The sequence below is a fragment of the Anomaloglossus baeobatrachus genome, chromosome 1 (genome assembly GCF_048569485.1).
Source record: "Anomaloglossus baeobatrachus isolate aAnoBae1 chromosome 1, aAnoBae1.hap1, whole genome shotgun sequence".
Taxonomy (NCBI): Eukaryota; Metazoa; Chordata; class Amphibia; order Anura; family Aromobatidae; genus Anomaloglossus; species Anomaloglossus baeobatrachus.
Window position 1 is genome coordinate 694,564,254 of NC_134353.1, and position 122,077 is coordinate 694,686,330.

The following is a 122,077-nucleotide window of genomic DNA, read 5'->3' on the forward strand; positions in this document are numbered from 1 at the left end:
TCAGCGGATTCGCCCGCCATTAGTCTAATGTGTATGAGTTTTCAGGATTCCTTTTACGCTGTCCCACTGGCAACACTAAGGGGCACTTTGCACACTGCGACATCGCAGGCCGATGCTGCGATGCCGAGTGCGATAGTGCCCGCCCCCGTCGCAGCAGCGATATGTGGTGATAGCTGGCGTAGCGAAAGTTATCGCTACGCCAGCTTCACACACACACTCACCTGCCGTGCGACGTCCCTGTGGCCGGCGACCCGCCTCCTTGTTAAGGGGGCGGGTCGTGCGGCATCACTGCGACGTCACACGGCAGGCGGCCAATCAGAGCGGAGGGGCGGAGATGAGCAGGATGTCAACATCCTGCCCACCTCCTTCCTTCCGCATATCCTACGGAAGCCGCAGTGAGGCCGGTAGGAGACGTTCCTCGCTCCTGCGACTTCACACACAGCGATGTGTGCAGCCGCAGGAGCGAGGAACAACATCGGACCGTCGCGTCAGCGTAATCATGGATTACGCCGACGCTGCACCGATGATACGATTACGACGCTTTTGCGCTCGTTAATCGTATCATCCAGCCTTTACACACTGCGATGTCGCATGCGATGCCGGAAGTGCGTCATTTTCAATTTGACCCCACCGACATCGCACCTGCGATGTCACAGTGTGCAAAGTTCCCCTAAGGGTCTGTCTGCAGGTTGCGGTTTTTTTTGCGTTTTGATTGCATTTTATACTGCACTGTGTCACTGACAAACTGCATGCTTTTGTTTCCCCAGCAAAGTCTATGAGAAATCACAATTTCCATCCGCACATTTTGTTTGACAAATATTTGTCAAAATATTTGACAAAAAAAAGCAGCATGTTCATTCTTTTTTTTCTAGATAATATTTCTTGTTGTCTTATATACCTATATAGGTATTGTTATATGTGAATTTCTATTAATAACACTGAGTGACTGAAACCTCCACGTTTCAAATGTGGACGCAGGGTCAGACCTGTGGCGGTCGAGTGGAACCTTGTCACGATCACTGTGGAGTTAGTAGAGTTCGCGCCGGTGGTGCTCTGAATACTTGATTTTAAGAACGTGAACGTCTCTGGATATAAAGAGGCGGTGTCGTTGGACTTTATCTCAGCACTTCAGGTCTAGGAGTGCAGGGAACTTTTATCTCATTTTGTCTTGTACATTCTCCTTGTCTGTTGTTGGAGACATTGTCTTAAGCTGGGGTCACACTAAGCGACAACGACGTCGCTGTTACGTCACCATTTTCTGTGACGTAGCAGCGACCTTGTAAGTCGCTGTTATGATCGCTGCTTAGCTGTCAAACAGCAGCCGAAGCAGCGATCATAACGACAGTGCTGCAACATGTGCAGAGAGCAGGGAGCCGCGCACACTGAGCGCTGGCTCCCTGTTCTCCTAGCTACAGTACACATCGGGTTAATTACACGATGTGTCCTGCAGCTACATGTGCAGAGAGCAGGGAGCCGCGCACACTGCTTAGCTCTGGCTCCCTACTCTCCTAGCTACAGTACATATCGGGTTAATTACACGATGTGTACTGCAGCTACATGTGCAGAGAGCAGGAGCCGGCACTGGCACCATGAGAGCGGCGGAGGCTGGTAACAAAGGTAAATATCGGGTAACCACCTTGGTTACCCGATGTTTACCTTGGTTACAGCTTACCGCAGCTGCCAGATTCCGGCTCCTGCTCCCTGCTCGCTTCATTTTGTCGCTCTCTCGCTGTCACACACAGCGATCTGTGCGTCACAGCGGGAGAGCGACGACCAAAAAATGAAGCTGGACATTCAGCAACGAGCGGCGACCTCACAGCAGGGGCCAGCTCGTTGCTGGATGTCACACACAGCGACAGCGACGGGACGTCGCTGCAACGTCACAGAAAATGGTGACGTAGCAGCGACGTCGTTGTCGTTGTCGCTGTGTGTGACACCACCTTTAAGTACTGAAGTAAATTACCCTTAAGTGCTATTATCAACAGATGTTATATCTTATACTAAATTGCAAGGTACCGGATTAAAATATTTCATAAGTTCTAATATTATATTGGCTAAGTGTCTGCTAGTCAATTATAATATATTGTGTTATGATTGGAGATGAGCGAACTCAAACTGTAAAGTTCAGGGATCCTACCAGACACTGGGTGTTCAGGGCTCGAACTCCAACACAGACTTTAAAAAAAAGCCTGTGTCTGAGTTTGAATGCTGTTCGTTTGCTAATAAAGTTTGTTGAAAGGCTGCACTGCAACCAATTAACCAACTTTATTGCATGGGGAAGATGCCTGTATGCTGCTGTGAACAAAATAAATATATTTTAAAAAAATGGAGAGGGCTCCCCCTATGTTTATAGCTAGCCAAGGCAAAGCAGACAGCGGGGGGTTGGTATTATCAGATTGGGAAGGCCCATGGCTATTTTGCCCTTCCCAGCCTAAAAATAGCAGCCCCCAGCCACTTCAGAAGTCGCACATGCATTAAATGCACCACATTAAATCACACATATGACGCGGGCGGTGGAGGGGACGCTGTGCTCACCCACTGCTCGGGTCCGGCTGCTGCTTCTGCTGCTCGGTGGTGGCTCGAGCGGTGGGCTGGATCCCGGGGACTCGAGCGGCGTTCCTCGCCCAAGAGTGAAAGGGGGTGGTTTGGGTTTAGAGATATTGTCCGTGATGCCACCCACAGTTGTGGTGAGATTGGTGACACCACCGCTGGTCTGGACGGGGATCCTGGGAGCGATGACAGGGAGCAGCTTGGATGTTGGTTCTCCCCTCCGTGGGTAGGGGGTTGGTTGTCCCGGGGCCCGGTGAGGGGTTGGGTAGGAATGGCAGGCGGGTTACGGGGCCTGGTGAGGTGCAGGGTTGCGGGGGCAGCGCTGTGCCGCACGGCATGGTGGTACTCACTCAGCCAATGATGAATGCAAAGTTTCCGGTAAAACAAACGGCTGGATGGACGGGTCCCGCAGACGGCTGCGGTGTTTCTCCTCCCGGCAGGTTGATGGTGACTGCCTTTCCCTGCACCTGGGGAAAAAAAGCTGTTGAAAAACAAGCGCATAGGGTATTACCCCAATATGTAAGGGGCAGGGAGGGGGGAGTCAAATTACTCACCGATTGTACTTGTGAGAGCCACAACTACTATAAACGCATGTATCATCGATCCAAGGCTGCAGCCACCAATACCGGTAGATAACAGAGAGCAAAGGAGAGAGGTGTTCAATTGCCGCGCCAATAGATCACTTCAGCAGATGTTCAGATCAATGTCACTTTATTGTTATTCAGGTCGACGCGTTTCTGGAGCAACTGCCCCCTTCATCAGGACCACCAGGAATAGAAATAACATCCAATCTGTCCAGGTCGGTGTTAAAAAAATATACTCTTAAATATATTTTTCTTCAAATACGTAAAAGCGCATGAAAGAAAGGACTTCAAAAATGTAAAAAATAAATGTATTTTATCTATTTAAAAATGGTTGCCAGGGTTCAGTTACAGAAAGGAAAAACAATATACTTTGTCTGCTTACTGAAAAAAAAAAAGAGTTCATTTAGTCCATACTGATCAATGGGAAATCTTTACCCATCTCTCTTTGGGTCCTGAATGGCAAAGCAGGGGGTGTCATCTCTTAGGCCGGACAGCGTATGTTCATCTTGCAGCACTGGAGTCTTCTGACAGCAGGCAATGTGGAGGAGCGAGCAGTGGCCCCCTCCATCGTGTATTATATACCAAATGCTCAGTCCATATAGGATGTTCTAGTTGAACATAGTTCATGTGACATAATCTTCTAGAAGCTTCGAGAAGATTTAAATATATCCTTCCATGTCAGTACTCAAGTATATTCAATATGGGCATTTTAATATTTATTCCTTATAAACTTTATTAATAACCTATGCCCTCCAACATAAACAGAACTATGAACTTATATGTCCTACTATAAAATATTTGATAACTAGATGTATTAATTTTAGTGCTTTTAACAATCCCCCCTTGAAGCGGGTGGAGTAACCCCGAAAATTAATTAATACATCATTAAAATAACAAATCTTCTTTCCTTATTTGGTGATAATGGATTAATATCAATAATAATGATGATGAATAATTAATTTGCATTATTCATGTTGTAAGTTCAATAATATAATAATGTGGATTCATGTTATGGTAGGCCGTGACTGATCAATCATATAAAAATATATAACTATACTTCGCTAGACCTAAAAAGAAATGCAAAAAAAACAAATCCGGTCTCCATATGAGGTCCTCTGAGTTGATGTCTTCTTATCTCCGATGTAATCCGGCATAAACACAGTCTCTTAGAAATAAATCCTTTGATAAAAATGAATGGTTACCAATTTAAACAGTCCCGTATTGCGTTTATCATCGTTAGATCAAGTCCATAAACTTTATTCTTTATTACAAAGTCCATAGCCAATGTTGATAAACCACAGTTCATGAGTGTAGAAGAATAGCAAGAGTCTTTGATGTCTGTTCAGTGTAATTTACATTAGTCACCTTTATCCTCCGCGCTGCCTGTTTGCAAATCCTGGAACAGATGTTAAGACGTTCTTGGTCAGCACGATAGGGGTTAACTTTAACACGTCATTGCTCTTCTTAGTATCTGTAGGGAGGTCTTAATGCACAGACCATGTGTCATTGTCCATCCTGGAACCATAAGACCATTGTGTTTCTGAGGTGCAAACACGGTAAGTGTATTTTGTATGTTTCACAGTCTTATTTGAGACGTTACCTTTTGGACCTTTTTGCAGAATCCCTTTTAACTTTAGGAAAATTATAAAGTCTTTTTATCTTCTGTAATCTTGATTGAAGACTTCATTCCCTAATCTAAATACCAAATATGGCAATAACTATCACTAATAAGTGTCACAGCGTATCATAACTCTAATACTATAATACCATGTCATTATTATTATCGTAGAATTATTAATATAATTGATACTTAGAATGATGTAATAATACTGCATAATGGTATAGACAATAGTATTCTCATGTAATGACCTTTTTTTTTGTCATTGGTGCATTACCCTTCCAAACCCATAGGTGGCAATGTGTTGAATGTAACCAAAATATAATATAAAATATGAAATAATATAATGTGTACCTATAACATGTATCATATTATAAATATGAAAGGCAACAATGTGGCTTTTTTAGTTAGATCATTTGTAAAATTATAAACCAAAGCAAATAACCTTTTAGAAAAGACTGGATGATTCCATCAAAACACAATAATACCCATTATAAATTATTGTTGATTAAAAATATAATATATATTATTTGTAAATTTAGAAAGGTAAACCTAAATGTACCTCGATCTTCCATCTTTATTACTCTAACTTAATTTATTTGATTTGTCTATTATTTATTAAATAATCTACTATAAGAAAATGTGTAACTATAAGTAATATTTCATCCTTATTGTGTTAACATACTAATATAAAAATAATGTATTACCAGAAAGTAAACAATTGTATATATTGATGAAGGAAGTATCTTTTCTTCCAAAAAAGTGGAACTTTTCCCTTTTAATATGATTCATATTTAATAAAGTAATATTCTTATATTCGATATTACTGAACTAAATATTGAAGTGTTTTCTCAATTGAGATATTTAAAATCTGAAGAAAATAAAAATTGTAGAATTAAGATTTTGATTAAAAATGTGAATATTAAATAATAATTAATATAAAAAATAGGAATAAAAGGAAAAATGAAAATCGGAATAAAAATAAAAATTGAAATAACACCTATATCTTTAATAATACATAACCTTAATGTTACCAGTATCTTATAGGATTACCATACCTATCATATCAGCAACCTTTAAAAATAATTAAGTCATGTAACCTTGCAAATAATACACTTCTCTTAGTATATAAATGCATTATGATATACTTCAAATATATTTTTTATTCCCAATTCTTCCTTTGTACTTGAAATATTAATTATTAAAGTATCCTGTAAACACATATTTATCAAATATAAATGTGCGATTGAGACCAAACCTCCCCCTTTCAATATCATGAAATATGATATTATAAAAATTAATATGTTTAGATTAAATTAAATTAAAATTTGTGTTGTATATCTTCAAGACCATATTATAAATATTACTTCCATATTTGAAAAGAAAAATTATTACCAATCTGTGTATCAGTAAAAGAAGTGACTAACACAAAAGATCCTAACATCTCTATATTAAAGAAATATGTCTAAGAATAATATATATATATATCCGGTATAAATTCCTTCATTTATACTTATGTACTATAACCTATTTATTCTAATAGTATAACACATATATTATAACCTTGAAGTTAAAACAAAAATTCCCTTTTTTTTTTTTTTCTGGATCCAAGTACTCAACATTGACATTAGCAGCTGCTCAAACAATCAATCATTCATAGACACATCTATGCACACAAGACTGTCATGGTTCTTTAACATATACTTCTACATAGAAACTGACAGACACATATCCCTTTTTTCCAATATTCTATGCGCATTTCAAAAATTATGTTACTAATTTGAAGTACTTCTCGAAAAAATACAAATTCCAATGTATTACATACTGTACATTTGACCATAGACCAAACATTTATTATTAGCTTTAGTACCAAGTCACATGCTCTGGTTACGTGCAAAGAACACCATTCCAAAACAGCAAGCAGTTTTACTACACTCCAAAGCTCAGATTACATTTCTAATAACTCTAAAGAAGATGTATGTATATTTATAAAAGAAACGTTAAAGTAATAGTTCTCTGGCAATTGGTACCTGAGAAAATAATAATTATTATTAATCGTGCTTTCGATTAACCTTACCCAATAAAATATATGTTACCTGATTGAGGACAAGAGCAAATGTATAAATAAAAAATTAATACTTCATCAATCTGCTTTACTGATAAATTCTGAGGGAAATAAAAGAATAAAATTATTATCATATTTATGATAAAAATGAAAACACTTAAAATCTGTTACTTTCTCTTATTATTTTATTTTATTATATTATTATTCATATACAGAGATCAAATTATTAATTTATACATTAAACTATTATTTTACTAAATGAAAATATGACCTTGATTTACTATCACTACCTTTAATATATATATATATATATATATATATATATATATATATATATATATATGCATAGATTCACTGTATATATGAATAAACATATTTATCAAACAATAAAATTAATTTACCCAGAAATCTACTTTATTTAGCTGAAGACCAAACCTAAATTTTTCTTCAAAGATTCGGTTTAGTTTGTCCCTCAAGTGAGAAAGAATTTCTCTCTCTGAAAGACCCCCCAGCTGTCGCTGACTATCAAATTCTAGCCCAGGGAGAGGATCTCCACAAGACACCTGTTTCTGTCTTTCAAAGCTCATCATTTGTCTGGAATCCTCAATCCCAGTGACCAATCCGTCCACTGGAGACAGGGGTTTTTCCTGTGGAAAAGGATTTTTAGATGATAAAAATTGGGGTGGATTATATGGTTTGTAACACGTATGCATCTTCCTCCGAATTTCATACACCCTGTCACAGAAATATCTGGATCTGGGAGACACTGTTGATTTTTTACAGAATCTCTTCCTTTTTCGTGTTGGTTTTTCAGAATTAATTAATTTCTGTTTTGATTGACTTTGGCGACTTCTAACAAAATCGATAAATGTCGTACATTCGAATAGGGACTTTTTATTTAATGCCACCGCACAGGCGGCATTGTCAAGGAAATGAAATTTCTTGATGAATAAACGCATCATTCCATCCAATCTGACATTTGGAATGACCGCCCTATACAAACGTTCAAAAACGGACATAAATGAGAACGTACTCTCATTCTGTTCAATTTGTAATTCCTTCAACATCTCATAATTTGGATCAGATTCATTCCTTGCACAGAAGAGGGGATTTTTCAGCCTTATGATATCGTTATCATTTGAACAATCAAATGTCTCATTGTCAGAAGACTTTTTTAATGCCAATTGTCTAAAGAAATGCTGAGGTATCCACATACGGAATAACTGATTCGTCTCACTATTGGTTAAAATTTAACTTCTCAATGGAACTTTCAAATATCTCTGAATTTCTGCAAACATGTATTTTAGGATTATATGCGGGAATTAATTTGCATATGTCCAATAGACTCTTTCTAAGTTTAATTCCTAAATTTGTCTGTTCTATTTTTAGAAACTGATCGTCGCCATTTTCTCTCTCCACGTGTCCTTTCTGCACGTCTCCCACTCTGGCTCCTCCCCCTTCTGGCTTCTCTACGTCATTTCCTGCTTCTTTCCCAGTATGCTGAAAATCACCTTGATTACGTAGCACATGTCTGCCGCCATTATCAAAATTCTGATTTGAATTACAGTCAAAATCTGATTTATCATTTCCAACATTACAGTCAGAATTCACAATATCACTGACTGACATTCCAGGTACTAAAATGTAGCTCCTCAAAAAGGAAAAAACAAGTGACAAAAAATATATATATATATATACACATCCCAATATTACCCGTGTAAAACATCAGTATATAAAACAATTGCTTTAGCATGCAAAATGTGAGCCAGTGAATCTCATCTTAATAACTTGTGCGTAACATATAAGTGATCTCCCAGGGTCAGAGAGGGGAGAAGAACCCTCAATCTTCTGGGTTTAATTGATATAGTATAGACTGGGAGCTGCCGCCACCAGAGCCTGTACGCCTTCCACCCGAAGTGTGAGGCACAAATGAAGTGAAAGAAAGGGGCAACATTACCAGAGCATAAAAAAACCTGGAGAACCGCTTCTGATCAATGAACTCAGACAGCAGTTCATCCAAGGACAAGACCGTGGGAAAAAAGCAGTACGCGCATGCATAAGAACCCAGTCAAAGTTCACTGGAGGGCACAGGCGTGGGAAAAAAAACCACTGCGCATGCCTAACAATCTGAGGCTAGAAAACCCAGTGTGACAAGTGTATACCCGTGCGATCCTAACCAGTAAAAGATACGTGATAGTGATATAGACCCGGCACCAGTCGGGGATACTAGCATGGTAATAAGAATCCATAAAATAAATAGTAACACATCGGAACGCACCCTATCTGACAAAACTATGTGATAATGATGCCGACCCAGCACCGGTAAAAGCTAACACCATGATCATGAATATATATTCACGGAATCTATGGCCAACCACCGGGATGAAACCCTACGTATATAAACGTGTGTAGTGAAGTGAACAGTGGAGGTGCACAGGGCTATGAAACACCCAGGAACAGGGAGAAGAGAGGAAAATAGGGGGCCACATGTGACACCACTAAAAATCACCCGTAAAAACAACCAACCATCCGGGGAACGGGAATATACAAAGGACAAACAATTATATATAAAACTATGACAGTCCCTATTAAACCAACAAAGGGAGCACACAAAAAAATATTTATATATTGGAAACGAGAGATGGTCCCACAAGGCACCAGAAATAATATAATCATAAATCAATAAATCCTGGGGCACACGCTCTGACGCAAGCATGTCAAACCCGACAAAAATATTCATGTTATAAAAAATATAATATAAATTCAATCACAGGGCTGTTAACAATATATATTAAATATAACTAATATACCGCATAAAAATACACAAAATACATATTAATATTAAATCAGGTATCTGTCGGTAAAATACATAAAAAACATAAAAATATATTTTAAAAACTAAAATCAATGGAACAAATCAGTAACCTCATTGAGGCCATGGGGTTTTAAAGTATTCAATTTATAGATCCAATACGTTTCTTTCCTATTTAAGGTATCAATCCTATTTGTGACAAATGAAGGTACATGTTCAATTGGAGTGACCTTCAAAGCGATTTTTTTATCATGACATATAGTACTGTGTCGGGACAGACCATGGAGCATGTACCCCACCTTAATATTGTGTCTATGGGAATTAATTCGATTGTGAAGGGCTTGAATGGTTCTCCCTATATAACGCTTGTTGCAGTCACATTCAATCAAATAAATAACATAATCCGCTTGACACGTAAGGTGCCCTCGTATTGTAAATTCCACGCTCCCAGGGCTACATCCAAAACCGACCCTCCCATGCTGGATGGATCTACAACAGAGGCAATTCTTGGTGAAACACCTGTAGGACCCCATAGGTTTGTTGGTTCTCACACTGCTAGAAGGCCCCCTTAACCTACTAGGGGCCAACTGATTTTTTAAGTTGGAGGCCCTGCGGAAGGTGACCCCCGGACGGGATGGTAGCACTTCCTTTAGATACGGGTCATTACATAGTATTGACCAATGCTTCCTTAGAATCCCCTTGATGGCTTCTCCATCACAACTGAAAGTAGTCAGGAAATTAGAGACAAAATTATTATTAGTGGGCCCCATTCTATCAACCCCATTGTTGTTTATAACAGAAATATCATTCTGCCCTTGATGTTTAACATCATGATAAGCTCTCTTAAAACCGTACGAGGATAATTTTTGTCCAAGAACCTTTCTTTCAGGATCTTAGCCTGGTCCTTAAAGTCCTTATCTAGCGTACAGTTCCTCCTCACCCTTTGGTATTGATTTTTAGGGACATTAAGCAGCCATTTATCATAATGGTTACTATTGAAGTTAATGTATCCATTGCTGTCTACTTTTTTAAAAAAGGTTTTCGTAAGGAGAGAGCCATCAGCATGCGAGATGGTAAGATCTAAGAAGTCAATGGAAGTCTGATCCACAGTAGGAGCAAATTTTAAGCCCCAACCATTATTTTCTATCCCCTCCAGGAACACTGAATAATTGTTTTCAGTATTGTCCCAGATGATAAATAAGTCATCTATATATCTTTTATAGACAACTACATGCTTAAACAATTCGGAGGAATAGATGTATTGCATCTCAAAAAGTCCCATCACTAGGTAGGCGAAGGTCGGTGCTGCCTTAGAGCCCATGGCAATGCCACAGCGTTGGTGATACATATTGTCCTGGAACATGAAGAAGTTATTTTTGGAAATAAACTCCATACTGTCCAGGACAAACCCTTTCTGTTCCATGGGCAACCGGTCATCAACCTCTAAATATTGTTTGACACATTCAAGCCCTAGGTCGTGTGAAATGTTGGTATACAGGGATGCAATATCTAGAGTCAGAAATAGAAACGACTCCTTCCAAATGACACCCTTTAGAATACTAATAAGGTGGGGCGAGTCTCTAAGGAAGCTCCTTAAATTCATGACATGTGTTCTCAGAATGGAGTCAACATAGGCCGCCAGATTTTCGGTGAGAGACCCAATTCCTGAGATGATGGGTCTCCCAGGGGGATTAATCAAGCATTTGTGAATCTTCGGCAAATGGTAATAAAATGCTGTCCTGGGATTTTTAATATCCAAGAATTTCAATTCATTCTGGTTAAGGATTCCCATATCCGATGCCTTCTTTATCAATGTACGGTATTCCCCAATGGACTTCTGATATGCAGACAGCTCCACTATTTCATAATGTGCATCATTGGACAGCATTCTCAATGCTTCCTGGACATAACTGTTCTTATCCTGCAGGACAATGCCACCCCCTTTATCCGCACAACGGATGACAAGGTTGTGATTACTTTTTAAAGAAGCAAGCGCTAAATTCTCTTCTTTAGACAGATTAGCCCTGGGGGGGTTTGTTCTAGTCTGGAGCCTCTTAAAATCCTCCAACACTAAATCATTAAACGTCTTGATATGATGACCTATACTATGTATGGGATAAAAATTCGATTTTACTTTAAAATCAGTGTGCAGAAAACCATCCAGATTCCCACCTATAGTCGCGGGCACTGATTTGTTAATCTGAAAGTGTCTGGTAAGTGTGAGTTTTCTAATGAACTTCTGAAAGTCCAAAAAGAGTTCAAAATCGTTGGAGGACTTGGCCGGGCAGAAAGAAAGGCCTTTTTTCAGAACCTTTATCTCACTTTTGGAAAGAATGTGACTGGAGAGATTAAAAATGCCAGAGGTATCATCTTTAATCAAGTGCTCTTTTTCTCTTTTTTGTTTGAGCCTATGCCCTGCTCTGGTCCCTCTAAAGTGTTTTTTCTTTTCCTTGTTCTGGGTGTCAAAAAATCCGTAATGGGGACCTGTGAGCTCCTGGCTGGCGGCAAAAAAGGCACACAAACACTGTCCCTATGGGTATTGTCAATTGTAACGATCCCATCATCAGAGATACCCGGCTCAGTTACCGAGGTCAAAGGGATGGAACTACAATCAAGGGTCCCAGAAGTTGTAGGAAGAGCTAAATAATCATCATGCACAGATAACTCTAATAGATCAATAAAATCTCCATCCGGGTGCTCGACCCCTACTGATGGAGTCTTAATAGTATCCAGACAGGACAGGGAGTCCCTTTTGTTGCTGATTCTCTCAATCTGTGATCTTAGGGACTCTAATTGTTTTCTAGTGTCCTCAAAATTAAAAAGTTCTCTGGACCGAGGTGGTTCAGAGGAGGCAGATACAATAGGACAAACCTCCACAGAGGAGACTTCTGCCACAGTTGCAGTCGCAGGAGCGGCTGCAAATACCTCGTCTGCATTTTCACCAGCAGAACATGTAGGGGGTCGGTGACCCACCCCTGTACGAGACAAAGGTGCCCTCCTAAAGGTCCCACTAGACCCAGTGTCATTACTAGCATCAGTGGTATTTCTCCTACCCCGACGGCCAGTACTATTATTATGGTGTCTACTATTGACAAAATTCCTGTGGTTACTATGTGATCTTGGTCTACGGACCAGAGGATCCCTAGTAGCCACTACCACCTCTCCCTCCTGCGTCTTTCTGGTGACCATATCAGCCCTGTCCCTTTGCAATTTTTTAGATTTACGGAAAATCATGTCTTGTTCCAATTGAATCAACTTAGTATTAATGTCAGAATTCAAAATCTTGTACTCTGGATGTAAATCATATTTACTAAGATCTTTATACAGTTCTGAAATATTGTTTGATGCCTCAGTGGCAATGGTATTCCGTTTTTTGTATAGACACTGAAGCATTCCTTGCATACAATTCTTAAGAATATTGTCCCATTCATTAGAAAAAATGGGATCAGTAGGAAAGGGCGAATCATGCTTGATTCTCAGGCCCCTAGGACAAAGTTTCTCCTCTAAATAAATGGTTAAAAAACGGGCATCAAGCCCGAAACGAAGCTCTTCTTTGAGCAAGTCCTCTAGACGTAGAAACAATTTCTTCATCACATCAGTGTCCTCCTCTGAATAGATATCAGGCAAATTAAGATCCCAGTCAATATTATGTAATTCTGGAGTACCCACAGTTTGAAGTATAAGCTTCTCCCTTGAGGAAAGGCGATTGTTAAAATAGTCCATTATTCCAAGCAAGCGACCCTCTGCTGCTCCGTCCACAAAGAAGAAGATCTGGTCCTGCCAGGTCCAATACAGCAACACAGAGAAAAAAAGCTGTGGAAAAACAAGCGCATAGGGTCTTACCCCTTTCATAAGTTCTAATATTATATTGGCTAAGTGTCTGCTAGTCAATTATAATATATTGTGTTATGATTGGAGATGAGCGAACCCAAACTGTAAAGTTCAGGGATCCTACCAGACACTGGGTGTTCAGGGCTCGAACTCCAACACAGACTTTAAAAAAAAGCCTGTGTCTGAGTTGGAATGCTGTTCGTTTGCTAATAAAGTTTGTTGAAAGGCTGCACTGCAACCAATTAACCAACTTTATTGCATGGGGAAGATGCCTGTATGCTGCTGTGAACAAAATAAATACATTTTAAAAAAAATGGAGAGGGCTCCCCCTAGCCAAGGCAAAGCAGACAGCGGGGGGTTGGTATTATCAGATTGGGAAGGCCCATGGCTATTTTGCCCTTCCCAGCCTAAAAATAGCAGCCCCCAGCCACTTCAGAAGTCGCACATGCATTAAATGCACCACATTAAATCACACATATGACGCGGGCGGAGGAGGGGACGCTGTGCTCACCCACTGCTCGGGTCCGGCTGCTGCTACTGCTGCTCGGTGGTGGCTCGAGCGGTGGGCTGGATCTCGGGGACTCGAGCGGCGTTCCTCGCCCAAGAGTGAAAGGGGGTGGTTTGGGTTTAGAGATATTGTCCGTGACGCCACCCACGGTTGTGGTGAGATTGGTGACACCACCGCTGGTCTGGACGGGGATCCCGGGAGCGATGACAGGGAGCAGCTTGGATGTTGGTTCTCCCCTCCGTGGGTAGGGGGTTGGTTGTCCCGGGGCCCGGTGAGGGGTTGGGTAGGAATGGCAGGCGGGTTACGGGGCCTGGTGAGGTGCAGGGTTGCGGGGGCAGCGCTGTGCCGCACGGCACGGTGGTACTCACTCAGCCAATGATGAATGCAAAGTCTCTGGTAAAACAAACGGCTGGATGGACGGGTCCCGCAGACGGCTGCGGTGTTTCTCCTCCCGGCAGGTTGATGGTGACTGCCTTTCCCTGCACCTGTGTAGTGTGTACGGTTCCAATGGGTTCCCACCAGTAACCCGCTCCCCAGCTTGGATGGGTGCGGAAGGAGCCCCTTTTGCCCGCAGGCTCTGGCCCTGGGAACTGTAGCCTTGGCGGTGACTGTGTTTCCCTTTACGGTTTGAGCTGTCTCCTTCAATCGGGTCTTGACTGCTGGGAAACCTCGGAGGTTCCCTTCGCTAACGAATTTGACAAATTCAACGGCGACTCCTAGCCTTGTCGGGGTCCGTAAGCCCTGCCGGGTGGTGCTGGCTTCTCTTTGCTCGCCGATCCGGTACCGCCGGGCCACCGCCCGTCCACGGTCCTTACGGTTTGCTCTAACAAGCCTCTCCTGCAGACGGTCACCACCGTCTGCCAACCTTGCTGTTCCGTCCGGGTCACACACCCAGACCACCTTCAGACTGCTCCTCTACCACTTTACTTCCTCACTCCTCAAACTTCAAAACTGATCTGCCTCCTTTTCCCGCCTCCAGGACTGTGAACTCCTCGGTGGGCGGGACCAACCGCCTGGCCCACCCCCTGGTGTGGACATCAGCCCCTGGAGGAAGGCAACAAGGATTTGTGTTTGACTTCGGTGTGCCTAACCGGGGTGTGGGGTGTGTTGGTGTAGTTCTGTGACGACTTGGCTTGTCCAGGGCGCCACACACACACACACATCGGATCGCATACACACTCACCTCATCCAGCGACACCGATCTCTTCTCGCTGGCAGAATGCTGAGAGGCAGTGCGGTGTAGCACAATGAACAATTAACCAACTTTATTGCATGGGGAAGATGCCTGTATGCTGCTGTGAACAAAATAAATAAATTTAAAAAAAAATGGAGAGGGCTCCCCCTATGTTTATAGCTAGCCAAGGCAAAGCAGACAGCGGGGGGTTGGTATTATCAGGCTGGGAAGGCCCATGGCTATTTTGCTCTTCCCAGCCTAAAAATAGGAGCCCCCAGCCACTTCAGAAGTCGCACATGCATTAAATGCACCACATTAAATCACACACACACATCGGATCGCATACACATTCGCCTCATCCAGCGACACCGATCTCGCCAGCAGAATGCTGAGAGGCAGTGCGGCGGAGCGCAATGAACAGGACCTGCAGTGGGACACGTGACTTGCTCTCATCATTCCCTGCGGCCGTAAGCACTGGATGTGATGTGATATGTGCGATCAGCTGTGTGTGTGCGATCGGCTGTGTGTGTCTGGGATCTGCTGTGTGTGTCTGGGATCTGCTGTGTGTGCCTGCGTTTGGCTGTATGTGCCTGCGATTTGCTGTGTGTGCCTGTGATCGGCTGTGTGTTAGTGATGGGCAGTCCGGCTCTTTTTGGTGATCCGGTTCCCATGGCTCCGCTCACCAAAAAGAGCCGGATCTTTCAGATCGTTCTCGGCTCCTTATTAAATATGTGTTCACCCCAGGTGAACACATATTTAAGATTATAATGACGCTGCTGAAACCCCGCCCACCCGTGGCAAAACCCTGCCCACTTACAAGTCACCAATTAGATTGTTGAGTAGGCAGAGTTTAGCCACGGGTGGGCGGGGTTTCAGCGGCGAAAAGAGCCATTTAGAGATTTTATTGGCTCACACTAGTGATCCGGCTCCTGTCAGTCACCGATCTTTGTGTCGGATCGTTCGTGACCGACACATCACTACTGTGTGTGCCTGCGATCTGCTGTGTGTGTGTGATCTGCTGTGTGTGCCTGCGATCGGCTGTGTGTATCTGCTATCTGCTGTGTGTGTCTGCGATCGGCTGTGTGTACCTGCTATCTGCTGTGTGTGTGATCTGCTTTGTGTGTCTGCGATCGGCTGTATGTATCTGTGATCGGCTGTGTGTGCCTGCGATCGGCTGTGTGTGCCTGCGATCGGCTGTGTGTGTGTGATATTCTTTGTGTGCCTGTGATCGGCTGTATATATCTGTGATTGGCTGTGTGTGCCTGCGATCGGCTGTGTATATGTGTCGGCTGTGTGTGCTGGCTTCACTTCGCTCCCCGGTCGGTACCGGCGGGCCAACGCCAGACCCCGGTCTTACGGTTCCGCGTTGATTCACCACTCCTGCAGATGGCCACCACCGTCTGCCAACCTTGTTGTCAGTGCCTGGGCCACAAACCCAGACACTCTCCACTTTACTCCTCTCACTTCAACCTCCTCAACTAAACTGTCTCTTTTTCCCGCCTCCAGGCCTGTGAACTCCTTGGTGGGTGGGGCCAACCGCTTGGCTCCGCCCCACCTGGTGTGGACATCAGACCCTGGAGGGAGGCAACAAGGATTTTGTGTTTGGCTAATGTTACTGTCTAATGGGGGTGGGGTTGTATGTATGTTACATGTGACGACCTGGTTAGTCCAGGGCTCCACAAGTGTCTGTTATCTGCTGTGTGTGTCTACAATCGGCTGTGTGTGTCTGCTATCTGCTGTGTGTGTGATCTGCTGTGTGTGTCTGTGATCAGCTGTGTGTGTCTGCGTTTGGCTGTGTTTTTCTGCGATCTGCTGTGTGTGTCTGCGATCAGCTGTGTGTGTGTCTGCGTTTGGCTGTGTTTTTCTGCGATCTGCTGTGTGTGTCTGCGATCAGCTGTGTGTGTGTCTGCGTTTGGCTGTGTTTTCCTGCGATCTGCTGTGTGTGTCTGCGATCTGCTGTGTGTGTCTGCGATCAGCTGTGTGTGTGTCTGCGTTTGGCTGTGTTTTTCTGCGATCTGCTGTGTGTGTCTGCGATCAGCTGTGTGTGTGTCTGCGTTTGGCTGTGTTTTTCTGCGATCTGCTGTGTGTGTCTGCGATCAGCTGTGTGTGTGTCTGCGTTTGGCTGTGTTTTTCTGTAATCTGCTGTGTGTGTCTGCGATCTGCTGTGTGTGTGATTTGCTGTGTGTGTCTGCGATCTACTGTGTGTGTCTGCGATCTGCTGTGTGTGTCAGTATGTCAGCTAGCAGCAGGGTAGGACAGCGTGCAGACGTCCGTCCCATCTATTCCAAACCTTCACAACCTCCTCATCCTCCTGATACCCCAATAGTGAGCCGCTGCTGCTGTATATGTCCTTATTACTGCACCAACTGTTTGGCACAAAAAAAGTGCTCCTCTTACTGCCCCACATACCGTGTTTCCCTGAAAATAAGACACTGTCTTATTTTTTTTTACCCCGAAAAAAGCACTATGTCTTATTTTCATACTATCATAGTGGAGGTATAGTTGCATCATACTGTGGATAGGGGAGGTGTACATGGGGAGACTTAGGAGACATTATTAAATGTTAAGAAGGCACTTAATAACCATTACTGTTATAGGGGCACTCTGGGTCTTGTAACCATCAATAGAGCACATGGGGCATTATTATCACTTTCCTAGGAGCAAAATGTGACACTTTTTTAGGGCACTTGCTCAGGGCATTAATATTTTCTACCATTAATATTTTTTACTATCTAGAGGGCACAAAGGAGGCTTTTTACCATGTAAGGGGAACAGTGGTGGTATTACCGTGTTTCCCTGAAAATAAGACCTCCCCCGAAATGAAGACCTAGCAGGAGTTTTCCGCAAGGCCTAAATATAAGACATCCCCTGAAAATAAGACCTAGTTGTGGTTCAATAGTGTCTGTGCAGCTAAAAAAGTTAAAGATACTGCAGGACACTTCATTAGGAAGCAGACACCCCCAAAAAAAGAAGACCCAGCGATCATACTCACCAGACACCGACCGGGAGCAGTGGAACGCATCTGGACCTGCGACGGAACACACACATCAGATCACACACACATCAGATCACACACTCACCACATCCAGCAATATTGATTGCTTCTGGGTGGCTTAAGGACCTGTGACGCTGTGCGATGTGCAGTGGAGCTTCTAGGACCTGCGGGTGGAACGCATCATGTGACCCTGTGCAGTAGATCTTCTAGGACCTGCTGGCCGGAAGCAAGTGGTATCACTGGATGTGGTGAGTGTGTGCTGGTGCGATTGTATGAGCAATATGTGGGGTGTGTGATCTGATTTACTCATAGAAAAATCCCCAATTGTGAAAATATTTAATTTTTATTCAAGTAGAAAAATAACACCAAAATGTGCACATAGATATACAATTCAATTGTCTTCTGCCAATTAAATGGCAACCCCTGATCTTGAATATCAAGACCAGGGTTTACAATAAACAAAAAAGACAAATTGATACAATTTAAAATACATAACCAAAATGCTGGTTCACAACAGGACAATAACTATGACCAAACTTAACTTGGTATCTCCTAATGAGACTATGCTGGCACAGCGTGCTTATCTGTAGTCCCAATCAAGGATAAACATCCAGGAGTATCCACATGACGTTTGGAAGATTAGTCCCTTTAGTCAGTATAGTGAACCGCCAACTATATCACAATCAAGACGTCTCCACCTCGACGCGTTTCCCCACGTTGGAACACGTGGTTCATCAGGAGGCTGGGAAAATAGGTATGATCTTATCAGCTTTATAACAAACATACATAGACCACCAAACATAGATTTAACAACACATGCACAAGGTAAAAAATGACAACAGCAATAGATAGATAACTCACTTGTCAGATAGTATATTTTAAGGTATGCAGGTCCATGGCGCCAGATAGCAGATCAGCAGCACTACAGTAAACACTGTCTTGATAGCATGCTCCCGTCCTCCAGGCGTCATGGAGCTGCATACATCACACCACCTTTAATAGCCCTACATTGATTAGACAGCTGTGGGGAATCCCTGACTTCCCCCACACAGCGTCACTACAGCAGTAGCTGCGCAGGTGCCAGCCCATATCACTAATGCGCATGCCTGAATAGCATGGCATAGAGGGAGGAAACCTCCTCATATCGTGCCGTGCAGGGCCCTCCTCCCCATGAACTCATGTGGTCACATGATCGGAGGTAGGCGTACACCCAGCAAGGAAGCCCTCATGCTGCTCGGTAACGCCCTCCTCGTGACTCACACAGTCACATGGTCGGAGGTAGGCGTACACCCAGCAAGGAAGCCCTCATGCTGCTAGGTAACGCCCTCCTTGTGACTCACATAGTCACATGATCGGGATACAGGACGTAACCGCAGTAAAATAATAAGGGGAATCATTTTATTATACCTTAAAATTAGTATAGATGCAATTATAGAACGGTCATAGTCGCCCCAGATTGGGTGCACCGCAGCCATGATACAATAGAGAAATACAGTGAAACCACAGCATCTATGATAACATAAGGGCCATAAAAAAGGCAGCATATACATATGGCAATTTAATCATATGGTAAGGATCATTACATAGTACATATATCGGACTCTTATATTGTATTATGCACATATAGTCAGTTAGTCCCCGGTCCATACTTGACCAGGTACATATCATAAACATGTAATTAATAGATCCAATACTGGCAAAAGACCAGATACCATAATAATTCATATATACCAAATCAATTCATTGACTCAGATTGTCAGAACCTACCCAACACTTGAGAAAAGATACTTCAAATAGCTCCATTAATATGGATAATCCCCAAAAGGGGATATAGGCTCCCAGAGACATGTCACCTATTATCTATGCTACAGGGACCTATCAAAATTTACACGTTATGTGGGGAGGAAGCAATTAAAAGAGAGCTGCTCATTGAGCCCCCCCGGAGTAAGTGATCCTAGTCTGAAAATCCAAGCCGATTCCCTTTGCAACAAGACTCTGTCAAAATCCCCACCTCTCAAACTGTGTTTGACAAGCTCCAACGCTGAAAAACAAACGAGTTTTGTGTCGCCTTGGTGTACATTATTCATGTGTCGAGCAATCGGGGTATCGCGTTTATTTCGTATATCCGACAAGTGCTCTCCCACGCGCCTCCGAAACTCACGCACGGTTTTCCCCACATAGTCAAGAGGACACGTGCAGGTAGCCCTGTACACAACACCCGATGTCTTGCAGTTAAAGAAATCCCGCAGATAAAAAACCTTTCCATTTGATGAACTTTTCACCATTTTACACCGCTCCATCGAATCGCAAAAACTACAATTACCGCACCGATACATACCTACCACTTGTCTATCTAACCAAGTGCCCTCTGGGCGTGGCCCCTGATACATACTGTGCACAAGTTTATCCCCTATCGACCGACCTCTCCTGTATGTAATGCACGGTGCCTTTGGGATAAACTTGGCCAGACCAGGGTCCGCCCTTAGCACATTCCAATGTTTTTTAACTACTCCAAAGACACGTTCGGCCTGAACATCATAAGTACCGATAATGCGTAAGGTGTTCTCATCCTCTTTTCTATTTCTTGGCCTCATCAAAGAATGTCTACTAGTATTCCTAGCAAAGGCATAGGATTGTTGCAGGACCTGTCTAGGGTATCCTCTATCCAGGAACCTCCCAAACATGTCCGACGCTTGCATCCTAAACTCTGATTCCCTAGAGCAGTTCCTGCGGATACGCAGAAACTGCCCTTTGGGAATACCTCTCCTAAGAGGAAGGGGATGATGACTCTCCCATTTTAACAAGGAATTGGTTGCCGTCGGTTTCCTATAGGTAGCAGTCTGTATCTTGCCATTCTCGTCCTTTGATATAGTCAAATCAAGGAAGGTAATACAGTTCTGATCACAGGTATAAGTAAACCTTAAACCCAGGGCATTGTTATTAAGAGACCCAACAAACCGCTCAAAATCATATACCGACCCCGTCCAGAGGATGAGGATGTCATCAATGTACCGGACCCAAAGTCCGATACATTGATGAAACTCCCCATCCTCCCCCCCAAAAACCACCGTTTCCTCCCACCAGCCCAGGAATAAATTTGCATAACTGGGGGCACAAGGGCTCCCCATTGCTGTACCCCTGAGCTGGTGGAAGTACTTGGTGTTGAACAAAAAATAATTATGGCGAAGAGTGAAGGACAACAGCTCTGTAATAAGAGCGTTATGCCTCGTACACTGTGTGATCTGATGTGTGAGTGTGATCTGATGTGTGAGTGTATGCAATCTGATGTGTGACTAGCCCACTCATCCTGGCATATAGCCTCCACCGCGTCGCACACAGTAAAAAAAAAACAAAAAAAAACCGATTGTACTATGTGTTCACTTTCATAATGAGGCATATGAAATTTTATATAGATAGATAAGATGGATGGATAGATAGATAGATATACAGACAGTCAGATAGGATGGACAAATGGACAAATAGGATAGGATGGACAAATAGGATAGACAGAGACAGGATGGATGTACAGACAGACAGGATGGACATACAGTATACACAGACAGTACACAGACAGATAGTATACACAGACAATATACACACAGACAGACAGGATACACAGACAGACAGGATACACAGACAGACAGGATACACAGACAGACAGGATACACAGACAGACAGGATACACAGACAGACAGGATACACAGACAGACAATACACACAGACAGACAGGACACACAGACAGACAGGACACACAGACAGACAGGACACACAGACAGACAGGATACACAGACAGACAATACACACAGACAGACAATACACACACACAGACAATACACACACACAGACAATACACACACACAGACAATACACACAGACAGACAATACACACAGACAGATAATACACACAGACAGATAATACACACAGGCAGACATACAGCTACATATTGCACACTATACAGGACACACATACCTTATACATAACACATACAGGCAGCACATAACACGATTCACATTATACTCACCTCCTTCTTGTCTTCCTGGAGTTCAGCGGATCTTTAAAAGCAGCTTCTCCGGCTGCAGCAGTGCAGGCGTCCCTCCCCCCTCTCTGTGTGGTGAAGACGGGAGAAGACGGGACACAGAGGAGGGAAAGGCGCCCTGTGCTGGAGCCTGTGCACCGCAGGAGCAGCAAGTGACAGAGATCTGCTGCTCCCTGTGGGACACCATCTGCTGTCTGCCAGAAGGGGCCCTGTGCGACTGGTGGCCATGATAATCACCTACCCTGCGCTCCCCCGGCGTCCTCCTGCGACGCTGGCATGCCGGCACTGACCAGCGTGTGACGCGCAGTCTCCGACACACATCTATCTGGATCAGAGGCTGGGGCCTGTGGGCAGCATTTTGTTGGCAGCATTTTGGGATACAGAACGTTTTGGACCAGTTCACATTTATCTTGTGCTCTTTACTGAGCTCTTAAATTGGGATTTCCAACTACATCTCCAAAATATGTGATTCAGAGGAAACCCCTGACAGATCCATTCAGTAATGAGGCAGCAGAGTTGCTCCGAACTCTGTTTGGCCTCTTTTCAGTGGTGTCTGTCTTTTCAAGAGTGCACAAAGCTGTGGTTGACAGCGCTTTTGTGCATACCTAAAATGATGAATCCTGCTGGATCACAGGCCAGACAATAATTCTAAGTGAATCCATCTGCCTCATTACAGTGAATTTTGTGTTGGGAATTTTGTCTGAATCACGTTTTTCAGAGATTTACACTTAGTCGCTAGTGTAAGCACTTAACGTAGAGCACACAATAAATGTGAAGTGAACTAGAAGAGAGGTTACGATCTGCCCAGCAACAGACTGCAGGAAACTAAACGTTAAGTTTTGGGACTAGCCTACCCTGGGAGGGGGCAGCTGACAGGGAAACGACGGCTCATTCTTGAAAGTTAGTGAAGGCCTAGTGAGCGATCGTGACAGACATATAGGCTATATTTGCTGCAGGACGGAAGCCTTACATGCAGGGCCCTTAGCCGTCAAGGTACTCGGTTAGCCTCAATTGGCGTGTGATGTTGTCAACCAGCCTGGTGGTGCTTCGCTAGACATCCAGGAGTGTAAAGCTTTACTCTGGTAATTATGGGACCCCTGAGGAGACCACACATGGAACTGCAGAAAGGAAAGATACACTGTCCTCCATATATTATAATGCACCCCCACTACATGCTGGACTAGGTTGCCCAGTGTCACACACAGACCTGAGGAAGGTCTGATGTGCAGGCGAGAAACACAGCAAAAGAGGTACACCAACAACATCTGGGGACACTTAAACAATGGTGGGCCCTGGTGCTAAGGAAGGGGATGATAGGACACCTCCTGCACTGACCTGCAGCTGCACCCTTGACTACAAGACAGTCCCTATACAGGTTCTTCACCTATCACCAAGCAAGATACCGGTGAGACCCTGAGAAACCCTGCAATAGCCCTGGCTAGTGAGCTGGCAGGTAATAATCACTAGTCCCACCGCTGCACTAATATGACAAGAAGGTACAACAGACGGGAAATAAGAAAGGATAAAACTCAGCTTCACGGCTGCAGTCAGACACCAGGACTGCAGCCTACACCGCTTCTTGACTACAAGGGCTCCAGCAGCTCCTTCCACCTCAAGGCCCAACTACAGAATGGATTCCGAATAACCGACTCCCTCTACTGTGAGATGTCACCATATGTAGGGGAAGGGAGTGGTCACCACCCGGAAACACCTGAGGCAAGGAATCAGAGTTGCTGGAAAGCAAAACTGACATTAACGCTTTCAGCACCAAAGGAAAAGGAATACAATTAATGTGAGGAGTCTCAGACCGCAAAGAGATACTCTGGCTCAGATCCTTTCACAAGTCTCTAGTAACAGAGAGACGGCCATGACATCCAGTTAGATCGGACGCGACCCAGTAGGAAGTTGAACTGTGTCTATTAATACAAAGTGCAAATGTAATGCTCTGGAAGATATATGCTCACTATCTGGAGTGTAAAGTTGTAAATGACAATGAACCATTCAGTAAAGAGTTGCGATGTAAAGTGATCAATTGGTCTCCTTGTGCATGTCATTTGTCGTCCTGCCCAACCAACCAACACCATCAGCAGGATGCGGCCTACATGGGTTCCCAGCCCACACGGCCGAAGGCCACACACCCAGCCAGGACCAGGTGTTTCAAGTAAATAAATGTGTTCATGCGTGCAGGGAATGTACTCGAGTGTGTGCCTTTATTGTTGTCATGCCTGTTAGCTAATTTCTTTATTAACAGCCCCAGACTCCATACACAAGAGCAGCTGCTTGCACACAGCAATAGAGCTTGTACCCTCGTTGTGAAAACCGCAGTGTTACAGTGCCAGCAAAGTGAATTGAGAATTTGATAACTGATCAGTTCTGGTACAGAAAGAAGCAGATTTGTCTGATTAGATATATTACAAAGTTACTTATGTTCATGTATTGAATTGATTTATAAAATAAAAATTAAAGCAATGGTTAAGATTTAAACCTTCAAATCCTTCTTTCAATTCTGCAGCATGTCAATACTCTCAGTATTTTTGCAGTGTTTTTCCCAAATCAATGGGAAAAAACATAAGTAAAAATTCATCAAAAATGTGCACATTTTCTGCAATGTTTTTCCTACAAACACTGGTTGTTGCAGCAGAAAAATCTTCAGTAAATTCTGATATTACACATTATTTGGCTTCTGATGCTGATTTTAGTGCCTTTCTTTTTCAGGGCTATTATATAACGCAGTGTAGATTGGCCCTGCAGACTTTTACCTGGGAGGAGCCGTTTACTCTGTATGTAAAAGTATAAAGGACACTTGTGAAGAGAAGCTGGCGGAACCGGTGGCCATTCACCTGACAGTCCTGACATGGCCGGGTTGAAGCTGCTGCTATGGTCTCTGATCGTAGGGCTCAGTGCCTATTACTTCTACAGCACGGACACTATAACCCCGGGTGAGCAGAGTCATATAGTGAGATTGTAATTTCATACATGTTGCTTGTAGTATTCTATGTATTGTGCTGTAGAGTTTGTGTATTCATATTGAAGCTTACTACATCAGTGTATGGGATTGTACCTCTCAACGTGCAGCGAAATGGGGACGTAAAGTAAATCTATCCTGTTCTGTTAAGTTTACAAAGCATTGGAATATTAACCCCTTCCCGTCTGGGCATTTTTTGTTTCCCACCCCTTCCCCGGGGTTTTTTATTCTTTCACTTTTTCATCCCCTTCTTCTAAATTCCATAACTTATTAATTTTTCCATGGATGAAGCCCTATGAGGTTTGGTTTTGTTGTACTTTTGAATGACACCATCCGTTTTATCGTGTACTAAAAAATGGGGAAAAACTTGAAGTGTGGCAAAAAAAAAGTCCACAATTGTTTTTGGTGTTTGTTTTTTTTATGACATTCATTATGTGATAAATAGAGCCTGGAAACAATTACAAAGATACCAAGCACAAATCTTTTTTTTTTTTCTTTCTTTAAAGGGAATCTGTCAGCAAGTTTTTGCTACCTCATCTGAGAGTAGCATGATGTAGGCAAAGAGACCCTGAATCCAACAATGTATCACTTTGATTGTGTCAGAACCGTTGCTCCCAGCAATCTGAGTTTTTAGATTTAGCAAAGCAGCTGAAAGAGCCTCTGCCAACACCAGGCTCTGTATACAAAGTTTATAGACTGTGAGCTGCTAATCACAGCAGGGGGCATGCCGGACAAATGCCCACAAGCCAGCGACTCACAGCAATGATAAGCTACTGATGTCAAAACAAATTTTACAGGTAAACAACATACATTGTGATTAGAGAGGCATCCCTAAATTCTCTATTAACCCTTACAGCATGCTGTCTTCATATTACATGACAAAAACCTGTCTACTGTCAGATTCTCTTTAAGATCATAAAATTCTGAAATTTGTAAATTAATATAAAATTAGTTTTTCACCATTTTCTGAAACCCATCTTTTTTTGGTCGTGAGCGCTGTGTGTGGCTTTGTTTTTCTGCAGGACAGGCTGGTGTTTTCATTTTGGGATAGATAAACCTTTTGCATCTTTTGCTGTCCTGTGGTCACCAAAATAACCCATCAATTCTGCCATTTTAAGTTTTCTTCTTTTTGTGGCATTTACCAATTGGGTTAATTGATCTTTTGTTTTGATAAATCCAACGTTTATGGTCATGGAACTATGACATATAGTAAATATTAAAAGTCTATATACCCCTTTTGAAATGCTAGATTTTTGTCATATTAAAAAATTCATTGAAAGAAGAATCATTTCAGAACTTTTTCCACCTTAGACTATGTTCTCATGATGACCTCTTAAAGGCAGCCTGTCACCAGGTTTTTCCCTTATATCCTGCGGCCACCACCAGTAAGCTCTTATATACAGTATTCCAGAATGCTGTATATAGCTGCCCAGTTCGCACTGTATAACGAAAAAACAACTTTAATACACTCACCAAGGCAGTGGTTGGGTCCAATGGGCTTCACTGCTTTTTCCCTCCTTCTTCCTCCTTCTCAGCTTCATGTGGATGACGCATCCTACGTCGCCCACACAGAGGCCTCGATTTTACTCCTGCGGAAGTGCACTTTGATCCGCCCGGCTGAAAGCAGATCAAACAAAAAAACAAACTCCTAATATGTATTTATTAATATTCATATTAAAAGGGAGAAATTCTGGAAAGACCAAACTTTAACAAAAACAATTGTAAGATACGCAAGGGGGCTGTCCCTAATATACCCTATTATTGCCCCTACCTTGCAGTGGAGGTCGGCACCCTAATGCCTGCGCTGATGGTGCCCCCGTTCACCGTCGACTCTCTCTGTGGGCCTTAACAAGCCCTACCAGATGGTCAGTGACCTAATCAAGGATACAGTAATCCACAAAAACTGGTACAGAATCTAGCATAGGTATTCAAATTGTATCCAACCAATATGATTAAAATGGAAGAATACCGAGGCAAAACACCCCAATTACCACTCCGTATTAGAATGGTCAAAAAAAGAAAGACCATCTGACGCGTTTCCCCTCGTTTGTCAGAGGTTCCTCAGGAGTGGAATAAAAATGCTAGTCCTGGTGAAAACTACTGTATGTCATAATTAATATCTTGCAATAAATCAGATGCTCAGTACCCTGCGCTGTGCTGGAATTCATAGATACTGGGGTTCCTTTATTCAGAATCAATACAACACTTTTACAATACATGGAACATGGAAACCATTTCCTCTTTTGATCAAATGAATAAATTAAAGGCCATATCACTGTCATAACTATGATTGGTTTAAGACAGACCCAGATATACAATCAATAGATGAATGCTTGTAATTAACATTAGTGAACAACTGTTCCAGAATGTAAAGAGTTGACCACTTATCTCATGCATGGCAGATTTCCCAGCAGAAGGCACTTGACAGGGGGGCTCCCTAGAAGATAGCCAAACCCACAAATTGCCAGATCAGCAACCGATTGATTTGGATCCGCGTCCACCGCACGGCCGCATCTGGGCTGGAGAACTTTTGTATGGGAAATCAATCGGTTGCTGATCTAATATAAACTCAACACTTTTGTTTTTGCTCCCATTTTTCATGAGCTGAACTCAAAGAACTCAACTGAAAGATGTAAGACTTTTTCTAAGTCCATAAAAGACCCTTTTCTCTCTAATATTGTTCACAAATTTGTCTAAGGCCCTGTGCGCACTAGAAAAAGGATTTCTCTCAAGAAATTTCTTGAGAGTCTGAAAGATTAGCGCACTTGCATTCAAAAAGCGCACCAATAACGCACCGAAAACCCATGCGTTTTTACCAGTATCTGGTGTTACCACCATTTGCCTCATGCACTGCAATACATCTCCTTCATATAGAGTTGATCAGGTTGTTGATTGTGGCGTGTGGAATGTCTTTAATGGCGGTGCAAAGTTCCGTATGGCAGGAACTTGAACATGCTGTTGTGCTCAATGGGTGACATGTTTGGTGAGTATGCTAGCTATGCAAGAACTGGGATGTTTTCAGCTTCCAGGAATTGTGTACAGATTCTTGCAGTATGGGTATGGTCCTGGATGAATGGTACAGCAATGGGCCTCAGGATTTCATCATGGTATCTCTGTACATTCAAAATGGCATTAATAAAATGCACCTATGGACTGCTCGATTTCAAATGTTGACATCAGCAATCCACTCGCCCACACGATGCCATACACACAGTCTGCCATCTGACCTGTACAGTGAAAATCAAGATTCATCCATGAAGAGAACATCTCTACGACATGTGAAATGCCATAGAATGTGAACATTTGACCATTCAAGTCATTTATGATGATGAACTGGAGACCTCAATGAGGATGCAGATGAGCTTCCCTGAGACTTTCTGATAGTTTGTGGAGAAATTCTTTGGTTATGCAAACCAATTATTGTAAAAGCTGACTGGGTGGTTGGTCTCAGACGATCTTGGAGGTGAAGATCCTAGAAGTTGAGGTGGTTACTCATGGTCTGAGGTTGTGAGCCCAGTTGAATGTACTGCAAAATTCTCTAAAACACCTTTGGAAGCTGCTTATGATAGCGAAATGAACATTAAATTCATGGGCAACAGCTTTGTTGGACATTCCTGCAGTCAGCATGCCAATTTCACACTCCCTAAAACTTGCAGCATTGTGTTGTGTGATAAAACAGCACGTTTAAAGCTGGGTTCACACATAGCGACAGCGACAACGACGTCGCTGTTACGTCACCATTTTCTGTGACGCAACAGCGACCTTGTATGTCGCTGTTATGATTGCTCCTTAGCTGTCAAACACAGCAACGCAGCAGCGATTATAACGTCGCTACATGTGCAGAGAGCAGGGAGCCGCGCCCTGCACTGGCTCCCTGCTCTCCTAGCTACAGTACACATCGGGTTAATTACCCGATGTGTACTGCAGCTACATGTGCAGAGAGCAGGAGCCGGCAGCACAGGCAGCGTGAGAGCGGCGGAGGCTGGTAACGAAGGTAAATATCGGGTAACCACCTTGGTTACCCAATATTTACCCTGGTTACAGCTTACCGCAGCTGCCAGATGCCGGCTCCTGCTCCCTGCTCGCTTAATTTCGTCGCTCTCTCGCTGTCACACACAGCGATCTGTGCGTCACAGCGGGAGAGCAACAATAAAAAAACGAACCAGGGCTGTGTCTAACGAGCAGCGATCTCACAGCAGGGGCCAGATCGCTGCTCAGTGTCACACACAGCGAGATCGCTAATGAGGTCACTGCTGCGTCACAAAAACCGTGATTCAGCAGCGATCTCGCTGTGTGTGAAGCACCCCTTAGAGTGGCCTTTTATTGTGGCAAGCCAAGGCACACCTGTGCAATAATCATGCTGCCTAATCAGCACCTTGATATGGCACACCTCTGAAGTGGATGGATTATCTCATAAAAAGAGAATAAGTGCTCACTAACATAGATCAGACAATATGTCAACAATATTGAAAGATAAAGGTATTTTGTGTGCATAGAAAAAGTCTTACTCCGCTCCTCTAAAATGGGAGCAAAATTAAGTGTTCCATTTATATTTTTGTTCAGTATATTTATTCAATCATGCCCACTCCACGACTGCTCTTTAGTCCAATGTAATTTTGTTCCTATTGATTAGATGCTTACTTAGGTTTTTGCTTGGATTTTTTATATGTATATCCAGTTTCTTTTTGCTGATTTCTTACAGATGAGTACTGTTTCGGCACTATAATTTTCATTACCTTTTTGTGCAATTTGTATTGTGAAGTCATATGGCTTCAAGATTACGGTACTTAGCGAATACTTTCATTTGCCCTTTGGTCTATCTCTACATTTTTCTTTCATAAGCCTCTTATTTTGTTTGTTATTTTATCATTTCATTTTCAGCATTCAGTGATTCTGTAGGTTTCTTTTTGTGTTTGATCTGGAAAAATGTATACCGTTAATTAAACCAATTTACTTTACTTTGTTACAGAAAGCAAAAATGTTCAGCTATTTCCAAACATTATCTTATGTCATGTATTTGTAACGCTAAGCTCACATGACTGTATAAAACAGAATTGTCCCATTTTCATCACTAAAAAATGGATGATTTTCCATCTGTATTGTAATCCACATGGCATCCGCTTATATACATCACCTGAATACAATTTACAACAGTTTCCTATGTTAAGAATTTGCATTGTACCCATAAAATCAGACCGTTGATATATATGGGATCCCAAATTTTTTGCACACCAATAGACTTGAGTAAGGGAGTCTCATCCGAAGTATGGAAGAGACAAGTACATGCTGTATTTTTTTCATGCGGACATTTGGTTTGTGTGAAAAAATGGACATTAGTGATGAGCGAGCACTACATGATTGGGTGCTTGGAACTCGTAACGAACAGTTAATGCTCAGATTTGAGCGACTCGAGTACCCGATATAATGGAAGTAAATTGAATTTTTCCAGGAACTCTTATAGGAAAATGTTAGAGTTTCCCATTGACTTCCATAATACATGGGTACTCCAGTCACTCCCCTCCGAGCATTGACTGTTCATTACAGAATCGAGCCCCTGAGCATGGTAGTGCACACTCATCCATAATGGTCATCTCAACAGCACTATTGAATAACATTAGTGAAAGTGATGTCCATGTGAGGTCAGAGTTTTCTACGGACACCATTCGGACTGAAAAATATGATCATGTGAATGTACCCTCCATAATTTTTGTCATGTGTTTCATTATGGACATTCCTGAACAAGGTGCCACCTGCGATTTGTATAACTTTCTTGGTTCTTCTAGAAATGGTAAAAGGGAAGAGAGTAATAGTGACTGGATCAAGTACAGGAATTGGAGAACAAATTGCATACAGATTTTCAGAAATGGGAGCTCATGTGATGCTGACTGCCAGAAGGGCTAAGCAGCTACAGGAGGTATGTTTATACAGCTTCAACCTTTCATGCAAAATTACGTCACACTACTGTCATGGGATACAGACAGTCATGTGGTTTCTGGCAATAGAAGGTCACAGCATTTGGCTGCACAAAATCATCCCTGAGTTTCTATTGTTCCTGCTGTTAGTATTCATTGTATTAGGTAGCTTTCCTGCTGGGTTTTCATCTCTGCCCCTTTAAGACCCAGCAGAGCTCTCCTTCCATCCAGCTGCTAATTATCAGTATTCCCCTTGTGCGTAAATAGTCCCATCTTCCCTGGACTTGTGCTGGTGATATTATTAAGTTCATTTAAGCTCTGGTTGCAAGCAGGTGGCTTGTACTCATCTGTGGTATCGTTGCTGTAACTTTGCTGAACTTCTGCCTGAGTCATCTGTGAATAAGTAGTTCATACTTTTCCCCTTGAGTCTTCTATAGTTGTTTAGTGGGGTTGACAGAGCTCATCCCATGTGTTCAGTTGTTAGGGGCTAACACTAGGGATACCTCCGGTCAGGTATCCGTTTTGGCACCTAGGTACAGAACCCACCTAGGGTGTTGAGGGACCCCAGGGACCAGCAGTAGGTTTGGTCAGGGGTCTACATCTCCCCCTTCCCTAGACAGGCTTTCTCTTCCCTTCCCTTTCGCTGTTTGCTTGGTACTTCCCTGTACCTAGCGTGACAACTACAGTACATGAGCTATCATATGAGTATCCTATGCACACCAGACCTAGCGACGGCATCAAAGTAGGAATCTGGGCCTCAAAAACCAACCTGAAGTTAAAGTGAGCAGTCACCTAACCTAATCTGCCCAAAAGAAAAAACTGATTATATAGTCCTGCATATGAGAACACTTTTTTCCTCTCTATACCGTTTGAGGCCTCCGACACACATCCGTGCCGCCGGTACGTGTTTGGTACATTTTTGCACGCACCGGCGGCATGGAGACACGTACACCAATGTTACCCTATATAGTAACAGGCACACACACGTAAAACCACACGGAACGTGTGTCTGTGTCGTTTGTATGTGTGTGCATTTTTCCACACGCTCAACATGTCCGTTTTTCTCCGGCATCACGCAGGCACGGACCCTCTAAAGTCAATGGGTCCGTGCCTGCACGTATGTGACACGGAGCATGTCCGTGTTCTGCCCGTACTGTCCGTGTGCATTTTGTTGGTGAATTTTGGATGCGATGTCGGTCAATCTCCCTCTGTCGGTCGGTCGGTATCTTTTGCTGTCAAATAGTCGCTCTCTCTGTCTGTCTCTCTCTCTGTCTGCCCTCTCTCTGTCCGTCGGTCGGTCTCTCCCCCTCTCGCATACTCACCGATCCCCGATCACTGGTGCGGCGCTGCACAGCTGTCAAAAAACCTCCGGCGGCTTTTATTTTTTTGTAAATGCCGGCCGCTCATTATTCAATCTCGTATTCACTTCTTCCTCCGCCCACCGGCGCCTATGATTGGTTGTAGTCAGACACGCCCCCACGCTGAGTGACAGCTGTCTCACTGCAACCAAACACAGCCGCCGGTGAGCGGGTCTATATCTGGCAGTAAAATAAATAAATAATAATAAAAAAAAAGCGTGCGGTCCCCCCCCAATTTTGATACCAGCCAAGATAAAAAACACAAAAACCTGAGCTGAAACAATGTTCAGTAAACATGCAACATTAAGCATGTGAATTGCAGCCTTAAGACTAGAAAAAACCAAGGAGAAAAATTGTATGAAAAATACCCTGAATATAAATAAATAAATTGCAAGTGCTTAATAACAGGGTACTTAGTGTATACATTTTTGCAAAAAGGTAAAAAGCTGTCTCACCTCGTCACGGTGTACCCATCTGAGACAGTCCCTAACCTACTGAAGTTAAAAACATTATCAATACCTGACTTGTGTCATGTCAGAACTCCAATATGGATGGTGGCAAGTGGTTAGCTGTGTCCCAGATAAAATACACAGCAAAGTGAGACGCAATCAGCTGTTCAGTCTCAGTACTAGGAGGGCTGCGCCCCCAACTTGCAACCAAGCAAGAAAACATACAAAAAACACAAAAACCTGAGCTGAAACAATGTTCAGTAAACATGCAACATTAAGCATGTGAATTGCAGCCTTAAGACTAGAAAAAACCAAGGAGAAAAATTGTATGAAAAATACCCTGAATATAAATAAATAAATTGCAATTTTTCTCCTTGGTTTTTTCTAGGTGAGACAGCTTTTTACCTTTTTGCAAAAATGTATACACTAAGTACCCTGTTATTAAGCACTTGCAATTTATTTATTTATATTCAGGGTATTTTTCATACAATTTTTCTCCTTGGTTTTTTCTAGTCTTAAGGCTGCAATTCACATGCTTAATGTTGCATGTTTACTGAACATTGTTTCAGCTCAGGTTTTTGTGTTTTTTGTATGTTTTCTTGCTTGGTTGCAAGTTGGGGGCGCAGCCCTCCTAGTACTGAGACTGAACAGCTGATTGCGTCTCACTTTGCTGTGTATTTTATCTGGGACACAGCTAACCACTTGCCACCATCCATATTGGAGTTCTGACATGACACAAGTCAGGTATTGATAATGTTTTTAACTTCAGTAGGTTAGGGACTGTCTCAGATGGGTACACCGTGACGAGGTGAGACAGCTTTTTACCTTTTTGCAAAAATGTATACACTAAGTACCCTGTTATTAAGCACTTGCAATTTATTTATTTATATTCAGGGTATTTTTCATACAATTTTTCTCCTTGGTTTTTTCTAGTCTTAAGGCTGCAATTCACATGCTTAATGTTGCATGTTTACTGAACATTGTTTCAGCTCAGGTTTTTGTGTTTTTTGTATGTTTTCTTGCTTGGTTGCAAGTTGGGGGCGCAGCCCTCCTAGTACTGAGACTGAACAGCTGATTGCGTCTCACTTTGCTGTGTATTTTATCTGGGACACAGCTAACCACTTGCCACCATCCATATTGGAGTTCTGACATGACACAAGTCAGGTATTGATAATGTTTTTAACTTCAGTAGGTTAGGGACTGTCTCAGATGGGTACACCGTGACGAGGTGAGACAGCTTTTTACCTTTTTGCAAAAATGTATACACTAAGTACCCTGTTATTAAGCACTTGCAATTTATTTATTTATATTCAGGGTATTTTTCATACAATTTTTCTCCTTGGTTTTTTACCAGCCAAGATAAAGCCACACGGCTGAAGGCTGGTATTCTCAGGATGGGAGGCTCCACGTTATGGGGAGCCACTCAGCCTAACAATATCAGCCAGCAGCCGCCCAGAATTGCTGCATCCATAAGATGCGACCGTTCCAGGTTCTACCCAGCTCATCCCGAATTGCCCTGGTGCGGTGGCAATCGAGGTAATAAGGGGTTAATCATGGCAGGCGTCTCCCCGAAATACCTTCCATGACTATCCTGTAAGTTAAAGAAAATAAACACTCACAACGAAAAATCCTTTATTTGGAATAATACACAAAAACAAACACCCTCTTTCACCACTTTATTAAGCCAAAAATACCCATCCAGTTCCGGCGTAATCCACGGAGGTCCCACGACGCTCTCAGCCCTGCTACATGAAGGTGACAGGAGCGGCCACATACCATGACCACTCTCTGTCAGCTCCACGCAGCAACTGAGGTGAGCCGCGCAATCAGCGATGACGTCACTCAGGTTACCCGCTGGATCCTCCAACTGTGACAGTGTACCGCCCCGCGCTCGGCTGCCTGCCCAGCCGCTCAGATCCGGGCTCATTTGGTGGGTGGCTCGAGCACCTTCGGACCCGGGGGTCACGTCGCTCTGAAAGGGGTTTGGCGCTACGTGTAGGGACTTCGGTGGGGAGGTTCACGGCCGGAGCCGTGGTGTTTTTAGGGATTAAAGTTTGTGACGCCACCCACGGGTTGTTGTGAATGTGGACACCACCGCTGCCGTTAACTAGGCTCCCGGGGACGATGTTATGCAGCTTGGTGTTGACCCCTCCGTGGGCGGGGGTGATGGTCCTGGGGCCCGGTGGTTGTGAAGTGTGGGCAAGATGGTGTGTTACGGTGCGCGGCCCGAGGGCACTGTTGTACTCACTATGACAGATACACTGGAGTCTCTGGTAAATCAAAAAGGATGGTGGTTGGTGCCCGCAGCCGGCTGCGCTGTGCCCCTTTCTCAGGTTGGTGGTTCCCGCCTTTCTCCTGCACCTCTTTAGTAGAATTTGACTGCCTATGCTTCAGCAACGGTAGTCCGCTCCCCGGCTTGATGTGTGTCGGGGAGCCCGTTTGCCTGCAGGCGCTGGCCCGTGGGATCTCTCTGCCTGGGTGGTGGCTTTCTATCCCCCTCGGTGGGCTGTTGCCATCTTTCGGGTTTTGGGATGGGAAAGAACCTAAGGTCCAGACCTCAATCAGTGAATTCGACGTGGTCCAGTGTCTTTTGGACCTCGTTCTGGGTCTAAGTACCCCTCCTGGTGCTCTGGTTTCCACTTGGCTCTCCGGTTCGGTTCCGGCGGGCCACTACCCTGTCCCGGTCCCTTACGGTTCCACCAGCCATCTTCCCGGCTCCTGCAGGCAGCAACCACCGCCTGCCTTCTTGCCAGAGGTGACTGCGCTCCAACCCAGACACCTGGTGTTAGATTGTGGCAGACCTGGACACAGGTCTGCACTTGAACTCCACTCCACTTCACTGTCAAAACTAGACTTAGGCTATGTTCGCACGTTGCGTTTTTTACCGCGTTTCTGCAGCGTTTTTGGCAGCAGCGTTTTTGCGCAAAAACGCATGCGTTTTTGATTTCCAGCAAAGTCTATGGGAAAAGCAGAAATCCTGTCTGCACTTTGCTTTTTGTTCAGCAGCGTTTAATTTGCATATTTGTGGTCAAAAACCATGCTGAAAAAGAAGCAGCATGTCAGTTGTTTTTGCCATTTCTGCAGCGTTTCCTTAACATTGGAGTCAATGAGAAATGGCAAAAAGCAACCAAAATCACAATTCCTGCGTTTTTCATGCTTTTTACCTGCTTTTCAACTGCGTTTTTGGCTCCAAAAACGCATGCTTTTCTGGCCAAAAATTAATGGGTTCTAATGTTCCTTTACACACACACAATAACCGAAAATTTAAATGTTAAAAAATAATAAACTTTAGCTATTTTTCTGTTAAAATGTGCATAACCACTATTATTACATTAAAATTGATAATTTCCCATATAATTTTATTAAAAGTTAATTTTATACTTTTTTTCTCTTTTTTCATTCTTTTTGACTAATTCAACTTTATTTCTCAGTGTCTTGATCTCAAAAACGCATCTGCAGAAACGCAGGTGAAAATGCAGGTAAAAAGCGCTAAAAACGCACTAAAAACGCATGCGTTTTTAGCGCTAAAAAATTGTCAAAAGCCATTTGGTCAAAAACCAAGGGAAGGAAAACGTGCAGAATAAACTGCAGGTACACCGACGCAACGTGCGCACATAGCCTTAGGGTATGTGCGCACGTTGCTTTTTACCTGCTTTTTACCTGCTTTTTTGCTGCTTTTTCTTCTGCGCTGTTTAATGCCAAAATGGATGTGTTCTTCTATTCAAGCAAAGTCTATGGGAATTTGGGTTTCTTGTTCACACTATGTTGTTCAAAATGCTGCCTTTTTGTGGCAGAACTTTGGTCAAAAACTCAGCTTTGCAGTGCAAAACCCAAATGGCAAAAACAATTGACATGTTGCTTCTTTGAAAAGCTGAGTTTTTGACCAAAGTTCTGCCTCAAAAAGGCAGCATTTTGAACAACATAGTGTGAACAAGAAACCCAAATTCCCATAGACTTTGCTTGAATAGAAGAACACATCCATTTTGGCATTAAACAGCGCAGAAGAAAAAGCAGCAAAAAAGCAGGTAAAAAGCAACGTGTGCACATACCCTAAGGCTATGTGCGCACGTTGCGTCGGTGTACCTGCAGTTTATTCTGCACGTTTTCCTTCCCTTGGTTTTTGACCAAATGGCTTTTGACCATTTTTTAGCGCTAAAAACGCATGCGTTTTTACCGCGTTTTTAGTGCGTTTTTAGCGCTTTTTACCTGCGTTTTCACCTGCGTTTCTGCAGATGCGTTTTTGAGATCAAGACACTGAGAAATAAAGTTGAATTAGTCAAAAAGAATGAAAAAAGAGAAAAAAAGTATAAAATTAACTTTTAATAAAATTATATGGGAAATTATCAATTTTAATGTAATAATAGTGGTTATGCACATTTTAACAAAAAAATAGCTAAAGTTTATTATTTTTTAACATTTAAATTTTCGGTTATTGTGTGTGTGTAAAGGAACATTAGAACCCATTAATTTTTGGCCAGAAAAGCATGCGTTTTTGGAGCCAAAAACGCAGTTGAAAAGCAGGTAAAAAGCATGAAAAACGCAGGAATTGTGATTTTGGTTGCTTTTTGCCATTTCTCATTGACTCCAATGTTAAGGAAACGCTGCAGAAATGGCAAAAACAACTGACATGCTGCTTCTTTTTCAGCATGGTTTTTGACCACAAATATGCAAATTAAACGCTGCTGAACAAAAAGCAAAGTGCAGACAGGATTTCTGCTTTTCCCATAGACTTTGCTGGAAATCAAAAACGCATGCGTTTTTGCGCAAAAACGCTGCTGCCAAAAACGCTGCAGAAACGCGGTAAAAAACGCAACGTGCGAACATAGCCTAACTGTTTTTCCTGCCTCAGGGCCTGTGAACTCCTCAGTGGGCGTGGCCAACCACCTGGCTCCGCCCCCTTGTGTGAACATCAGACCCAGAGGGAAGTGATAAGGGTTTTGTAGGTTGGCCTCTGTCACCTTATTAGGGGCTGGTGTTTGTGCAGGGGGTCTACCTGTGACTACCTGGCTAGTCCAGGGCGTCACAACAGCAAGTCGCCCAAGTGACTTAAGTGAGCTGATCGATCTGCAAAAAGTCACAGGTGAGTTGCGGTCATAGGTGGAGGACTCCATCTAGCCGCGGGTAACCTGAGTGACGGCAGCGATAATCACGCCGCTAACTTCAGTCACTCAGAGTATTATCGGTCACCGGAGAGTCCTTCACGGGTGACCGCTAATCAGGACACCACACACAGACAGAGCCGTGGTATGACAATGAAGTCGGGTGAAGTTCATCCGAGTTCATTCTCATTGCGCGTCTCTGTCTGTGTCGGCTGTCAGCGGGTATGTATCAACGACATTTTGCCACACACACGGATCATTTCAAACGGACACCACACGGACATTACACGTACATATCTCACACATACACAGACATTCCACATGCACACACGGCGAGCATACGCCATCACACGGATGTCACACGTACCGGAGAAACGCCCATAAAAAACGCAACACGGACCCGAAAAACGGAACGTGAGACACGTATGTTTTATTTGCGGAAGTGTGGCAGAGGCCTGAAATGTTGTTTGTATTCTAGGTGGCAAAGAAGTGTTTGGAATTAGGCGCAGGATCTGCCCGTTATGTGGTGGCAGATATGGAAAATATGACTTCAGCTCAGAATGTGGCCCAAGAAGCAATTAAACAACTAGGTAAAATTGTCCTTTTATTTACTGTGCCTTGAAAAAGTATTCATACCCTGTGAGCTTTTAGACATTTTTCACTTTTCCCTTACAAACCTAAATATATTTTATTAGGATTTGATGTGCTATACTACACTAAGTAGCATGTATACTTCAATAAGTGGCATGTATTTGTGAAGTGTTATGATACATGATTTTCTAAGTATCCTTACATATTTGAAGCATCTTCAGATCTACAGCATTCTAATGACTAAGGAAAAAACACATTAAAAATGCACACAAAAACGGCATATTTTCCTGCCAATAGACACTTTTTAGGTGCAGAAATGTCTGAAGTAATTACATAACGTGTGCACATTATAATCTTGGCTCTGACTATAGCGAGATGAATATGAATACTAAAAAATATTTAATATTTTAACATAAAAACATGAATTAAACAGTAGTTAATGTAATGACAACACATTGTCTCTATGGCCACATCTTCATGTTTTTTTTTCTCTGTACAGTGGTGCTCTTTGCCTCTTGGTTTTTTTTTTTCACAAAGTGTACCCCCCCATATTGCTATTTATTGGCTTCATTTTACAATATATAAAGTGGCTTCTAAATATAAATTTAGATCATTTTTTATTTTTTTCAAGATGGCAAATGCTTGTTGGTCTCAGGGTACATTTAAAAGGCTGTCCACTACTCTGATAAGCCCTTCTTAAATACCGTACTATAGTCCCCAATCTAAGAATATCATATACTCGCCTCCGTGACCAGTGCTGTTTCAGGGCTCGTGTGACATTCTTCTGCCATGTGAGTACAGCAGCCAGTAGCGTAACTAGAGTTTAATGGGACTCGATTCAAAGTTTGGACCTGGGCCAACTGTACACCGTCACTCTGAGTATGGGATAATTACTCGGACACTCGGGGTATGGGATAGTGGGGCTGACACTTGGCTCTTTCCCTCAGTACCCATGTTTCCCATGATCTGAAATCCTTCTTTCTATCAGCACCCAGCTTTCCTATGTTCTGATATCCATCTGGGTGCTGGAAGATTTATAGCAGAGCATGGGAAAGCTGGGTGCTGAGGGAAATAGCCTCTTTCCCTCAGCACAAAACTTTCCCATCCCATTCTTGTATCTTTGTCCCCCCTTGTATATAGCTCTCCAAATACTATAATGGCCCTCACATAGCATTCCATATAGTATAATGGGTCCCACATAACCCTTCATATATTAGAATGCACTCCCATAGTCCTCCATGTATTATAATTCACCTCATAGTCCTCCATGTATTATACTGCACCCATAGTCCTTCATGTATTATAATTCACCCCACAGGTCTCCATATATTATAATGCAAACCCCATAGTCCTCCATATATTATAATGCAGCCCCCATAGTCCTCCATATTTTATATTGCACCCCATAGTCCTTCATATTGTATGCAGCCCCCATACTGTTGAATGTTACTGTTACTGTTTACACTCCATAGGCCTCCATGTATTATAATGCACACTCATAGGCCTCCATATATTATAATGCATCCCAATAGTCCTCCATATTATATTATGCAGCCCCCATACCATTTAATGGAGCCCTATAGTTCTCCATGTTTTATAATGTAGCCCCACAGTCCTTCATATTATATTATGCAGCCCCCATAGGCCTCCATGTATTATAATGCACACTAATTGGCCTCCATATATTATAATGCAGCCCCATAGTCCTTCATATTATATTATGCAGCCCCCGTACCATTTAATGCACCTCCATAGTCCTCCATGTACTATAATGCACCCCATAGTCCATGTATAAGGTGTCCTTCATATTGTATTCTGCAGTCCCCATATCGTTTAATGCACCCCCATATGCCTCTGGCCACCATGTACTCACTGATTAAAAAAATAAACAAGTCCCGTCACCTCTCCTCGTTCCCCCGCTACTCCGGTCAGAACATCCTCCCGTCCTGCGCTCTGCATGTCTCAGTACAGCAGTCGCGCAGTAGTGACATCTTCGCGCACTGCTGCACTGAGACGTTGAGCGCAGGGGGAGCATGATAAAGAATGGAGCGGAGCGCTCCGCTCTTGCTTTATTCATTTCTTTCTGCGATGACGGGCGAAGGACTGTGGGCGAGGGGGGCCCGGTGCCGCAGCTGGCACCGGACCTCCCTGACTCATGAGCCCCATAGCGGCTGCGTGATTTGCCACTGAACAGCGCAATTCCTCTCTCACTGAGAGGAGCCAGCTGCTGCTCTGCAGGGCGGGTGCTGGGCCCCTATCCCTGCCAGTTGCGATCCCTGTGACTGCGGTCGTTACGCCCCTGAGAGCAACCAATTAGTAGTCGCTATTGGACGACTTTGTTCACATTTCCTTTGGACAAAACTCGACTGTTCAGGGAAAGTGTGAGCATTACAACCAACTAGCAGCCACTGATTAACTGCAGTACTAGTATGCCATATTAATGTCATGCAATCCCTGAGAGATTTGGCACTGACGTCACTGAAATAGCACCAGTGTGGGAGGCGAGTATAAGTTGTTTTTATTATACACTGGGAAAATCTAGTATTTAAGAAGGAGTTTTCTGAGTAGTGGACTACCCCTTTAAGGGGTACTTTACACACTGCGACATGTCGAGCGCGATAGTACTCGCCCCTGTCGCACATGCGATATGTGGTGATCGCTGCCGTAGCAAACATTATCGCAACGGCAGTTTCACACACACATACCTGCTCTGCGACGTCGCTGTGACCGGCAAACCGCATCCTTTCTAAGGGGGCAGTTCGTTCAGCGTCACAGCGATGTCACAGCAGCGTCACTGAACCGCCGCCCAATAGAAAAGGAGGGGAGGAGATGAGCGGCCGGAACATGCCGCCCACCTCCTTCCTTCCGCATTGCCGGTGAGCGCAGGTAGGAGATGTTTGTCGTTCCAGCGGCGTCACACATAGCGATGTGTGCTGCCGCAGGAATGACAAACAACATCGTACCTGCAGCAGCACCGATATTATGGAAATGAACGACGTGTCAACAAGCAACGATTTTTCACGTTTTTGTGCTCGTTGATCGTCGCTCATTTGTATTACACACTGCGATGTCGCTACCAGCGCCGGATGTGCGTCACTAATGATGTGACCCCGACGATATTTCGACAGCGATGTCGCAGCGTGTAAAGTACCCCTAAGTCTTGTAAAACTTGCTCATGTTCTTTACTGTGGCTCATCATTTACTGTGAAGTGACTCAATAAGTAGGTCTTTGCTAACCTGTGGCACTCCAGCTGTTGCAAAACTACAATTCCCATCATGTCTTCACAGCCAAAGCTTTTGCTTTGAATGGCCAGGCATGATGGGAATTGTAGTTTTGCAACAGCTGGAGTGCCACAGGTTCGCCATCACTGGCCCTAGATTATACATATTTGTACAAGGATTATTATTATTATTATAGCGCCATTTATTCCATGGCGCTTTACAAGTGAAAGAGGGTATACGTACAACAATCATTAACAATACAAAACAGACTGGTATAGGAGAGAGGACCCTGCCCGCGAGGCTATCACAGTCTACAGCAGGGGTGGGCAATTAATTTTCCCATGGGGCCGCATGAGAAATTGGGATTGGTTTAGAGGGCCGGACTAATATAATTACCTCAGTTCTACCCAATATATTACATCACTACACCCCCTCCATATACTACACCTGTAATAAACTACACCACTACACCCCTATATACTACACCCCCCATATACACCTGTATTATACTACACTCCCTCCATATACCTGTAATATACTACACCCCCATATACACCTGTATTATACTACACCACTATATAATACACCTCCGATATACTACATCATTACACCCCTATATACTACACCTGTAATATACTACATCACTACACCCCATATACTACACCTGTAATATAGTACACCTCCATATAGCACACCTGTAATATACTACAACTCCACATAGTACACCTGTAATATACTACATCACTACACCCCTATATACACCTGTAATATACTACATCACTACACCCCATATACTACACCTGTAATATACTACACCTCCATATAGCACACCTGTAATATACTACACCTCCATATAGCACACCTGTAATATACTACATCACTACACCCCATATACTACACCTGTAATATAGTACACCCCCATATAGCACACCTGTAATATACTACAACTCCATATAGTACACCTGTAATATACTACATCACTACACCCCTATATACACCTGTAATATACTACATCACTACACCCCTATATACACCTGTAATATACACCTCCATATAGCACACCTGTAATATACTACACCTCCATATAGTACACCTGTAATATACTACCCCTCCATATAGCACACCTGTAATATACTACACCTCCATATAGTACACCTGTAATATACTACATCACTACACCCCATATACTACACCTGTAATATAGTACACCCCCATATAGCACACCTGTAATATACTACAACTCCATATAGTACACCTGTAATATACTACATCACTACACCCCTATATACACCTGTAATATACTACATCACTACACCCCATATACTACACCTGTAATATACTACACCTCCATATAGCACACCTGTAATATACTACACCTCCAGATAGCACACCTGTAATATACTACATCACTACACCCCCTATATAGCACACCTGTAATATACTACATCACTACACCCCCTATATAGCACACCTGTAATATACTACATCACTACACCCCTATATAGCACACCTGTAATATACTACACCTCCATATAGCACACCTGTAATATACTACACCTCCATATAGTACACCTGTATTATACTACACCCCCATATGTCACACACCCTGCTCCCCATACAGCCTGCACCCCCATATCACACACACTACACCCCCATATGTCACACACCCTGCCCACATATTTCACCCTGCCTGTACCCCAACTTACCCCTCTCAAACACTCTGCACCCCTTCACATCCTTCTGTCAGTCTGCAGCTCTCATATGCCACTCACCCTGCAACTCCATCTTCCCACATATGCCACTCACCCTGCAACTCCATCTTCCCACATATGCCACTCACCCTGCAACTCCATCTTCCCACATATGCACTCACCCTGCAGCTCCATGTTCCCACATATGCACTCACCCTGCAACTCCATCTTCCCACATATGCCACTCACCCTGCAGCTCCATGTTCCCACATATGCCACTCACCCTGCAGCTCCATGTTCCCACATATGCCACTCACCCTGCAGCTCCATCTTCCCACATATGCCAATCACCCTGCAACTCCATCTTCCCACATATGCCACTCACCCTGCAACTCCATCTTCCCACATATGCCACTCACCCTGCAGCTCCATCTTCCCACATATGCTAATCACCCTGCAGCTCCATGTTCCCACATATGCCACTCACCCTGCAACTCCATCTTCCCACATATGCCACTCACCCTGCAACTCCATCTTCCCACATATGCACTCACCCTGCAGCTCCATGTTCCCACATATGCACTCACCCTGCAACTCCATCTTCCCACATATGCCACTCACCCTGCAGCTCCATGTTCCCACATATGCACTCACCCTGCAGCTCCATGTTCCCACATATGCCACTCACCCTGCAGCTCCATGTTCCCACATATGCCACTCACCCTGCAGCTCCATGTTCCCACATATGCCACTCACCCTGCAGCTCCATCTTCCCACATATGCCAATCACCCTGCAACTCCATCTTCCCACATATGCCACTCACCCTGCAACTCCATCTTCCCACATATGCCACTCACCCTGCAGCTCCATCTTCCCACATATGCTAATCACCCTGCAGCTCCATGTTCCCACATATGCCACTCACCCTGCAGCTCCATGTTCCCACATATGCACTCACCCTGCAGCTCCATCTTCCCACATATGCACTCACCCTGCAGCTCCATGTTCCCACATATGCCAATCACCCTGCAGCTCCATGTTCCCACATATGCCAATCACCCTGCAGCTCCATCTTCCCACATATGCACTCACCCTGCAACTCCATCTTCCCTCGTATGCACTCACCCTGCAGCTCCATGTTCCCACATATGCCACTCACCCTGCAACTCCATCTTCCCTCATATGTACTCACCCTGCAACTCCATCTTCCCTCATATGCACTCACCCTGCAGCTCCATGTTCCCACATATGCACTCACCCTGCAACTCCATCTTCCCTCATATGCACTCACCCTGCAGCTCCATGTTCCCACATATGCACTCACCCTGCAGCCCCCCTCCCCCTCATGTCCCCTCTTTTCTCATTACCAGTCATCATGTGTCCACATCTCCTTCAGGATTCAGTATCTTGCTTTGTGCCCGGCATCCAGTGTCTCCTCCCACACAGTCACATGGGCGTGACATCATCGCAGGTCCTACAGTGCAGGATGAATTATTCAGTCTGCTGTGCTGCTCCTTCTCCTGCCCGGCGGGAACTTTTGAAATGACACACGCAGTGCAGTACTGACAACGTCAGAGCGCGCGCGTGTGTCACTGACAATTAGTGCCGGCAGGGAACAGAGGAAAGACTCCTGCGTTCCGCTGCCTGCACTGACTGTGCGGAGTGCGGACCTGTACAGGATCTCTCCTTGCTCGGCACGCTGCAGCCCGGCTCCACTGCATCGGCTGAAGACGGGCGGGCCGGTCACAGAGAGCAGGCGGGCCGGATGTGGCCCGCGGGCCGCCCCTTACCCAGGTCTGGTCTACAGGGAATGGGTGATGGTACAATAGGTGAGGACAGAGCTGGTTGCGCAGTGGTCTACTGGACTGAGGGTTATTGTAGATTGTTCCATTACTCTAAGGGGCACTTTGCACACTACGAAATCACAGGTGCGATGTCGGTGGGGTCAAATCGAAAGTGACGCACATCCGGCATCGCTGTCGACATCGTAGTGTGCAAAGCATTTTTGATAGATTAACGAGCGCAAAAGCGTCGTAATCGTATCATCGGTGTAGCGTCGGTCATTTCCATGAATTGGGAAAGACCGATGTTACGATGTTGTTCCTTGTTCCTGCGGCAGCACACATCGCTATGTGTGAAGCCGCAGGAGCGAGGAATATCTCCTACCTGCGTCCCGACCGGCTATACGGAAGGGAGGAGGTGGGCGGGATGTTTACGTCCCGCTCATCTCCGCCCCTCCGCTTCTATTGGCCGCCTGCCAAGTGACGTCGCTATGATGCCACACGACCCGCCCCCTTAATAAGGAGGCGGTTTGCCAGCCAGAGCGACGTCGCAGGGCAGGTGAGTGCAAGTGAAGCTGCCGTAGCGATAATGTTCGCTACGGCAGCTATCACCATGATATCGCAGCTGCGACGGGGGCGGGGACTATCGCGCTCAGCATCGCAGCATTGGCTTGCGATGTCGTAGTGTGCAAAGTGCCCCTTAAACAATTCCATTCATCCAGTTCTTCCATCTATAGATGTGAGTTTCACATTTCTGAATCCAAAAAGACTGGCACATTGTGACCTAGAATATGATTAGATAGTTTACAGCCATAGTGATATGTTTATAGATTGGTTCATCAATACTTTATTTCGGAACTCTTTACTTTAGGTGGACTTGATTATCTGGTGTTAAATCATTTGGGAGGAACTGGGACCTTTGGATCTTTTAAAGGTGACATGGAGCCTGTGCTGAGCTCCAACAAAATAAATTTTCTCAGTTATATCCAACTGACGTCCACAGCTCTGAAAGCGCTACTGGAATCCCAAGGGAGCATCATTGTTATGTCCTCGCTGAGCGGTAATATTAATGGCTTGGTTGTACAGTACTTTTATTATGTTTCACTAGAATGGCATATCAAAACCGTTAATAGAAGAGTAAAGCGGGCTTTACACGCTGCGACATCGCTAGCATCGGCTAGCGATGTCGAGCGCGATAGCAACCGCCCCCGTCGTATGTGCGATATTGTGTGATCGCTGCCGTAGCGAACATTATCGCTACGGCAGCGTCACACGCACATACCTGTTCTGCGACGACGCTCTGGCCGGCGAACCGCCTCCTTTCTAAGGGGGCGGTTCGTGCGGCGTCACAGCGACGTCACACACAGGTGTCCAATACAAGCGGAGGGGCGGAGATGAGCGGGACGTAGCATCCCGCCCACCTCCTTCGTTCCGCATTGCCGGTGGAGGCAGGTAAGGAGATGTTCGTCACTCCTACGGTTTCACACACAGCGATGTGTGGTGCCGCAGGAACGAGGAACAACATCGTTAATAAACAGAAAACGATTTTTTGTTTCAGGACGACCTCTCCTCGGCAAACGATTTTGACCGCTTTTGCAATCGTTTAAGGTCGCACATAAGTTGGATGCTGGATGTGCGTCACAAACAACGTGACCCCGACGATAATTCATTAACGATATCATAGCGTGTAAAGCTCGCTTTTGTGTGGATTAATGTAGCAATCTAAACTATCACAACGAAAAGAAAAGGCAAAATTCAGTGTGTGCACCAAGTCCACACAGCTTTTAGGCTATGTGTCCACGTTGCTTTTTACCTGCTTTTTTGCTGCTTTTTCAACTGCAGCGTTTAATGCCAAAATGGATGTGTTCTGCTTTTCAAGCATAGTCTATGGAAATTTGGGTTTCTTGTCCGCACTGAGTGTCGCGGGCGGCGGGGCGCTGCGCTTGCTAACATTCGGGTCCGGCGCTGCTGCTGCTGCTCGGTGGCTCGAGCGGTGGGCCGGATCCGGGGACTCGAGCGGCGCTCCTCGTCCGTGAGTGAAAAGGGGGTGGTTTGTTTGGGGATTTAGTCCGTGACGCCACCCACCGGGTTGTGGTGAAGATGGGCACCACCGCTGCTGGTGACGGGGATACCGGGAGTGATGGTAGGGAGCAGCTGGGATGTTGTTTTCCCCCTCCGTGGGTAGGGGTTGGTGGTCCCGGGGCCCGGTGGTGTGACGGGGAGGCAGGGTCGGTGAGGTGCAGGGTTGCAGGGACAGCGCAGCGTGGTGCCGGATCGCACGGGTGTACTCACTCAGCAAAAGAGGCACAAAGTCTCCGGTAAACCAAACGGCTGGATGGACGGGTCCCACAGCCGGCTGCAGTGTCTCTCCCCGGACAGGTGATGGTGGCTGTCTCTCCCTGCACCTTTGTGTACTGTCTTGACTACGATGGGTTCCCAACGGTAGTCCGCTCCCCGGTGTATGGATACCGGAGGAGCCCGTTTTGCCCGCAGGCGCTGGCCCTTGGATTTCTAGCCGGTGGCGGTGGCTGTATATCCTCACGGTGTGAGCGGTTGCCTTCAATCGGGACTTGGTTGTTAGGAAACCCCTGGGGTTCCTGTCACACTCGGATTTGACTGTTAACGGCGGCTCCAAGCCTGGTCGGGGTCCGATGGCCCTGCCTTCGTGTGCTTAGCTTCACTCCGTTCCCCGGTCCGGTACCGGTGGGCCACCGCCCAGCCCCGGTCCTTACGGCTCTGCGGAGTTCCACCAACTCCTGCAGACGGCCACCACCGTCTGCCAACCATGCTCTCAGTGCCTGGGCTCCAACCCAGACACTTGCAGTACGTGACCTCTCACTTTCACCTCCTAGACTCAACTAACTGCTTTTCCCGCCTCCAGGCCTGTGAACTCCTCGGTGGGTGGGGCCAACCGCCTGGCTCCGCCCCACCTGGTGTGGAAATCAGACCCTGGAGGGAGGCAACAAGGGTTTTGTGTCTGACTAATGTTACTGTCCGGGGGTGGGGCTGTATGTGTGTTTTGTCTGTGGCTACCTGGCTAGTCCAGGGCGCCACATGTGCTGTTCAAAAAGGTGCGTTTTTTGGCAGAAATTTGGGCAAAAACTCTGCTTTTCAAAGAAGCAACATGTCAATTGTTTTTGCCATTTGGGTTTTGCACTGCAAAGCAGAGTTTTTGCCCAAATTTCTGCCACAAAAAGGCACCTTTTTGAACAGCATAGTGCGCACAAGAAACGCAAATTCCCATAGACTTTGCTTGAAAAGCAGAACACATCCATTTTGGCATTAAACGCTGCAGTTGAAAAAGCAGGTTAAAAGCAACGTGGACACATAGCCTAAGACTATACAACCCCCTCATCTTGTAACCCACTGAAGAAATATGAGCATGTCCTCTAGATCCCTGTCTTGTTTGATCTCAAAATTGAAGTAATAGCATTTTGCACCACACTGGCAGACACAGACAGAAAAGGGCCCCTGTGCAAGAATAACATATGGGCCTTTTGCAGCTAAGAGCTCATCAAAATACACAATTTCTTCTGCTTTGGAGGTAGAAATGTGGCCAATGACCTCTTGGGCCCCTGTGCGGCTGTACAGGTTGCACCAATAGTATTATGAGAAAAAACCTCCAGAGGGCAACCATATTTAATGTAATGGGCAGAAAAACAGTGTAACTGCAGCCATCACCACCACTCGAATAAAATTATAAAGCAGGAGGAAAAGAGCCGAGTTTTAAAGGTGCAAAAATTAATTTATTATGGCATAAAAGTGACACACAAAGATAAAAACAGACAAGAGGAAAACAGATGATCATGCATAAGGGAATGGATGAACATATAAGCATAAGCACAATGGAAGGATGGTACAAATGGCAGTGAATGTGGGAGGGGGGTATATAAAACAACCTCCAATATAGGTAGAAAACTTGCCAAGTTATATTTATTATAGAGGAAAAACTCCCACCAACATCTCACAAAAAAGGGGCAGTATAAGCCCAATTAAAGTGCCATGTGCAGACTAAATGCAAAGTGACAAGTGCACAATCAAGGGTTAACCTTCAAGGAATCCCCCCCATCATCCTACCTACGTACGTTTCGCAGTATGTGGCCCAAGCCACAGCAGAGCTTCATCAGGGAAGGAGAGGGGTAGAGACGCACCAATAGTATGTCTGCACCTGCTACACCACCAAGGACCTTCATAGGAAATCAGTAAGATTGCAGGCTCTCACATAACTCAGTTGATGGCAACAAGTAAATAGTGATGAGCGAATAGTAACTATTCGAGGTCGGATTATTCGTAACGAATCCTAAAGTACTATTCCGGTATTTGTCATGAATAACGAACCTAATGCAAGTCAATGGGGACCGGAGGATTTTTCATGTAGATTTACCTGAAAAATGCTTTAATAGTACTTTAGGATTCGTTACGGATAATCTGAACATAAATAGTTACTATTCACTCAATACTAGAAGTAAACCATAAAAACTATATTCCTGTGCTACCGGTGTGTTCATATTGACTTGCAGAATAAAATCAACATGTTATTTTTACCATGCAGTGAATACCATAAATCCCAAAATCAGAACAACAATGGAGAATGCATTTTTTTTTTCTTCATTGTTCACCAAAATATTTTTTTCCTATTTTTTCAGTACAATTTCTGGTAAAATAAATGGTGACATTCAAAATTCCAATCCACTCTATACAAATAGACCTTCATACTGCTATGTTCAGCAAAAAAATAAAATAGTGATGGCTCTTGAAAGAAAGGTATGCAGAAAACAAGTGGAAAAATGTAAAATGACCAGGTTAACATTATAGCTGTATAATTGTCTATGGGTGTTGTAAGCCTTCCCCTTCTGCTATACATCAGAGTGACAGCTGAGAATAAAGGGTACTTTACACGCTGCGACATCGCTACCGATATATCGTCGGGGTCACGTCGTTAGTGACGCACATCCGGCGTCGGTAGCGACATCGCTGCGTGTGACACTAAGGAGCGACGATCAACGATCGCAAAATTGTTCAAAAACGGTGATCGTTGACACGTCGCTCCTTTCCTTAATATCGCTGCTGCCACCGGTACGATGTTGTTCGTCGTTCCTGTGGCGTCACACATCTCTATGTGTGACACCGCAGGAACGACGAACATCTCCTTACCTGCGTCCACAGGTAATGCGGCAGGAAAGAGGTGGGTGGATGTTACAGCTCATTTGCGCCCCTCCGCTTTTATTGGCCAGACGCTTAGTGACGTCACTGTGATGCTGAACGCACCTCCCCTTTGAAGGAGGGATTGTTCGGCGGTCACAGCGACGTCGCTGACAAGGTATGTGCGTATGACGCTGCCGTAGCGATAATGTTTGCTTTGGCAGCGAGCACCAAATGTCGCACGAGCGACGGGGACGGGTGCTATCGCGCTCGACATCACTAGCAATCGCTAGCGATGTCGCAGCGTGTAAAGCACCCTTAAGACTCACAACTGCATCCGTGTAACTGTCCATCAGCATTTTGTCTTTTTTTTTAAGGGATTGTCCTTTTCTGGATAACCCCTGCTTAAGTATTTTAAGTTCCTATAGAAAACAAAATAAATTAATGTATACTCACTTTCACAATGCCGTCATTCCAGCAAAGTCACCACTGGTTTTCGCAGTGGATTATATGACATTGCAGTTCATCAATATTACATCAGAGCAGATATCTGCTCTAACAAACTAGTAAACACTGCTGCCAATCAGCGGCCGCTAATTTTCGTTTTTCACTTTACCCACCATGAAAAGCAGCGCAACTCCAGAAGGTAAGTAATATTGTTTGTTTTTCTTTCTATCTAGCCTTTAATTAATTAATCAGAGGTTCTTCAGTAGTGAACCACCATATAAAGCATTTACGCAATCTGATTTATGTGAAATATAATACACTTTTCCTTTTTGATAAAAAATGTCTCATATAGAAGATAGCTGTTCTCATTCTGTGCAGGACGTATTGGGTCACCATTTTCAGCAACTTACTGTGCTGCCAAGTTTGCACTGGAAGGTTTCTTCAGTTCTCTCCGCAGAGAATTTATAATGAAGAAGAATAATGTATCTGTCACTGTGGCCATTCTGGGATTTATTGATACAGGTGAGATTGAAATAAGCAAAAAGATATTATTGTTATAAATTAGTTTTGTATAAGGTCAGTTTTTACATATCCTTGAAGCAAATGTTTAACACTCTTAACATAGCAGCAGGTAAAGGAAGAGACTAGGAGTAAAAGCTATACCCGGGCCATGAAGAAGTGAAAATTAATTACAAAAAGCTGTATTTACAATATAAGTATATACATATTTAAGAACTGTGGAAGCACTTAGCTGTCTTCACATTGGGGCAGATTCCCCTAACCCCCAGCAAGCAACTGGTCTTGCAATGGTAAAATGACAACTAAAAAAGTATGACATGGTGGCTGTTCAGATATTACATTTTAGAAATGGAGAAAAAGCTGTTGCTTGTTATTGGCCCTTTTCCATGGTTGAAGGGTTGCAAGTGGAACAATCTGCATGTCCTAATAGATTCTAAAGGTTAGACGCACCATAGAGAGAGACGATCCACCTGTCACACAGCATTTAGCTCTAAACTCGCAAAGTGTCACGGCGGTATCAGAAGCTGTTTATACTACAGACTCTGACTCTCCACACTATGGTTTCTCTGGTGCCTGTGAGTAGCACAGGCAGGCTCAGGCGTCCACCAGCTCATTAGTGATCGGACAAGCAGGAGTTAATTTCTGCAAGCTTGCTGATTACCTTTTGGATCACATGTTGTGGGAGACCTATCACAAGTACTCCCTGCCTTATTAACATGAAAGAATCTGTCTTTCCATGCTGACTATAGCTTTGGCTAATCCAGTCTGTGTGCTGTTGTGTTCCTGTTGCTGGTGATTTACTGTGTGCTACTTGGTGTGCTGTGGAAATCCTCTCATCTGGTTATTTCCTCCTTCCTCTTCATTTCCTCCTGATGACATATTGTCTTATGTGTGTGCTATCTGTGTGATTGAGTCTTGGTTTCCCCGTTTGTCTGTATCTGTGGTTCACCAGTCCTGTCTCGGTCCTCCCACGGGGTAGGGTAAAGGGGGTATTAGATCAGGGCTGGCCACGAGCAGGATAAGGAAGACAGCCCAGACATCATCACCATTAGTTGTATTTCTGGGAGTAGGGACAACTAGGGCCCCCTAGCCTGAGGGCCAGTCTAGGAGCCCCGGTCCCCTGTTATCCCTTGTCAACCCATGATACCACCCCGCCATGTACACGAAACCATCAGAATAAAAAGGCGGAACCTCTCCATATGCCCCAGAAGACATCATAATGTATACTCTTCAGAAAGACCTAGAGATGGACATTTTCATTGGTACTTTTAAAGTTCAGATTTCAGCTCTAGGGGCTCTATTTGACCAGAATATTGCCCATCAATGCTAAATGATTAGGTTAATCAACTCTTCCCTTTGATCTAGACCGGTGATTAAACCCAAAGTAGCGCCTTGGGATCTGAATTTGAAGCTTATTCATTCAGGGTCCATTTGAACCTCTTCTGTCTGCCAGCATGTTCAATCTGAAAACTGCCTTTCTACTGCCCTTAACTTCGGTTAAGCGGGCTTCACATCAGCGGTATTCTGCCAAAATGACGGATCCGGCACAAATGCGTTTCTTTTCAATGCATTTCCTATGGACTTGCGGCAAGTTCCAGTGACATGCGGTTGCGTGCATCATACACAACCGCATGTGACTGGAACTTGCCGCGAGTCCATAGGAAATGCATTGAAGTGAAATGTATTTGTGCCAGATTCGGCATTGCGGCAGAATACCGCTGATGTGAAGCCCGCTTAGAAGGGTTTCCAATCTACAGGCCATTTCAATCAATCTGCCTTTTACAACTTTCCTTGAGGACAGGATTGTTATAAACCTTGACCCAGCTTTTCTTCCTAAAGTGGTTCGTAGGTTTCATAGATCCCAAGAAACAATTCTCCTGTCTCTGTCAGAATATGAGATCTCAGGATGAGTTAATCCTTTATTGCTTAGATGTTAGGAAATGTCTTTTTAAATACCTTGAAGTTACAGGGCCTTGGCAGAATCTTCATCCATGTTTGTATTATTTCAGAACCCCAAAAATGACAAATGACAAGAGCTTCCATAGCTATATGGTTTAGAATGACCATTACTCTGGCCTATTCTTCGGCCGATCAGAATCCCCCTCAGCATATTAAATTTCACTCTACAAAAGCCATGGCTGCTTCCTGGGTTTCGAGGGCAAATACACTAGTTGATCAGATATGTAGGGAAGCAGTCTAGTCTCCACCTTCGACTTTCTTTAAGCCCTGCAGGCAGATCTGAGATATGTTGCGATGAAAGTTCTTTCACCGGTGGTCACCCACGAAAGATTTCTTCTATTTTATTTTCTATTTTATTGTCTGTGAGGTTGTAGGGAAAAGATGACAATTACTTGCCCGGTAATTTGATTTCCCTGAACCGTGACAGAACCGTGTTTTTTCCCTCCCTATAGATTTCTGGTGGTGGGATGTCTCCCCCATAGTCAGTGGTTGAGCAAAAACAAAAAAATTACTGTTCTTAGAAGTATGAGTATACATTATCATGTCTTTAACTGTGCGTCTACCACATTTGCTCTGTAAACACACTGAGCCATATGGAGAGGTTCTGCCTTTTTAGTCTGTAGGTTTCCTGTTCATGGAGGGCATATCTCTCTATGGTGCTGTCATGGTTCAGGAACATCAAATTACCAGTAAGTAGTCCTCTTTCCTGTTTTGACTATGCCTATAATATAAATAGTGAGGGTCTAAGGGAATATTTCATGATTTCAGGTATACAACATCAAAAACTATGTGACATCTGTTTTGTATTTTTCAGAAAATGCTGTAAAGAAAATAGGTGACAAAGTGACGATGTCAGCATCACCCAAAGAGGAATGTGCCATTGAGATAGTCAACGCAGCCGTCTTACGCCAGCCAGAAGTTTTTTATCCTTATTGGGGCATTAAGCCACTTTGGTTGTTGCACAATTTAGCTCCAAATCTGATTAGAAATCTACTAGATAAAATGTATGTACAAGAAAATATTTCATAAACTGCCTGTCTCAATAAAATACTCCAATTTCTATTTCTCCTATTTTGTTGGCATATCTTTGTAGGCAAATGATGTTGGTGAGACCAGCATAGTATGGCGTGATCTTTGTGATCTGTTGTGTAATCCTGCTGTTAATAGACATTCGTTGACTGGAAGCCTTTGGACAAAAAATGATACTTGTGATTAGCAATAATACTCAGGTAATTTTCACCATGTCACTCATGGTCCAATATATGACGTAACGGTAGTCACTGTCACGGGGTATATGGAGACAGGACAGGGGCCCCTAGGCTGCTCTCTCCCTTATCTCGAAGGTAGGTTTGATGGTGACCAGTTTCGAGCCCCCAACATGACCCTAACTCCTGTCCATATTCTAATCTTACTCCCCCTCTTCCACACCCTCGGGGCGGGCCAGAAAACACAAAGACAAAACCCCACAAAACAACACGGACTAGGGAGAACAGAAACTCATACACACAACACTCAAAACACACAGGAGAGACAATATGTCTACAGGGGAAAAGGGGGGAAAGTAACGCACAACAGGGGAATGCTCACACGATTCAGAAGTGTAACGCAAATCACCATAAACAGGAGCAACAACAAGACCCGGTTCGCATAAGCTATCATTGACACAAAAAGGAAGAAAGGCGTGCTTAATATAGGAATATATATAATATAATATAGGAATATATATTAACATCATCATATATTTTATTTTAGTTAGCCATTAAAAGGTATCACAACTACAAAATTTTAATTTTGTTTCTCTCACTGAGAGCAATCAATAATTTTTCAACTGGCTAACACAGTACCAAAACCTTTTTCTTTTAACTAATATGGGACGGAGACAGCTGCACATGGTAATCAGCAAACTGAGCATTTAGGTCCTGCTCACCAGTCTGCAAGGATTAACTCCTGTAGACCTGTAGATCAGTGAACCCAAACCAGCCGACACCCGGTTCTGGCTCAACACTCCACAAGCATCAGGTTGCTTGTCAGACTCTGCAGTGTGAACATAGTCTGACGCCACAGTGCCAGGATGAGTGTGTAGAGCTGAACATCGCATGACAGTCACGGACAGGTTGAGAGGCAGGATAGTCGAATATTTCAGGGTCAGGTACCAGCTGAACACATCAAGATTGAAGGGATAGACAAGGATGTAGTCAGGTCACGGTCTGGTGTCAGAATACCTGGAGGGTAGCAGATAAGAGCAAAGGGACAAGGCAAAGGACGGTCAAACGAAGTCAGAGGTCAGACAGCAAAAGATCAATCCACAGAGTACATAGCTGAGGCCACAAAGCACTATTAAAAAGAAGGCTAAGGCTGCTTTCACACATCCGTTTTTTGCTAAGCGGCACAATACGGCGCTTTGCAGAAAAAACGCAACCATTTTTTTTTGCCGCGGGTTTTTTTTTTTGCATAGACTTGCATTAGCGCCGTATTGTGCCGCATGGCCTTGCGTTGCGTCCATTTTTTTCCGGATGCGGCATATTTAGCAAATGCAGCGGCCGGATGGAACTTGCCTGGCACGTTTTTTTGTGCGGCTAAAAAAACGCATCGCGCCAGATCCTGCGCGATGCGGCGCGATTTACAATGCAAGCCTATGGACGCCGGATGCGGTGTCCTGCGGCAAAAACCGCAGCCGGCCGGCAGATTCTTTTTTTTGCACTGCGCATGCTCAGTATCAAGCCGCATCCATCAAAAAACGGACGTGCCGCATGGAAAAACTTATGCAACGGATCCGTGTTTGTCGCCGCATCCGTTGCATAGGTTTTTGAGCCGGATTGAGCCGCACTGCAAAAACCGGATGTGTGAAAGCATCCCTAAGGCTATGTGCGCACTAGAAAAGTGATTTTTCTCAAGAAAATTTCTTGAGAAACTTCTGGGAGTTGAAGATTTCCGCACCTGAGGTTGGTCACTGCGGTTTTGCAATAAATAATATAGATAATCGATAGACAGATAATGGATAGAGGGAAAGGTGGATAGATGAATAGATAGATAGATGAGAAAGACCTATATAATGTCCCACCTCCCTGCATTTTCTAAGCTGGCACCCTTTAGTGACTTTCATGTGGCACTAAAAGGTGCTTAGCCTTGTATTTAGCCATAAAATAAATAAATAATTAAAAAAAAAAACGACGTGAGGTTCCCCCATCTTTTGTAGCCAGCTAGGGTAAAGCAGATGGCTGCAGCCTGCAGACCACAGCTGGCAGCTTCACCTTGGCTGGTAATCAAAAACAGAAGGCACCCCACGCTGTTATTTTACATTAAATAAATAATTTAAAACAAAAAACGTGGGGTCCCCCCCAAATTGCATCACCAGCCGAGGTAAAGCGGACATCTGTGGTCTGGTATTCTCAGACTAGGGAGGTCCACTGTTATTGGACACTCCCCAGCCTAAAAATAGCAGGCCGCAGCCGCCCCAGAAGTGGCGCATCCATTAGACGTGCCAATCCTGGCGCTTCGCCCCAACTCATCCCGTTGCCCTGGTGCGTTGGCAAACGAGGTAATATATGGGGTTGATGCCAGATGTGTAATGTCACCTGGCATCAAGCCCTGGGGTTTGAGGTCAGGCGTATATCAGATACCCGACATCACCAACCCAGTCAGTAAGAAATAAAAAATAGACAACAAAAAAGTTTTATTTGAAAAAAACACTCCCCAAAACATTCCCTCTTTCACCAATTTATTGAAAAGAACAATCAATTCCACGTCCGGCGTAATCCAATAAGGGGGGGTCCCACGGCGATCCATACCATAGTCGCTGTCCCAGTCAATGAAGAACAGAATGTTCCCCATTGGCTGGGAGAGCAATGCAGTGACCTGAGCTAACATCAATAGCCCAGGTCACTGCATGGGATGCTGAGTGCTGCTGTCAGGTGCATAGGTGAGATCATTACCTGCTGTGATCATCCCCTGTACTGCTGACGTCAGCGCTGTCACTGACTTCTATGCCCGCCGCGTTGTCAGAAGTATCGCGAGAGCCCGTGACGTCACCGCTAGTGACAGTCTCGAGCCACTCGCGAGACGGGCATAGACAGCAGTGACCGCGGTGACGTCAGGAGGCATGAGATCGTCACAGCAGGTAATGATCTCACCTCCTGACAGCAGCGATCGTCATCCCCGCGGCTGCTAGCACTGCAGGGTGTCAGTATCTGCCTGCGCTGCCGCGTGACAGGCTGCTGACACTGCGGGCAGACACTGACATGCTGCAGTGCAGGCAGCCGCGAGGCTGGAGCGGGACACAGACTGCACCGGCACCCGCCGGAGGTCACACGGAAGTGCTTCTGTGCGGCGTCCAGGGAGTGTGACGTCTGTGTTTACTATGCTCCGCTTCCTCTTCCTGGCATAATGACATTGCTTCCTGCAAAACCGCAGGCAGCGATGAGCATTACCGCAGGTAAATCGCGGCTATACCGGGGGTATACCGCACATCATTTGCTACCTGCGGTATACCCCCGGAATTTCGCGATTACATTACAGTGAATGGAGTGAAATTCCGGGGGTATACCGCAGGTACCTGCGGAAAATAATGGACATGCTCATTTTCTCAAGAAATTTTCTCAAGAAATTCTTCTCAAGGAAATTTCTTGAGAAAAATCCGCAGTGTGCGCACAGCTATTTTTTTTTCACATAGGATTTGCTGGGAAATGTCTGCACAAAGATTGCAGACATTTCTCAAGAAATTTCCGCGGCAAATCCGCGGGTAAATCCGCGGGTAAAACGCACTAGTGCGCACAGGGCCTAAGGCTATGTGCCCACGGGACTCTGTATCTGCGGATTTTTCTGCATCAAAATCCGCAGCTTTCCCCCCGGAATCCGCACCTTTTCATAGATGCGGATTTTGTGCGGATTTGACGCGGATTTGATGTAGATTTGACGCGGATTTTGTTGCGGATTTTGCGATTTTTTTTTCATTCAATTGAATAGGCAAAATCCGCACGAAAATCCGCAACAATAATTGACATGCTGCAGATTTTTCCGCACGAAAATCCGCACGATTTCCGCTGCGGAAAAATCCGCAGCGTGGGCACAGCATTTCCAAAATGCCATAGAAATAGCTGGGGAGTAGCTGTGCTGCAGTTTTCTGGAAAATCCGCGGCTTTTCCGCGAGAAATCCGCGGCAAAATCCGCGCATTTTTTGCGCAGCGTGGGCACATAGCCTTAGACTAGCAGTTCTCATGGGATACACTGCTCAGCTGTTGTGTAGATGGGCAATTATCGGGTACAGGGAACTCCTTAGAAAAACAGCACCTCCCAGTATGAGACTGGACAACCGAGCTGTCATTCAAAACACCGACAGCTCAGCACACCCCGGCTCCAGGATAGACGATTGAGCTGTCACTCACCCACCTGAAAACTAAGCACGCCCTGATCACTGAGGGGAGGAATCATGACTCATTAGCTTTAAAGCGTATAATATGTACCTTACCGAGAAAAATACAAACATTCCCCATATTACTACCATGGCCATCAGTCTGAACTTTGGAAAAAAAAACAGTATGCAAGATTTTGCAATTTAGGCCCGTTTAGCACGTCAGTGAAAAACACAGACGTTTTTCACTGGCGTGTAAAACACGCACATGTCCCTGCGTGTGCCGAAAATCATGGCACACGTGGGTTGTCTAAGTGCAATCCGGGCTCCGTTCTCCGTGGCCCGTGATTGCACTTAGAGACTCACTCACCTGCGCCCGCTCCCGCTCTCCATGGTGCTGATCGCTCCCGCGGTGCAGCATCCGGCCGGCGGTGACCCCTGCAGGAGCTGCTTCCGGGTCGGCTGTGTCGCGCATAATGAATATGCGCGACAGTAATCAGCCGGCACAGAAGGAGCAGGGAGAACGGGCTGCAGAGGACATCGCTGGACGCCGGGTGAGTTAAAATGTTTTTTATTTTAAAAGCACGTTTTTTTCTGGCACGTGTTTCACGGACCACACCACTGCGTGGTCGGTGGAACATCAGTGATGCCAGAAAAAAATGGACATGTCTCCGTGCAGCAATCACGCACACGCGGGGTACGCTGCACGGAGACACGTGCAGTGACAAATCACTGACGTGTGAGCAGACCCATTCATTATAATGGGTCTGCGTATGTCAGTGATTCTGGTACGTTTAAAAAAAAGCACAAACGTCCCAGAATCACTGACGTGTGAAAGGGGCCTTACTCTCAGGTTTTCCTGAGCATCTGACCAATACAGCCTCATTTTCCTGTTCTTTGCTGCCATCCAGTGTAGTCTACCATTACTACACTGCACCATTGCTGCTGTTACCTTAATATTGGGCTGTTCATTAACAAAGTATTCTGTGTGGCCTTCACAGTATCCCATGTTGCTCAATTGATGACTACTGGTAAAATCCATGAGATCACATAACTTAAATTTCACTATCCCTGTCTACCTTTAAATCATTGATCTTCCTTCACATCTACTTAAAAATATGTTCGAAAGTGATATGGCCTGTAACTTCTTGGGATTTGATATAACAAATCTTATGAATTTCTCTAATTGTGAATTTAAAGGGCCACAAAAAAAATAAAGCGATATTACCTTCGGTGACAGTTATGGCACATCAAATGTACATACCATTAATGTCTAATAAGTGCAAATTCTACTTGCAGGAGTCTTACCTCGACCAACGAGCCCCCTAATGATATGTTCACACAGAGATTATTGGTCAGGATTTAGAAATAGATTTTGCTGTGAAATATACATAATAGACCACTTACAATTCTCAAAATTAGTTTGAGTGATTTTAATGGGAAAAAGCTTTTATAATGCACATAGTGCTGATTATTTCATGATATTTCAGGCTTTTCCCGTTAAAGAGGACCTTTCCCTAAATTTTATATTTTAAACTCTACATATCAGTAAAAGAGTAAAAATGGCTGATGAAAACATTTTCCTCTCCACTGCATTTCCGGGATATGGGCTTCTGAAGTTTAGAGCACCCAAAATACAAATTTACCCTTTGACCATGAGGGGTGTTAACAAGTATTCATTTATGGAGGTGTTTATTTTATCCCCTCTTTGACGTTGCTAAATCATGATTAGGCAGTATACATACAGGGGAAAATACAGCAAAAGAGAGGATCAAAACAGGCTGTTTCTGCATGATCTGACGACTTGATCATACACAGGACGTTTCCCTCCAGTTGCATGCAGTCATTACAGTCCCTGAAGAGGGGGAAAGTTGTGGAATGGGAGCAGTAAAGATCATTGTGACAACAATGTTTCTTTATAGCGCTCTGGAACTAATACAAGTATCAGGGCATTACTCATTGATAACTGTTATAGGTCCAGAGCACTTATATGACGCACACTGCTTGCACGATGAACTTTACTGTTCTTCAGGCTTCAGCTCTCCTCCTCTCTCAGTGCTGTAATGACATAAACGATAGGAGTCGTTACAGCACAAATCCCTTAATTATCTCAGCAAGAGCTGCAACCAACAAGGTACTCATTAGGGTACGTTTATATTACCTGACCATTGACCGATCGGCTACTTGTTTGCTGATCAGTGGTCGTTTACTAGTCTTCTTATCCAGGCCAAACGCTTTTCATATGCACTCCCAAGTATCCCAACGTGGTGCTGCTGTTAATCTGGGGTGCCAGTTCTTGAAGGAATCAGTCTCCTTCTCCCTCTGGCAGAATAGTTCTATATTACTTGCCCCTACAGGAGCAATCTTCTCAGTTATACTTTGATAAGTCATTGTGCAGAGAAATGGTTGTGGAGACAATGAGTGAGCTTAGGTGTCAACCAGCACTCAGCTCAATAGGTGTAGTTGCACATTACTAATCTGCTATGGATGTTTTAGTAGTGGGATACCAGCTTATCCCATATTACTATACTGAGTGCCTTAAAAAAGTATTCATACTCCATGAACTTTTCCACATTTTTTTCACGTTACACTCAAAAACCTAAAAGTATTTATTGGGATTTTATGTGATATACCAACACAAAGTAGCACGTATTTGTGAAGGGTAAAGAAAATTCTACATGGTTGTCTAAATATTTTAAAAATTATATCTGAAAAAATTGTAACATGCATTTCTTTTCATGCTCACAGACAATACTTTGTAGAACCACCTTTGGCGCATGTCTTTTGGGGTTTGTCTCTACCAGCTTTGCACATCTATACACTGAAATGTTTGCCAATTCGTCTTTACAGAATAACTCAGTGAGGTTGGATGGAGAGCCCAAAAAGTTCTACTTTGGTCCCATCTGACAATAGCAACTTTTTACACATGCCATCTAGAGGACACAGCTAGCACGGGGAAGAAGGTGCTGTAGTCACATGAGACCAAAGTAGAACTTTTTGGACTCATATGAAAAAATGCTATGTCTGGTGGAAAACTAACTTTGCACATCACCCTGAAAACACCATCCCCACAGTCAAACATGGTGATGGCAACATCATTCTGTGTGTATTCTTTTCTTCAGCAGAGACCGGGTAATCCTGGAGGAAAAGCTGTTACAGGCTGTAATAGACTTAAGACTAGGGTGTATGTTTTCCTTCCAGCAGGACAATGACCCTAAAGCATTAATGGAATGGTTTAGATCAAAGCATATTCATGTGTTTGAATGGCCCAGTCAAAGTCCAGACCTAAATCCTATTGAAAATCTGTGACAAGACTTATAAATAGCTGTTCTCAGACATTCTCCATTCAATCTCCTTGTGCTAGAAGTATTTTGCAAAGAATGGGCAAAAAGTTCAGCTTCTCGATGTGCAAAGCTGGTAGAGTAAAATCCCAATAATTGCAATGAAGGGTAGTCTTACAAGGTGTTGACTCAGGATCTGAATACAAATGCATGTCAGAATATTCAAATTTATATTAGAAAACCATGTATCATTTCCTGTACACTTCACAAATACTTGCTACTTTGTGTTGGTATATCACTTAAAGGGAATCTGTCAGCAGGTTTTTGCTACCTCATATGACAGCAATATAATTTAGGCAAAGATATTCTGAAGCCAGCAGTGTATCACATAAGTTACTACCTCCAGCTGTTATGTGACAATCAAAGAATTGAGTTTTAAGCATGTAGCCACCAATCTCTGAATACAAATTGGGCATTCTAGTTCTGTGATGTTAAACACAAGGTATTAAATCCATTAGATTATGTAAACAATAAAGGGGGTGTTACACAGCGATATCGCTAGCGATATCGCTGGTGAAAGCACCCACCCCCATCGTTTGTGCGTAATGGGCAAATTGCTGCTCGTGGCGCACAATATCGTTAGAAGCCATCACACGGACTTACCTGCCTAGCGACGTCGCTGTTCCCGGAGAACCGCCTCCTTTCTAAGGGGGCGGTTTGTGCGGCGTCACAGCAGCGTCACTAAGCGGCCGCCCAATATAAGCGGAGGGGCGGATATGAGCGGGACGTAACATCCCGCCCACTTCCTTCCTTCCGCATTGCTGGCAGCCGCAGGTAAGCTGCAGTTCGTCGTTCCCGAGGTGTCACACGTAGCGATGTGTGCTGCCTCGGGAACGACGAACAACCTGAGTCCTGCAACAGCAACAAGTTTTTGAAAAGGAACAACGTGTTAACGATGGACGACAAGGTGAGTATTTTCCATCGTTAACGGTCGTTCCTTGCTGTCACACGCAACGACGTCGTTAACGATGCCGGATGTGCGTCACGGAATCCGTGACCCCAGCGATATATCGTTAGATACGTCATTGCATGTAACGGGGCCTTAACTCACACAGATAAGAGAAGCTCAGTTGATTTTTGTTTTTTTAACTCTTACAGCATGCCTTCCTCAGCTTACATAGCAAAATCCTGCTGACAGATTCCCTTTAAATTTCCAATAATATATTAAGTTTGTGGGTGTATTATGAAAAAATGTGGAAATCTATGACTTATGTATACTTTTTCAAGGTACCACATGTATAACTCACCAATATATTTAAATATATATATATATATATATATATATATATATATATATATATATAAACAACCAACAGACCTTGCAAATGTAGTTGCCTATCTGATGCAAGCCGGGTACATACCAAATTAGCCTATGGCATTATCTGAGGCCCGTGTTGTAGTCAGTTGACCACCTTTGGTACAGGCAAACAAAAACACAGTAATGTTGTTTCATGCTTTTATTTCTCTTTGCAGTATTGTGATTTAACAGTTTTTGTTTTTATCCAAGTCCTTGTATTGTGCGTTGTATGGAGAGCTTCTAAAGCAATTGGCAGCAACTCGATCACAGTTGCAGATAAACTGTCCACAGGCGTCATTATTAGCTGTTGGGAGACACAGAATGGAAAGAATTACATTATGGTGTGTACAGATAAAATGCATCCCTAAACTGCACCACACGTCAGATTTCCTTAGAGCCAAAGCAGTGGATACTTTACTTTGAAACTACATAATTGGACTGTACAATGCTTCTGCCCATCTAAATAATTTCTACACCTTTACAGAATCAACAAAGAGAAATTTAAGAAGTACAGTAGCTTTCTAAACCTGGTCATATACACAAGGTGTGAGTTGGCTGTCGGGAACCCTTGTTTGGCAACTAGGGTATGTCCTCCGACATTGTTTCTTCACACAAAGGCCATCAGGGGACAGTAAGGGGACCATTATAAACCCTAGGGGGACAATTCATCAAGACTAATATTTTATACACCAGGATTGATCCAGAGCCTCCCAATTACCGTATATATTCGAGTACAAGCCAGGTTTTTCAGCCCATTTTTTTAAGTTCAAACTGCCCCCCTCGGCTTTTACTCGAGTGAGGGTTCCACAAAAAAAATTACTCTCATATTCTCACCTGTCCTCCGTTCCCGCGGTGACCTCAGCTGCTTCTTGTAGACCGCAAAGCATGTAGACCCCTCTGTGATAGCGTCCAGTGCACGGGGCTGCAGGATGCCATCAAGTCTTTACTGCAGTTGAATGCTTTACAGTGGCGGCGGTGCACCAAAGCATTCAACTGCTGTAAAGCCACGATGGCGTCCTGCAGCGGTGGCTCCGTGCACGGGACGTGATCATCAAGGGGTGCTTCTTGCAGACCGCAGGCACATAGACCCCTCGATGATTGCGTCCTGTACACGGGGCCGCTGCTGCTGTAAGCGCTTTACTGCAGTTGAATGCTTTACTGCACCGCTGCTGCCGGAAAGCATTCAACTGCAGTAAAGCCATGATGGCAGCCTACAGCCCCGTGCATTGGATGCAATCACGGAGGGATCTACAAGGAGCAGCTGAGGTCACCGTGGGAATGGAGGACAGGTGAGAATAATTTTTATTTCATAATAGAAGACAAACAGGGGACCAATAGGAGGACATTACTGTAGGGCACATTACTAGATGTCCCAAGGAAGGGGCACAAGGATGGGCACATTGCAATAAGGGGAGGGGGCACAAGGACGGGGCACATTACTGCAAGGGGGGACAAGGATGGGCACATTACTACGAGGATGGGCACAATACACCTTATTGGGATCTATTTTTATTTTTGAAACTTCCCAGTAGCTGCTGCATTTCCCTCCCTAGGCTTTTACTGGAGTCAATACGGTTTCCCAGTTTTTCTTCAGCGCTCTATTGGGAGACCCAGACGATTGGGGTATAGCTACTGCCCTCTGGAGGTCACACAAAGCACTACATCAAAAGTGCAAGGCCCCTCCCTCTCTGGCTATACCCCCCCCGTGGTATCACGGGTTCTCCAGTTTTAGCTTTGTGTGCGAAGGAGGTCAGACATCCATGCATAGCTCCACAGTTTTTAGTCAGCAGTAGCTGCTGACTATTTCGGATGGAAGAAAAGAGGACACATTTAGTGTCCCCAGCATGCTCCCTTCTCACCCCTGGATGGTGTTGTAAGGTTGAGGTACCTATTGCTGGTACGGAGGCTGGAGCCCACATGCTGCTTTCCTTCCACATCCCCCTGAGGGGCTCTGTGGAAGTGGGATCCTGCCGGCCTCAAAAGCTCTGACGCCGGGCTCCATCCACAGACCCATTTGAACCTGTTGGATACGGAGCTGGAGTACCGTTCAGGGACATGGCCCTGCACCATTACAGGTACTCTGTGTCCCCGTACACACAGGCACAGCACACTCCAGACTTGCTGGGTGTGCTAGTGCGCCGGGGACAGTAAAGGGTTACAGTCACTGCAGCTTTGCTGAGTGACTTTGTCTTTTGGGAACTACCGCGCCGGACGCTCCGGGAGCGGCGGCGCGGCTGGGACTTGTAGTTCGCCGGGGACTGGGCGCCGACCGCGCTTTTACGGCGGCGGCGCTTATAAATCCAGTCCCCGGCTTCTGCGGCCTAGTGCCGCTTCGTTCCCGCCCCCTCCCTGTCACTCAGGGAAGGGGACAGGCGCTGAGCAATCAGCAGCGCCGAGGGCTGGAGCCTTTTTACATGCTCCAGCCCTCTCACTGCAACACTGTCGGACGCCGGATTCCCGCTCTGCCTTGGGGGCACGCCCACGGCCCGCCCCTCCTCACAGGAGCTGGGGAAGAAGCCGGCAGCCATTACTGGAGTCGGACTTTCGACCAGGCAGGACGGTGGCGATCATACACCCGCTTATAGGCGGGCGGTAAGCGGCACACATAGTGCTGACCAAGATAACTGCAGTGTGTACATGGGTTGTTTTTAACTGCACAGGTCGCTATATGCCCGCTTGGGGAGCGACACATTAGCAGCAGGAAAGCAGGTGTGCTAAAGCACAGGCTTTCTAGGCTGCTTGTATGCACGACTGAGGTGTTCATTTGTGTTTATGTGTTATACATTGCACTGTACAGTCGCTAGTCTTAGCTATATTCTCCTGGAATGGCTAGGCTACAGCAGCAGAAAACCAAGGGTGCTGGGGCACAGGTTTTTTCCTATGCTGCTTGTATTGCATGGGCTGCAGTGTGCATTTGTACTTGTGCTTGTATGCTATACATTGCACTGTATGGTCACTCTTCTGGGCTATGTTCCCATAGATGACTAGTCTATAGCAGCAGAAGAGCTGGGGTGCCAGGGCACAGGCTTCTATGCTGCTTGTATTGCATGTGCTGCAGTGTGCATTTCTACTTGTGCTTGTATGCTATACATTGCACTGTAGGGTCACTCTTGGCTATATTCCCCTAGATGACTAGTATACAGCAGCAGAAGAGCAGGGGTGCCAGGGCACAGGCTTCTATGCTGCTTGTATTGCTTGTGCTGCAGTGGTCATTTGTACTTTATGCCTGTATGCTATACATTGCACTGTACGGTCACCAATCTTGGCTATATAATTCTAGATAGCTAGTCGGCAGCGGCAAAAAAGCAACACAGATTTTCAGTGCTGTTTTTACTACATGGGATGCTGTTCATGACACCGTCCCATTGTGTGCATGCTCCCCTGTAGCACGTCGTCTGCCGGGGTCTCTAGCACTTCGTCTGCCGGGGTCTCTACTAGTTGTGACCAAAGAAACCATCTGTCAACCCTGTCCATGGACAGGGACGGAGTAGTCATAATATAGAGACTTGCAGTCCAGACAGGCCATGGGCAATCTACTTGACCAAAAGGCAGCTCTTCAGGGCTTTGATACTGACATAGCTATCGATCCGGATACACCGGGTGGTAACGCCATACGGAATGATCCTATACCGTCCATCAATGGAAGGTTGGATCTTTCTCCCTCAGCTCCCCCAGTGGAGATAGGAGACGAACAGGAGAAGTCCCTTTTCAGTATCTCACACAGATATTGAGTATTTTTCTGGCCACGCTGACTTCAGAGAAGCAGTCCAGGAACTCCACGCTTACCAGATAAGCGTCTTCTCCAAACGTTTTTAGGATACACGTTATCCCTTTTCCCCTGACGCGGTCAGCGCTGGACCCAGGGTCCAAAGGTGGATTCTCCAATCTCCAGGCTTGCGTCTAGAGACATAGTTGCACTGGAGATGGGGCTTCACTTAAAGATGCCAGTCACAGACAGATGCACTCTGGTTGAAATCTGTCTAGGAAGCTATCGGCGTGTCGGTTGCTCCGGCATCCACAGCCGTATAGGCAACCTAACCTTTTCAGCTGTTCTTGCGCAGCTGGCCTTGAGCACAGGGACATCTGTACCGCAGAGGCGTCCGTAACCCGCAATGTCTGCACTGCGACTTACCCTGTTAATACTGTCCTAAAAGTACAGTCGAGATTTCGGTCCTTCCCAAGCTCCGGTAGGTCCCAATTGTCCTCGGGCAAAAGGGCTACTAAACCTCAGACGGGCTCAGATTCCGGCCGGGCTCAATCACGCCCAAGGAAGGCAGTCGGAGGAACCGCTACCAAGGCGGTCTCCTCAGGACTCTCAGCGCTCTCTCTCTCTCCGCATCCGCGGTTGATGGCAGAACCCCCGCCTTTGGCGACATTTAGCTGCCACAGGTCACAGACCGGTGGGTGACGGACATTGTGCTCACGTGCACAGGACAGTGTTCTATTCTCGTCCTCCGACTCCATTTCCCTGCTGCAGGCGGTGGATGCTCTAGAGCAGAAGGAGTGGTGATCCCTGTCCCCCCTCAGGAACGAGGGCGAGGGTTTGTACTCCAATCTCTTTGTGGTTCCAAAAAAGGACGGGTCCTTCCGTCCCGTTCTGGGCCTGACACTGCTCAACGAGCATGCGAACTCCAGGCGGTTCCGGATGGGATCCCTCCGATCCGTCATTACCTCAATGTCTCGAGGAGACTTCCTTGCCTCAACAGACATCAAAGATGCCTATCTCCACGTGCCAATTGCTACGGAGCACCAACGTTTTCTACGTTTTGTGATAGGAGACGAACATCTTCAGTTCGTAGCTCTGCCATTCAGTCTGGCGACAGCCCCACGGGTGTTCACCAAGGTCATGGCAGCAGTGGTAGCAGTCTTGCACTTTCAGGGACACCCGGTGATCCCATACTTGGACGATCTACTCGTCAAAGCACCCTCCCTCGAGGCATGCCAACGCAGCCTGAATGTTACGCTGGAGACTCTCCAGACTTTCGGGTGGTTCATCAATTTGGCAAGGTCAAATCTGTCTCCGACTTAATCAATGGAGTTTCATACTCTATCAGCAATAGTGAAGCTTCCGCTGAACAAGCAGCGTTCACTGCAGACAGAGGTGCAGTCTCTCCTTCAAGGCCAGTCGCACCCCTTAAGGCGCCTCATGCACTTCCTAAGGAAAATGTTGGCAGCCATCGAGGCAGTTCTCCTTGCGCAGTTTCATCTGCGCCAACGGCAATGGGACATTCTCCGCCAATGGGACGGGCAGTCAACCTCCCTGGACAGGGAAGTCTCCCTTTCCCAGACGGCCGAGGACTCTCTGCTATAGTGGCCATAGCCCCCATCCTGGGCACTGGTCACGACAGATACGAGTCGGTCAGGGTAGGGAGCAGTTTGTCTCCGCCACATGGCTCAGGGGACGTGGACTCAGCAGGAGTCCACCCTTCAGATCGATGTTCAAATCGGGGCAGGGTATCTTACCCTATTAGCCTTCCAGAAGTGGCTAGAAAGAGAGCAGATCCGAATCCAGTCGGACATCTCCACAGCGGTGGCATACATCAACCACCAAGAAGGGGCGCGCAGTCAGCAAGCCTTCCAGGAAGTCCGGCGAATCCTCATGTGGGTGGAGGACACAGCATCCACCATATCCGAAGTTCACATCCCGGGCGTAGAAAACTGGGAAGCAGACTTCCTCAGTCGCCAGGGTATGGACGCGGGGGAATGGTCCCTTCACTCGGACGTGTTTCAGGAAATCTGTTGCCGCTGGGGGGTGCCGGACGTCGACCTAATGGCGTCTCGGCACACCAACAAGGTCCCGGCATTTATGGCACGATCGCGCGATCACAGAGCTCTGGCGGCAGACGCCTTAGTGCAAGATTGGTCGCAGTTCCGGCTCACATATGTGTTTCCACCTCTGGCACTCTTGCCCAGAGTACTGCGCAAAAATCAGATCCGATTGCAGCCGCGTCATACTCGTCGCACCAGACTGGCCGAGGAGATCGTGGTACCCGGATCTGTGGCATCTCACGGTCGGCCGACCGTGGTCACTACCAGACTTACTGTCCCAAGGGCCGTTTTCTCCATCGGAATTCTGCGGCCCTGAACCTGACTGGGTGGCTTTTGTGTCCTGGATCCTAGCGTCTTCAGGATTATCCCAAGGGGTCGTTGCCACCATGAGACAGGCTAGGAAGCCCACGTCTGCTAAGATATACACAGAACGTGGAAGATTTTTCTTATTCTGGTGCTCTACTCAGGGAGTGTCTCCCTGGCCATTTGCATTGCCTACTTTTCTTTCCTTCCTACAATAGGAGTCAGAAAAGGGCTTGTCGCTCGACTCCCTCAAAGGGCAAGTCTCAGCACTATCCGTGTTTTTTCAGAAGCGTCTAGCACGTCTTTCTAAGGTGTGCACGTTCCCGCAGGGGGTTTGTCATATCGTACCCCCGTACAAGCGGCCGTTAGATCCATGGGATCTGAACAGGGTTCTAGTTGCTCTCCAGAAGCCGCCTTTCGAGCCTCTGAAGGAAGTTTCTTTTTCTCGCCTGTCACAGAAGGTGGCGTTTCTCGTTGCGATCACATCGCTTCGGCGAGTGTCTGAGCTGGCAGCTCTGTCATCCAAGGCTCCCTTCCTGGTGTTTCACCAGGACAAGGTAGTGCTGCGCCCCATTCCGGAGTTTCTCCCTAAGGTCGTATCCTCGTTTCATCTTAATCAGGATATCTCCTTACCGTCTTTTTGCACTCATCCGGTTCACCGGTATGAGAATGATTGACGTTTGCTAGATCTGGTGAGAGCACTCAGAATCTACATTTCCCGCACGGCGCCCATGCGCCGTGCCGATGCACTTTTTGTCCTTGTCGCTGGTCCGCGCAAGGGGTTGCAGGCTTCTAAAGCCACCCTGGCTCGATGGATCAAAGAACCAATTCTAGAGGCCTACCGTTCTGCGGGGCTTCCGGTTCCTTCAGGGCTAAAAGCCCACTCAACCAGAGCCGTGGGTGCGTCCTGGGCATTACGTCACCAGGCTTCGGCTCAACAGGTGTGCCAGGCAGCTACCTGGTCCAGTCTGCACATTTTCACCAAGCATTATCAGGTGCATACCTATGCTTCGGCGGATGCCAGCTTAGGTAGAAGAGTCCTGCAGGCGGCAGTGACTCCCCCGTAGGGGAGGGCTGTTTTGCAGCTCTAACATGAGGTATTTCTTTACCCACCCAGGGACAGCTTTTGGACGTCCCAATCGTCTGGGTCTCCCAATAGAGCGCTGAAGAAGAAGGGAATTTTGTTACTTACCGTAAATTCCTTTTCTTCTAGCTCTTATTGGGAGACCCAGCACCCGCCCTGTTGTCCTTCGGGATGTTTTTTTGTTGTTTGCGGGTACACATGTTGTTCATGTTGAACGGTTTTTTCAGTTCTCCGATGTTATTCGGAGTTAATTTGTTTAAACCAGTTATTGGCTTCCTCCTTCTTGCTTTGGCACTAAAACTGGAGAACCCGTGATACCACGGGGGGGGTATAGCCAGAGAGGGAGGGGCCTTGCACTTTTGATGTAGTGCTTTGTGTGACCTCCAGAGGGCAGTAGCTATACCCCAATCGTCTGGGTCTCCCAATAAGAGCTAGAAGAAAAGGAATTTACGGTAAGTAACAAAATTCCCTTCTTTTGTGGTAGAATTAGGGGCCTCGGCTTATACTTGGGTCGGTTTATACTGGAGTATATACAGTAATTTGGTGCATCTTTCATCTGCCCGTATGCCAGAATTGGATAATACACTCCAGTCACAGACTGCAGAACACTTCTGCTATAATTTACACCAATAATAGTGACTTTGTCGGGTGTGCTCTGCCATTCCTACTTCAGCTAAGCCTTGCGCACTTTTGAAAAAGTTGGAAGAATTGGTGTAAAAACATCATAAGTCGCCATGTATTTGTACGACTGCTCGTTGGACAAAAATTTTCAACTTTTTCCAATCCTGGGGTGAAATGTATTGTCAATAAAACGATGGAACAATGAAAAAATTGTCTAGCTTCATATCCCTTATAATCATTAATGCAATACACATACATGTACAGGTAATAGTTGTCCCAGAGCATTTATACTCATAACTCCTGGTGTATGGATTATCTACAAGGCCACCACAGCTGGCGTAGGTCTTGACTTGTGAGTAGCAGTTGTCATGGACTTGGCAGCATCTGTAAAAATAACAAAATGTCAACTATTTACATTCAGATTTGCACAATATGGAAATTTGCTGATGCTGGCTATTGCATTTAAAGGGGTTGTCCATTACTCTGCCAATCCTTTCTTAAACACTAAATCCCTGCTATTAAACTCGGACAGTGGGATTACACATCAGCATGTGGGTGCCCCATTTTAAGCTCCAATCGGCGCACAGTTCACCGATGGGTTGCTATGACAGCAGAGGGTCTGCTGAAGACCTCCATGCTGGTCACAGCAATGCTCCTCTGAAATGCTGCCTGAGGATGGCCTTCAAAGGAGACTGCGATTATCACTATATGCTAAAATACTATGACATTGCTGTATATAGCAGAAGAGAACAGACAATCACAGCCTCAAGTCCTCTAAGGGGACTTATTAAATACAGTGAAAAATAAAAACAAACTATTAAAAAATATGAAAAAACCCAAAACATCAAATCACCCCCTTTTGCCTAAATAAAAATAAAGATAATAAAAAAAATAAATAAATAAAATACACATCTGGGTATACTGTATTGCCGCTTTCAGAAAAGTCTGATCTATGAAAACCTAAAAATAAGGAAGATGATTGGCAAACAATTCTATGGAACATTTTCCTTTCAATCTGTATGTTACACAGTCATTTTGTTAAAGAGGTTGTCCACTACTATAATATTGATGGCCTATCCTAAGGACAGGTCATCAATGTCTGATCGGCTTGACTGCGACATCCGATCAGCTTTTCTCAGTCCCGGCAGCAACAGCATGAGGCCGGAAGTGCTCAATTTCGGAGCTGCTCCATCTTCTGATAGTGGCTGCAGCCAGGTACTGAACATGCACTCCCTATTGATTTGAATGGGAGGCGGATATGCAGTACCCGGCCACGGCCACTATGAAAAGACAGAGCAGCTCCGGAACTGAGCATTTCCAGCCACCGCTGCTGACACCGAGAACAGCTGATCGGTGGGGGTGCCAAGTGTCGGACACCGGCTGATCAGACATTGATTACCTATCCTCAAAATCAGCCATTAATGTTAAAGTAGTGGACAACCTCTTTAATCTATTACCAAGCAGGGCCAGATCAAGGTATATCTACAGGTACAGTAGTTCAAACCGGTCAAAACAATCTGGTGGCATATGGGAAACAGAAAAACAGAGAATTAAGGCTCATTCAGATTTGTCTGTTTTTAACATATGAGTGCTATCTGTGGTTTTCACAAATGGCACTCGTACCTGTGATAGCCTATGAGGCCATTTATGTCCATGATTCTTTGCAGAAAGTGCAATCCAACGAAAATTGCAGAGAAATGCCCTTTTTTGATCCAAGGGTTGGATTAAAATCTGCAATGCAACTCTATGGGTCCTTAAAAAAAAAAAAATCGGACTGCACTCTGATGACATCCAAGTGAGGGCCAGTTTTCATGGGCTGACAGAATGGAGAATTTTTTTTTCCTCCACATAAAACTGATATCACTTGGACCACATTTGATTACAGTTTGTTCCCAAAAATGTGTCCAATTTTCTTGTATATGGAAAAAATGGACATCTGACTGAACCTTAAATCATAGCATCATCCAATAGATCTATAATATACACTTTTTAGGATGCTATATCAGCTGCATACCGTCAGTTGAATTCCACCTACATGGAAATCATGCTTACCTATCTAAAGTATCCTTGGGGGTCCCATGTCCTCCAAGTCCACAATAACAACCATAATTATTAAATTCTTTTAGAGGTGCACTGTTAGGAATGGCACATTTGATCAAACTGTGGAACTGCAAGAGTGACCGATTGTAAGGAGAGACACAAGCGGCGGATACTGGGATAAAATCAAAGTATGTTACTGTAGTTAAAATTTAAAAGACTTGGCAATGAAACTTCAATATTACTAATCTCTACACAACTCAACACATTGCATTTACAAACAGAAGAACCTCACATAAATTGAAAGTACTGGGGTTTACACAAGCCCTAAAAAAAAAATAATAAATATAACACAAAAAGAAAATCATAAGGGTATTGTCGTGTCTGAATTCAAATCCTTGAGCCTGTGCTCTATGGTCGGCTTTTCTGTCCACTGGACCACAGTAGATTTGCCGTTTGTTTGGGTGTTTAGTTTCTGTTATCCATGCTTTAGTTCTGTTAGGGTAACAAGCGTATTCATTTACTCGCTTGTCTGCCCAGTCACCTTTCGGGTAGAGCTTTAAATACTTTCCCCCTGCTAGTATTTCTTGTTGTTGATATTCTCATGTTGAAGTCCAAGCATATTGCTGTTACTTTCTATCACTCAGTGGAAGACCAGTTATGATACCTGTGTCTGCTGTTTATGTGTTCCACTCTGTACTTATCTTATGCTTGTTGTTAGTAAGTAGGCAACATATTCTTTAGCAATGTATACCCTCTCTGGTATTTTGCTGTGTGTCTTAATCACTCTAGGATCATTTTCTACTTCAGCACACCTTCACTTCTGTAGGTAATTTGCACTCTGTTCTGCCCTCCGGTTCCTTAGGAGGACCATGAAGGGCTTGACGGCCAATCAAGCAGAGTAGGCCCAAGTTGCCATTGTTTAGTCTGTGGTTTGGGCTATTCCATCGTCCGCAGGAACCACTAGGGACTACAGGGTTAGGAGTTAGGATCTGAATGGGAACTGACAGGATCAGTTGCAGTGTCGGTGTGTTATCTTTATCCCTTGTGAGTTGCTATACGAACACAGCAAGCATAATAAAGGTACGCAGAATATATGTCAGTTAGAATTTTTACTGCCTATAGATAAGGACAAAAAAAATCCAATAATCAGTGTTATCTATAATAAGAATGGCTGTCTCCCATGTCCAGTCCTAGAACAAAAAAATTCCAAAAGAAAAAATATAGGAATGGAACCAATCACAAATGTATGAAATGCATGCCAGACACTTAAAGGGAACACCTGTCATGTTCAAACATGCTATTTACCTGTAAATATATGGTTAATATTAATGGAAATATAGTTAAAATACTGCCTGGCTGCCTTATTAGAGCAGCACATACAAGCAAAAACTACACATATATCCTTCCTGTAGCTGCATGCTTGTAGTCTTCAGGGCTGTGCCACCAGTGGTTACAGGCACTGATCATTACACAGTGAGCACATTGTAATCACACCACAGCACTTTGACTGATCTGCACACCCATATTGACACAGACACACACACACACACACACACACACACACACACACACACACACACACACACACACACACACACACACACACACACACACACACTGCAGAGCAGGCTGTCAATCAAGATGCCAGGAGCAATTAGAGCTCTCACAGGAAAATGAGCAGTGAATATAACCATTTCCTGCACTGCACTGAAGACTTGAAGTGAGCAGCTACAGAGAGGATATTAATTCATTTTCTCCCCATAGCTGCTGCTCTAATAATGCAGCCAAGCAAGAGGTTAGCACTATGTGCGAGAAGATAAAATTTATGTGCAGATATAGGGGTTAACACTCATTACTAGTGAGGGTGGCAAGCGAGAGTGGACCCACTGGACCACAGGGGAAGACCCAGGCTTACCCTTTCGTGGAAGGCGCTTAATTAAGCCAGACACCACAGGACTGTCTGTCACCCGTGACACACCCATGACAGTACCCCCCCTTCTACGAGTGGTCTCTGAACGCTCAGGACCAGACTTCTCTGGATCGGAAACATGAAATAAACAAACCAACCTTGTGCATTCAAATGTAATGCTGAGACCCACATCCTCTCTTCCGGTCCGTAAACTCTGCAGTGTACCAAGTATTGAAGGGAATGATGTAGAAAACAAGAGTCAACAATCTTAGCTATTTGAAACTCTAAATTGCCATTAACCATGATTGGGACCGGAATCAATGGAGACGGCTCCAAGGGTACCACATACTTCTTGAGTAGAGGCCTATGGAACACATTGTGGCTCCTAAGAGCCTGAGGTAACTCAAGACGAAATGCTACTGGGTTAATGACGGTGATTACCTTATAGCAGGGGTGGGGAACCTTTTTTCTGCCAGGGGCCATTTGGAAATTTCTACTAACCTTCGGCGGCCGCACAAAATTAATAAAAGTTTAAATGACCCTGTTGTATTTGGTGAAACAATTAATTAACTCACCCCTACTGTGATGGCCAGAGCAGCTTCTCTTTGGTGCGGCTGTGATGTTCGGTGATACTAATCATGTTTCTTCTCACAACTGTTTTTTCAGATTTGTCTCCGTCTGGAGCACAGTCAACTCTTTGTGATAATAAGATTGGTAAATCATATACATCACATAACAGACACTGTATATACATCACAGGAGACGCTGAAGGTACATATATCACATAGAAGACACTGGGACTGCTGTATATACATCACAGGAGACACTGGGGGCATATACCTCACATAGGAGATGCTGGGACTACTGTATATACATCACAGTTGACACTGGGGGCACATACATTACACAAGGGGCTGGGGACATGTAAATGCCCCAGCCGCCCCTGTGATGTATATGCCCCAGCATCTCCAATCTGATGTGTATGCTGGGGGCATGCATATCCCAGGAGATGCTGGGGGCATGCACACCACAAGAGGGGCTGGGGCAAACACACCACAAGAAGGGCTGGAGGCATGCACACCACAAGAGGGGCTGGGGGCACAGACACCACAAGAGGGGCTGGGGGCACAGACACCACCAGAAGGGCTGGGGGCACAGACACCACAAGAGGGGCTAGGGAAACCAAACAGCACAAGAGGGGTTGGGGGCACATACACCAAAAGAGGGGCTGGGGGCACAGACACCACAAGACGGGCTAGGGGGACCAAACAGCAACAGAGGGGTTGGGGGCACATACACCACAAGAGGGGCTGGGGCACAGACACCACAAGAGGGGCTGGGGCACAGACACCACAGACATCACTGGAGGGAGCACAGACATCCTACTGGGGGGAGGCACAGACATCACGGGGGAGGGGCTGTACACATGACTGGGGGCCTGCACACAGGATTGGGGATGGGCTGCACACAGGACTGGGTGATGGGCTGCACACAGGATTGGGGGATAGGCTGCATACAGGACTGGGGGATGGGCTGCATACAGGACTGGGGGATGGGCTGCATACAGGACTGGGGGATGGGCTGCACAAAGGACTGGGGGATGGGCTACACAAAGGACTGGGGGATGGGCTGCACACAGGACTGGGGGATGGGCTGCACACAGGACTGGGGGATGGGCTGCACACAGGACTGGTGGATGGGCTGCACACTGGACTGGGGGATGGGCTGCACACTGGACTGGGTGATGGGCTGCACACTGGACTGGGGGTCGGTCTGCACACTGGACTGGGGGATGGGCTGCACACAGGACTGGGGGATGGGCTGCACACAGGACTGGGGGATGGGCTGCACACAGGACTGGGGGATGGGCTGCACACAGGACTGGGGGATGGGCTGCACACAGCATTGGGGGATGGGCTGCACACAGGACTGGGGAGATGGACTGCACACAGGACTGGTGGATGGGCTGCACACTGGACTGGGGGATGGGCTGCACACTGGACTGGGTGATGGGCTGCACACTGGACTGGGGGTCGGTCTGCACACAGGATTGGGGATGGGCTGCACACAGGACTGGGTGATGGGCTGCACACAGGATTGGGGGATAGGCTGCATACAGGACTGGGGGATGGGCTGCATACAGGACTGGGGGATGGGCTGCATACAGGACTGGGGGATGGGCTGCACAAAGGACTGGGGGATGGGCTACACAAAGGACTGGGGGATGGGCTGCACACAGGACTGGGGGATGGGCTGCACACAGGACTGGGGGATGGGCTGCACACAGGACTGGTGGATGGGCTGCACACTGGACTGGGGGATGGGCTGCACACTGGACTGGGTGATGGGCTGCACACTGGACTGGGGGTCGGTCTGCACACTGGACTGGGGGATGGGCTGCACACAGGACTGGGGGATGGGCTGCACACAGGACTGGGGGATGGGCTGCACACAGGACTGGGGGATGGGCTGCACACAGGACTGGGGGATGGGCTGCACACAGCATTGGGGGATGGGCTGCACACAGGACTGGGGAGATGGACTGCACACAGGACTGGGGGGATGGGCTGCACACAGGACTGGGGGGGCCATGACATCACTGAGGGGGGAAGGGATGACGCAAACCTGGGGTGATACACAGCATTGGGGGCACACTGCGCTGAGGGTTTCACACAACTCTGGGAGAGAGGGTTTACAGAACTGGGGTGGGAGGCACAAAGCATTGGACGGGGCACATAGCAGCAGAGGGCAGGCGTTGAACTCACAGCAGCATCTCTCTCACAGCACCGGAGTGCAGGCGCCGGACACACAGCATCGGAAGGAGAAGGCGGGCACTCAGCTCCAGAGGGCAGGGGGCGGAAACACTGCTGGAAGCTGTGAGGCTGCTGTGGGACCCACCCACAAAGTAAGTCCTGATCATGTTGGCACTGGCCGGCGGGAGAACACATTGGTGTGCACAAGCAGCAATGTGTGGATTTAAAGGGTCGGCGGCCTGCAAAACTGCTGTGACAACACGAGCACTGCCGCCCCCGGGAATCTGCCCGAGGGCCGCATAAAAGGTCATGGCGGGCCGCATGCGGCCCGCGGGCCGGAGGTTCCCCACCCCTGCCCTATAGGGACCAATAAACCTAGGTCCCAGCTTCCAGGAAGGAATCTTCAACGTGATATTCCTGGTAGACAACCACACATAGATATTAACATGTATGTCCACACCTGGAAAGTGATTTTTTTCAGGCATATGTTTGTATCTGTCTCCCATCAGTTTCAAATTACTCTGAACCCCTTGCCATACAGAAGACAGCGATGAGGCAAAACATTCCTCCCCAGCAACTCCCGAAGCCCCTCTACCACTAACTGTTCCAAATTGTGGATGAAAAACATATACACCAAAGAAAGGTTATTTGCCAGTAGACTCCTGATGATAATTGTTTATAGCAAATTCGGCCAACGGTAAGATGCCCAATTCCCCTGGTTCTCAGAGACAAAACACCTGAGGTAAGTTTCCAAATTCTGATTTGTGCGCTTGGTCTGACCATTCGACTAAAGGTGGATGACAGAAGAAAAAGACAACTGGACCCTCAGTCAAGCAAGCACTTTCCAAAATTTGGAAACAAACTGGGTTCTTCAATCTGAGACCACATCAGAAGGAACCCCGTGAAGCTTCACAATCTCATTGATGAACACCTGAGCTAGAGTATTGGCATTTGGAAGTGCTAGTAACACAATGAAATGTTCCATCTTACTTAACCTATCCACAACCACTAAGACCACAGTTTTACCTGCAGACAAAGGTAGGTCTGTAATGACATCCAGGTATAAAGGCGTCCAAGACCCACTGGGGATAGCCAATGGCAAGAGAGAACCAGACGAACGAGTATGCGTAACCTTGGAGATACGTAGTCAACCACATCCTGATGCAACCCCTGCCACCAAATGTAACGAGAAAGGAGATCCAAGGTTGCTTTACTACCGGTATGACACGCAAGTACAGTATTGTGATGTTCTCCAATTATTTTATGATGCAAATTAGGTGGCATAAACAACCTCCATGGAGGGCAAGAGGCCGGGGCATCCCCCTGAGCCTCCAACACCTCTCCCTCCAAGTCTAGACAACCACCCCTTCTGCAAAATGGAGACAGAGTACACATAATCACTACCAACAGGGAAGCTCCAGGATAAAGCATCTGCATTGACGTTTTTTAATCCCTGGACGGTAAGTGACAGTAATTAACCTAGTAGAAAACAAAGACCATCTAGCCTGCCTAGGAATGAGACATTTGGCAGACTCAAGGTACAGGTTTTTATGATCTGTGATTACAATAATGTGATGGACTGCCCTTCCAACCAATGACGCCATTCCTTGAAAGCTAACTTAATCGCAAAAGGCCACTTTACACACAGAGATAAATCTTTGGAAGATCTGTGGTTGCAGTTAAATCATGGACCTATTGTTCCATTTGTACACAGCCACAAACCTGGCACTGATTGTCCACAATTTCACTGCAGCCACAGATCTGCCACAGATTTATCTCTGTATGTACAGTGGCCTTAAGAGTTCTGTATTGCCAACATTATAGTTTCTCTCGGCTGAAGACAATTTATTGGAAAAGAAAGCACATGGACGCCATTTACCAGGAGATGGACCTTGTGACAACACAGTCCCATCCCCCACCTCTGATGCATCACCCTTTGTGACAAAAGGCTACAAAATATCAGGCTGAATGAGTATAGGTGCTGTGGAAAAACATCTCTTTAAAGAGAAAAAAGCCTGCTGGGCGGAATCGACCATTTAGAGAAATCCAACCCCCTTTTTGTTATTTAATGAAAGGTTTCACTATTACCAAATAATTCTGAATACATTTCGGTTAAAAGTTGCTAAACCTTAGAAAGCGCTGCAATGCTTTCAGGTTTTTTGGACGATCCCAGTCAAGTACTGAATGGACATTCTCTGGATCCCTCCAAAACCCTGAAGACAATAACAAAATTGTACCTCTTAGACAGCGAAAACACACTTTTCCAGTTTGGCATACAGTTGGTTATCTATTAAAATCTGTAGTATGTGTTTTACCTGTATCTGATGTGTCTCCATAACAGGTAAGTAGATCAAGATATTGTGCAAATAAACCACCACAAACCTGCCCACCAAGTGGTGAAAAATATAATTCACAAAATGCGGAAAATGACAGGGGCATTAGTGAGACCAAATGGCATGACCAGAATTTCAAAATGCCCCTCAGGTGTATTGAAAGCAGTTTTCCAATCATCTCTTTCTCTGATTCTAACCAGACTGTAAGCCTCCCTTAAGTCCAACTTGGATAAACATTTAGTTCCCACAATGTGGTTGAATAAATCCAGAATCAGAAAAAGAGGATATGGGTCTCGGACGTTAATTTGATTCAATTCCCAATAATCCAAACAAGGGTGGAGACCCCATCTTTCTTCTTAACGAAGAAAAACCCTGCCGCCACGGGCAAAGAGGAGGGTCTGATATGTCCCTTCTCCAGACTATCAGCAATGTAATCTTTCATGGCTTGTCTCTCTGGACCAAAAAGATTATACAGTCTGGAATTGTGTAGTTTTGCTCCTGGAAGCAGATTAATCGGGCAGTAGTATACACGATGGGGAGACAAATCCTGACACTCCTTCTCTGAGGCCTAAAACACACTTCCGCATAAAAAAACGTACGTGTATCACGTTCTGTTTTTCGGGTCCGTGTTCCGTTTTTTATGGGCGTTTCTCCGGTACGTGTGACATCTGTGTGATCGCGAATGCTTGCCGTGTGTGTGGAATGTTCGTGTATGCATACGTGTCATGTCCGTGTGGTGTCTGTATGTGTTGATCTGTGTGTGTTGTAAAATGTCGTTGCTACATACCCGCTGACAGCCGACACAGAGACGAGCGATGAGAATGAACTCGGGTGAACCTCACCCGACTTTATTGTCATACCATGGCTCTGTCTGTGTGTGGCGTCCTAATTAGTGGACATCCGTGATGGAATCACCAGTGTCCGCTAAGCCCCTGAGTAACTGAAGTTAGCGGTGACAGTTGCGTTGCCGTCACTCAGGTTACCCGCGGCTAGATGGAGTCACCCACCCGACACCACAACTCACCTGTGACTTCTTCACTGATCGCTCAGCTCACTTCAGTCACTTGGGTGACTCGCAGTCACAGGTGGAGGATCCAGTGGTGGCCGCGAGTAACCTGACTGACTTCATCGGTGATCGCACGGCTCACTTCAGTTGCTGCTTGGAGGTGATAGAGAACAGTCATTGTGTGTGGCCGCTCCTGTCACCTTCATGTAGGAGAGCTGAGAGCATCGTGGGACATCCATGGATTACAGCGGACCTGAATGAGTTTTTTGGTTTTATTAAATTGGTGAACGAGGGTGTTTGTTTGTTTTAATTATTCCAAATAAAGGATTTTTTGAATGTGTGTGTTTATTTAATTTTAATAACAGGTTGAACATGGAAGTTATCTTGGGGAGACGGATGCCATGATTAACCTAGGACTTAGTGGCAGCTATGGGCTGCTGCCATTAACTCCTTATTACCCCAATTGCCACCGCACCAGGGCAATTCGGGAAGAGTCGAGTAGAGTCCCGGACATGTCGCATCTAATGGATGCGGCTTTTCCGGGCGGCTGGTGGATGATATTGTTAGGGTGGTGGGCTCCCCATAACGTGGGGCTCCCCATCCTGAGAATACCAGCCTTCAGCCGTGTGACTTTACCATGGCTGGTATCAAAAATGGGGGGGACCGCACGCCGTTTTTTTAAATTATTTATTTATTTTACTGCACAATATAGACACGCCCACCGGATGCTGTAATTGGTTGCAGTGAGACAGCTGTCACTCAGCGTGGGGGCGTGTCTAAATGCAACCAATCATAGGTGACTGTGGGCGGGGGAAGCAGGGAATAGTAGATAGAATAATGAGTGGCCAGCATTTTCAAAATAATTAAAGCCGCCGTATCTTTTGCACAGCTGTTCTTCGCCGCGCTGGTGATCGGGGATCGGTAAGTAATGGACAGGGGGAGATACAGACCGACCGCCAAAGGGATATTGACTGACAACCACAGAAAAAAAGGTAAATTGACTGACAACCAAATAAAAAATAGATTGACCAACATCGCTCATTAAAAAACGCACACGGACGGTACGTGTAGCACACGGACATGCTACGTGTGCCGTCCATGCAAGCACGGACCAATTGACTTTAGCGGGTCCGTGCCTGCGTGATGCCGGCGAAAAATGGACATGTCGAGCGTGTGGGAAAATGCACACACGTACAAACGACACGGACACAAGTTTCGTGTGGTTTTACGTGTGTGTCCCTGCGACCATAGGGTAGCATTGGTCTACGTGTCTCAGTGCCGCCGGTACGTGCAAAAACGTACAAAACACATACCGGTGGCACGGATGTGTGTCGGAGGCCTGAAAAAGCATCCTCAAAACCGAACAAAAATACCGGTAAAGTCTGTAGAGATCGCAAACAGAGAAGTGTTCAGGCAATTATCAAGACTGTAATTTCCCCACTCCACAATTTCTCTGGATTGCCAATCTACCACAGGATTATGTTTCACAAACTAGTGTAGACCCAATACAATAGGAGTGGGAAGGCCCTCCAGGACATAACAGAAAATTACTTCACAATGCAGGGATCCTACCCTCAGTCTTATATCACGTACAATCTGTGTCAGGCATCCCTGAGCAAGTGGCGCTGAGTCGATGGCATAGATGGAGATGGGGTTAGATAACATACTGCAGGTAAGTCCATAAGTCTTTTCAAACAGGGCATCCACCATGCTGATTACTGCTCTACTGTCCACAAACAAGGACATTTTCTCAGTCCTGCTCTCTAGCGCCACCTCTGCTGTCAGGACAAACCGAGAATTACATGTAGAAGACAAACACACACTCTAATTCTCATCCCAACACCACCAAGGGTCCGCCAAGCCCCAGATGTTTCATTTTGCTTAGGAATCGTGGGGCAGGCTCTAATAAAATGACCGTTTTTACTATAAAAAAAACCCAAACCCCTTTTTAATGGAGGAATCTCAGTGAAAACGTGAAGTAGTGGCTCCCTCTAACTTCATAGGCTCCTCAAAACTCATGAGTGATGGTTCCCCACAGATTTCCCCCCGACAATAGAGTGCTGCCCTGAGGTAGAGTCTCTGGGGAAAGTGGTCTAACCATTCTATCTCAGAGGCATCTATCCATACGTATAGCAAAGAATATGATAGCCTCAAAGGTCTCATGGGTTTCATAAATCATCAAGGCATCCTTCAACCTCTCTGAAAGTCCCTCGCAAAACTGGCTTATAAGGGTCGGGTCATTCCACTGTGTGTCGGATGCCCATCTACGAAATTCAAAGCAATAAGTCTTGACTGCTAGAGGCAATACAGCCTGGACTCCGCCAAAGAGACTCGGTCAGGATAAAGGAGACCCAAGGCCTCAAAAAATCCATCCACCGACCGGAGGCAACCAGAACTATTTGGCAAAGAGAAAGGCCAGGAGTAACGCCGAAACCTAAAGTACAATCTACAGGCTTCCTTGAACATAAAGAATTTATCTCTACCTCTTAAAAACTTGTCTGGGAGAGCAATCGTGTGCTCTGGGTGAGCCTGCCTACCTGCAGAATCTCCAAAATTGTGAGTCTGCGACTGCTGCTGGATAGCTAACTTAAGCTCTACTACCTCCAGGGACAGACCCTAAAGCAACGAGAAATAAAACCAAACCTCACAACAACCCTAAAAAAACAACAAGAAACCTGTGTGTCAGTTTTTTTGTGCTGCTTGTGATAGTGTCACTCTACATACAGAGAAGTACGAAGCGAAGGGCAAAAGGAAAGAGAAACCCTGTGTATAGGGTACTGGGAGATGGTGACCCCTGATTAGCCTACGGTTGGGCCATGGCTTCCCTCGCCACGCTAGACAGGTTCTGCACCTATGTGCTGAGCCGGATACTTGACCCAGAAGTAGTCCCTAGGTAGGGAACGGGTTGGAAGAGCGCTTAGTCAACCACACTAAGTTCTAAAGAAGACACAGGGGTAACAAACGGGAAAAAAAGTGAACAAACAACTTTTCTTCAGATGACTCAGGGAGAGGAACTGCAACAACCACAAAGTTTTTCCAGATGTATACAAGCCGACTGCCTGCACTGAAGACTTGTTAGGGGTGTAAAAGCTATTACCAGCACTGAGTAATAGAAAGTGAAGTTATATAAAGACACCAAAGAAGGTGCTGATGAATAGCAGCTAAAAGGCTGAGGAACTCCAGGGTCCTAAAGGGAAAAGGATGAAAACCAAGCAGAAATAATAGAAGGTCAGGGAGCAGTTTGCACAGCCAAACACTGTGAACTTCTATAGCCGGACAGAACAGGACTGTCTGTCATCTGTGACACAACCGTGACAGGCAAACAGCGAACCAGGAAGCTGGGAAGTGGTGCATACCTGGAGATGGAAAATGAGACAGACTCTTTAATATACCCTATAATAGCTATGAATAATCATGAAGGCAGCTACCACATGAACAGTCATAAACTGGATATCAAGTAGTACAACATATGTCTATTAAATGGGTGAAAATATAGGCATAGTATTCTTTACTCCTGCTTGGATGGTGTGCCAAGGCTGCAGCTGATCAGTGGCAGTGAGGATCTCAGAAGCTTTCCCAGTGCTGTAATTAGACCTCTGGATCAACCTTGGCCTCTGGATCAACATGTTAGGCTACGGGTTGAACTAGATGGACTTAGAGTCTCCCTTCAACCTTAAAAATTATGAAACTATGAATTGATCATCTCTGTATATTTTAAAAAGAAGAAATTGCAGGGAGTATCTTTTGTATAAAACATTAGGGAATACCTGAACAAGTCTCAAACATATGAGTATTATTTTGCAACACTAGCACACAATGCTAATTGTAGAGGTATGTGTCATGTGGCACTGTTTGTATCACCTGGCAGCTCCAAAATACATACCACGAACAGAGATCTGTACTTACACAGGGGACCCTGGGCAATGGCCATAAAGTCAGCCTCTGTTCAGTGGTGCAAGCTGGCAAGAAGGATACTCAGGTAGCCGGGTCAGAATCAGGAGGTCACATCTTTAACCAAATCAGCAAGATTAACCCTGTAGTTTCCAGACTGGCAAGAATCACAAGTCCCAGGAATAAAATTGGATTGATGCCACCCAGCATCAACCGCAACAATGGTGTGGCGCTGCCTAATGGCCGAAGCAGAAATCGTCACAGATGTTACAGTATGGTAGTTTATTGCCATCTATTGGCCACTGTGTTATTCTCTGACTAATGTTATTTCACATTTCTCAGCTGAAAGTCTTTAGGGAGATAACATTACATACTTCCTTTTACTACACACGACCAGCTTGGCTGAGTCTACATGACTGTATAAACCTCAATATATCTACAGGAGACTGGGACTGCAATGGGAAGCAAAATGGCACCACAATATGCAAATCTTTTCATGGCCAAGCTTGAGAGTGACTTTTTATCCTCTTGTCCTATCAGGCCTCTAGCCTACTACCGTTACATTGACGATATTTTAATCATCTGGACAGAGTCTGAGGAGCAGCTGAAGACCTTCCATGAACAATTTAATCAGTTTCATCCCACCATCAACCTAAAGGCCCGTCACACTAAGCAACATCGCTAGCAACATCGCTGCTAACGAACAACTTTTGTGACATAGCAGCGATGTTGCTAGTGATGTCGCTGTGTGTGACATCCAGCAACAACCTGGCCCCTGCTGTGAGGTCGCTGGTTGTTGCTGAATGTCCTGGGCCATTTTTTAGTTGTTGCTGTCCCGCTGTGAAGCACAGATCGCTGTGTGTGACAGCGAGACAGCAACAACTAAATGTGCAGGCAGCAGGAGCCGGCTTCTGCGGAGGCTGGTAACCACAGTGAACATCGGGTAACCAAGAAGCCCTGTCCTTGGTTACCCGATATTTACCTTTGTTACCAGCCTCCGCCGCTCTCACTGTCAGTGCCGGCTCCTGCTCTGTGCACATGTAGCTGCAGGACACATCGGGTTAATTAACCCAATGTGTGCTGTAGCTAGGAGAGCAAGGAGCCAGTGCTAAGCAGTGTGCGCTGCTCCCTGCTCTGTGCACATTTAGCTGCAGTACACATCGGGTAATTAACCCGATGTGTACTGTAACTAGGAGAGCAAGGAGCCAGCGCTCAGTGTGCGCTGCTCCCTGCTCTCTGGACGTGTAGCTGCGTGCGCTGGTAACCAAGGTAAATATCGGGTTGGTTACCCGATATTTACCTTAGTTACCAAGCGCAGCATCTTCCACGCGGCGCTACTGGCTGGGGGCTGGTCACTGGTTGCTGGTGAGCTCACCAGCAACTTGTGTAGCGACGCTCCAGCGATCCCTGCCAGGTTAGGTTGCTGGTGGGATCGCTGGAGCGTCGCAGTGTGACATCTCACCAGCAACCTCCTAGCAACTTACCAGCGATCCCTATCGTTGTTGGGATCGCTGGTAAGTTGTTTAGTGTGACTGGACCTTAACACTCAACTACTCCTGCACGGAAATCAACTTCTTGGACACCATCATTAAACTACGGAACAATGAAATAGAGACATCCCTGTACAAGAAGCCAATTGACCGTCCAACATACCTGAAATGGGACAGTTTTCATCCAAAACACATAAAAAACTCTATTGTATACAGCCAGGCTATCAGGTACAATCGGATATGTTCCAACAGTACAGATAGAGACAATCACCTTGAGGGCCTCAGAAAAACCTTTCTGAATCAAGGCTACCACCCAAGAACAATTGAAAACCAGATTACAAGAGCCACCAGAATATCAAGAAACCATCTCCTACATTATAAAACTAAAGAAGAAAACAACCGGGTCCCTCTTGTAGTCACCTACAATCCACATCTGGAGGTGTTTAGAGGAGCTGCACGGAAACTACAACCATTGCTGCAAAAAGATGCCCGGTTAAAATCTATTTTTCCAGACCCCCCACTTCTGTGTTTTAGGCAGCCCCCGAATCTAAGAAGCATCATTGTCAGAAGCTCCCTGTCCTCTCCAACACCAACAGGAACATTTCCCTGCAACCAGAAAAAATGTAAGACCTGTCCATTAATATTGACAACGGACAAGATAAAGATTCCGAGATCACATCAGGACTACAAGATCCCAGGTACCTTCAGCTGCACCACAACCAATGTGGTGTACTTAATTATATGTACCAAATGTCCAACTGGGGATCTGTATGTAGGGGAGACCGGACAACAGCTCAGGACAAGGATGAATTCTCACCGCCACACAATTAGAGAAAAAAGGATGGATCTACCTGTGGCCAAACATTTTTGTAACTCAGACCACAGCATCATGGACATGAAATTGCTGGTATTGAAAGAAAATTTCAAGTCCCAGAGAGACAGGAGACTATGGGAGTACAAACTTATGATGACCTTTGACACATTCAGAGAAGGAATGAATGTGTCTCATGGATTCATGTCTTTTTACATCAGTTATAGAAGGAGGCTGTGGACAAAAAAGCGCAAATAGGGTCTTACCCCGATATATGTGGGGTGGGGAAGGGGGAGTAAACTCACTCACCTGATGTAGTTGTGACAGTCACAACTACTATAAGTGCATGTAAAACAAGATCCACGGCTGCAGCCACCCAGTGGCAGACATCAGAGAGCAATAGAGAAGGGTGTTCAATTGCCGCGCCAACAGATCACTCATTCAGATGATGAAGACCAATGTCACTTTATTTTCATACAGGTCTACGCATTTCTGGAGCACCTGCTCCCTTCCTCAGGACCATCAGGTTAAAAATAACATCAAATTTGATGTTATTTTTAACCTGATGGTCCTGAGGAAGGGAGCAGGTGCTCCAGAAACGCGTAGACCTGTATGAAAATAAAGTGACATTGGTCTTCATCATCTGAATGAGTGATCTGTTGGCGCGGCAATTGAACACCCTTCTCTATTGCTCTCTGATGATTTTTACATCAGTTAAAAGATGTGCTCCTCTGACCATCCGAGCGTGTCACAGCCCGGACCATACCCTTATCAAAGGACAATAAAACTTTCACACTGAACTGCAGAAAAATGTATGGCCACAACAGTTTGCCCCCTGCCATAGAGATAGTTCTGTTTTATATAACTTGTTGTTTTTTTTTTTTTTTGTTTTTTTTTTTACTGCACTATTCTAAGTCCTGTTGTGTATAAATATGTGACTCTTTAGATTGTGTTATATTGAGCCTGATGAAGAGACCTGAGTAGTCTCGAAATCTTGCAATTATTACCATCTTTTCAGTTAGCCATTAAAAGGTATCAACCACTGAGGACTCTCAGTTCTTTTAAACAATTTTTTTTATCTCTACTGGCTAACACGGTACAAAGATATATTTTACTTTTGTATAAACCTCTAGAGCCACTAATGAGTTGTGCAGGAAAACTACAAGCTACATGGCTCACTAGACCTCAACCATCCTCTTGGTAAGTTTGCAACGGGCAATGAATGTGGATGCCCATATATATGCGATCACATACAGGTTGCTCCATTATCAGCCCCCAAACATCATTTGAGATTATATTTAAATTTGCCATACAGTTCCAGAGATATAAGAGGCATTGTTCACAGGATTGTCTGCGGGACTGTCTTTAGGGTTACTTCACACTTAGCGATGCAGCAGCGATCCGACCAGCGATCTGACCTGGTCAGGATCGCTGCTGCATCGCTACATGGTCGCTGGTGAGCTGTCAAACAGGCAGATCTCACCAGCGACCAGTGAACAGCCCCCAGCCAGCAGCGACGTGCAAGCGACGCTGCGCTTGCACGGAGCCGCCGTCTGGAAGCTGCGGAGACTGGTAACTAAGGTAAACATCGGGTATGGTTACCCGATGTTTACATTAGTTACCAGCGCACACCGCTTAGCTGTGTGTGCAGGGAGCAGGAAGCCGCGCACACTGAGCGCTGGCTCCTTGCTCTCCTAGCTACAGTACACATCGGGTTAATTAACCCGATGTGTAATGCAGCTACATGTGCAGAGAGCAGGGAGCCGCGCACACTGCTTAGCGCTGGCTCCTTGCTCTCCTAGCTGCTGTACACATCGGGTTAATTAACCCGATGTGTACAGCATCTACATGTGCAGAGAGCCGGAGCCGGCAGCACAGGCACTGTGAGAGCTGCAGAGGCTGGTAACTAAGGTAAATATCGGGTAACCACCTTGGTTACCCGATGTTTATCTTGGATACAGCTTACCTCAGCTGTCAGACGCCGGCTCCTGCTCCCTGCTCGCTTCATTTGTCGCTCTCTCGCTGTCACACACAGCGATCTGTGTGTCACAGCGGGAGAGCGGCTTTGAAGAAAACGAACCAGGGCTGTGTGTAACGAGCAGCGATCTCGCAGCAGGGGCCAGATCGCTGCTCAGTGTCACACACAGCGAGATCGCTAATGAGGTCACTGCTGCGTCACAAAAAGCGTGACTCAGCAGCGATCTCGGCAGTGAGCTCGCTGTGTGTGAAGCACCCCTTAGGATGCTCTTATGACCCTGTGAGCACTGTCCTCTTAGTAGAGACCATAAATCTTATCCCTAAATAGATAAAAAGGCACAGATCTCTGAAGCTATATGACGGGTTTCAAAAAAAGGTATACACAGGGGAGCAACAGGAATAAAGAAAGAGTAAATGCTGGCAACTTTTCACCTGGTGCAAGAAATAAGTCAGCGTAAGAATATAGAGAAGTAAGCTGTCTCATGATCAGTTATGGAGTTCAAATCCTAAATATGGGAACAATGGAAACTGTATAACACTATTAATTTTGCAGTGGCAAGAAATGGGATCTAGATGTGTGTGTGTGGTCATCACAATCCTCACTCCTTACAACCTGGCCCCTTGTTCTGGTTTAGCACACCTAGATTTTAGGAGTGCTGCTCAAAATCTATGTTTGGTGAACAGTCTCAGGTTATTATAAAGAATAAGCACATTGCTGATGTGCAGAATTATTTTTGATGCAACACAATTTATACTAACTCTGCCATGTCAGTGACTGTGACTGCCCCCTGCTTGTGTGGAGAACCATGAGTGGGGCCAAGGAACAGGCATATAAGAGACTCTTATAGATCCCATATTGTTCCCTTTAATGCCAAGCAGCAATCTAAATTCATATCACACATTTTGATACAGGTAAAATATATCTTTGTACCGTGTTAGCCAGTAGAGATAAAAAATTGGTTAAAAGAGCTGAAGTCCTCAGTGGTTGATACCTTTTAATGGCTACCATCTTTTCAGTTAGCCATTAAAAGGTATCAACCACTGAGGACTTCAGCTCTTTTAACCAATTTTTTTATCACACATTTCTCATTTAGAATGCTGATTTGCTATAACAAGAAATTGTAAGTTGTTTTTTTTATAACTCTGTCAATCATAAAGGGGTATTCCATTTTGATGCAATTATCACATATCCATTGGGTATGTGTCGCGGGCGGGGAGGAGGGTGTCAGCACACCGCGCTCACCCCTTCTGCTCGGGTCCGGCAGTTGCTCCTGGTGGCTCGAGCTGCGGGCCGGATCCCGGGGTGTCTCGAGCGACACTCCTCGCCCGTGAGTGAAAGGGGGGGTGTTTGTTGGGATTATAGTTCGTGACGCCACCCACGGTTGTGGTGATGGCACCACCGCTGCTCAGTGTGGGGGTCCCGGGGATGGTGATGGGAGCAGCCAGGTGTTGTGTTGCCCCTCCGTGGGTAGGGGTTGGTGATCCCGGGGCCCGGTGAAGAGATGTGAAGTGTAGGGCCTGGAGGGCGCAGGGACGCGGGGGCAGCGCTGTGCCTTGCGGCACTGTGGTACTCACTCAGCCTGAGACACGGACACAGTTTGTACGGTAAACCAACGGCTGGTAGGACGGTCCCACAGACGGTTGCACCTGCACTCCCGGTAGGTGACGGTGACGTCTCTCTTCCTTGCACCTGTTTGACTGATGGTAGCGGTGGATTCCCTCCGGTTACCCGCTCCCCGGCTGCAATCTGGGCCGGAGGAGCTCTACACTTTGCCCGCAGGCGCTGGCCCTGGGGAAACTGGTGCCTTGGCGGTGGCGGTGTCTCCCCGGTAATGGTCGGGCTGTTGCCGTCAATCGGGACTTTGTTGCTGGGGGATCTGCGTCCCCTTCACTGACGGATTCGGCAAATTGGGCGACTCCTAGCCTTGCCGGGGTCCGAGAGGCCCCTGCCCTGGTGCTGACTGTCCTTCGGAACACTGCTCCAGACCACCGGGCACACAGCAAACGGGGTCCTTCCAGGAACTTCCAAACGGTCCCCCTCCGGACAGTCACCGCCGTCGCTGACCTTGCTGTTCTAGCCCTACACACAGCTGGGCTCTCAGGCTTTGCACTCTCTCTGCGCTCTCTCCACTTCTTGCTTTCCTCCTTTTTCCACTTTCCTTTCCTTCACTTTCACTTCTGGTTGTTTACTCTAGCCCTGCCTGGGCTAATCTGCCTTCACTCGTTCATGTCCCTGACAGTTCTGCCTGGTTACTTCCTGCCTCCAGAGTTGTGAGCTCCTTGGTGGGCGGAGCCAACCGCCTGGCCCACCCCCTGGTGTGCATCACAGACTCCTGGAGGGAGGCAACAAGGGTTTCTGGTTAGCAGGTGTGCCTACCTGGAGTGTGGGGTGTAGTGGTGTTGTTATCTGTGTCCCCTGGCTTGCCCATGGCGACACATTCCCCCTTAACAAAATGCAGACCGTCCGCGGGCTGCCGTCCTACACCGGTTTTATTTTTCTGTAAAAAGGGGATAACAGGGTTAAACATAACATGCATAACATTTTTAATAAATTCTTCCCAAGACGGGAGGCACATTTTACTTTTAACGTTTCAACGGTGTACGGTCACGGTTTCCGCTCTCTCCCACCCAAGCAACCTGGCCCTGATGCTGCCCCTAAAACCCAGGCAGCACCCCTTGACCCACAGTCCAGCACAAGTCACCCGAGCGGGATCTGTCCTTCCCTCCAGAGGGTAGCCACCGGTCCCTTTGGTGGCTGGGCCCTGGCCTGCTCTGCTCAGGGCCCTCCCTCCAACCTGCCTCTCCGGAGGCGGCATTGCGGAAACGGTAACGGTACCCAACATATTTACAAGCCACTAACGTTTGTGGTTGCCCTGCAGAGTTCACGGGCTTGTCCATGGATAGTTCCCATGCATTTTTAAACTTTAAACGGTCCCCACGGGGACAACGGTGCCGGCTCCTGCCGGTTGCTAATCAACAAAATAAATCAGGTGACTTCTCGGGTAATCATTTTCATTTTTCAAAACTTTCAACAAACTTTCAAACAACAAACAAGCAGGTGGTCCCAACGGGGACGGTGCTGCGGGCCTCCATTGCCCTACTCCGGTCTTTCAAGCGCTGGGGCTGCTGGCAAGGGGTAGAGGTCTGCGCTCGCTCGGGCCTCCGGGCCCCTCCTGAGGTTAACGTCCAGCGCAAACCATCCTCGCTCCCCAAAGTGCCGGGTATACTGCACAATATCTCCCGGCATCAGGTTACGGCCGGGATGTTCTTCGGGCAGGTGAGCATGCACGTCCCGCCGGGCTACAAACACCTCAGCCTCCAGGCCCGGCTCATAGATGAACCCGTAGCCCCGGCGGACATCAAACCGCCTCACCTGTCCCTCGTGCAGCGGTCCCCGGTCACGGAAGGTCGCTTGCCGCAGGTTCTCCTTTTCCCGGATGGCTCGGGCTACCAGCTCGGCTTTTCTTCGCTCCCTCTCCGTGATTTCCAGGCCCAGCTTGGTCGGCTCCCTGTCCCAGTATGGCTCCGGCGCACGGGTTGAGCCCCGCGGGACATCCAGTACGTTACCCACTGTCAGAAAGGTGGGCGGCGTATCCCGCGGTGTCATGGCCTTGGGCGCTACCTTGCAGCAACAACCCGGCGCCACCTCAGCCGAGGTGTGGGGGATGGGCACAGGGGCTTTCCGCAGTTGGGCCTTCGGCTCGGAGCGGGTCATCGGCTCCGGCTCGGGGAACTGCTCGGGGACTGTCTCTGGCACACTCTTCGGGGCCTTCCATGGCAATGCCTCCGGCTGGCTTCGGGCTCCGGCTACAGGTCGGTCCGCTGGGGCGGACGGGCTGGGTATCGCTACCGGTTGCGGTGGTAGCGGGCCTAATGGCGGGGTCACGGCCTCCGGGACGGGTGGCGAAGGAGGCAACGGGGGGAGAGGGCTTGGACCGGGTCCCTCAGCCGCAGCGACCGGTCCCTCCGGGACATAGGGGCGTGGGTCACTCACCCTCCCTTCCTCCGCTTCCTCCTCGCGTCTCCGCACGGCTGCCACAACGTCCGCCATGTCGGTCTCCCACTCCTCCATGAGGAGCTGCATCTTGACCTGCAGCCTTAGGTGGAGCTGCGCGGTCCGGATTTCCACCCACGCTGCGGTTCCCGGTGCGGGGGCCACGGTGTTTCGGGACGGCATCCACATGGTATCTCCACTGTTTGCTTCCAGGAACGGTATTCTGGCAAGGTCCTGGCGTCCCTGCTTTTATAGCGGCGACTACATGCCGCCAGCCGCCATCGCGTCCCCCTTAGCTCTTTCCGGCCCCTCCTCTCTCGGGGCGGAGTTTTAGCCTTCGCGCCTCTACTGCTCGAGAAGACGCTCGAGCGGGAACTTTTCGCGCCAAAGATGGCGGCTTCTGAAATTTTTCTGCCGGATGTCTCCGGCGGTAACAAGGCGCACCTCTACCTGACGGCAGAGCGGTAAGATCCTGTTCGTGACGCCAAGTTGTCGCGGGCGGGGAGGAGGGTGTCAGCACACCGCGCTCACCCCTTCTGCTCGGGTCCGGCAGTTCCTCCTGGTGGCTCGAGCTGCGGGCCGGATCCCGGGGTGTCTCGAGCGACACTCCTCGCCCGTGAGTGAAAGGGGGGGTGTTTGTTGGGATTATAGTTCGTGACGCCACCCACGGTTGTGGTGATGGCACCACCGCTGCTCAGTGTGGGGGTCCCGGGGATGGTGATGGGAGCAGCCAGGTGTTGTGTTGCCCCTCCGTGGGTAGGGGTTGGTGATCCCGGGGCCCGGTGAAGAGATGTGAAGTGTAGGGCCTGGAGGGCGCAGGGACGCGGGGGCAGCGCTGTGCCTTGCGGCACTGTGGTACTCACTCAGCCTGAGACACGGACACAGTTTGTACGGTAAACCAACGGCTGGTAGGACGGTCCCACAGACGGTTGCACCTGCACTCCCGGTAGGTGACGGTGACGTCTCTCTTCCTTGCACCTGTTTGACTGATGGTAGCGGTGGATTCCCTCCGGTTACCCGCTCCCCGGCTGCAATCTGGGCCGGAGGAGCTCTACACTTTGCCCGCAGGCGCTGGCCCTGGGGAAACTGGTGCCTTGGCGGTGGCGGTGTCTCCCCGGTAATGGTCGGGCTGTTGCCGTCAATCGGGACTTTGTTGCTGGGGGATCTGCGTCCCCTTCACTGACGGATTCGGCAAATTGGGCGACTCCTAGCCTTGCCGGGGTCCGAGAGGCCCCTGCCCTGGTGCTGACTGTCCTTCGGAACACTGCTCCAGACCACCGGGCACACAGCCAACGGGGTCCTTCCAGGAACTTCCAAACGGTCCCCCTCCGGACAGTCACCGCCGTCGCTGACCTTGCTGTTCTAGCCCTACACACAGCTGGGCTCTCAGGCTTTGCACTCTCTCTGCGCTCTCTCCACTTCTTGCTTTCCTCCTTTTTCCACTTTCCTTTCCTTCACTTTCACTTCTGGTTGTTTACTCTAGCCCTGCCTGGGCTAATCTGCCTTCACTCGTTCATGTCCCTGACAGTTCTGCCTGGTCACTTCCTGCCTCCAGAGTTGTGAGCTCCTTGGTGGGCGGAGCCAACCGCCTGGCCCACCCCCTGGTGTGCATCACAGACTCCTGGAGGGAGGCAACAAGGGTTTCTGGTTAGCAGGTGTGCCTACCTGGAGTGTGGGGTGTAGTGGTGTTGTTATCTGTGTCCCCTGGCTTGCCCAGGGCGACACATATGCAGCTAGATAAGTGGGGTGTCAACCTCTGTGACCCCAGGGGGGTGCCTGTGTCTTTGAATGGATGCACACCGCTGCTCCATATTTAACGTGATTGGTTACGACACCCTTTGCACTGGTGTTGATAACCCTTCCCAAACATTTCTCCTAATAAGAACATCAATACTAAATAAACAATATTCATACAATTCAATATTTTTGGATTATGTAGGACATTTTGCCAAACAATACGATATCCAGTTATGTAGACAGATTCTGTAAAATTGAGGCAATTGCAGCTAAAATTGGTTAAATGTATCAGGTGAAAGAGAAAAGCCTACCTGCTAGGAGAACGGCAAACAATCGGAGCATCATGGTGTATAGACTTGATGCATGGTGAATGCAACCCCTATATATAGTGAAATACCGACCTTCACACTTCAGGGACATCAGCTTCTGACAACATCATGCTGCCAAGTGCACATTTTCTCACTCCGTCGCGATGTGACAGACAATGTATGGCCTTCAACTTGTTTTTTTACTGTTTAGTAGAATTTCTGTTTTGTTATAGGAAAGAGCAGATGTTTTCTTCTTGCATAACCAGTCTGTTGCTTATCACTTTATAATGTCTCTATAGCATATATATCAATAAATGTTATTCATCATAGGGCTACCATAATTTACCACCCAGTCTTAGTGACTTAAGGCTGCTTTACACGCAGCGACATTGCTAGTGATGTCGCTTGTGAAAGCACCCGCCCCCGTCGTTTGTGCGTCACGGGCAAATCGCCGCCCGTGGAGCACAATATCGCTAGGACGCATAACACATACTTACCTTCCTAGCGACGTCGCTGTGGCCGGCGAACAACCTCTTTTTTAAAGGGGAGATTCGTGCACTGTCACAGTGACGTCACACAGCGGTCCGCCAATAAAAGCAGAGGGGCGGAGACCAGCCGGATTAAAGACACGCCCACCTCATTGCCGTAGGACGCAGGAAGACTGCTGTTCGTCGTTCCCGGGGTGTCACACATAGCGATGTGTGCTACCTTAGGAACGACGAACAACCTGCGTTCAGCACCAGCAACGATATTTTGAAAATGAACGACGTGTCAACGATCAACGATTAGGTGAGTATTTTTGATCGTTAACACTTGCTCATAGGTGTCACACGCTAACGATGCCGGATGTGCGTCACGAATTCCGTGACCGTGACGGCATATCGTTAGCGATATTGTTGCGTGTAAAGCCCCCTTCAGAGGAATCAACATTCCCTTTGCCACATGATAAAAGGCTATGTAAGTCTGGAACCCTGTTACAGGCTTTGCATGAGGGCCCTGGAGTTGTAACTAACCTCAGTAAATCATATAGTGAACCCATTCCTGGGCCATATACTTTATATACTGTATATAACTTTGAATTTCTTCCTTGAAGTCATCTACGGTATGTTGTGAGCAGTACTCACGCCTTGTAAGATAATGTAATTTAAAGTTTGCTGGTAAAAACATAAAATGTAAAAAGCAAGAGTAGTTTGCCCTGCCCTCATTAATCTTTAGAGGGGATTTGATACACCTCTGAATGATTTTGGAGCATCTTGCAGGTTTCCCATGGTCCAAGCCCACTTGAGCTTTGTGCACACAATGTGTAAGGATATACTGATTTTTTTTTCTCACAAAACTGTATAGCAATTTGCTCAGCTCCACTTGCTCTATAACATTCTGCTTGAATATTTGGCAAGATATACAGTGCCTTGCGAAAGTATTCAGCCCCCTTTAATTTATTCAACCTTTCCCACATTTGAGGCTTCAAACATAAAGATAAAAATTTGAAAATCATCAACAAGTGGGACACAATTGTGAAGGTGAAGGATATTTATTGCTTATTTTAAATTTTTGTAAAAAATAAAAAACTGAAAATTGGGGCGTGCAATATTATGCGGCCCCTTTACTTTCAGTGCAGCAAACTCACTCCAGAAGTTCATTGAGGATCTCAGAATGATCCAACGTTGTCCTAAATGACTGATGATGATAAATATAAGCCACCTGTGTGTAATCAAGTCTCCGTATAAATGCACCTGCTCTGTGATAGTCTCAGTGTTCTGTTTAAAGCACAGAGAGCATCATGAAGACCAAGGAACACAACAGGCAGGTCCGTGATACTGTTGTGGAGACATTTAAAGCCGGATTTGGTTGCAAAAAGATTTCCAAAACTTTAAATATTCCAAGAAGCACTGTGCAAGTGACCATATTGAAATGGAAGGAGTATCATACCACTGCAAATCTAACAAAACCCGGCCGTCCCAGAAAAAAATCATGTCAAACAAGGAGAAGACTGATAAGAGATGCAGCCAAGAGGCGCATGATCACTCTGGATAAACTGCAGAGATCTACAGCTGAGGTGGGAGAGTCTGTCCAAAGGACAACAATCAGTCGTACACTGCACAAATCTGGCCTTTATGGAAGAGTGGCAAGAAGAAAGCCATTTCTCAAAGATATCCATAAAAAGTGTCATTTAAAGTTTGCACCTGGAAGACACACCAAACATGTGGAAAAAGGTGCTCTGGTCAGAGGAAACCAAAATCGAACTTTTTGGGCACAATACCAAACGATATGTTTGGCGTAAAAGCAACACAGCTCACCACCCTGAACACACCATCCCCACTGTCAAACATGGTGGTGGCAGCATCATGGTTTGGGCCTGCTTTGCTTCAGCAGGGACAGGGAAGATGGTTAAAATTGATGGGAAGATGGATGGAGCCAAATACAGGACCATTCTGGAAGAAAACCTGTTGGAGTCTGCAAAAGACCTGAGACTGGGACGGAGATTTGTCTTTCAACAAGACAATGATCCCAAACACAAAGCAAAATCTACAATGGAATGGTTCACATATAAACATCCAGGTGTTAGAATAGCCAAGTCAAAGTCCAGACCTGAATCCAATCGAGAATCTGTGGAAAGAGCTGAAAACTGCTGTTCACAAACGCTCTCCATCCAACCTCACTCAGCTTGAGCTGTTTGCAAAGGAAGAATGGGCAAGAATTTCAGTCTGTTGATGTGCAAAACTGATAGAGACATACGCCAAGCGACTTGCAGCTGTAATCGCAGGAAAAGGTGGCGCTACAAAGTATTAACTTAAAGGGGCCGAATAATATTGCACGCCTCAATTTTCAGTTTTTTATTTGTTGCAAAAATTTAAAATAAGCAAGAAAAATCATTCACCTTCACAATTGTGTCCCAGTTGTTGATTTCTCACCATAAAATTTAAAATTTTTATCTTTATGTTTGAAGCCTGAAATGTGGGAAAAGGTTGAAAACTTCAAGGGGGCCGAATACTTTCGCAAGGCACTGTATATGGTGACTGGTTGCCTTTAAAGAGCACTGAGAGCAGAAAGGAAAAGTAGATTGTCCCATAAATGCCCTTTACACGTGTAGGATGAGATAATACAAAGTGTGAAACAGAAGTAGACTGTTTTCTTTCTTATGATGGTTAGGATGAAAGATGGTAGACATCTAGCAGGGACCTAATTAATGTTTGCAGTTGCTGGTATCCTGAGTCTAAGGCCATGTGTGCACTAGAAAATGGAATTTTCTTAAGAAAATTCCAGATCTCTGCAAGAATCCCTCACCCGCGGCAGAAATCCGCAAGCAAATTCCACATGCGGTTTTACAGTAGGATGTTTCGGATTTGCCGCGAAATTGCTGCAGAATTTCTGCGTTTTTTCCACAGGTTGGTCCCTGCGGGTTCTTACCACTAATTAATGGTAAGACCGCAGGGACCTGCAGAAAAGAAGTGACACGCACATTAATTCCGCAGCGGAAATTCCACAGGTAAATCTGCAGGTTAAAAAAAAATGCAGTGTGCCCACAGCTTTTTTTATACCCATAGGTTTTGCTGGGGAATGACTGCAGAAATGTTATACACATTTTCTGCAGCAAATCTGCGGTAAAGTCTGCGGTAAATCCGCAGCGTGCACACATAGCCTAAGACCTCCTTCACACATCTGTGTTTCTTTCCAGTACATGTGGAATACATTTTTTAACAGATACCACACATACCCATTATAATCTATGGTGCTGCTCACATGTCCATGCTTTTATACAGGGACTGTGTGTCTGTGTAAACAACATGGAGACGTGTCCATTTTTTTCTAGCAACACAGATGACAAGGGTCAATACATGTCTATGAAAAACAGGTTCAGGACACAGAGGGCATCCATGTGCTGTACGTGTTTAACATTGATACTATAGTACAGTCATGGCGAACCTTTTACAGGCCGAGTGCCCAAACTGTAGCCTTAAACCCAATTTTTTTTCCGAAGTGCCAACCAATCCTATCATGTAAATAATTGATTGTAACCTAACCTTTGCCATCTTCTCTTCTCTTCAGCAGGGGACATCACGCTCATGCATGCTTACCATACATTGGAGCTGAGCCCTTTCCAGACACAGCAGTTGATCTTTCTGGAAAAAATTGCAGCATATTAGACAGAGATTTTAGCATGGAATGCAATCAGGTGTCACCCTGTAATCCACATCTACATTTCAAAGTCTGAACATCCTGAAATCCCATAAAGACGCACGAGTTGCTCCCCTCCCCTTCCTGGGCCACTTCTTGGTAAACATGTCCCTCATCCTGATATATATTTCCTACATTCTGGTATATTTGTCCCCATCATGGCCCCATCCTGGTAACTATACCTCATCCTGGTAAATGTCCTCCATCCTGATAAATGTACCTTATTCTGGCATGTTCCCCCATGCTGGTAAATGTACCCCATCCTGACATATTGCCCATCCTTGTAAATGTTCCCCCATCCCGGCATGTACCCCATTCCTGATAAATGTCCTCCATCCTGGTAAATGTTCCCAATCCTGGTTAATTTACCCCCATCTAGGTAAATGTACTCCCATCCAGGTAAATGTCCCCCTTCCTAGCATGTACCCCTTCCTGGTAAATGTCCCCCTTCCTGATAAATATACCCTATCGTGGCATGTTTCCTCCATCTTGGCATGCATGTTTCCTCCATCTTGGCATGTATGTTTTGCCCATCCTGGCATGCATGTTCCCTCCATCCTGGCATGCATGTTTTCCCCATTCTGGCATGCATGTTTCCTCCATCTTGGCATGTATGTTTTCCCCATCCTGGCATGCATGTTTCCCCATCCTGCCATGCATGTTTCCTCCATCCTGGCATATGTTTCCTCCATCTTGGCATGTATGTTTTCCCCATCCTGGCATGTATGTTTTCCCCATCCTGCCATGCATGTTTCCTCCATCCTGCCATGCATGTTTCCTCCATCCTGCCATGTATGTTTCCTACATCCTGGCATGCATGTTTTCCCCATTCTGGCATGCATGTTTCCTCCATCCTGCCATGCATGTTTCCTCCATCCTGCCATGTATGTTTCCTCCATCCTGGCATGCATGTTTCCTCCATCCTGCCATGTATGTTTCCTACATCCTGGCATGCATGTTTTCCCCATTCTGGCATGCATGTTTCCTCCATCCTGCCATGCATGTTTCCTCCATCCTGGCATGCATGTTTTCCCCATCCTGGCATGCATGTTTTCCCCATCCTGCCATGCATGTTTCCTCCATCCTGGCATATGTTTCCTCCATCTTGGTATGTATGTTTTCCCCATCCTGGCATGTATGTTTTCCCCATCCTGGCATGCATGTTTCCTCCATCTTGGCATGTATGTTTTCCCCATCCTGGCATGCATGTTTCCCCATCCTGTCATGCATTGTTCCCCATCCTGGCATGCATGTCATCCCCCCCCCATGCTGGCATGTGTCCCCCCCATGATGGCATGTGTGTTCCCCCCCATGCTGGCATGCGTGTTTCCCCCCCATGCTTGCATGTGCGCCCCCCCCATACTGGCATGTGTGTTTCCCCCCCATGCTGGCATGTGCGTCCCCCTCCCCCATACTGGCATGTGTGTTTCTTCCCCACTCCATGCTAGCATGTGTGTTCCCCCTCCCCCACCCCATGCTGGCATGTGTGTTCTCCCCCACCCCATGCTGGCATGTGTGTTCTCCCCCACCCCATGCTGGCATGTGTGTTCTCCCCCACCCCATGCTGGCATGTGTGTTCTCCCCCACCCCATGCTGGCATATGTGTTCTCCCTCCCACCCCATGCTGGCGTATGTGTTCTCCCCCACCCCATGCTGGCATGTGTGTTCTCCCCCACCCCATGCTGGCATGTGTGTTCTTCCCCACCCCATGCTGGCATATGTGTTCTCCGCACCCCATGCTGGCATATGTGTTCTCCCCCACCCCATGCTGGCATGTGTGTTCTCCCCCACCCCATGCTGGCATGTGTGTTCTCCCCCACCCCATGCTGGCATGTGTGTTCTCCCCCACCCCATGCTGGCATGTGTGTTCCCCCTCCCACACCCCATGCTGGCAAGTGTGTTCTCCCCCACCCGATGCTGGCGCTGGCACTGGCTCCCCCATCCCCACCTTGGCACAGCCGCACACGAGTTATAAAAAAAAAAAGCAACACACAACTTACCTTCCTGCACACGCTCCCCCGCTGCGTGCCGCTGGGTCCTCAGTTCCCATGCGGCCAGAAGACCTCCTTACGCCGGCGCCGCTCGCTGAGGCTCCTCCGTCTCCTAGGCAACACACCTGCAGCCTGGGGGAGGAGGAGTGTCACAGCGAGGAGAAATGTCTCCTCCACTCCAACACAGCTTTGATCTGCCGGCGCGACTGCACCAGTAGATCAAAGCGGCAGGATCAGGCGACAGCACGCGTGCCAGCAGAATGGGCTCTGCGTGCCCCTGGTGGCACGTGTGCCATAGGTTTGCCATCACTGCTATAGTAGAATCTTTGTAATACTATTTCTTAAGCCATAATGATTACAAATTGATGGCACACTGATTGAAAAATAATGCCATCATCTCCTATAGAGTATGATGCTCCCAAAATGCCCACGAGACACAGTATGATACGCTCACAGTGAATTCCCCCATAGTACCCCTCACAGGCACAGTATGAGTCCCCCACAGTGCCCCAACGCAGAAAGATGCTACCAAGACATTATAATGTTTTCCCACAGTGCTCCCAATGCAATATAATGTACCCACAACCCCCCCAACACAGTATGATGCCCCTACTAAGACGCACACAATGTATGAATTCCTCACAGTTCACCCGCACGTATTATTAGGCCCTCTGTGACCATCTCCACAGTATGATGCCACCACAGTGACCTCCCACACAATATGAGGCCCCCAAAGTCACGCTCCTACAGTATGATTCCACCTGTAACTACTCCAACACACAATATGAGGCCTCTACAGCTCGCCACACAGTATGATAACGCCACACACAGTTTGAGGCTTCTACAGCTGTCCACACAGAATGATGTCCCCCACACACAGTATGATGGCCCCCAACACTTTTGCTTCACATGTACTCAATGACAAAATAAATAAAAACTGTAGTCCAGTTCACCTGATATGCTGCTCAGGTCTGTGCTGAGCACAGACACACAGGTTAGATGGTGCAGCAGGGAGCTGATGGCTCTGTGCCCGCACAATTCTCATACAACTATAAGCTTGCGAGCAGGGCCCACACTCGTATGTATTGAACTATGTGTTACACTGTAATGTCTTATCTTGCTTTTAAAAGCACCCTCTGAAATGTAAAGTGCAGTGGACTATGTTGGCACTATAGAAATATTAATTATTATTACTATTATTGTATTCAATTGTAGTTATATCCTAAGGGTGCAGAAACTGTTGAACTAGATATGCTGAATTGGGAAGGAGGTGAACTCTAAGCCCAATAGCACCCACATGGTCCGTCACTATTAGCGGTATGCCTCTGGCTATAACAGCAGTCGTTTGCTTCACAGACAGATATAGGTGTGGTGTGAGGTTATTAAGAAGGTGGAGTGGCTATGGAGCTTGAAATGGCTGATCTCTTGGAATACACAATTCTTTCATACAGTTCCCTTTCGGTGCTGGATAGAAAGAAGCGGAGTTAACGCCGCACTACCGCGAATAATGGTAAATTGTTGATAAATAATATATTCTTTTATTCCATAGGTAAACGCGTTTCAGGGATCCAGTCCCCTTCTTCAGGATCAAGCAAAAAATTTACAGTTATTGTTGATTTTTTGCTTGGTCCTGAAGAAGGGAACTGGATTCTTGAAACGCGTTTACCTATGGAATAAAATAATATACTATTTATCAACAAGTTACCATTATTGGCGGTAGCGCGGCGTTAACCCCGCTTCTTTCTATCCAGCACCGAATATTAACGCACGTGGGGCTGCAGCAACCGCCACCAATTTCAAGCCTTCATAGGGGTTGTGACTTTCACAACCCTGCCAGGTGTGTGTTATTTCTTTTATAACACTATTCTCATCTTGTAAAACCCTATTTGAGCTCTCTTCTTAGTTTTTACACAGTTCCCTTTGCAATATGACACAATATATGAAAAAATGAAAGGTGCACTTAAAAGGGCGAAGCTAGGATGTGTATAAAAAAAACAAACCATACTGAACAGATCCTCTTAACATTTCAAGGCCCAATGTCGGCCAAGCAAATTGTCTGTAAATATAGTAAGCCAAACTATAGGCGGAGTATTTATTTACATGCTGCTTAGAGTCACACCACATTGTATGCCCTCCTCCCATCCCAATTTACTATTAACTAGTAAGTTATAATGATTAGCAAGATATGGGCTTTATTCTTGGAGCTGGATATATTTAGAACTCAGATATAATATACCTTAGGGTGTATTCCTCAAAACTGCAGTGTAGAATGGGCATAGTTTTTTGGCCCAGAACACCTGCTGTCTGGCATCATGATCCCAAGATCAGCAGATTAATGATCCTGTAAAATAGTTTGAAAAGTAAGCTGTAATTTTAAAATATTTTAATTGCTGAAGTCAGTAAAAATATTAAAAAAAATTCCATCATGTACAGTTCTTCACAGAAACTGACTCCATAGGTTTCCAAAAGAATGCAATTCCATAGAGTTCCAAAGGAATTCCTTCTATATTTTTCTCGACGGTGCTCTAGTGTATTGCAGTGATGTTCCTCAACTGATGGAAAAATGTATCATTGAGTACAATTTGAGTGAGTGGAGACTTTTTATTGATGCATCCCAAAAAAAGTCTGAAAGCTGTAATACTGCACAATGGCAGCAAGTATGCCTCAGGGCCTGTAGTGCTTCTGTGCACGTGAAGAAAAACTATGGAAATTTAGAATTTATTCGCAAGAAACCTAACTACCAGAATCTAGGATGGTTAATATGTGATCTGAAAGTTCTCTCTATGTTCCTTAGGCAGCAAGGAGGAAACACAAGGTACCCATGTTTTTTGTATGAATGGGACAAGTGGGATAGGACTGGAGAGAAATAAGTTGGCCAACAAGAACATCTTTGCAACATGGGGATGTGGAAAGTTTAGTTGATCCCACTGAAGTTCTCCTGCTACCACTCCACATTAAGCTTGAACTGATGATGTAGTTTGTGAAAGCCCTACCCAAGAAAGGAGAGACTTTTAAGTACCTGTGTACCAAGTGTCAAGGACAGTACCAAGCAAGACTGAAGGAAGGCATTTTTGTGGGTTTGGATATTTGGCTACTCATGAAGGACGTGTTCAAAACAAAAAATGAAAGCTATTGAAAAAAGGGCTTGGGATTATTTTTAAAAAGTTGTGAAGAAATTTCTAGGTAACAACACAGATCCAAACTTTAAGTCCATAGTGGAGAACCTGCTGAAACATTTCAGAGCCTTGGATTTTCTGATGAATTGAAGTTACAATTTTTTATGTTCCCATTTGGACTACTATTCTGAAAACCTTGGTGCTGTTATCGAAGAGCAAGAAGAAAGATTACATCAGGATATCAAGAAGATGGAATGACAATACCAAGGTAGATGGAAGGTGAATATGATGGGGGACGACTGATGGATGCTTCACCGAGAAGAACCGTAGGCCTTCTATAAGAGAAAAGGGATCAAGTGAAGCTTTGAATAGAAAAGGAAAGTGCACAAGAATTTCCAATAAAATTGCAGAATGAATGTTTAACAAATTTATATACTGTATATAATATTGTGCATACTTTTGGCTACATTAAAGATGTCTTTTTCATCTCGCTTCTACGTAATTTCACGCATGATTTGTGCAAAATCCACAAATGATGGTTACAATAGGAGTGTTTCTTGAAATCAGGGCATAAGAAAATATAGGAATCAGTCATTGAATTTGAAACAATTTTCATAATCCCAAGTTTTGCATACCTGTGTTATATTAATTATTGCTAAAGTGAAAGTAAAGCCAACACATGAAATCATACTGACCACTCACTAACCTGACCTACATTGTTACTGTGTCCTTCTATTTTCCCCCATGCAACATGTAACTTGATTTTCAGAAGCATATAGTCCAGCTTTTGTTGACTTGCTGTTAACCATTTCTATTCCAGCTTGTCCAGGTATTAAACATGCACACAGATGAGGCTTGCATAGGGTGCCAGTCACACACGTACGTGATGCAGTGTCTAGTCTGGATTACAGCCTATTGATGACGCCAATGTTATTTGATCAGCCAGGCTGCCCAGAACTATATAAGTGCACCCCACAAAGAATAACACCCCAATTCATCCAACCAACAATAAAAAGTGCTGGGTAGCCTGCCTGATCTAATAGTATGGGCGTCATCAATAGGCTGGAAGTCAGACACTGTGCAGCACACGTACCTGCAAGCCTCCATTTAAGGCTATGTGCGCACTGGGAAATGGAATTTTCTTGAGAAAATTCCACATGCTCTCAAAGATTACCGCACCCGCGGTAAAAAAACGCGGGAAACCGCACCCGAAAACCGCATGCGGTTTTTCCGCGGTTTGCTGCGGTTTTACCGCGGTATTATTCGCGGTATTGCCGCAGTTTTGCCGCGTGCGGGTTGGTATGTGCTTTATTGCATTCAATGCAATAAAGCACATTGAAAAAAAAAAAAAAAAAAGTCATTTAATTCTGAGATAGTAGATAGACAGAAGAATAGATAGAGGGATAGATAGATAGACAGACAGAGGGATAGATAGATAGATGACAGATCGCTGCATTTCCCACGGTCGGCAGTGAGTTCACATTACCGGCCGTGGGAAATGACCGGTAATTACCTCTGCTGTCTGCTGCTTTCATTCAGCGCTGTGTCTGTGACAGTCGCGGCTGGATGTAAGCAGCGCAGGACCTGTGGATTACGCCGGAGCGGGGGATTACGCCGGAGCTTTGGTGCGGGAGGGGTTAATAAAATGGTGAACGAGGCTTGTTTGTTTTATTTAAAATAAAGGATTTTTCGGTGTCTGTGTTTTTTTCACTTTACTTACGGGTTGATCATGTCACCTGTCACATAGACGCTGCCATGATCAAGCCTGGAGTTAATGGCGGTGGTCCCCCACCATCATTAACCCCTTGTATTACCTTGCTGCCACTGCTACACGGCAGCAAGAAGAGCCGGGGACACGCCGGTGCTGCCGCATAATGCATGCGACAGTCCCGGGGCAGCTGCGGCTGGTATTCTCGGCTGCCGGAGGGGGAGTGAGGCGGGGGACATTAACCCTGCCCCTCTCCCTCCCCAGCCTGAGAATACCGGGCCGCCGCTGTGTGCTTACCTCGGCTGGAAGGTAAATATGCAGCGGAGCCCACGTTCTTTGTTTTCTATATTTCCGTTTTCTTTCTATGTGTGTTCTATGTGTCTGTGATGTCTATCTGTGTCTGTGATGTGTCTGTGTCTGTGATGTGTCTGTGTCTGTGATGTGTTTGTGTTTACTCTCTGCTTTGCTTCCTCTTCCTGTAATGACATCACTTCCCTGCAAACCGCAGACAAGCGATGTACATTACCGGAGGTAAACCGCGAAATACCGCAGGGAATAACGCAGGAAAACGCAGTGAACCGCACAGAATTTGCTGCCTGCGTTATTCCCTGCGGGATTTCATGATTAACATTGGAGTCAATGGAGTGAAATCCCGCAGCGATGTGCGGAAAAGAAGTGACATGCACTTGTTTTTGCTGCGGGATTCCCGCAGCAAAACATGCAGCTGTCAAATTCCGCCCAGTGCGCACAGGATTTTTTTTCTCCATAGGATTTGCTGGTGATTCACTGGAGAGATGTTATGAACATTTTCTGCAGCGAAACATGCAGCAAATCCGCGGAAAATCCGCGGCAAAATCCGGTAAGTGCGCACATAGCCTAATACTACGTAGCCACTTCCTCCATGAATTGGTAGGTTGTCAGTGGTTGTTTCATCTGTATTTTGCACCTGTGCTGCCCCCATCTTTATCATGGGAGAATGGTGCATTCTGCTAGTACATTGGTAATCTGTAATCTGACCTTGTGTCGCTAACGCTGATTTCTTTTTCTATTTTTTTTAATATGTACCGAATTTTTCAGATTATAAAATGCACTTTTCCTCCCAAAAATTTGGGAGGAAAATGAGGGATGCATCTTATAATTTGAATGTAGCTTACCGGGGGGTGGTAGAGAGGGGTCACAGGAGTCAAGGGAGATGCTGTGGGCTATGAGGCAAGGACCACCATTCTGAAAATATCGGCAGTGCTGGCTTCAAATAATGGTGCCCGGAGTTGGCACGTGCACAGATGGAGCTCTTGGCTCAAGATCTCATCTGCGGATGCGCTGGTGCCATTTCTTTGCAGCCTGCACCGTCGACAGTTTCTGGATGCTCCACCTGCCTCACAGTGGTTGCAGCGAGTATCTGGGAGACTACTGCACCGCCTGCAGCATCGCCCCACTCCACCACCGCCCCTGCCTGCTGTGACCCTGCCCTACCACTACCACTGCTGCCCCCCCTCCGGTAAGACACCACTGGATTATAAGACGGAGCCCATATTTTTTTTTTCTCTAAATTTGAGATGCGTTTTATAATTTGGTGCATCTTATAAAATGAAAAACACTGTATGCCCTTTTCCGGGAACTGTTTTTAAATTTAGTTAAAGACTTGCAAGTATGGGGACCTTTGACATAGATTGCGAGCTTGCGTATTTTGGCCAAAATATGGACTAATACCTCATATAATATATATGTAATTTTCATCTTTTTATTACACATTTTTATGCAAGATGCAGCCAGGCTCTTTAGTGTTGGTTGGTTGAATTGGGGGTATCTATGCTGTGGGGTGCACTTATATAGTGCTGAGCAGCCCGCCTGATCTACTAGTATGGGTGTGAGTGGTTGTTTCATAAGTATCTTGCACCTGTGCTGCCTCAGCCTTCATCATGGGGACCTGCTGCATCCTGCTGGTGCATTGGTAATCTGATCTGGTGTGGGTAATGGCTGTTTCTTTTTCTGTGTTGTTTTTTGAATTTATATCCGTTCCTGAAAGTTCCTGCTGGGGTAACTTTTACTTTGCTCTCCTTGGGCTTCTCATTATTGTCTCCTGGATGTCCAAACACCTGGATACTTATTTTTTTCTTTTAGATTGGCCACAGATGTTACGTATGACCCAATTCTGCACCAAACTACAGTATGTTTACTAATTTTACTGGAATTGGAAGGTTGGGAAATTGACTGCTACAACAGTCCTGTGTTAATTGACCTTGGTTGTACATAGGTCTTCACTATCATAAATCTTTGTTGAGCAGAATATGGCGTCTGCTACACACTCATGAACATCACTACTGTCCTCCGTAAAGAGTACCACTCCACTAACCCCCCCAAAAAATAATGGACCTCAATTATCTTATAAATTACTCTGGGAAAAGAAATGTTAAGAGGCTGTCCACGACCATGACAACCCTTAGTAAACTGCAATATTCCCAACATAACTGAAGTGAGAGCTGCTGCTGCTCTCTGATTTCCTCTGAATGTCACTTATGTGTGAAGCAAGTAAGAGTGAAACTCCAGTGATTGGCTGCTGGGCTCACGTGTCATAATAATGTCATATGAGGCCTGGTAGACCCGGCGCTGATGTTGCTAGCATAGGAGATGAGCACAGGTTGTTGCTATTTTATACAGGGAAATACAGCAATTACATAGTTACATAGTTACTAAGGTTGAAAAAAGACCTAGGTGTTCTGTCCCCACTTAAAGGCGATTGAAGGCGCGTAGTTATGAGAGGTTGTGAGAATCTTACCTTCGTTTTTCCTATAGGTGAGGCAGACAGGACCAGAGCGCTCCAGAGTGAAACATGCACATGCTGAGATGAAACAATGGTGGTTTATTTTCTCCAAAGGTTAGGACATGCAGAGTGCAGTAATCCAAGTACTTGGCATTGTAATTCTCCAGTGATGCTTGCCTCTGAAGCTACTACGTGGTCAGAAGACTTTGCTCCTAGTAGCTCTAATCCAATAAGGGATGTTGTTCTCACAAACTCTGGTTTGGAATGAACATAGCAGGATGTGATGCAAGAGGGTCATCAGACACTCCCATGGGCTGGACAAAAGAAACAAAGGAGCCGAAAGGTCTGACCAATAGATGGCAGCAGAGACAAGCATGAAAAACATTAAATAACAGTGTTAACTAAAACAAATAGAAACAGCACACTCCCCGTCTGAAATTCACTTTGGGGATTTCACTATTAAGTCCATAATACAACCTGAAAGGAAGGGCATGTTAAATGCAAAAACAAGCTCAATTGAGTCCAAAACAAGAAGGATGGCTCAAAGTTCAGGTCCGGTAGCGTTCATCCTGTAGGGACGCTCTCTATGGGAAAAAGCAGAAAAAGTTCGTGGATTGGCCTTGCAAAGGTCTTCGTCTCACCTTTCTTGATGACCTTTAGCTCCACCTTCCGAACATTGCCGTCCTGACAAGGCAGTATCCTAGTAATTAGTCCCATAGGCCAGTCAGTCCTTTCTGTGGTCTGATCTTTCATGAGGACTAGGTCTCCTTCCTTGAGGTTCGGCTTTGGATGTCGCCACTTCTTTCTTCCTTGAAGAATGGTGAGGTATTCCTTCCTCCATCGGTTCCAGAAGTAGTCAGCCAAGTATTGCACCCGTTTCCAGTGTTTTTGATAAGTGTTCGCGTGGGTGAACTCTCCGCTGGGCATTACCGCGTTGTCAGTTTTTTGGGTAATGAGAATAGTAGGAGTTAATATGGTTGGTGTTTCTGGATCCAAGGTCACCTTGCCAAATACAAATCCAACGTAGTTTTGTCCGTTGGGGTCTGTCACTTTCAGGTATGCAACCGCTGCTATGGCTTCTGTGGAGGCGTCTGAGAAGATGTGCAGTTCCTTCTTTATGCTAGAGGTGAGGGAGATTTTGAGATAACATCTTGGGATGTGGATGTTGTTCAACCCACACAACGACTGTTTCCAAGCTTCCCATTTTTGATGTTTGTCGGAAGGGAGTGGGGTATCCCAGTCCTTGACAGTTTTCAGAGAATTGTCTCAGCAAGGATTTGCCTTGTATAGTGATAGGCGCCACAAATCCCAGTGGGTCGAACAAGCTGTTCACTATAGAGAGGACACCACGTTTTGTGAATGGCTTGTCTGAGCAACTTACTAGAAATCCGAAGGAGTCGGCTGCAAGATCCCATCTGATGCCCAGGGTCCTCTGCACGGGTAGACTGTCTAGCCCCAAGTCAATGTCCTTGAACCCAGGGGCGTGATCACCCGACTCAAAGGCTCTCATTACGGTCAGGCTATTGGAAGCAATTTTGTGTAACCTGAGTTTTGCCTGGGACAGCATGCCTTGAGTCCTTTTGAGCAAATCAATGGCTTCTTCCTCGGTGGGTAGTGATTTGAGCCCATCATCTACATAAAAGTCTTTCTCAACAAAGTCTCTGGCATCTGTTCCATATTCAGACTCTCCCTCTAATGCGGTTCTCCGGAGACCATAGGTTGCAACTGCGGGTGAAGGGCTGTTTCCAAACACGTGGACCCTCATACGATATTCCACCATCTCTTTATTGGTGTCATTATCCTTGTACCACAGAAATCTGAGGAAGTTCCGGTGGTCGTCTCTGACTAGGAAACTGTGGAACATCTGTTCAATATCAGCAGTGATGGCGACAAGCTCTTTTCTGAACCTCAGCAATACTCCTACCAAGTTGTTTGTTAGGTTAGGACCCGTGAGGAGAACATCGTTAAGGGATACGCCTTCATGTTTGGCGCTGGAGACGAAGACAACCCTGATTTGATTTGGTTTTCGTGGGTGGTATACACCGAATGAAGGCAGATACCAACACTCTTCGTTCTTCTTCAAGAATGGAGCAGGTTCTGCGTGGTTGTTGCAGAATATTTTGTCCATAAAGGCAACAATATGTTCTCTCATTTCAGGTTTGCTGCTCATAGAACGCTGAAGAGAGTTAAATCTGGTCTGAGCTTGAGCTTGGTTGTTTGGGAGTCTTACCCTGGTAGATCGGAAGGGTAATGGAGAGACCCAATGGTTGGTTTTGTCTTTAGAAAACTCACAGTCCATTATTCCGATGAATTCTCTGTCCTATACTGACAAGGCTACTTTATCATCGTCCATGGTTGTGTGAAAGACTGATCTTCCCAAGTTGTCGATATGCAGAGAAGAAGCGATGTCAGGTAGCTGTATTGTGTCTGGAGACTTCTCTTTCACTCCATAGTGATGAGGACATGGCTTTAAGCAGGTTGTGCACCCATCTCCATGCACATAAGTCTTGAAGGAATCAATTTCTGATCGATCAACGCACACATTTCCTATGACTACCCATCCCATGTCCAGTCTCTGGGCGTATGGTGCATAGTCAGGCCCATTACACTGCTGTCGCACCTTGTGTACCCTTAGATTGTCTCTGCCGAGCAGGAGTAGAATCTCTGCGTTATTGTCCAGAGGTGGGATAACACTAGCGAGGTGTCTTAGGTGTGGTTGATGAAATGCAGCTTCTGGGGTAGGAATTTCATTCCTGTGGCTGGGTATTTGGTCACATTCAACGAGCGTTGGTAGAGGTATTTCAGTCTTCCCATTGATAGGAGAAGCAATGAATCCCTGGGCTCTTCTGCCGCTAGTCTCTATGCGACCCGAGCAGGTGTTCAAGGTGTAGGGTTCTGATGGTCCATTAATTCCGAAGGCTTCAAAGAATTTGGTTCCTGCTAGGGACCGGTTGCTTTGGTCGTCTATGATGGCATACACCTTCATTGCCTTTTCTGGATGTCCCTCGGGATAAACCTTGATGAGGCATATTCGGGCACAACATTGCTGTGTTTGGCCCTCTCCACATACCTCTGAGCATGAGCAGGAGACGGCTGTGGTGGTGTCAGTCTGATTCTTGGACTCCCCGCCATGACTTGGAGTGGGAGTGGTGGTGACTGCAGCTGGTGTGTCTCCAGCTAGCTGGGTTGGGTGCATGGCTGAAACGTGTTTTTCACTATAACACTCCTCACACTTGACGATAGATTTACAGTCCTTGGCCATATGCTCAAGTGATGCGCAGCATTTGAAACAGATCCCAAGCTCTGTGAGGACTTTCTTGCGCTCCCATAGGGTTTTGGATCTAAACCCTCTGCACTTGTTCAGTGAATGCGGTTTTTTATGGATGGGACATTCTTGATTGAAAGACTTATCTCGTGATGAGATGGTGTTCTGTTTATCTGTGCGTGCTGCAGGTGATGGCAGCTCAGTCTTCCTAACACTCACAGTGTTCTTAATGTCTCTGCGTTTGTGTATGGCACCTTCATACCTTGATGATGATGTTGCAGCTGCCAAAGTGTTGAACTCTAGGAAGTCGAGGCTGGGGTCGTTCCTCATCTGGGCCTGCTCGTCGATGAACTTGCAGAACTGAATAAATGGGGGAAAGGTGACGTCATGCATTCTTTTGTACCTTGAGACTGACGTTGCCCATTTCTCCTGCAGACTGTATGGCAGCTTCACCACGATTGGGTTCACTCCATGGGCTGTATCCAGGTAGCACAGCCCAGACAGACGAGGGTCTCTTTTGACGAGCTCCAGCTCCATGAGCAGATCACTTAGGTCTTGAAGCTTGTGAACTTCTTTAAGGTTGATCTTTGGGATGTCCTGCAGTCTCTTGAATAGGGCTTTCTCTATTGCTCCTGCGCTGCCAAAGGTGCGTTCCAGTCTTTGCCATGCAGCAGCGAGACTTGCTTCTGCTTGTCCCACATAGACGGTTCTGAGGCTCTTAATACAGTTTGAAGAGCCTGGGCCCAACCACTTGATCAGGAGGTCGAGCTCCTGTTCCGCAGTGAAGTTGAGATTGGCGATGGCTGCCTTGAAAGTTGCTTTCCAGGCCCTGTAGCTCTCTGCACGATCATCGAATTTCGTGAGACTAGTGTTGATTAGCTCTCTGCTCACCATGAACCTGGCAAACTCAGACATATCTGATTTCTCACCACTTGTTGCCACGACGACTCGTGATGCCCCTGAGGCGTATCGGCTGCCTGGCGTGAATGGATGAGATGTTCCCGGGTAGAATGACGTTGCTGCAGGGTTGAGCTGTGGTTTAGCCTCTGTAGATTCTGATGACCGCTGCTTGAGCTGTGGAAGTGGGTCAGGAAACACTTGGTTGCCATCTTGCCGTGGTGACTGTGTTTGAGAGGGCACCTCTTGGTGACTGTTATTAATTTGCTCGGGTGCTTTAGATGGCACTGGCACTGGTAGAGGTAAGTTGGAGGTTTCGGTGTTGTCGGCTTGGACGGTACTGCAAACCGGGGTTGCTACAGGTAACTGATTCAGTACATAGTCTCTTGTGCGATCAACTGGACTGTCTGCTTCCAGTGGTGGCGAGTGAGCTGGATCAGGACCTTGGATCAATGCTTGCTCAAGTAGTCTCACTTTAGCTAGCGCAACTTCCTCTTCCATCTGTGACCGAAGAATCTTTATCCGAGCCTCCGCTTCTGCCCTTTTGGCTTCCGCTTTAGCAGCTTCTGCTTTTGCAAGGACTTCTGCTTTAGCGGCTTCTGCTTTTGCAAGGGCTTCTGCTTCTGCCCTTTTGGCTTCTGCTTCTGTCCTTTTGGCTTCTTCCTCTACTTCTCTTTCTGTGAAGGAACGTCTCACCTTGGATTCCTCTGCTCTTATGCGGGCCTCTAGTATCCTGTCGCTCAGGGCTGAGCTTCTTGAGGATGATGACCCGGATGACCGAGAGGAACGTCTAGATGAGGTTGATCGGTATGATCTGGTTTCTTGCTGGTGAGAGATATGGTGTTCGGCCTTGTCTATGGCATCTTGCACCTTGGCATCTCTTTCCTTGTCTACCTCTTCTGCCTTGCTCAGGTCTAAAAGAGCTTCATCAATTTTAGAGTCTTTTAGAAAGGTGATGTACCTTGTTGACAGTCTCTTGTATCTTTCATGAGCTGTGTTCAGCCGTTCCAGAGCGGCTTGTAAGCATGTGGCATCACCTGATGAGGATTCAAGTCTTGACATGTAATAGGTGACTCGTTCCCACTGTTCTTCCAGGTGTTCACATAGCTCATCTTTCATAGTGTGATAGTTTTCAGTGGCCTTTATCGTGGGTTTGGAAGAGCGCTTCGGTCGGACAACTTGGTCTGCTGAAAGCGTGGGCTCTGCCTCCTGGGCTTCATAATGGACAGTATCAGATTGTATTTGCTCTGTTTCAGCAGTGGGGAACTGTCCAAGGTCTTTTTCGGCCATTTTGATTTAAGGTGTACTCTCTCTTTAAGAAACTTGACTTTTGAATAGGGGTCCAAAAATCGTTGTGCAGCTCTGCAAGGACTCCCTGATGAGATTCCCAAGGTGTCTTTAGCAAAACTTGGGGTTCGCAGTGCAGCTTTGTGCAGTAATGAGGTATAATGTACTGCAAGTCTATAGAAGTGGTATGGCTAGAGGGAAACAGCAGGTGCATAAACTGTCCCTTTACAATGCAAGCAGAGGTGATATAGGACGTGGCAGATGGGAGAGCTTCCCCTTAGGCTTGTCCAGGCATGCACTGTGCAGGCAGACTAGTGCACAAGGCTTGTTGCTAGGCAGATTACATGGGAAGTTACAGGGTTCTTAGGGATCTGTAGCCGGGGTATTGAGCTCTTAAGCAGTCTTCTGACTGTTCTGTCCCCACTTAAAGGCGATTGAAGGCGCGTAGTTGTGAGAGGTTGTGAGAATCTTACCTTCGTTTTTCCTATAGGTGAGGCAGACAGGACCAGAGCGCTCCAGAGTGAAACATGCACATGCTGAGATGAAACAATGGTGGTTTATTTTCTCCAAAGGTTAGGACATGCAGAGTGCAGTAATCCAAGTATTTGGCATTGTAATTCTCCAGTGATGCTTGCCTTTAAAGCTACTACGTGGTCAGAAGACTTTGCTCCTAGTAGCTCCAATCCAATAAGGGATGTTGTTCTCACAAACTCTGGTTTGGAATGAACATACCAGGATGTGATGCAAGAGGGTCATCAGACACTCCCATGGGCTGGACAAAAGAAACAGAGGAGCCGAAAGGTCTGACCAGTAGATGGCAGCAGAGACAAGCATGAAAAACATTAAATAACAGTCTTAACTAAAACAAATAGAAACAGCACACTAGGTCCATCTAGTTCAACCTTCCTCCACCAGTTCTACATTTGGTCACTTAGTCATTTATAACCAACAATGTTTTGTGTACTGAGGAAATCATCCAGCCCTTTTTTAAAAGCTGTTATAGTATCTGCCATCACTACCTCTTGTGGTAGGGCATTCCACAGTGTGACTGCTCTAACTATAAAGAACCCCTTCCTATTTAGCTGTCGGAATCGCTTTTCTTCCACTCGTAGTGAGTGCCCCTGGTACTTAATACTGTCTTTGGAAGAAATAAGTCATGTGCCAGTCCTTTATATTGACCACACATGTATTTATACATATAAATGAGATCTCCTGAGATGTCTTTTTTCTAAGCTAAACATATCTAACTTTTTCAACCTGTCATCATATGGGAGGCCTTCCATTCCTTGTAGTAGTCTAGTTGCCCGCCTTTGAACTGACTCTAACTTCAGAATGTCCTTTTTAAAATGTGGAGCCCAAAACTGGATCCCATATTCCAGATGTGGCCTTACAAGTGATTTATAGAGGGGTAAGGATCACGGGATCTTATCTCTCTTTTTATACACCCTAGAATCTTGTTTGCTTTAGCAGCTGCTGCTTGACATTGAGTGCTGCTGCTCAGCTTATTTGTAATGAGAATACCCAAGTCCTTCTCCTGTTCTGTAGTTCTGTGTTTACTTCCATTTAATGTATATGCAGTTATAGGATTACACCGTCTTAGGTGCATTACTTTACAATTATCAACATTAAATCTCATTTGCCAAGTATCTGCCCATTCTGACATCTTATCCAGATCTTTTTGTAATATTGTACTATCAAGGTCAGTTTTTAATATCCTACATAGTTTGGTGTCATTTGCAAAGACTGACACTTTACTATCAATCCCTTCCACAAGGTCATTAATAAAGAGATTAAAAAGAATTGGTCCTAGCACAGATCCCTGCGGCATCCCACTGCTGACTATAGCCCATTTAGAGAATGTACCGTTTATGACTACTCTTTGTTTCCTATCTTTTAGCCAATTCCTTACCCAGTTGCATATAGTTTCCCCTAGTCCTTGCTTCTGGAGCTTTAGTATAAGGCTATTATGTGGTACAGTATCAAATGCCTTTGCAAAGTCCAAATAAATCACATCAGCTGCATTAGCAATATCCAGGTTTGCACTTACCCCCTCATAGACCCCCAACAGGTTGGTTAGACACGACTTATCTTTCATGAATCCATGCTGTCTGTCAGTTATATTATTTTCTGCAACATATTTTTGCATGTCATCCCTTAAAATGCCCTCAAAAACTTTGCATACTACTGATGTCAGGCTTACTGGAGGGTAGTTGCCTGGATCTATCCTCTTACCTTTCTTAAATATCGGTACCACATCAGCAATCCTCCAATCCTGAGGCACCAACCCTGTTACAAGCGAGTCTAAAAAGATGAGATACAGCGGTCTGTCAATTACGGTGCTCAATTCCCTCAATATTCGTGGATGAATGCCATCTGGCCCTGGGGATTTGTCAATGTTTAACTTACTCAGACGTAGGCGTACTTCTTCTTGTGTTAAATTAATTATATTGGCTGAACTTTGATTTTTCACTTGTTGAATGATCCTTGGTACAGTCAGTTCCTTGGTGAACACAGATGAGAAATGCCTATTTAATATCTCAGTCTTTTGTTTGTCCTCTATAACTAACTTGTTATTATATTTTAAGGGGCCAATACTATCCATTGTTTTCCTTTTGGCATTAATGTATTTATAAAAGATTTTGGGATTTATTTCAATGTCATTGGCGATTTTTGTTTCAGTAGCTAGTTTTGCTTGTTTGATTTCTTTTTTGCATTTCCTATTGATATTCCCTCCATCTTCCAACTTTCCTCAACCTGACATCTCCCTCTCTGTGTGTGGCACAACGATAAGTCCTAGGCCGCAAGCCCGCTGCCTGGGGGTTATACTTGACACTGATCTCTCCTTCACCTCCCACATACAATCTCTTGCCCGCACCTGCCGCTTGCACCTCAAGAACATCTCTAGAATCCGCCCCTTTCTCACAATGGAAACGACAAAAACCCTCACCGTGGCCCTGATCCACTCTCGCTTGGACTACTGTAACTCTCTATTAATTGGTCTCCCCCTAACTAGACTCTCTCCTCTACAGTCAATCCTTAATGCAGCAGCCCGGGTCACCTATCTGGCTAACCGCTACTCGGATGCCTCTGCTCTGTGCCAGTCATTGCACTGGCTGCCCATATATCATAGGATCCAATTCAAACTGCTTGTTCTCACCCACAAAGCTCTCCACAGTGCAGCACCCCCCTACATCTCCACCCTCCTCTCTGTCTATCAGTCCACCCGTTCTCTACGCTCTGCAAGCGACTTTCGACTAACATCCACACTAATTCGAACCTCCCACTCCCGGATCCAAGACTTCTTCCGAGCTGCACCAACCCTCTGGAACGCTCTACCCCAAGAAGTTAGGACAAATCACAACTTACTCAGCTTCAGACGCACCCTAAAGACGCATCTTTTTAGGGCGGCCTATCACACTCCCTAATCAGATTCGATTCACATAGTCCCTCTACAACCTCTCACAACATAGCTCCACATCAAACTCCATGGCACCCAAAGGCATCTCAAGGCTCGGGCCCACTGGTCCAGGAAACCATTATCCAGCCCCATTTCCGTGAGATGGTTGGATTGTCATTGTAAATAAGCACTTGAACCTTGCCTCTCCCCCCATCTCATTGTAGATTGTAAGCTCTCACGAGCAGGGTTGTATTTTTTTTCCCCTCTAAATATTGTATTTCTATAACTGTTACTTGTTTGTATATGATCCTCCTGAATTGTAAAGCGCTACGGAATATGTTGGCGCTATAGAAATAAAGATTATTATTATTATTATTATTATTATTATATCTTTATACTCCTGAAATGCTATTTCTGTATTCTCAGCCTTCAAGATTTTAAACGCTCTTTGTTTTTGTTTTATTATACTTTGTACAGTCTTATTTATCCATAGTGGTTTCTTTTTATTCCGGGACATTTTATTACCAGAGGGTATACGTTTTTTACAGGACTCTAGTAGTATATCCTTAAACTTTCCCCATTTATGTTCACTATCCCCAGTTACCATGACTTTGTCCCAATCTACACATTTAAGCTCTTCCCTTAATTTGTTGAAATCAGCTTTCCTAAAATTCCAGGTTTTAGCATTTCCCCTTTGAAATGTTCTATTGAATATTACGTTGAAGCTTACCATATTATGATCGCTGGTGCCCAAGTGCTATCGGACCTGTAGATCTGAAATTGTATCCGGTCTATTTGACAGGACCAGATCTAGAAAATTATCTTCCCTTGTCGGGTCATCCACCATCTGAGAGAGGAAATGCTCTTGAATGGTAGATAAGAATTTACAGCTTTTAGCACAACCAGGAGATTCTATGTCCCACTGAATGTCTGGATAGTTGAAATCCCCCATAATAAGAACCCGATTATTATTATTAGCTGCCTTTTCAATTTGTTCCAGCATTTCACCCTCTATTTGTTCAGGTATGTTAGGAGGCTTATAGCAAACTCCAATTAGCATTTTTCCATTATTCCCCTCCCCATGTACATTTACCCATACAGACTCTACATTGTTGCAGTTCCCCCCAATGTCATCATTCAACACAGGTTTTAGGTTAGATTTGATAAATATACACACCCAACCACCTTTTTTGTCTTTCCTGTCCCTCCTAAATGTACTATAACCCTGTATGTTTGTCACCCAGTCATGGCTTTCATCCAGCCAGGTTTCCGTAATGCCCACCACATCATAATCCATGGTTGACATAAGAGTCTCCAATTCATTAATTTTGTTTGCAAGACTTCTTGCATTTGCCAGTAGACATGTAATCCTATTAACACCTTTATTACTCCTAGCCTCCCTACGTTCCTTGCATGTCCCATCCCCCCCTAATCCTTCATTGACCCCTACCGTCTCACTGTCTCTATCTGCTCTATCTATCCCCTTTTTTGCTCCACTACCCTCCCACCCCCCAGATCCTAGTTTAAAAGCTCCTCCATCCGTCTGACCATTTTCTCCCCCAGCACAGCTGCACCTTCCCCATTGAGGTGCAGCCCGTCCCTACCGTAGAGCCTGTAGCTGATTGAGAAGTCAGCCCAGTTCTCCATGAACCCGAACCCTTCCTTCCTGCACCAATTTCTAAGCCATGTATTTATCTCCCTAAGCTCCCGCTGTCTTTCTTGTGACGCTCGTGGCACCGGTAGTATTTCTGAAAACACCACCTTGGAGGTCCTGGACTTCAGCTTGTCTCCTAGTTCCCTGTAATCATTTTTAAGGACCTTCCACCTGCCTCTAACTTTGTCATTAGTACCAATGTGCACCATGACCGCTGAGTTTTCCCTAGCCCCACCCAGCAATCTGTCTATCCGATCCGCAATATGCCGAACCTGAGCACCCGGCAGACAACACACTGTTCGGCATTCACGGTCTCAGCGACAGATGACCCTGTCTGTCCGCCTAATTATAGAGTCCCCTACCACCAACATTTGTCTGGGCTTTGCTGCACTCCTATTTCCCTCTTTCCTACAGCAGTTGTTTTCCTGGTTGCTACGAGCAACGTCCTGCTGTAGTGACCCTAGTCCTGGCCCTTCATTCCTAATATCAGCCAAACAGGTATATTTACTAGGTTGTGACAGGTCAGCACTAGGCTCCCTGACACTTTTCCCCCTACCTCTTCTTCTAACTGTTACCCAACTACCTACCTCTGGGTCCTGATCATCCCCACCTCCACCCTCCTCCATATCACTGGCCCCAGCCAGAGAAAGCTCAGTGAGCTCTAAACTCCTCACCAGGTTTGGAATGCCCCTGAGTGTTGCAAGCTGCTTATTTAGATCAGTTACCTTGGCTTCCAAATACGCAACATGCTTGCATCGAGTGCAGACATATTCACCCTTGAACGGCTGCTCAAGGCATGCATACATCTGACAAGATACACACTTGGTAGCATTGTCCATGGAGCACCTATTAAATGGGGATAAGCGTTAAAGTAGAAAAACAAGAAAAAAACAAAAAAAAAAAACAATGGGAAACGTATAAGGATAAATTCAAACTATGTTCTTGTGTCAAACTATGAAATTGTGTTTAAACTATGCCATACTTATCATCTCTAATTGAGAAGAGGTTGTTTGAGTAGTGAACAACCCCTTTAAGCTCCGATTGTTTGCTATGAGTAACAAAGACCATTTTACTGTAAGACAATTTTGACGTATTAAGCCAGCTAAGCATTTAAGAGGATCTATCAGCAGGATATTCAACTCCTAACTAAAGGCATGAGTCTAAAGCTCCTGAAAAGGGGATGTCCACTACTAGGACAACCTCTTCTGATTCAACATTTCCCCCAGGTAAAATAAAGACTCAACTCCCATACCAATGGTGTCCGGGCTCACGGTGCCGTGGCTCACATGGGGTGGTGACATCAGGCAAGCCCCGCGTCTAATCAGCGCTGGTTTCCTTTACCTCACCTTTGGACCAAATGAGCAATGAAAAGGAAGTGAGCGCAGCCGCAGCACTCACTTCCTGTTGATTAACTCGTTTGGTACGAAAGCAAGAAGACAGAAGTTGTCGTTGATTAGACGTGGATTCGCGTGACGTCACAACCCCTCGTAAGCCCCCACACCGCAAGCAGTGGCACTACTGAGAAACATGGGAATCAGAAGGGGTTGTCCTAGCAGTGGACAACCCCTTTAATGCTTATTACATTCATACCTTTCTTATAGTATTTCGCTGGGGCATATATGAGAACTCCATACTTGAAGTTTTAAATGCAAATGCAGTGGGTCTGGCAGTACACTAAGAGGTCTGCTGCGCTCTCTCCTTTTTCCCTGTCCACCGGTCTTTGATTGACCAGTCACTCTACTCTTAGGTGTTCACTGTGCATGTGCCACTTCTTCTAATGACATAAACCCAGGCAATGAAATAGTTTTCCCAGGTGAGAGGAACTAAGAGAAGAGTGACCTTCCAATCGCAGGCTGGCAGTGTAGGGGGCAGCAGCAAAGCTCGTAGTTCCGTGCTTAACCACTGCATTTGTGATTAAAGCTTCAAGGATGGATGTAGAATAACCATTTTTAATACTTGTCACAGATTGTAATCACCCATATAACAATATTCGTAATTAAAAATCAATGACAGCATATGGATGCCTTCAGTTTTATTATTAGTATTTTTTTAGTATACTAGAAAATCAATTATGAAACATTGATTGTAAAAACTGAAACACTGACCGAACCCTTCAGAGGTGGTTCTCTACTCTGCAATAGTGGCCACATCCCAGTAAAACTGATAGGGAAGACTTTTTCTAAATACGTTTTTCAGCCAATTCTGTCTCTGAGCGGCGCTATAGCGGTCCGCTCATCCTCATGAAGTGACCCCCCACATCCAGTTGACCCGACATCACCGAGGCCGGCCCCAGTCTTCCTGAGTGACTGGGCTGTGTTTCACCGCTCCTCACAGCCCACACAGCCCAACATCGCTCCTGCTTGCGATGCTCTGGAGTGAAAGAGGGAGCGCGCGAGATGCTGGGCTGTGACGAGCAGAGAAACACCACCCACAGCCCAGTCACTCAGGAAGACTGGGGTTGGCCGCGTTGATGTCAGGTTACCTGATAGTTAATGTGACATCTC

General features: G+C 45.7%; 2 protein-coding genes across 2 annotated transcripts; one reads left to right on the plus strand and one right to left on the minus strand.

The window, feature by feature from the left end:
* The first annotated feature begins 19,388 nt into the window (after positions 1–19,388).
* LOC142298147 (hydroxysteroid 11-beta-dehydrogenase 1-like protein A) lies at positions 19,389–54,341 on the plus strand. The gene is made up of 7 exons (XM_075341747.1): positions 19,389–19,415; positions 24,890–25,113; positions 30,923–31,053; positions 38,436–38,547; positions 46,115–46,303; positions 51,211–51,354; positions 54,125–54,341. The coding sequence occupies exons 2-7, from the start codon at positions 25,029–25,031 to the stop codon at positions 54,337–54,339; spliced, it is 876 nt and encodes a 291-aa protein (XP_075197862.1). The 5' UTR covers positions 19,389–19,415; positions 24,890–25,028; the 3' UTR covers positions 54,340–54,341.
* A 9,111-nt stretch (positions 54,342–63,452) lies between these two features.
* Positions 63,453–95,357, minus strand: PLA2G1B (phospholipase A2 group IB). Its single transcript, XM_075341748.1, has 4 exons — positions 95,325–95,357; positions 73,125–73,284; positions 71,329–71,456; positions 63,453–63,599 (listed from the first exon to the last, which is right to left on the minus strand). Exons 1-4 carry the CDS (start codon positions 95,353–95,355, stop codon positions 63,481–63,483), a joined length of 438 nt encoding a protein of 145 aa, XP_075197863.1. The 5' UTR covers positions 95,356–95,357; the 3' UTR covers positions 63,453–63,480.
* Between the last annotated feature and the right edge of the window lie 26,720 nt (positions 95,358–122,077).

Coding starts and splice junctions, on each gene's coding strand:
- LOC142298147 (XM_075341747.1), top strand. CDS start 25,029: ATGGCCGGGTTGAAGCTGCTGCTATGGTCTCTGATCGTAGGGCTCAGT. Junction 31,054..38,435: donor GGGCTAAGCAGCTACAGGAG/GTATGTTTATAC, acceptor TTTGTATTCTAG/GTGGCAAAGAAGTGTTTGGA. Junction 46,304..51,210: donor TGTTATGTCCTCGCTGAGCG/GTAATATTAATG, acceptor CATTCTGTGCAG/GACGTATTGGGTCACCATTT.
- PLA2G1B (XM_075341748.1), bottom strand. CDS start 95,355: ATGCTCCGATTGTTTGCCGTTCTCCTAGCAG. Junction 73,285..95,324: donor GTTTGCCGTTCTCCTAGCAG/GTAGGCTTTTCT, acceptor ATTTTATCCCAG/TATCCGCCGCTTGTGTCTCT. Junction 63,600..71,328: donor GACAACTATTACCTGTACAT/GTATGTGTATTG, acceptor GTCTCCCAACAG/CTAATAATGACGCCTGTGGA.